General features: G+C 39.2%; 3 protein-coding genes across 6 annotated transcripts; 1 reads left to right on the top strand and 2 right to left on the bottom strand.

Moving 5' to 3' along the window:
• Positions 1 to 40,606: 40,606 nt before the first annotated feature.
• bambib (BMP and activin membrane-bound inhibitor homolog (Xenopus laevis) b) lies at positions 40,607 to 45,336 on the bottom strand. The gene is made up of 3 exons (XM_053486810.1): positions 44,908 to 45,336; positions 42,215 to 42,496; positions 40,607 to 41,276 (listed from the first exon to the last, which is right to left on the bottom strand). The coding sequence occupies exons 1-3, from the start codon at positions 44,972 to 44,974 to the stop codon at positions 40,858 to 40,860; spliced, it is 768 nt and encodes a 255-aa protein (XP_053342785.1). The 5' UTR covers positions 44,975 to 45,336; the 3' UTR covers positions 40,607 to 40,857.
• Positions 45,337 to 50,886: 5,550 nt separating this feature from the next.
• On the bottom strand, positions 50,887 to 64,324 carry wacb (WW domain containing adaptor with coiled-coil b). Of its 4 annotated transcripts, none has more exons than XM_053486434.1 (13): positions 64,084 to 64,324; positions 63,808 to 63,841; positions 62,970 to 63,144; positions 61,081 to 61,169; positions 58,530 to 58,642; positions 58,280 to 58,395; positions 56,515 to 56,742; positions 54,687 to 54,809; positions 53,252 to 53,403; positions 53,030 to 53,115; positions 52,592 to 52,751; positions 52,043 to 52,170; positions 50,887 to 51,871 (listed from the first exon to the last, which is right to left on the bottom strand). In XM_053486434.1, the coding sequence occupies exons 1-13, from the start codon at positions 64,122 to 64,124 to the stop codon at positions 51,802 to 51,804; spliced, it is 1,515 nt and encodes a 504-aa protein (XP_053342409.1). In that variant the 5' UTR covers positions 64,125 to 64,324; the 3' UTR covers positions 50,887 to 51,801. The 4 variants fall into 4 exon arrangements, with proteins under 4 accessions (XP_053342409.1, XP_053342408.1, XP_053342410.1 ...); XM_053486433.1 differs by having other exon boundaries at positions 53,252 to 53,406; positions 64,084 to 64,323; XM_053486435.1 differs by lacking the exon at positions 54,687 to 54,809 and having other exon boundaries at positions 53,252 to 53,406.
• Positions 64,325 to 71,137: 6,813 nt separating this feature from the next.
• On the top strand, positions 71,138 to 130,999 carry mpp7b (MAGUK p55 scaffold protein 7b). The gene is given in 21 exon segments (XM_053486369.1): positions 71,138 to 71,192; positions 73,122 to 73,180; positions 78,246 to 78,318; positions 83,496 to 83,510; positions 83,998 to 84,068; positions 86,896 to 87,030; positions 93,547 to 93,647; positions 93,800 to 93,845; positions 93,993 to 94,067; positions 94,209 to 94,314; positions 94,317 to 94,362; positions 96,733 to 96,800; positions 102,494 to 102,505; positions 104,574 to 104,612; positions 111,212 to 111,385; positions 115,781 to 115,862; positions 127,223 to 127,242; positions 127,337 to 127,431; positions 128,112 to 128,255; positions 130,327 to 130,523; positions 130,917 to 130,999. Coding segments are annotated over 20 exon segments (1,605 nt in total). The 3' UTR covers positions 130,516 to 130,523; positions 130,917 to 130,999.
• Positions 131,000 to 144,179: the final 13,180 nt, after the last annotated feature.

Below are 144,179 nucleotides of genomic sequence, written 5' to 3'. Positions count from 1 at the left end.
ATAACTCACTCCAGAGCTGCATTTACTCTCTTAACGCTCAACAAACATACCCTTGGACCAGGAAAAGACCCAACACGGGTGCGACGCTATTTCTTACGACCCTGTCCTTCATCAGCTCATTTGTCACGTCGCGCCATTAATCAGGATTTCACGCTTCACCTTTTACACTTTACATGTTGCTTCTTTCGAGCTCTGGCTTGTTTGGGCTTTTAATGTGGTCTAATGGAAAAGTAAATGTGAAGTGAATTACCAAATTAGAACTGAAGAACAATAATGTTGTAGTTTAGCAGAGCTCAAGAGCTTTTATTGGCTTGGATCAGTCATCGCCTCCTCAATATTTACATGACTGGGGTAAAGGGGAAAAAACACAAAGAAGAAATGTGTGTATGTTTGTGTATGTGTGTGTGTGTGAGAGAGAGAGAGAGAATGTATGGGACAGGGTAACAGGGTAACTGCCTTCTTAGTGTGCTCTCACGGTGTAACACACCATGGGCCAGGGCTTTTCACGGTGCCGAGTCCCCAGACCAATAAAAACAATGGTGAAAAGCAGAAAAATAAATGTCATGGTTGTTTCCTCTTGACCAAGGTGGGGGTACAAAAGGGCACAAACTGCTCGCTCGGTAGAACGGAAAAGGAAAAGAACACTCAGGAGGAGGGAAAGAAATCTGGTGAAAAATAACATCTTGTTTTAACACCATGGTGAGAAACTGAGGAATGAAAGGTGGATGAATTGCATCCTGTGCCGGACCTTTAACCAAATACAATCACAACATTGTGCTAGCTAGCGCTAAAGTACAAGTATTACAAGATGTAATTGATTTAATAATCAAGTGTAAGGAATTTAAAAATGTGAAGGATTCCTACTATTTACAGAAAATTAATCAAGAACTTTATTGCTTTATATAATTTCCATTTTGCGATACATAAATGCTTTCAGAGATTGCCTGTTTTTAATTATTTTAAAATTATTTAAGAACAAAACATTATACTTGTTATATGCTACTCATTGAAATACTTGGAAATATAAAAAAAAAATTAAATTAAAAAGAGAATTTTGAATTAAAAAAATGTTAGAATTTTAAAAAGACTTTTTCCAATCTTTTTTCTTTCTCCTTTTTTTTTTAAAATTTTATTTTCATCATCATTTTTATGTTGTAAATCTCAGTCCAATTACTCTGTTCTTCACCCGTCTGGGTTAAGATTTTTTTCCAAAAAATTGTATAAATAAAAAATATTTTTTAAAACACTGGTAATGTTAAAGGCATATTTATTTCAATATATCTAGAGGGGAAACACATTTTCCACCAATGCATTTTTTCTTGAGGCACTTTACCAGCTAATTTACCAAATGTAATTCTTCATCTAATTAAGTGTTAGGACAAAAATAATACAGCTCACTAAGGAAAAACAATATCCTAAGTTGGAAATATTACCTCTACAGATTGTCTTGATATTTTATCTTAATATTTTATTTATATTTTATTTGGTCTTCATTTCTATCAATTATGACACATTTTGTAGCGATAGAGATCCAAAACAATCCATTTTAAAACTAGCTAGCTTGTTCGCTGGTGCAGCATGACAATTCTGTTTCAGGTTATGTAATATATCAGTAATTATTTCCAGACTAAGGTTATTTTTTGGATCATACCCAACAGCCTTGAAATTAAAATGCTGAAAATGTTAAGCTGTGAATGATAGGCTGATTTGATTTAATTCAATAAAACTACAGTTTTTTGTCTGATTTGTTTTAAACATCAAAGTGTTGTCATGTTATTATTGCCAATCTCCTGCACCACACTCCAGTCCAGTAGGTGGCAGTATTGCACCAACTGCCAATTGACTTAGAAGTAGAAGAGGAACTAATCTTGCAAAGATCTTGGAAGTACAAAAGCTGTTGTATATTTGATAAGGAATCTGACAATTTTAGATCATTTAATACTTACAGATTTCCTAAATCATTAAAACATTCTGAATCGAAACCTAAATCATCAATGTAATCAAAAGAATCAACCAACAAAGGATCATTTCAGTCGCATAATTATTTTAATCACACAGCTCTATTGAGAAGGATGCGTTCTTCTGCTTTTCTCTCATACAGTATGTTTAAATAAAATATGAACTTAAAATAAAATATGAAAATGTAAATTTTAGCACTGTAATAACAAATGTTCCACAAACACCATTCCTTGTAATCAGACATCTTAAAACAATTAGATAGGTTAATAGCACTCTGCAGACGTAGAACCATAAAACAAATAAATTATGATTAATGTAAGAGTGCTTCAGAAACGGAGCTGGAATGTGAGTGATGGCCGTCGTGAAGTTTGACTTGGCGTTAATCAACTGAACCAATAACAGAGCCACTTCGTCTGCACTTAGCTATAAAACAGATTTGTAAGAATAACCAAAAGGATACATGCCAACAATGAACTGTTGCAGAATGAAAAATCACACATCTCACATTAACGAGATTAACACTCACACACACAATGAAGGGAATCTGACTCAGAGCCATGAATAATGCACAGATCTGACAGGCACTGTGAGAAAGAGCACAGGTCCAGGCATGCCCACGACTGGTGAAGTTGTTTGCACAACCGATAAAGAGTAACAGGAAGTCGAGGTATGATATTGAAAGAGGCTAAAGAGAGATTCTAATGCAGTGGAAGTTTGAGTGTACAGAATACGATATTTAGGGTTTTTTTTATTATTCAAAGAATTGTGCTTTCACATTAGCAAATTGTTTTATAACAGTGGTTGAATTGCAAAAAAAAAAAAACAAACACATCATAATAGAAGGTGTTATAAGCTAAAACAATAGAGGACCCAGCAATCCACCTTGAGGAACATCAGAAAAAGAAATAAATTATTTTTCTGTGCAGAGATAATAATAATAATATTACATTTTTATATATATTAAGCTTATTAAGTTAGCTAGATACTGTACCAGCCTCCGAATAGAACAACCAAAGTTTTTAAACTTAACATCATTTGATATTAGAAAAAAACACAAATTAGAATTTACTGCTGAACCATCTTTTCCCTTTTTACATTTAGGCATTTGGCAGACACTCTTATCCAGAGCGACTTACATTTTTATCTCATTATACATCTGAGCAGTTGAGGGTTAAGGGCCTTGCTCAAGGGCCCAACAGTGGCAACTTGGTGGTTGTGGGGTTTGAACCTGGGATCTTCCGAACCGTAGTCCAATGCCTTAACCATAAACTCATAGTTAAGCTTGTCTTTTATTTTCCTAGAAAGTTTAAGTTATTGCTCTTCCCATATGCACATATGTAATGTATGATGTCAGAATTTTCAGGAGTCTGTGAACTGGGTCAGGTGAACATCACCATGACCACCTCCTGTTTTTTTCCAGCTCCTGTCCCAGTTCTGCCTCATGATTACATCATATCATGCACCAATGTCTGGTTTTGTTCGGACCTGTTTACTTGAAATGAGTTTTATTGGCCTCATGATTCAACTCTTAATAACTGTGTTACCAGCTGACTTGAAATCTTGTTGTCTGATCATGTCTAGCTTCTAGTTTCAGTCACAATTTTGCTATTTTAGGGACTATTTATAAGAGCGGTGTTCAAGTCAAACTCGTGAGGAAATGTCTTGTGAACGAAAAGCCATAAAACCATTTACAGAAGACTTCAAGCAAAGTACAGTACGGTGTTGAGACTCACAGTAAAACATTCGCACAGGTTTAAAGAAGGTCGTAAACCCGTGAATGACAAGCAGAGGTGACTCAGAGTCCACTGCTGTCATTCTAGTAAGTGAAACGCCTGGTACTTGAAAATGAATGAATAACTTGTCGCCAACTTGCGGGAGAGATGCATCTTTCTGTGAGAACTGTACGCATAATCATTCACCAACACCACTTGCACATTACAGAAACTCGGCTAGAAATCATTGCCCTGGTACAGTCCTGTCCTCGCTCGAAGGCATTTCCACATGTTTGGACCATTGAAAGAGTTCCTGTGAGGACGGTGTTTCAGAAATGAAGCATACTGAGAAAACTTTCTACCCTGATGGTATCCAAGCTCCAGTGAAACACTGAGATAAGTGAATTAATGTCGTAGGGGATTATATAGAGAAATAAAGGGAGCTTTTACTCTCAAAAATGTGCATCAAAAGTCTTTGACTTGAACATCCCTCATATTTGTATAATGTTTAAATGATTAAAAGTGTTAAAGAGTATTTAGGAAACAAAGATTTGCTTTTAGTAGCCGAATGCGAGTGTTTTAACCAAAAGACTTTTGTACCACATGAAGTGTATTGTCTGTCTTTCTTTCTTTTCTTTTTAAATGATGCTTCAACTACAGTATGTGCCACAAAACGTGACATATCCAGATACAGCTCCTTATTTACAGGGTTTATTAACTCTTTTATTTATTTTATAACAATATTAACTAGGTTAATTGCAAAGAAATGGCTGCTAAGCATGTGCATAGCATACTGTAGGTAAACCACATATAAGATAATTAAACCTACTTCTAGAACTATTTTAAGTATTTCTTAACTTCTAGCTTTAGTGTCAGATAATTGTGCTAATTCTCTCTCTCTCTATATATATATATATATATATATATATATATATATAATTATATATATATAAAACCTATAAAAATAAATTCCTTATACTAATAGCAGATATTTAGCTACATCATCAGATATTTAGCTACATTATATATATATATATATATATATATATATATATATATATATATGATGTAGCTAAATATCTGCTATTAGTATAAGGAATTTATGTTTATAGTTTCAACTGTTTATTATATTTAGTTTATTATATTGTTTTAATAAAAATTAAAACACTTGCTTTTTCACTTGCTGAAATGTCAGATAAAATGATCATGCTGCCTTTTCTTAGTTTAAAACAGAAGAGTGAACTTGTTTTGTTCTTCTAATATTTGTTCTGTATGTAGACGCTGTGATGATTAAACCAATTATGTCTCAGTTGAAATAATTTAAATGACTTAAATGTGATTACGAACATAAAACTTAAAATAAGGTTACAACAAACCAAATCTAAGGTTATTATGTTTATTTTTTATTCAAATGTTAAAAAAATTTTAAGCAAATAATTCTTGTTCTATTAGCAGATTTCTTTTCTCTTTTTTTTTTTTTTTTTAGAAATTTACTTCTTAAAAAAGCTAAATTCTCTGCCAAACATAGAAAAAGAAAGTTTCTCTTACACTTTTAGTAATATCTGATTAGAAATAAGCTTATTGATTTTATATTAAGTTTGTTGTAAACATATTTTAAGAAATTATAGATAGGTTTGGCTAGATTAAAGATTATTTCATTTGCAGTAATACAGATAACTTTTATATATTTTTAAGTGAGTAAACTATATATGTTCTGTAAATATTTATTTAAAAATACTATCATAGCATTTAAATAACTGTTATATTCATTATTTACAGTCTGAATGTCATTTTTAAAGGAATTCAGCAAGATGTGTTTCTATTCATTTTGCTTGTGCTTATTTCTGCATAATCATAACTTGCCCAGTGCTTGGACCCCAAAAATGGATTAGGCGTATGATTTTTGGAAACCCTTCAATAAACACACTCAGCACCTCTGGCTTTACACATCCATCTCTGGCACTAATCATCCTTTCCATAAATAAATAACAGGCTTAATTTGTATTGACTGCCTTCAGGTTTAATTTAAGTGAAGAAAATGTTTAACATGCCAAAAATTACATTCACACTTTTCACATATTGTGTATTGTACAACGTGTAAAGCTGCCCAGCTGAACCTCCACAGGTCTCAGAAAGGACTCAGTCAGTCACACCGCTGCTGATGAAAGCACCTCGGAGGTTCACAAGCAGAGCTTTGTTCACGGTGCCGGAGCTCAGGACCACCAGGCAGGCGGGGAGCCGGGAGGGCAGGGTGGGGGAAGGGGGGGTGGATAAAGGGGACAAGAGGGCTTTGATAACAGGCAGAGATAAACAGGTGAAGTCGTGCCACTCGGCGAGCCCAGACACATCAGGCGTGGACGGCACGAGCTGTAGAAATCCAGGTGGGGGACGCGGATTTAGTTTCTGCCATGAGAACAGGAAACAGATACGGTATTAGAGCACGTTGGTAAATTCTGTAGTTATGTGAGGAAAAATATGTGAAAGACCTGAAGAGCGGAATGAAAAAAAGTGTTTCTGTCATGACAGCTTGTTTTTCTAGATCACTGTTTACTGCAATCCGACGTTGCATCTTTGGCCTTCAGACATAATCTCTGAGTTTATGTGTTATGTGGCCCTGGCTAGATACCTGAATATTCATATGGAAGTAGTTTTTACTAGTTTTAAATAAATAAATAAATAAATAAATAAATAAATAATTCTTTTTAACATAAAGAAATATGTTCTTTAAAAATATCTGTATTCAAACAAAAAAAAAAAACGCATTTTGAGAACAAATTTACAGATTATGAGCATACAGTAACAACCAATAGGTGATTAAGATGCTTATTTCATTAACTCTTATGTAAGAAGCTTTAAGGACAAAACGTGTATTCATCTATGTATCTCAGTAACCTGCCTTTTCAATGTTTAAGAATTAGATTCCTAGCATGTAAAGATTGTAGAAGAATCAAACGGTCTTTTTTAGGAAGCTATTCTGAGCTCAGCACAGGCCTTTACAGTCCTAGAGAGAAAAAGAAAGAAGGAAAGAAAGAAAAAAAGAAAGAAATGAAGGAAGAATGAAAGATGATGGAAGGAGGAAAGAAAGAAAAAAACGTTTTCGAAAGTATGTACGTGAATGTAATGTAATGACTTAATTGATAAAAACATAGCAGAAGTGCATAAGTTCTTTGTAGGTGAATTTTTGTGGTGCTTCTGAACTTCGTAGGTGGTTCCTAGGTATCTGTAATAGATCATCCAAAAATATGCCAAATTCCTACGATTCACTCTTTAATTATACCCCTGGACAAAAACTGTTGCACATTTAAATTTATTACAAAATGTATTTCTGCCAAATAAATACAAAGGTTTCATTTAATGCAAAAATTTGTGTCCATTACCAACTGAAATTCAAAATGTTCCGATCCAAAGATCATGGAAATTCTGAGGTCATTAGCATAAAGTTGGTGTGTTCAACAATCATGTTTTTACAAAGTCAATATTGAGTGAATGAGCCTCGATTGATCGAAGCTTCACAACACCGGCAGGATTTTCTGTATGATCTCCAAAATGACAACATCGAATTAGTCAGTCCTCTCTTGCGGTTGTCAGTTTTGGTCTTCAAGACCTGTGGTGATCAGCAGCATCTGTTCCATAGTGTTAAAATAGTATCCCTGAGAACTCCAAACCTGTTGACGTCTGATGGCTTTGCATCAAGTTGATGGATTCCGATGGCGCTCTCTCTGCTAGCATTGTCCAAACGGGGCATGATAGTGTGGAATCTGAACTTCTGACACTGAGACATTCCAGCAAGACAGCAATAATCACATGGAAAACGTTGTGCAAGTGCACAAAAAAGACATGCGTTAGGTTATCCACGATAAAGTAATGCCTGAAGCATGAAGGTATTTTAACCTTTCTTGTGTTCTTACTGTTTTTATAATTGTTTGCATAATTTTTCCTAGTGCAACGATTCTTTTGTCTATTAGTAGTCTAACACTTAAACAATGTAGTCTGCTTAAATAGGAAGAATGAAGCGATTCGAGGCTCGGCCCTAGACTGTTCGCTAAGTACTTTTTTTCCCTAGCTATGCTGAGATAGATGACATTAAACACCATAGAAATAACAGAAAGCAGGTTTATAAGAAGCCATCCAAACAGGCTTGTTGTTAACATGTGAGCTGACAGGACAGGAAAGAAAAAATAGAGTTTGTCCATGATAAAAGGAAAAAAGAACAAAAAAAATGTTTTAGGTTTAAGAGGAAAGGCAGAACTTGACAAGACTTGACAATTTATAGCCAATCATGAGGCGTCATAGGTTATTTGTAGGTAGACAGTTTACGAGTACACCGTAAGTGATTCATAAACATGTGTGTATTGTTGGAGATTAAGTCATGTTTCAAAAAATTTGGGGTCATTTCAGCACGCTCAAGCAAATTGTTTGGAAATATGGAAAAGGTATTCCATGTTGAGATTACACTTACAACCCTACAGAACAAAGTTACAGAACAGGTTCATTTATCCGGTATCACCCAATGTGCCCCCTTTTCAGTTCGGAGCCTCTCAATTTTTTTTCCCTTACCAGTCATAAACAGAATTCCATTATCTCCATAGTTAAAGTATTTACACAAATAGTTTGTGTGGTCAGCTCTTTTAAAAGTAGCTCTATATTTAAGTTTGACACCGGGTCCCGTGGGTTGTACCTTCCCAAAAGGGAACAAAACGTCCTTTTCTACAATGTTAAAACTGTTCAAAAATTCTCCCCAACCCTCAGAACGAAACCATTCTCCCGTTACTTGTAGTAACCACATTTGTGAGTCAGTACAGGATCCTTTTGTCAGGTTGGTGGCTTCTTCACTCGCAGGCACATTTGTGGTAAACCAGGCCGAGAGCCGAGGACAGCGCAGCAAGACTGCATGGCACCAGGGCTTCCAAGAAGAAACATCAAGCTGCTCTTTGTTTCCAGGGGACGCTTGTCTTTAATATGCTAAAGGGCGAGGGGAGGACCGAGACAGAAAAAGTGTGTGCACAGCAGAAGACGAACCCGTCTGGTCAGCCTTATTTTCCGTTCGTCTTTATCGGATTTTTAAACGGACAGATTCATCTCCGAGCTGTTACTCTGCCAGGACTGTAGAGGTACAAACTAAATAAAAAACACTGATAGAACAATGGGCGTTAAAGAAATACTCAAGGGTTTTTCCACCTCATGTCTACAATGTATTTAGTGTTGCTTGACTTTGTTTGAATGTGTTGGTTGACACATTTTTCTCTTTGAAAAAGTCATTTTATCTTTAAAAGGTCGTATCAAGTCAGGTATTACGTCACACACGTTTGTGTTGTGCTATGGCCAATAATGTGCAGTTGGCGAAATCTTCAATTTCGTCGAAATTATTTGAATGTAAAAATGAGTAAAAATGAGTCAAAACATGCAGTACCACAAATGGCCACTAGGACTCAAAAGGAGACAATTCCATAGAGCACCATTTTAAACCATTTCCAACTTTACAACAGAAACTGTAACAAGAATGGTTTTGGTCTCTATATCTAGAATTTCCATTTAAGACAACTGTACAGAGTGAATTTTTTGTAACTTATCAGTTAAAGTTATATGAATGTTATGCAGGTGTCAAACCGCTAGCTGTCTGCTATGCATCACCAACTAGCTGAAATCATTGGTGTTTAACTTACTACAAGGACGAGTCGACACGGGATGACATGTAGGGTATGGGTGATGGAGTTTAATTAAATGCAAAGTAGCAAAGGCATAAGCCACTTTAGCATTTCAACTAAGCTAAAGCTAAGCTATATCGTTGCAATTGATGTAAGTAGGCATGTTCCAACCAAGAGCCAGACTCCATTCGGTGCCCATTTATGGATTACTCAGGTTTTAGGCCCGAGTCAGCTCCTACCAAGATGGCCATGACCAGAGCTTCTAAAGTTGAACTTCAAAACCGCTTTTCAGAAAACCAGTGTGTGATGTCATGGAGGGTTTGTCCAGCCCTATGCAGTTTTGTAAGTTTCTTACAATATCATGGAATCCTCATTTAAATATTCTACAAATAGAATGTTTTTTTTTTTCCCCAAGGCTCTCTCGTAATCAAACTCACACTGGCCATGTCTCAGCAATCAGACATGATGCAGTAAAACAAAAACTGGGTATCAAAATGAAACTTGGAACCTGAAACTAAACATAACTCACATCATCCACATTGTGATTTAATACCTGAAGTTACATTCGTTTTGGAACTCTAATCTTGAATCATTATAAGTTAATAAAGGTATTGGGTTGTGAAAACCTTATGAGTTTGCTTGTTCAGTAAAGTGAAACGTTGAATACTTTGCTTGTGTTCATTGGATATTTGGAGCAGACACACTGGATGAAAATTAATTTACAGAAAAAAACAAAACTGGAGTTTTCCTTTAAGACTTGAAGTCATTCTATACATCATTATTAATCCTCTATCCTTTAATTCGCTATTGTTTGTTTGGGATTGAATGCTTCTCGCTCGCCTACGCAAAACCCATCATCCCTGCTAGCTCCAATTTCCGACTTCATGCACGCTAAACAATCAGGATTGATTCAGTATTTATGTGGTGGCAACATTTTTTAGAGGAGTGCGTGTGTGTCGGTCAGTGAGGGTGAGACCGTGGAGGGCGTCGGCGATTGGAAAAAGGCCTTAGCTGTAGCTGTAGAGAACGCGTCAAGCTGAACGAGCCTGCGCCGTTTCCATACAGATGAGCCTCTTTTTCCCATCAAGCTGTCCAAGATTTCTTTCTTTTTTTTTTTTTTTGCTGTGCCCCATAAAAACGGAGCATAAACACGCCAGCTTCCTGGGCCAGAGCGCTAAACTTCCAGTCCTGCCTGTTTACACAGAACATGACCTATTTGTCCTGAAGACCTTGAGGTTTTAAGAGTGTGGAGTGTGATTTTCTTGCCTTCACACTTCTTTAAAAAAAAACATTAAAAAGGTTTTGCTCTCCATCTTAAGTGCGTCGGCTCCGAGCTCCGAGCTTCCACAAACGTGTTTAATTAACTAACCGCAGAAAGAGAAGGGCCTTTTTACTCCTGCTGAAATCAGCCCAGGGGCCGAAAGCTGTGCCCTCAACCCAAACCCCCCACACACACACCGACTCGTTTAAAGAGCTTTGAGCTTTGATTCCCTGCCACATATTGAGCATTTTCCGACACAAGCCTGTAATTACAGGGAATTATCAGGAAGCCGAGTTTCCAGCGATTTGCCATTAATTTGGCTTTAAAAACATTGGAGCATGTATCGACTCTACATCTTATCTTCATTATTCCTGACTTTGTGAGAATATTCATTAAACCAACCCCACTTATGGAGGCCCACAGAGAGAGAGAGAGAGAGACACTGAACTAATCAGGTTGTACATAATCAATTTATATAGTAAATCTGAACCGGATCTGTTATTAGCCATCATGATGATCCTTATCGTTATAAATCGCAGGTCGACTTTCCGTATTTCCTCTCTATTTCATTTTCCAGTGTTAATGAACGTTTATGGCTCCATAAAAGCGTTTAATTATCGCAGGAAAACATGAAAGGTCATCTGGTTCAGATCTGCTCCGCGACGTTGTGTGCTAACGGCGTGAACGAGGCAGGAGGAGGACGAAGTGCGCGGCTTCGTGAGGCAGGTTTGTGTGTCGAGCAGCAGCTCAGCCCACGTGACTCATTAGATGTTTCAGAGGAACGTCCGAGTCTGTGATCTCACTGACCGCCGTCTCTAAACACACATTCCTGCAGACAAAGATCTAATCAGGACGGAAGTGGCACCTTGGGTTAGATAACAGCCTCGCACCCCAGGGTCACGACCTCTCTGTGTGACCAACAGGCTGACCTCAGTCGTGCAGCCCCCAACTCCCCCCTCCCCCTCCCCCCCTGCTTTCTCTCTCTGACCGTAAGGCTAAACTTGGCCATGCAGCCACCCATCTGTCTCTCTCTCTTTCTTTCTCTCTGGGTATGACCTCAGTTCTGCTGCCTTCTGTCTTTCTGTCTGTCTGTCTGTCTGTCTGTCCCCACATTCGCTCTTCTTCTGTGCCTATTAAAATGCACTCAGCCTGCAATCACAACCCCCCCCCCCCCCTGTCTCTGTCTCTGTCTATCTTTGCCTGTCCATCTGTATGTCGGTCTCTCTTTCTCGCCCTCCCCCTTCTGTATATCCCTGTTTCTGAGTGTCTGTCTGTCTGACTGTATTTCTAACTGTCTCTCTCTCTCTCTCTCTCTTTCTCTGTGCCCATTAGTTTTGTCTCTCCTCAGTTCGGCAACTCTCTCGTTGTCTCTGACTCTTTCTATCTCTCCCTTTTTAAACTGTATGTGTCTCTCTTTGTCTGTCTGTCTATTTGTCTCTCTGTCCCTCCCTCCCTCCCCTGTCTGCCTATTAATACATATTTATGTATATTTATTAATTTACTACATCCCTCTTTCTCTCTCTCTCTCTCCCTCTAGACTAATCCTGGCTATGCAGCCACTGTCCCTCTGTCTCTGTGTCTGTCTGTGTCTCTCTCTTTCTTTTTGTGTATGATCTCAGTTCTGGAGCTTGTCTGTCTGTCTGTCTGTCTGTCTGTCTCTTTCTCTCTCTTTTTCTGACTATAAGGCTAACGTTGGCCATGCAGGCCCTCATCTGTCTGTCTCCTTGCCTCTCACTTTATCTCTCTCTCTTTCTCTGTCTCTCTTTGTCTTTGTCTATCTCTCTGTCTGTCACTTTTTTTTCTCCCTTGCCCCGACTGGATGTCTATACTGTCCATACATATACATATTTATTTACTTTCTTCAATACTTTCTCTCTCGCTCCCATTGTGATTTATATGGTGCTACTTTTTCATTATCCGCCAAGAAACTGTATGCTACTAGAATCCCCGCGCACTTCAGCACAGTTCTCATATAAACAGTGTGTAAAATGGTTTTAAAGCATTTATGAAACGGCCGCCCGGGGCGTCTGCTTTACTGTAAACGCTCAGTCTGGTTTCATATCGAATGAGTAGCGGTCTGCATGGAGTTTGATCGGTGTCTCTCCTGCCGTCGACTCGACGATGGATCTCCTGGAGGAGGTTCGTTTCCGAGTCTCTCGTTAGCTTTGGCTTCGTAATGATTAGAGTCACATCGATTTGAATGATAATAAAGTGGTGCAGGTAGCGTTTATGGAATTCCTACTTTACACTGATTAAAGTCTGAATAATTGGCTAACGTGAATATTGATGTAACGTGGTGAAAAATAAGCTCGGAGGACGTCGCTTTACGATCCCCTCCGCACTTCTGCTCAGAGCCGAGCCCTGTAGTGGAGTTGTGGTTTTGTTCTGCTTTTTTTCTGCCCAAAAAATCTTCAAAAGGAACTGAACGGAGAGCCCAGCCGAGATAAATACTTTCAGCTGAACTTTTGGTCAGGAGGGGGTCGAAACTCTAGAAATATTTATGTGTTTGTTCGGGCGTCCTCCTAGAGCCGCATACATAACCAATTAATCCGTAAAGACTACGGTTCTGAGAGGTAAATACATCAACAACAGGCCTGCTCACGACTCGCTGTGATGTTCCCGCCTGTCTTTCTTCAAACACTATCTGTGCTTTGCTTAAAACTGCCAGTATATAGCATGCAATAAATATAAAAGTGTATGCACACACACACACAGTTTTCCGCATTGTTCCGATTCACTGCGCCACAACCGCTTCTGACACGCATGACAGTAAGTGCTTGCTAATTACAGCGCAAATGTTGCAAGACAAGGTTTTGTGTCACCAGCCTTCCGGAACAATCCGCCGATTGTTGTGCGAGTTGATTAGGCAGACCAGCCAGGGCTTTTTCTCTCTAATTATCCCCATTCTGAGCCCGTTTTTTCATGCCTCCGTGCCCATGACAAAAAGAGTGTGGGAGTAGGAAGGGTCGGGAGAAAGACGGACGAAAAGAAAAAGAATGAGAAAGAGAATGAAAATAAGAAGAAAGAAAAAAAAACCAGGCTGAAATTGTAGGTTTAGTTGGTCGATGATGTTTATGAGGGATGGTTGCAGGTCCTCTCATGGGTATTTAGTTCACTTACAGCTCCAGTGTGGTTGGAAAATGTCACTGTGTCAAAACAAAAGAGACAGCGAAGCGGGTCACATACCAATATCGAGCCAAGTGCAAAAAAAAAATCGTAGTTTTTACCGCTGACCATGGAGTTGTTTAGACTTCATTGTGTTACGCTTAAAGATTTAATTGAGAGAAATGTCTACTAACACTTTCATTGGGTTGTTGTGTGAGAGACGGAGAAAGAAGAGCTGGTGAGGGAATGGCGGTTTATCGCAGCTTTTAGCCACAGGAACAAACATCCATGGAAATTAAGTTTAACTTATTATAATAATAAAACGTACAATGGTTAATACATTATTAAATTAAACATTTCAATCGTTCGCAAATTGCTGTAGCATAAGCAGAATAACACGCGATGCAAAATGCAACTTTGCATGAAAAAATGCGCCCAAGGGGTCTGAAAAATTAATTCATCTCGGAAGTGCCAAAACAGGTAGTTCCTCGAATGACCACTTTTTACTGCCTCCACAGAGCCAAACGTTAAAATGCCCAACTTAAAAATGTTAAAAGATTTTACGGCCTGGTACAAAAGTGGTTTTGGTCTCCACAGCGAGATTTTCCCATTTATAAATTAATCTGTAGGAGGTGAATTTTTATGTAGCTTAAAAGTTAAAATTACATTAAGCCAAAAAAACTATCCCTATAATAAGAGGCGTGGCTGATTTGATTGACATTTGCAATGCAACTGTCAAACCGCTAGCTGTCTACTGTCATTGTAGTTTGTCCTACCAAAAGAAATGTAGGAATCCACACAGGACGATGTGTAGGGTGTGGATGACGAAGTAATTTTACCTGTCTTAGCATTTTAGCTAAGCTTAAGCTAAGCTAAAGTCTTGCGAGAAGTTATTGCAAACAGATGAATACGTCGATCCTCACTGATGATGTTTGCTGTTGTACCCTTAATTTCTCATTTCCCAGATTTCTGATTGACTCACCGTTTCACACGTCGTAAAGCATCTAACCAATCATAGATGAGACTGAATTCTTGTAACCAATCATACCAGATTTATCATTGAATACAAGAAGAAGGGATTTATCAGAAAAGATCAGAAGCCCAAGCTAACCACAGAGCTGGAGAAAAATTCTTCTTCTTCTTCTTCTGTTACGTTTCCAGCAGACTGAATGTTTCACCGCGAGCAGAACCACTTTGCACATAAAAAAAGAGTTATTTTCCGATTAAACACTTTGAGCACAGTTTATCAGACCAGCATTAGGTTTAGAATCCTTTATTGGAATAATCTCAATTGGATTAAGAGAAATATCGTTGATTCTCAGACCCTTTTGGACCTTCCTGCGTGCCTCGAGGGCGCCTGTGTTTACTGATTGAAGTGGAAGCTCTGGTGGGAAACAGATTTCCTTCTCTCCTTTTAAAAAAAATCTGTTCCTCTGTTTTGGACCTTGTAATTATGTGATTTACGATTAGAGAATCTTTCTACCACCACCCCCCCCCCCGCCCCCCCACCCCCACCCCCGTTCTTTGACAGTTTAGCCACCTTGTCAGCAACAGCTTTAAATCCGATGCTGGAGAAGTGAAAGAGAATTAATAGAGGAGATGTGGGGACAAAAGAAAAAACTAGGGGGTGGTGGTGGGGGGGGGGGGGGGGTGCAGGCGGTTGGGCGTAGAGAGAGAACATCGTAGCAGTCAAGGGCTAAATGTTTCCATGTGTTTCATTAAATTTGCACTCTTTTCTTTTTTCCTCCATTTCTTTTCATTCATTTTTTTGTCCTCCTTTGGTTTAACGAACCAAAAAGAGCTCGCTTCCGATTGGCTAGCTGTGACCGAACCGCGGCCAATCAGATTTGGCTTTACTAGACTGTCCTGTATACCCAGCTGCTCGGGGTCCACAGATGTTCACCCTATAATGGTTTTTCTTCCCATTAGTGTAATAGTTGTTTACGGTTGTGAAATGCCGGAATGCTGCCTCCTGAAAAAGAGGTTAGGACCGGGGGAAGTAATGAATGCACAAAGCAAGACAACAACAAATCTTTAACTGCATTAATGATCGCTAAAAAAATTATGCAATATAATATTTTTAGCCATTTAGACATTCAGATGTGTGTGTGTGTGTGCAAAATTGCCTAAAAATCCAAAATTCAAAACTGCCTAAAGATCCAAAAAATCCCAAGGCCCAAAGCCGGATGCAGTGCTGGTCCCAAGAACCGATAAAAATGGGAGGGTTGCGTCAGGAAAAACCTGTACCAGATCGGATGGTGCGCTGTGGAGACCCCCTAACGGGAGCAGCCGAAGGACTGACAGCAACATGCAACACCCTCAGCAGCATGTCGTTGTTATTCAGCATTTAACCTCAAGTATGTTTCAACCATTCTGCATCACCAGTATACTAATCACCAGCCTGATCATCTGTCATCATCTGCACCTGTTTCTCACTGGTTCATGAATGAAGTAAGATGTTTCTTTAATCCTTGAACGACTCATTGGTTACTGTGTGGCTAAACAAACAAAAACCATTCCCCTGAAACGACTCAGGTACGGGGACCGGACCGAAAATAATGAGAGACTTGCCGAAAAATGAGAACAAGAAAAGTCTTTCAGGACACCTGGAGAAGTATTCCTCAAGAGTATGTACATGTAAAATAAGTCTATAATAAAGTCTGGCTCCTTGGAAGCAAAACATGAAGAAATGAGGGGGATTATGACGTTTGCACAGTACTGTATATTGCATTACAATTATCATTTTTTCTTATTTTTCTACATTGTTCTTTTATAAAAAATAAAAAAGTGTCTCATATTTCTAAGAATAGATAAAATGTCATAAATGGAAGAAAAAAAGGAGTTTTATGCTTTCAGCATCTTAGCAGTTGAAGGTTATGTGTCTTGCTCCGTCAACAATATTGAGACTTGAAGTTGCACATCCATCCAACCTTCTGTAACATCATGAAGAAAACAATTAAAGGTCCAGAGGCCTGTATGAATAAGCGATGGTCTGCGCGTTCTTCAGCTTCAGGATGCCAAATCATGGCCCTCTAATGAAGATCTGGTCTGTGATCCTCATCCTCACCCTCATCATCCTCATCTCCCTGCGGTGGCTTAATCAACTCCAGGCCTCAGAGTAAAAAAAAAAAAAAAAAAAAAAAAAGACCAGCGACTCTCTTGTGTACAGTTGGCAATGGCGTTAACACAAACCTCCTGTTTGAACCAAATAAAAAAGAGGCCCTTCTCTGAGTCACTTTACGGAGAGTGCTCTTGCTCTGATTTTAGGGCTGCCTTCTCTTTAACGCAGAACGGAGGGGACGGCTTTTTCTCGGCACGCTCTCCTTTTATTTCGGTCTCCTGTAGCCCACAAAAGCACTTACAGCACTCCATGTTTCAATTTAATTCAGTCTCTCCGGGCACAAGGCTCAACAATAAAGATGCCAGCTTTTAGTAACTTCTTGCTGGCTTAAAAGCAGGTGAGAATGAACCTCGAGACAAGAGATCAAAGGGTTTTATATGTATGGGGCAAAACTATAATGGATTTAGACCAAAAGCTGTTAGTTTTACAAAGAATGATTAATATGCATGAACATTACATTATGAGAAAATGACATTTTCCTTGGTATTCCACATCTGCACATTACAGGTATAATTTAACTTTTTCCTATTTTAATACAGAAATGTATTAATATGCATAAATATATCGATGATATAACAGTTTACTGGGGAAAAAAAACATAAGCAAACATATTGTTACATGTATTTTAATAATTGATTATATAATTACAAAATTGTGTTTTACTTGTATTTCTGTATTGAATTATTTATTTTTGGAAAGTTTTTTTATTTACATTTATTATTAATTAACACTTCTGCACATGGCATCTATTATATTTTAACACACTACATGCTCTTTTTCCAATTTTCAGCGCACACACACACACACGGCGAAAATGTTCTTCACTACTCACAGAGACTTAAACACACTTAAAACACCGTTAGAATTATGACTTGGTCTAGAAAAGTATGATGTGAAAAGTACAACGTGAATAATATTTTTATAACTGTGGATTTCCTAAGGAAGTCATTGAAGTCCTGCGTTCCCCCTGCTGACAAAACGGATGACCTATAAATAATCTCCTCCTAAGACTGAGAGAATTCCTTTGGTCCTGCTCATTTATTACCAAATAATAAAACAGTGGCTGAAATTATACTTCTAAACCTCTATTATAAATCCTCTGCCAGTCACAACCTTTGAACACCCCGTATTAACATTGTTGAAATGGTTTCAAGTTAAATACTGTTGTATGAGAAAATCTGAGTAAGAAGTCGGTCTAAGCAGACTGAGAAATGTGTGATATCGCTGAAAACAATAATTATAGACGTGGAAGAGGTTGATTATCCAATGCTGAGAAATCTCATCTTACTGACAATTACAGTCTTTAAAGGAACTTTACATTCTTCCCATGGCATACTCTATATTCCGATGGTAGATTTACAGCTTTAAACTAGCTTTATACAGTAGTCTTTATGGTAATTCTAATGTCTCACAAACATTTCAGTCTCACAGAAAGATGCAGTCTTACAATGACTTTACAGTCTGACAGAAATTTACAGAAAATTTTACAGAAAAATCTACAGTCTTTTAGAAACTTTACAGCCTCACAAAAACTTGTGATCTTTCCGTAACTTTACAGAAAACTGTGGTCTTAACGTACCTACAGTCTTAGAGAAACTTTATAGTAACTTTACAGCTTCACAGTAACCTTTCATTCTTGCAGAAACATGCAGTCTTACAATGATTTACGAGTTTCACAAAAACTTTACAGTCTCACAGAAACGTGCGACAGTCTCACAAAATTTGGTAGTTTTATTGTCGCGTGGTAATTTTGTAACCTTATGGTAACCTAAAGTTTAAAAGTACCTTCAGTATAATGTTAACTTTATCAAAGCTTTACAATTTACAGTAACTTTATTGTGTTACAGTAATTGCACTGTGTCACAGTTACACTTTGGTCTTGAAATAACTTTACCAACTTACACTAGCTTTACAGCCTTTCGTAACTAACCAGTTTTTTGTTTGTTTTTTTTTTTTTACAAATATTGGTCTTACAATAACTTCACAACCTCAAAGTAACTGACAGTTTTTACAGTTTACTTTAGTCTGACAGTACCTTTAAAACTGTTATAGTAGCTTTATCGTTTTACAATAGTCTTATATTAACTTTACAACTTTACAGTAGCGTTACATTTCGCAGTAATTTTACAGTGCTACCATGATTTTGTGATCTTAAAGTATCGGTTTGGTCATAAAGAAACTTTACGGTGTTACAGTAAACACCTTTACCATCTAACAGTGGTACTGAAGCCTCTCTCATGCAGAAAAATTACAGACTGTTACTGTAGAAACTTCTTCCATAAATTTTACATGTGTCTTCTTACAGAAAATGTATTGATTTGAATAGTTTATATTTTTCATTTCTAAATTTTCAACACAAATCTGTCATTAAAGTGCACGTATGTGGTACATTTGCCATACTGTACAACTTCCTTTAGATTAGTTGTTACTATAGAAACAATCCGAATGAAATGTATTAAAATGTGTATCTTAGTAAGTACTACTGTGCTACGCGCTGTTGTATAAAATTAATGAAATAGGTCCACATGATCCACAACCAAGTTCACATCCAGCGAACCCTAGACTGCTAATTTTGGTTGGATGAGATAACATTTTCTCAGTAATGTATCTGAAAACTGCTTTCTCACATGACCAAAGGTACTCCAGGACGTTAGGCTGTATACTCACTGAACAGCACTTCAGACACCTAAAATTTGTCAAAATTAATTACATTCATACATCATTCAACACAATGTAATTTGCCATCAACCGAAAAACTGTTCAACATTTGAAAGAGAAACATGGTTAGGAATTCCGAACTGTAACTTGAAGTAAATTAGCTTTGACGTGAGTCATTTCCCACATGTCCAAACAGCTATCATTGCTTAACATGCACTAATTAACGCTGAGCTTATTAGCGATGAAGGCTTTTGTTAAAGTGAGCCAATCGCTTAGCACTCGAGGGCTGGTTCGTCTGGAGGGGAGTCCAAAACCACGAACAGATGTCAGTTTACAGGGGCACACATTTGTTTTCACATCCGGAGGCCTTTGGCGAATTATTTTGGATGGAAACTAATATACATTTGTGGGATAACCGCAAACTTTCCTAAGTGCCACAACTGGCTTAATACACACAAATACACGGCTATTAATACAAATACAATTACAAACTACTGGCAGGAGCAGCCATCATCTGGAACTCCATCCCAGCTAAGTTATTCCTCACCACACTCTCCCTTTCTCCCTAAAGCCATGTTTATATGAAGAACAATAGCTTCATGTCAAACATTTGCAAGACTTAAAAAGATAAATAGCTTCTAAAACACATAGCGGAATTCATTTCGCATTTGGTATCGGATTTCTGAAAAACCTCACCGATCATTTTTGAAGTCAGTTCATTTTATACATTTCTACTCACTGACTGGAATTATTAAAGTCTATAATGGGAGTGTGTGTATCAACAAAGTAGGGACGTTAATAAGAGACAAGGCCAAATGAAAACTTCTTATGGTACTTACATCAATAACCCTGGACCATAAATCAGCCTATATAATGGAACACTGTAACCTGTGGTAGCTCATTACCTAACAAAAACTCTTTTCCCAGACTCTGTTCCGCAATCCTGAAGTCCTTCAGTGCCCCAAAAACTCACGTCTGGATTGACATGAACAGGGAATGCTGAGCATGATTTGTTCCTCCTGTGAGACGAGAACACTTGTATTGCAAAAGGCTCATTCGAAGTTATAGACGCCTGATCATCATACTAATTATATCTATTGAGTTGGTTTTTACTGGAACGACTCGCTTTAAGAAAAACATCTCAAATCCAACATCAATTTCAAAATAGCGTGCAATTTACCCAGTACGTTTACATCAGTATTAATGCACCACAAGTAGTTTACAAATGGAGCAATTAAGTGGTGAAGTAATGAAATAAAGCAGTGTTTTTATATAACATGTAGCTAAGAGTTCTGTTAGATTACACCATTTCATTTCTCAAATCTAATTGATCAGAAACTGTGTGACTTTGACTTAATAACAAACAGATTTACAAATTTTCTGCTATTCAGTAAGAAAATTGAATTTATGGTAGAAGACTTTAGTGTAAGTTTTCTACCATGTTCTCAAAGTCATATGAGTTCAAAATTTTTGTGGTTTCTTGGTAACAAGGCACAATGCCATTTTTGTAATTTTAACTCCTAAAAAAAAGAGCAAAAGAGGATATTACGGGGATTAGTGGATTTTAGCATCTACTGTTTAATGTAATTTACTAATAAGGTTCTTAATTTGTAAGTTACTTGTTTACGTAAGTTACTTATTAAACAAGTCATGTAAGTTAATTGTTACAGAAGGTATTTGTTGCGAACATTACATAAGATAAGTTACTAATGTTATGTCAGTTAGTTGTTACAGTACATAAGCTATTTGTTATATAAAATACTAGTTATGTATTTTATGTAAGTTAGTCATTAAATAAGATAATTGTCACCTAAGTTACATATTAAGCATGTTATGTAAGTTATTTGTTACAGAAGTTACTTGTTGTGTACATCACATGAGCAAGTTGTTATATTAGTTACTTGTTACATAAGTTACTCGATATGCAAAGGTATGTAAGTTAGTTGTTACAGAAGCTACCTGTTAAATAAATTAATAGTTATGTATGGTATTTAAGTTAGTAATTAAATAAGATCTGTGTTACCTTAGTTATTTATTTAGCAAGTTATTTTTACTATATATAAGTTAGTTGTTACAGAAATAACTTGTTCCGTACTTTATGTAAGCTAGTTATTAAATAATTTACTTGTTACTCATTATGCAAGTTATGTGAGTTAGTTGTTACAAAAGCTACTTGTTACATAAATGACTAGTTATGTATTTTTATGAAAGTAAGTAGTTACATAAGTTGCTTATTACTAAATTTACTTATTATGCAAGATAGTTGTTACAGAAGTTACTTGGTAAAGAATTTACTTGTTACATAAATTACTTTTACGTAAGTTTATGTACTGTAAGTTACTTATTACATACAGTAAGTTACAGGTTACTGTAAGTTAGGTATAATAAAAGTTACTTGATATGCAAGTTACATACTGTAAGTTACTTGCCATGCAAGTTACTTGTCACGGAATTTACATTATAAGTTTCTTACATGTAATTAACATATTATGTAAGTTTCGTAAGCCTCTGTTGTATAGGATAAAACATTTACATTCTGCATTGTACTGAGCGGCATCTCCAACATGTTTTTCTCCTAACATTTACAATAGCCGCAAGTGACAGAGAATGATATGAATAGATTTGCAAATGTAACATAAGTCATGAATTTATTAAATAAAGCATAACATTATCTATAACATATGTGGTAGCTTTTGTTTAGCATGAAAACTATGATGAAAAGAATTTGCTTTGGGTATATATTTCTTTATTTGGGGTTGGTTTTAATTGGCCACTTGCTGTTTTTTAACTTGATTATTCTCCGTCTCCACGCACAGCAGCGCTTGACATCTTTTTTTGTCACTTCAGGTTCTTGATCTTTTTGCCTCTCCACACTTCAGTGTGCAAACTTTACACAAACATCAATGCATACTAAGTTTTTTGGAGTAAGCTAAAGCATGGTACTGAAACTGAAAACTTCACACTGTTCCCAAACGTTATTCAAGATCTGTGAGAAAAAGAAAAAAGTATATCGCATGTTCTGTGGTAAAGGCCTGTGGGTGGCCATCTGCCATGTCAGACAAATAATCTCTTTCTGTGGAAGAAGGCAGCTCTTGGTCATGTTTATTGAAAGAACACAGCAGACTCTCTGGTGAATTTCTGGTGAAAGCTAGAAGTCTGGCTTAAAAGGCGAGGTTTTGATCGACCTTTGGTGACCTTTTGAACTGGTTTTGCTTAGTCTATGGATCCTTTATCCATAAGACAAGTGTAAATTTCGGTCCATTTATAGCCCCAGTCTTCGGTCTCACAAAGCTTGCTATGAAATCTGATTGGGTCTCCACACATCTCAGCTCAATCTTGTTCATGTATCAGCATCAAACAACAAACTTTAACGGACCTTGGTCTTGGTGTTTAACGACAGAACTTGCCAGACTAAGTTGATGCCTCAAATCTGTCTTGTAAACCCAGGTTTTAATTGGATATCGTTTTTTTTCTGGACTAGCTTTGATTGACTATCAGATATGGACAACAGGCTGCTTTTTTGGACTGGCAACTCCAGCAGACTTAACTTGATAATCTTGATAATGGCCAGAACACCCAACCTGGAGAACCGACTTGAAAAATTAACACATAAAACTAAAATAAATTGAGCATAGGACTACAGTGCAGTTGAAACCTTTTAGTCATTTTGAGCTACACCTTCAAACTGACCTCGGGTCAGCAGGATTTGGTCAAAGTAACGGGGTGGAGTGGAGCCGTGGTCGTCAGACTGATGAATACCAGAAGTAAAGACCTTTCCTCCCTCTTTTTAACTCTGGACTCTCTCTCTCTCTCTCTCTAGCCTGTCCTGTTGCTCTCTAGACAGCCTGGCACGTGTATAATTACAGAGCAGCGCACGTCTAAATGCAGGGAGGCAGCTTGAGGCCCTGCTGATAACACACTGCGTGAAGACACCGCCCAAAGACAAAATACAGCCACATACTTTTAGGTAATTACACCCTATCAAAATAGACAGACTTTGTCCAGTACCTGAACACGGAGACATCATGATTCATCAATAGTTATCATTGAAACATCATCTCAAAGCAGTTTTATCTCAAAGCCATGGTGGCAAGTAGACAAAACACTGACCTGAATACAGTATTCATACCACGTAAGAGAAAACATATACGTCACAAGCAGACGTACAGACGTTCAAAACGTACAGAATTAAAACTGAATGAACATCACCTTATTTTTTTTGTTATATAGAATCTTGACCTATCCAGTATCAATGAGTCTGTTCCCCAGGTAGTCTCAGGTTCTGTTCTTACCGTACAGAAAAGAAAATGTTGCTCATGTTGTAGTCCATCTGAGATGCTTTTCAGCTCACTATGGTTTTAAAGAATGGTTGAGTTACCGCAGCCTCCCTGTCAGCTCTTTAACATATATTCCATCCATCCATCTAGAAACCTCTGTAGTCCAACTAAAGAGCATGGAGGCCAATGGTGACCACTGTATTTATCCCCATTTCTATACCCATGGTAGGACATCATGTCAACATTCGCACACTATAGGCAAATTGGGACCGCCAGTTAACCCACTTTGCATGTCTTTGGACTGTGGGAAGAAGGAAACCCACCAAGCATGGGGAGAACATGCAAACTCCAGGCACACAGACCCCGAGGCGGTAGTTGAACATGGACCCTGGAGGTGCAAAGTGACAGTGCTATTCACTATGCCACCGTGCTGCCTTTAAGATCTACTCCATTCAGGTTTTCATCTTGAAAGACACATATTCAGTGCAGTAGCATTAATGATTCCACCCCAGATACTCCTTTAGTTTAAGAGTGCACCCTAGATTGCCACCCTAAGAAAGTCATCATTCCCAACCTGGCCACCATGTGGCTTTTGCTTTTGTGATTATTAGCACACGGAAACCACCTTTTAATGGTCCCTAAAAGTTCTTTAAGCGCTTGTTCTTTCACTGTAGCTTACCACAGAAGCACTTCCAATCTTCCTAAAAGACGAAAGTGGGAAAGTATTTGTAATATTTATTTTGACAGTGAGACAGAAAGAGAGGGAGGGACACCGAGGCACAGAATGAGCAAAAAAAAGACATAAGTTACAGCACAAAGTGTGTTTTTCTGCATCCGCAGTGCACACACACACACACACAGACTCCAGTTTTGGCCAGTCTTGTGGAGATGACTTAAACCCTGCAATCTTCCGGACCCATAATTAGATGAGCCAGAGAGAGAGAGAGAGAGAGAGAGCGCACACAGAAGGATGGTATTCAGTGGTTGAGCTCTATTTTTTGAAAGCAAAATTATAACTCTGCACCGAGTTTCTGCTGAGTCATGCGTTTCTTCTGGCCATCGGGACTGTTTTTCAGCTCCGGTGTCTTCCGAAGAGCCCTAAAGCCCTCGCAGCACCTCTCCGCCGCCCTCGGTTATTATGCAGCCCTCGATGGCCTTAGCAGATTAAAACTAAACGCATGTTAGAGCTTCACAGGCAAACAGCCGCTAAATAAACTGCCCCGTGCCGTCTCTGCCAACTTGCGGCCTGTCAGGAAATCCTGGAAATCAAGAGCGGAAGGAATGAAAAGTGGGAAGGTTTGGAAATTGCTGCTAAACATATACAGAGCGCACTCACACACCGGCTGTGTTCAGACACACAAAAAGTCGTTATGATGTTTGAGCAGAAAGTACTTTCAGGACAAAAACCTCACTGTCTTTTTTAAAAAAAAAAAAAAAAAACATTTAATTTAAAGTTTCCTGCATTTCTCTTAAACTGTTTATTCTGTGCAAGCTTTTGTAAGATGGAGTAAGACCGAAACATTAACACGCATATTGCTAGCATACGATGAATAGCTTGCTGCTAACAACAGATTAAAAAAACAGGGATTTTCTAGGGTACTAGATTCTAACTGACATGCCAACTTTAATCAATAAAAATGAAAAAATACAATACAATTGTAATTGTTAGCAGGTCACAAAGTATTTCACTGTACGTATGTTACTTTACAGATTAATGCTAGCTATCTCTTAGCTACTGATACCTGGCGTCTACATTGCTAGTGCAACATTTACGCTAACATAACGTTAACCCAAGAGCAAATTAGAAGAACTTAACACTACAAATCATCTTTGGCGCCGGACTTTTGTTTTGAAAACTTTCACGCTACACAATCTTTAATTATTTTAAAACAATTTTGGCTACACAGCACATGTGCACTATCGCCCCAGATTCATATTCACACCTTTTTGTTGAAGCTTATCATCCTTAAAGATTGACAAACTGCGTTTTCTAAGATTACGGATGTAAAGCCTGCTTATTTCATTTACTGCAGCTTTTCTTTTTAGATATCTGTTTCCACTGCTCTAAGCTAGATAAGCAGACTAGAAAGACTAGCTAACACGAACAGCTATTAGCTCACTCAGTCACTCATTCTCTGTACCATTATCATGTACGAGGGACGCGGGGTACAAAGGAAGGTACACCCTGGATCCATCACAGGGCACACAAGCACCCCCTCATTCACACACTCACTCACACACTATAGGCAATTTGGAAACACCAGTTAGCCACCAGAGTGTATCCGGAGGAAACCCAGCAAGCACGGGGAAAACATGCAAGCCCCATACACACAGACCTGAGATGAAGACTGAACCTCAACCCTGAAGGTGCGCGTTCACATTGCTAACTATTACATCATCATGCCGCCAACGGCTACTTAAATTACTATAATGTATCATGTTAGTGCTAGTTAACTCTTCCTCACTGAATAAACAACTTTTTATTATGCAAATATAATCAGTTACCTTTAACAGTTATGTTACTAAGAAAATATAAATATGTTCAAATCCACACATACATGATCCAGATGTGAGTTTGAGCGCACATATGTGTTTCTTTTTTTTCATTATAGCACAAAAGTAAAATATATATATATATTTATTATTATTATTATTAAATATTTAGTCTACTATATATATTTGATGTGTTTCAACTCTTAGCATTGAATATGCATGTTCTATGTTGGGTTACATTTGTGTTCATATAAAAGATGTAATTTCTGCTTTATCAAACAAGTCTTTTGACCCAGCAGTTAAGTGTCCATGGCTAATGTCCTGCCTAGTGTTAATCTGTCCAGAGCTCCAGGCTAAACGTTGACCTTAAGCATTATCTCGTCAACCCCATTCACTCAGCTCTGCCATCCAGGCCTCTCCCTCGACTTAATCTCGTCAGAGGCGCCGATTGCATCTCTTCCTGTTTCTTCTTTATTCGATCCAGCTGCCGGGTCACTACAGTTACCTGATCTCGATCAGGAGGTCTTAATTCTCTCCTGGCTCTTCTCCATCCCACCATGACATTCAATACAGGAATAGTTCATTTACACAATTTTCCCCAAATGTAATCAATCAACCATGGTGTATGCTGGGTTTTGAGTTTACGCTGCAAGACTAACGTCGCTAATGTGTATGTGGAGCTTTTAGCCATCGGTTTAGCTCAATGCAAAATGCAGCTTTAAAGCAAACATTGCTTATAAATCCGGATGTAGTTTAAAGCCCCGCCTTTTGCAAGATGATGTGACATAGAAATGTTAACACACATATTGTTAGCATAAGCTGGATAGCTTGCTGCTAACAACAGACTTCAAGGTTATTACATTTTAACTACTAACATTAATCAATAAAAATGGAAAAAAAACATAATTGTAATTGTTAGCAGGTCACAAAGGATCTTGTACAAAACAACATTTTACTTTATGTTACTTTAGAGATTAATGCTAGCTATCCCTTAGCTAGTGATACTTGGCGTCTACATTGCTAGTGCAACATTTAAGATAACATAACGTTAACCCAATAGCAGATTAGAAGAACTTTAAATACTACAAATGGTCTTTGGCGCCGGATTTTTGTTTTGGTTTCTTAAGTCCTCTTAAGGCTCTAACTCTGACTTGCATTAGTACAGACTACTGATTGATCTGCTGTAATATAACACGTGTGTTCTGTAGATGTCCAAGTGATGTGAATTGGTCAGACGTCCTACAGGGAGCAAAGTGGAGCAGAGCAGGCAAGAACACACAGCCGGCCCTGTTATTAAAGCCTCGACCGCTGGAATGCGGTCCGCCTCATGTGACTGAGACGTAGAGCTCTGTGTCAAAGGTGTTCATGTGTGTGTAAGAGAGAGAGAGAAAGAGGGGTGTTCGATGGAGTGTGAGGGCTTGGCTCCGAGGAAGAAAGCTTTGTGTAATTACGAGCATGACGGGACACGATAGGGGACGGTGCGGTGTCGGATGAGGCTACTGCTGTGCTTTGATCTCGTCCTGTAACACTTTCTCACTCACCTTCATGAAACCTCTTACAGTAGCCTGTACAACCTGTTGACAGCCTTACACACACAAAAAAAGTCTCGACATGAGCTTCCAAGAGACGAAGTAGGAAACTTTAAAGTTATTATTTGTTAGTCTGAATCCTGATGATGCCATGGTGGGAATCCAAAAGAGCAAAATTGGGAAATAGAAAAAAATCTCATCAATATTAATGATTTGGTATCTTAGTAAAAAAAATCACAGGCATCTGTAAGCTCAGGTATGTGGAATTGAGCGGTCCTGGGTGGCAAACTTATTTATTCTGGGTCTCTAGATGTGAGATTTTTTTTTTTTTTTTACATTAAATTATATGTTATAAATGAATATTGTCCAACAGCACTATTTATTTCTTGACTGGTTGGTCATTAGGTGTTCTTTGTCTTGTTTAAATATATTATCATTTCTATAGTAACCACCAGTTTACGAGGACTTGTTTGACAAATGTACAACATAATTTAAAAAGAAAAAAATAAATAAATAATTTTTCATCTAGTGTTTTTTGCATAATTAACACATATTTAATGTTTATGGAAGAAATCAGCAGAATCGGTGCTTCGTGAAAGACTTCAGGACAAAGATATTTACACTTTGTAGTTTCTTAGGAACATGACAAGCTGTGTAATTTCGTCTTTTTAACTCCAAGAGAGAAGATAAAAGGAGCGGCTTGTTAGGCAACAACTGTTTACAGCTGCTATAATGTAAATAAGTAACTTGTTTCATGGATGTTCCACAACATTAAATGTAAATATGAAAGTATATTAAAAAAGTATTACTTTTTTTTGTTAATATTAAAAAGTGCCTGTGGTGTAAGATCAATGAAATGCTCTTATAGAAAAATAATCACCACCAGGTAGTAACATTAACTCCGCTTTGTTTTAGGCCACATCACACCCACCACCTCTTACTTGATTATTTCCTATAACACCACGCCCTGCCTGCCGCGCCACAGACCAAAAACAAAAACCAAACGTCAGTTACATAATTAAAAATATAAACAACATATGTTCCATCAAAAGTCCTTGATGAATCTGACTCATTAACGATCTGCTCTTAAATACTAGAATTAAAAAAATTAAAGTGTCAGAAACCAGTGAGTCCTAAAGAAGAAACTTTGGTGGTTTCATGAAAAACCTTCTAATTATTGTGGCATTGAAACGAATCTTTAATCATTTTTGTTGTTGCCACGAAGAACTAAAAATAAATATTTTTCATCATCGCTGTTACCATTACATACGAGGATATTTGTGCAAAAATGACCAAACAGTCCTTTAGAGAAATCAAACATTTTTAAGCTCTGTGGTTCATGTCATGTCTAAAATGAGTAAAACATATAAATAAAAATTAAAAAGAAAACTAAATGTTTTTCTTAAAATGGCCAAAATGGATTTATCTTGTTTTGTTTTTTAAAATCTTCCATATATTTGTCCAAACGGTGACAACAATTCAAACGACCCGCTGGGGAATATTTTTTGCATTTGTTTCTAAAAATTACAAAAGTGTTAAAAAGCGTATATGCAAAACTATTATGTGAAAATGGTTTTGGCCATAATAAACACCTTTTTTTTTTTTTGCATGATTTATAAATCAAGCTCCTACAGTTTTGTTACAAGAGATCAAAAATCACCTTGCAGTTTTGTTAACGGACATGTACATGTGCAATTTAGTACCAAAAATATGTTGGTTGAGTTTTAGTTGAGACAAACTGGCAAGAAATGGGAGCAAGTAAAAAAAAGTGTTAAGATTTCAGTGCTTGCAAAACCCTTTAAATTACGGAAATTGTTGAAAATCATAAGAAATGTTAAAAACAAATACTTGAAGGTCAGTGTAGAGGCATCATCAATCTTCTTTTATACCAGTTTCACTTTTATGGTTGATGACAGCACCTTATTATAGAAGTCCATGACTGCTGGGGAAACTGCAGCGCCGGTAACAGACTGTGAACAGTCTAGCAAACATATTTATTCAACCACAGGAGCCAATATTTTGTCCACCTGGTGGTGTTGCATCATGGATCATGTGACAGAAAAAAGCAAAGCAATTAAAAAAACTTTTTTAAAAAATGAAGACAAAGGAATGGAATAACTTTCTTAACTTCTTATGAAGATCTTCAGGAAGTCTGGATGATGCCGTTTCCATGTTGAACCTGTGAAAAGTATAAAATATTTCACGGGGTGAATCTGTAAAGGTAACTGAGTTTTGTGAATGTGAACAAAAACATAATGTTTTTTCAAACGATGATGTTTCTAGAATGAGATAATAAATGGATTTACATGTTAATGTGCAAATAAAGATCTTTAAAGTAGTTTAAAGAAATTTCTAAATTATGTGTAGTTTTAAGGTTCATGTGTAGTGTAGGTTTCATATAGATTTAAAACTTAAGAGAAAAACACAATAGAGCTGGGTGGTGCTGGGGATCGCATTGGTTTTACAGACAATATTGCTCAAACTAAAATGCCAACTCGACACATACAATCAGGGCAGTTAAGCCTTAAAAAAAAACTGGCTCTGTGTGTGAGTCGCTGTCATCGCAAAAACCTTAATCATGAGGCTGGAAATGACAGTCTTGAAAATCACCCCCTTTGCCTTAAACAGAGGGCAGAAAATGAGCAGGCTCTCTCCTTGGAGCCTTCAGACTGTTTATTATCTGCAGACGTCGCAGCAGGAAGACAGCTAAACGCATGTAAGGGTCAGGGCAGAGATCTTACCCGATATGGCAAAAGGTTTTTCCTTTAAAATTTTTACAATGTGACCTAGACGGTTTTGTGAGTGCTGCTGAAACGTGTGCGATAAACATTCGAGGCGTATGTCGACGTTGTATAAACCGAATGTCCTGCATTTATCCATTACATCAGCAAGTCAAATTAAGAGGTTTTTTTTTTTTTTTGTAGGCAAGAGCTATAAAATGAATGATTTGCCATTTTAAATGGTTTAGCTGTCTTTAGGATTCTTTGACTCAAGTGCTTCTTCTAATAGAAAGCGAATAGTGCTGGTGTGAGAAGAAAAGATTAGTATAAGTGTTTTTTATATCTATACAGTATTTATATACTACAGTATAACTGTCTCTTATATATAACTAAAGTTACATTAAATGGATAATGTACCTTTAAGATGACATTTAGCCAAACAAAAATTCATCAAATACATGTTTAACCTAATTCATATTACATTTTAACGTTCTTATAATAATAGCTATCAAAAAGTACACTATATGGACAAAGGTATTTGGCCAACAACATTGTATCCAAATACATATATTTCAATATAAAGTTGGAACCTCATTTGCAACTGTAACAGCTATCACTTTTCTTGGAAGGCTGTCCACAAGGTTTTCTGAGAGAATTCGTGCACATTCATTCTGTAGACCGTTTATGAGGTCAGGCAATGATGTTGGACGAGAAGGCCTCGCTCACAATCTCCATTCCGGTTCATCTCAAAAGTGCTTGATAGGGTTGAGATCAGGGCTCTAAAGTCAATTTCTTCCACACCGAACTGATCAAACTATATCTTTATAGATCCTTGCCTTGTGCGCTGGGACACAGTTATGTTGGAATAGAAAAGGGCCTTCCCAAAACTGTTGCCATAAAGTTGCAAAGAAGCATAGCATTGTCTAAGATGTTTTGGTCTTGTTTTGCTTCAGCATTAAGATTACCCTTTACTGGGGATAAGGGCTCTAATTAAAACTTCTGAATTCAATAATTAACAGGTTTGCCCAAATACTTTTGTCCACATAGTGTATCTTGGCTAAAAACAGTTTTTTCTTAAAAACATTGATAGTAAAGAAGCTAATAAAAACAAAACAATGCTAGGCTAGTGGAACTTTGGTCATTTTAAACACACATTTATTAAAAAAAAAAAAAAAAAAAAAAAAAGATTTTATGTTTAAACTAAGAGAAGGAAACAGGAACAGGAGAAGGGAACTAGGAATTCGGATAAACCCATGCACGGCTAGTACAGTTTGTTCAATTAAAAAAGTGTGTTAAATAAAAAAGATTTGAAATAGTTAAGTACAATTAGATCTCAACATAAAACCATTTTGGAATTAATATAAGATACACATTTTAACTTCTTATTCTTATTATGTCAGCTCTAGCTAGAGACTGGTATAAAATATAGTAGGTAAGTAAACAATTAAAAAAAGCTAATAAGCACTGAATGTATATTATTATGTTAAATGCAAGGTAGAACACTTTAATCATCATACTGAAAATAGTGCTTATGGGAAGTTGAGAAAATAAATGTTTTCTCCTGACACGATTATGCTAGCACTATTTAAAAAAAAAAAAAAAAAATAGTTCAGAGTTAAACTTCAACCTGAGATTTGAGTAAGATAAACATTTTTAACTCATTGTTTTAGCCTGCTTAAAAAAATACATCAAAAATACCAGTTATGAGAAAGACTTCATTTAAAAAAAAAGAGGACGAAATAAACAGGATTTCTTTGGCAATTTCCGAAAACATGATGCTAAGCACCAAAGACAGTTTATTCAGAATTCCTCACAGGAATACTACAATACAAACCATAATCATATGTGAACCTAAAACATTCTAAGGTTCACATAAAATATACCATTTTAAATTTGGGTCATTGACGGATAAGACTTTTTTTTTTTTTTTTTTTTTTAAGCCTTAAAAAAGTCATCTGGGGCGACCGTAATATATCTCAGAATTCACATTTTTATGTATCATTAAGACTAGTTGAACTCATATCAGTAAGTAGATAAACTGATGAAGAAAGATAAACTTTAGTGCCCTTTCATTTTATGAAAACCATTATTTCACAAGTTTATTCTATAATATCAGAGTCTCCTTCATTATGCAGTTAAAATAAATGTTCATCCCTATAAAAGGAATGGGAAATGGCTGAATTTAGAAAAAAAAAGATAAAATATACAAATAATTATACTTAAACAATTAACTCTATGTATATAATTGATGTATAGAATATGAAAACTACAAATATAGGACATATATCTATCATTTAACACATTTAGCAGTGGTCGCCCCACATGATACTCGGTCGACCCTTATGATGTTTTCAAGTTTACTCAAGTATAACAGGCTAACAGTTAGCCTCAGAAACCAAACTAGCTTCTTCTAGTGACAAAGCACTATCAAATTTATTATCAAAATATAGATTTGTGGAAAGAAATTATAATTCACAGTTTTGGGGTGGTCGCCCCACATGATGACCAAAAGTGACTACGACATCACAGCCGTTAAAAAACAGCTTTTTCTTACTATATGAGAGAGACTGATTTACTATACAGTTGTTTCCAGGGGGTCTTCACTTGTGTCTGGCTGATGCAGTATCCCATCCTTGAGATGTTTTTTAAAATAAAGGTCCCAAAATTGTGGTTTGTTGATGGTCGCCCCGGATAAAATGGATAGAATCAACATTATTCGGACAACATTCGTTTGTATATCATGATAAAAATATATGAGCAAATGCTTTATAGTTTTGTCAATGGATGTAAAACATGTTTAAAATTATGCCAACTAGGAAAAGGGATATATTTAAGTTGATTTAAAGTGTTTTTAAACCAGTTGTCCTAACTAAAGTCAAGGCCGGACGGTCGCCCCATATGGTGTTTTGACACTTCGGATAGCAGAAAAATTATGAAAAACTTAAACATTTGGAGAAGTTAGAGTGGTTTAGTAGGTAAAGAAGGTATAACAAGTAGATGAGAAATTTTTATGTATTTTTTAGTTTTTTCTGCAAAATAAAATTATCCCGGACAGAAAAAGGGGGCGTCACGTCATTGACCCACATACTTGTTAAGTAAAACAATTGAATCATCATACTGAAAATAACAATTTTAAGATTTTTTAATAAAGAAAATAAACAAGGAGAAGTTTAAATTTCTTCAGAGAATTCAGACATAATCCTGCTAAGCTAGCACTGTTTGTTTAGCTAAAACCACTGACTGGAATTAATTCACAAATTAAACTTTAATAAACCCTTTAGTGAATAATTCTAATAGATTTTTTAACACTATTTTTTATTTAAAAGCATCTTTAGGCTGTTATGCTAACCTCTATAAATCATATTTGTTATGCTAGCACTATTGTGTTTAGCCTGAGCTAAGATTTTTCAGCATGTCTTATGCTAAGGTTTTCTGCTAGTTTGCATAAATCTTATTAATTTTGTAAACACAGAGGAGGCTAAATCAAATTACACACTAAATTAGGCTAGTTTAAATAAAAACAGTAAAGGCTTTGTAAAACTTTTTAAAGACTTTATTATGCTAGCATGCCTGATGAAGGTGTAGCCTTGTGCTAGAGTCTTTTAAGCTTTCATAAATTATTAACAACATTAGCGCTGGGATGAGGTATATCTTCTGCTAGAAATCTGATACAGAAGCATTTAAAAGGGTCGTACTGGAGCTGAACGAATAAAAGGGCATTGCATGTGTGCATAATATTTAACTTGTGCTATGTGCATTCATCATGTCTTTGAAATTGCACAGGGGGGAAACGCGAGCAGTGCTGTTTGCCAAAAAGCGCTGCTTCGAATAGGTATCATGTGTCCACGGTTTGAGACCCACCAACAGACGACTAAGTGTTTCCTGTCTGTCAGCGTGCTGTATGTGCCTCCCGTGTGTGGGTCAGCACTCTTTGTGTGTGTATGTGACCAGACGGGGGTCTGTAGGCATATTGGAAATGTTTTAGCCTTTCCCAGCCCCCACTTTGCAGCGCCTTTTACTTTAACATGAGTTTCTGTTTTATCGGCCACTACAACAAAAAGGATGAATTCATTTAAGGAAATGGAGGTTTTCAGAAATATCTCACACTTTAGCCGGATTTATAATCCTGTATCGGAAGGATTAGCAATACAATGCTAAGCAGGGCTAATCCATGATCTTTAGTGAGACCCTAAAACCCCTAAATGCTTCTGGGGGGGTAGGTAAAAAAAAAAAAAAGTTTGACCTTATGCTCTGACCCTGTACTTCCTGTCATGTGTTAGAAGAAACGTCTGGCCATCTGAAGAGTATGAAGTTGCTCTAATGTATTTATGGTATAAGAGGAATAAAACACTTGAAATGATGCTGTTAAAGGATAATAGACAATCACCATTGGTGCATGCAGGCATGCACTATCCTGCAGAAACTGAATGCGTTTGGGGATCCAACCAGGCTGTTTTTTTACTTTATAGAAAAGGGACTCGACTTTAAATGAGTTCCTGGGAGGCCAGGGTTTCAAATGTGAAGCAGACAGTTTGAACATTGCTTTAGTATACTGAGAAAACTTTCTACCTTGATGGGACCCAAGCACTAGTGAAACACTGGCATATGTGCATTAGTGTAGCAGAGAATTATAATAAATAAAGAGAGTTTTTACTCTTATAACTTTGTTCTTTTATTCTGCCCAATCAAAAGTCCCACTTGGACTCAAACATCTTTGTATGTGTGTTATGATGAAGCATAGGTGATGTCACAGCTCAAGGTGTTTTATTCCTTTAATACTCCAGCAGATGTTATTGTATCTAGTAAAATTTGGTTTATTGGTACCATAGGTTTATAGGAATATCTGCAAAACAAGCTTCTCCTGTATGTGCAATATCATTTCATGAACCTGATCTTAATCCAAACTAAAGATTTTCTATTAAATCTGTTCTATTAAATTTGTTCTCACGACATATCTCAGTCTCACAAACCCCTCAGCATCCGCGGCTCAGCTGCCGTGGTAATGAAGGATGTCCCTCGACCTCTCGGACCGTTCTACACCCCATGAGCTCCTGCATTAACTGCATTCCTCGCACTCCAAGTTCAAAGTGCACGCTCGCTCTGTTGATCAAATCTGGAACAGGCCCGGGGATTTGAGAGCAGGATCTCGCTAAGAGCCCCCCAAATTTGCCCCCTTAAAAGCCTCTGTCTCTCACATGACCTGGAGGAATGGAGATAATGGTGTGTCTATGTGTGTGTGTGTGTGTGTGTGGTTGAAAGTGTTAAAGTTGATCCCTGAGACAGCCTGTCAAGATTCTGGTAATTGAGTTAAAAAGACATTTAGGGAAGGCATTTCCCCCTCTCGTTCTTTCCATCTTTCTTCTCCTAACACCTTTCTCCATTGTTCTCAGTGGGAATGGAGCAGTTCCAGGTTTGAAGTCTCTCATTTAGAGCACTTTGATATTATCTGGCAAGTCGGAGCAGGCAGACAGTTTCACCGCAGCGTGCCGGAGTTCAAGACTTTCCTGAACGAAAGTTTTTTATTTCTGCAAACGTTTCTCATGTCAATTTTAAAATCTTTTCCATTATGATATATATATATATACTGAAGAGATAATAACTACCGAGTCTATTGACCAGCTTGGATTTTTATCTGCATGGTGACGACAGCAGGCTGTAAATCAGCTGCCATTTAAAGTATTTATAGTAAGTAGAATCTTAGAAAATAAAGGGTGGAGTGACGAGACTTTTTCTTTTTTTATTTTATCTAAATGTAATCATGACTTTGGCTAAGTAAACATTAAATCCATAAAACCAGTAAAGACTTAAATATATATAGAATGTTCCAGAAGGAGGTCCCTGTTATTACTGTCAGGAGCAAACGCCTGCTCTGATAGTCGCTGTAATGAAGCCAGGTTTTTTTCCTTCACACGAGGCAGAAACGGTCGAAGTATACATTTCAGCCCTGTGTGAGTTTTCCGCTCAGTTCGGTCACTCAGATACACTATAACCAGAGACGCCGTACGGGCAAGGACGCCAGGAACGATTCAGGGGATTTGTTTAAAAGAAAAACACCAGTTAAATGATTTAATAAATGTAACAAAAACATGATTTGATCTGATTACATTTAAGACTAAACAAAAGGTAAGGGGTTTCGCCGACATGTTTTCCCACAAATGCTGCGAGCGCGACTGTGAACAAGGGGCAGGGCTTATATGATTGACAAGGAGTCTTGTCTAGCAAGCACGCTTGCAGAAGCACTTATGAAGGAATAATACACACTTGGATCTTGTGTTTTAGGAAGGTAATTTAAAGATAGGGTAGTGTGATGGAACAGAGATACTGGTACAACACCAGCGTTGATTATTTACCCATAACAGCACTTCGTAAAGTGCTTCAGTCTTCCACATCAATGTTTAATTTATGTATGAATGCCACATCATTGTTTTCCTTCTTGGGGAAAAAAAAAAGTTTAGGGTTACCTTTACGAACACTGACAAACTGAATAAGGTGAATAAGGGGCGGAACTTATTATTTGATTGACAAAGAGTCTGATTGCTTTGTGGCTCATCTATCAAGAAAGACAATGGGAGAGAGGGAGTTGTCTTCCATGCAAAAATGTAGAAGGACAGTATAACGTAAGGAATAACACACTTGGGGTTGTGATGTTCTAGGCAAACAATCAATCCCAGAGTTGTATGATGAATGACGTTATTGGTACCACCCTGATGTTGATTTTTTTCCCCCGTTTTTAATTTATTATTGAGTGATGTGTCACTTCTCTTCAAAACAGGGTTTTGAGTCGTGAACTACAGTAGGAGGCGGAGCTTATTTGATTGACATGGAATTAAATTGTATTATTGCACGAGATGATCAAACCCGCTCATAGAGACAGAGAAAGAGAGGTCTTGTTTTTGTCCTTAATTTGAGATAATATACAGTATATAAAGAGATAAAGAGAGTAAGGGATACCGTCTCTGGGAACATGATGTTGCAGGAAACTAATTAAAGACGAAGTTATTAAAGTTTCTGTTAGGATCACAAAGTCGATCCAAAGCACTTCCAAGGTCAAGGGTCAAGGTCCCACCTCGCCTTGTGTCCCCTGGGATGGATTGGTACCCCATCCAGGTTGTACTCGGCTTCACTTTCTCTAGAGGGGTGTGGCTCTGCAGTAGCTCATTTACATAAACACTGAAACAGTAGATTCGTAGGAGGAATAAAATAAAGCGTGACTAAGGTATAAAAAGTGCGTTATCTGAGAGGTATTTCTGCGGGAGCATAAACACACACACGCACACACACACACACACACACACTTTAGGGGAGGTCTGAGACCTGTGTCAACTTGTTCAAGGAATAGCAGCATATGGGACCTTTAACACCACATCCTGTCAAGTTTTCTGTTTTACACCAAGGCAACTTGACAGCGAGCACAATTTCGAATTTATTAAGGAATGACGCATCATACTTTCTACATTTAAACAGTTGCACCCTGTCCATCTGTCTGTCTCTCTCTCTCTCGTTCTTTCTCTTGATGGAAATTACACAGAAAAATGCAGCTTGTCATATTACACCAAAACCACAACGTGTGAAAGTCCTGTCCTTTTCTTAAAGCCTTTATTAAAAGAAGAAGAAGAAAAAAAAGTCAACCAGCAGATGAATCACTTCATTATCCGCTGCAGGATTGGACACGCACTAATGGTGGAATGACTAAACCCGAGCAGTTGGATGAGGAATGTAAATAAGGTCTAATGAGCAAAATCAAGAGATTAGCGAGAGGATAATGGCAGAGCGACAGCGGCGTTAACAGATTAGCGGATGAGGTTTTCGCGGAGGTTCGGTTACAGCACCTGTCTCCTGGTTTATCTGGGGCTGGGAAAGACAGACAGGTGTGTGTGTGTGTGTGTCAGAGAGAGAGAGAGAGAGAGAGAGAGAGATGGTGGAAAAGCCTCCTAGGTAACAGTGTAGAGGAGTGACAGATGAATGAAAGAGTGCTGGCAGAGCGAGTGCGGCCCGGCTGGAAGCGCTTTGATAAAATGAGACATTAACGTAAGAGCTTCCACACTTCACAGCGGTAGCCCACACACTCCCACTAATGACTCCAGTACTGCGTGTGTGTATGTGTATGTGTGTGTGTGTGTGTGTGTGTGAGGGAGTGTTGACATACTAACACAACCGCTCTCTGGGCTTGATTAAGCTATCGAGAGTGCTGCGGATTAAATTTCTTCGTGTTGTGGTGCCGCTGATTGCACCACCCACATCACATCAGGAGAAGATTTCAGACGGGCAGCACGGGCCAAGATTTACAGATGTTCAGCCGCGCCATCTGTGACACTAACGCTTCCTGGCTTGATTAATGTAATCTTTATTATCTTGAGTCAGGTTTTTTAAAGGTAAATTCTGCAAATCGACTTAAATGTTCAAAAAAACATAGAGGAATAAATATGAGTGAATTATTACATTAATAATCATAATAATATAGACACTTAAATCAATGCATGGTGGCAACAATTAGCTATGATGATGTTTTAATTCGTAGAAGCTCTACAGTGACATTTTGTTTGATAATATGTTTTGTTTTGTAATAACTCTAGATAATGTTTTGTATTGTATTAGCACTACGTTGATGTTTTGTTTCATAATAGTTTTATAATGATGTTTTCTTTCGCAGTAGCTCTACAGTGATGTTTTGTAGTAATTCTATGACGATGCTTTGATTTGTAATAGCTCTACGATGATGTTTTGTTTCGCGGTAACTCAGCTCTATTTGGATGTTTTGTTTTGTATAAAAGTTCTACGGTAATGTTTTGTTTTGTAGTAGCTCTTCGATGTCATTTTTCTTCGTTTATTAATTCTTCTTATTCGTTATCTTTAAACTATTTTGTTGTATTTAAGTTTTCCTTTTTTTTTTTTAGATAAAACCATCAAGCCAAATCAACATGCCTTTTTAAACTAGCGATTATATTAAACATAATAATTACAGATGTTCATATCATGATAATGTTTTGTTGATGCTCTACGATGATGTTTTGTTTTGTACTAGCTCTAGAAATGTTTTGTTTCGCAGTGGCTCTACAGTGACGTCTTGTTTTGCAGTGGCTGTACGATGATGTTTTGTTTCGCAGTAGCTCTGTTGCGATGTTTTGACTAGTGCGACAAACCCTGAACAGATCAAACAACTATTTTGAACCGAAAACACAAAGCATACACACTGCTCAGCCACTGACTTTTTATGACATCACTGCTCAGACCGAACAAGGTCTAGTTACTAGGTCACCTTTCCTCCATGGGATACGTTTAGCTAAATAATTTAGAGAAATGCATGTGCTTGTTCGCAGCAGTACCCCAAGTCATAATGGTAAGTCACTGTAATACGCACATTGCATTTCATAAATAGATTTTTTTATTTGTAACAATATGTTTTTTTTCCAAGTTTACAGATTCAGGACTGTGTATAAACATTCCACACTGTGATGTAACATCATGAGCTGTCCTAGAGAAAACGTTCCCATGATAAGTGTTTTGAGTTTCAGCAACAAGACATTAAATTTACGAGATCGCTCCAGGCAACAACTTCACGTTCCTACCTTTAACTACCGAGCGAAACAATTTACTGTATTTTAACGACTGCATCCATCTCTCTCGCTCTCTCGGTGCAGACAGAAAGAGGTTTATCGTTACCAAGCACTCTAGGTGAAAAGAACATGGCCGCCTTCCTCTCTGACGGTCACCATCCGTTATACCGCCGTTCATCTTTTCTCGTAAAATCTTGTTGTGAAGGATAATAGCATACGATAATTACAGAGCGGACGAGGCGACGCCTACTTTGTTTTTCACAGGCCTGCTTCTGTAAGGTTCTTTCCCATTCATTATCTTTAAACACATTTTTTTTTTAGATAAAACCGTCAAACCGAACCATCAACTTGCTACAACAAGAGTGACTTTTTAAACTAGGAATCATATAAAACGTTACAAATTACAGCTGTTTAAATAATTATTTATATCTTGAACCTTTCTTATTGGAAGTTTCGAGTTGTTTGGCGACCCACTGTAGGAACATGGTCGTGTTGAGGAATTTCTATGAAAGCTGTTAGAACTTGTATTATTAGCACAGGAAAACAAAAAAAGAAGACAAGACACATCAGACTGATTTTGTGTCATGTATTATTTACACGGACAAATCTGTACACTTAGGAAGCATATAAGCCGTCCATTTTTTTCTTCTTCTTCTCTATACAAAAGTGCAAATCTTGGACACGCGTCTCATTTTCGTTTTTGTTTTCCTTCGGTTATTAGAAAGAGGTCCACTTTTTTTTAAAGGTCTCTTGTGCCAGATTCAAGTAAAGTGCTTCTACAGCAGCAGCAGCCGCCGCGACGATGACGCTTTGCCGATAGAGTTCAGACCAACTCCAACTTGCCTCTCGGGCCGTGACGTCCCCAGTGCACCAGCGATAAGAGTCTCTGGCTGCTCGGATCGGATTGTCTGATTTTATCGCAGGTCAGACAGCAGCTCTCGTGTCCTCCCAGAGGCATCATGCACTCCAGGTCGAGTTTGGCGCTGCGGCTTTTGGCCAGATGTTGGCCGTGGAAGCCGTAGTGGAGGCGAGAGAGCATCTCGCGTCGCTGCTGCCTCAGGCGCTGGTTCTCGCTGCGGAGCATCCGCAGAGCCAGCGTGATGAGGAGGACGAGCACGAGGCCGCCGGCAATCGGTACGGCGATGACGGCGGCGCGGAACCACACTTCCTTGGCCGAGGGGATTTCCTGCACGCGGGCGATTATCTGGCGGCCGCCTTCAGCCTGAGTACGACTCCGATGATCTGTGAGAAAGAACATAGGATGGTTTTAGTGAACGGATCATTTAATAATAAATGTTTACTTAAATTGTAAAGTGTAACACAAAGTATTTTTAGTTTCCCTTTAGTTTCATTTAACATTGTGGAACATCAACCAGTGATCCTGACAAAACCCTTCCGTCCTCAGGACCTGCCTGATTCATCCTGATGCCCTACTTCTGGTTGGAGTTCCCGTCAGACGGACACCACTCCCTACATGATAAAAACGATGATAACTGACTATGGTTCCACTTAATGACTATGTTTGACTTCATGTTAGTTCAAAAGCCTTTTCTGTTGCACTTTTGACCCTACAGCATTCAGTTATAGAAGGGATTTAATTATGGTCCTGCTGTCTGGTATCACACAGATGAGGATGAGTTCTCTTTTGAGTCTCGTTCCTCTTAAGGGTTCCCCCTTATGTCATCTCTGGCTTGTTCATTAGGGACAAACTGAAAGTTTTTTCTTATATCCAGAATTTTATTTCGGTAAAGCTGCCTTGAGGCTGTTTACAAATCAACCTGATTTGAACTGTATTGACAAAAAACTCTCTCTTTACTCTGTTACTCTCTCAACAGTGTGTCCTCTGACTGTTACAAAAACGCTGACACTGGAGACTCCTTCCATAGATGATAAACAGGAAACACCACGAATTGTGCAGCACTAGCTTTTAGGAGATACCGCATTCATTTTCCTGATGAGGACCTGCCCATGGTGCCAAAACTACCACTAACTGGTTTGCTGATGATATTACTGAGCTTGATTGGCCGGCCTCGTCTGACCTGAACCGCATAAAGAATCTATGTTGTATTGTAAAAAGGAAGAGGAGGAACCCCTGACCCAACAATACAGACAATAGGATCTGCAGGCTGCTATTAAAGCAACCTGGTCTTCAGACCCAGGTGTGATAAGCGTGCCCTTACCCAGGCTCTCTCCCCGGCCGTAGCTAAGATCCTGCGGACCTCTGTAATTGCACATATCCTCATGACAGCACTCGAGCGTGACAGGGCCGCGCATGGCATCCTGGGTAGCCTCGGCTCGGCACGCGCTCCCTGCGTTCAGCACGGGGTCGTAGCAGCCGTGCGAGAGTGGAGATTTGGAGCTTTGGGGATCCAAGATGCGCGTAAAGCAGGCGTTAAGCTCCGACTTGCACATGTAACCCGTAGCCACACAGTGGGGCGAGTCACAATAACAGCGGATCTCTCCTAGAAAAGGAAAAGATGATAAATAAGAGTATGATTTCTACCAGATTTTACCATATTTGTTTATACTGCTCAGTATAAAGCTTCGTTTCTAGGCATGCTCACAAGCTGGTCCCTTTGACTGGTTCCCTTTCACCTTAATTTGACCTAAACTTGATTTAGACGCTTCACTCGCCATGTTCCATGCCTAGTATATCCGTTTTATACGGGACGTGCTTGTAGCTTTACGTGCGATTTTTACATTTCCTCTCACACGTTCACTTTTATTTGACCTCGTCAGCCTCAGGGCAAAATGAGCTGAATGTATTTACACACCTGGTTTTACATATTCTGTTTTCACACTAAGTAAGCATGTGTCTGTGTGTGTGTGTGTTTTTGTGCATGATTTTCTACATTTTTTACCTGTATACATCCTCATGTGATTTTTTTTTTCACTGGTCCTTTATTTTCACCTCACCATAATAAAAAAAAGTTTCTTCTCCCTTCTCAAGCCACACACCTTCACTTCTTTGGGGACTTTGCTACCCTCAGGCTAACACGTTTTTTCCATTTTCATTTTCACCTAGTTATGTGTTAACGTGCCATTATTTACAGCTCGGCCCACTTATTATCACTTTTATTCAACCTCAATGTGAAAACTTTATGTACCATAGCATATCGTTTAGCACCGTATTATCTTCAGTACACATTTTGTTATAGATGTTCATTATTTTTGCATTATTATGTACAAAACCATACACTATTTTTATATAACATACCTAAAATAAATGACCTTAATAAATAAATAACATTACAGAAGAATATGGCAAAATCTCAAATGTAGAATATTTGCATGCCTGTAAATACAGCAACATAATTACACGATAAACAAATGGAAACAATAGAAATAATAATAATAAAAAAAAACTTATGTAGGCTCCTGGGTTTGGCATGAAAATCGTATAAGAAAGGAGCGAGTGTGAAAAAGCTCCCAGAAGAACTCCAGCACTCTCAGTAAAACCTAACAGCTGTTTTACTCACAGTAAAATTTTGCCACGTACATAAAAATGCCATACGCAAATATGCCTCTGAGAATATTTCTACATTAAGGAAACTTCTATAAAGAGAACTAAAGAGTAATAAAATAAACAGAGTCAATTTTTGGTGTGAAAACTCTTAGCTTGAAAGTAATCAGTAGTGTTAGATACAGATGCGCGCAGGTTTATAAGTAAAACAGCTGATAGGTTTTACTGAGTGTGCTGGAGCGTTTTCCTGGGGGTGAGTAAAACATATACAGTACCAGTCAAAAGTTTGGACACACCTTCAAATTCAGTGTTTTTGGTTTTGTGATTAATGTTCTACAATCGAGAACAATACTGGATATTTCTTCAAAACTTATGAAATAACAGACTTAAGTAAATAATTAACAACATGATCAGTCAATTGTTATTTAAAAAAAGGAAGGTCAGCTGTTCTGAACTGGTTTTTGCAAGAACGGCATTGTCAAGTGCGTTTTCAAAACCCATCAAGCACCATGATGAAGACCATACACACTACCACTACCAGTCAAAAGTTTGGACACCCCTTATAACTCCTTGTCCGTTCCTGATTTTTATATCTTTCTACGCTGCAAAACAAGGCTGAAGGCTTGTAACAATAATCTCCTTTAAACAGTTGATGTTGAGATGTTTATCTGCTACTTCTGCTCTGCTTCATAACGGCTCTAATCTGAGGTGCTGGTTGTTAATTGGTGATTTCTGAGCAGAGGTAAGTTTTGGTCTTGCTTTCCTGGGAAGGTCTTCATGAGAGACAGTTTCATCATGGTGACTGATGGGTTTTGCAAATGCACTTGACACAATACTGTTATTGCACGAACCGTTCCAGAAGCTGACTTTTGTGTCTTCAACTCATGTCATTGTTGCTTAATTACCTAATACCATATGTGTTACTTCAGAGTTTTATAAAAATATAGTATGGTTTTAGAATGTAGGAAATAAATCCAAACTTTTGACTGGGACCGTATACATATATTATTATACAGAAAAGATGACAATGAAACGTGACTGTTGTGCCATTATACAGAGCAATTAATATAATTTTTAAATAATATATAGCTTGCAATGAACTGTTTATTCATACGGATACATTTTCTGTAACATACAGTATGTTTCAAGGAGAAGCTTTACTCCTCCGTGCATGCATAAATCTAATGTGAAACTAATAACCTATATACTCCGAACTTTACTGATATATACTTTCATAATAAATGCAATGTTTCTCTTGATTATTTTTAACCTAAACTGAAGCATGTTGTTGGAAGCACACCGAAGCGATCACCCTGTTTCCCACCTTTCTACACATGCAGGAAACAACAAAGGCTTTGAAAAAAGATTAAAGTGAATTCTTTCTTTTTGATGTGCTTGTGTTCTCCTCACCTCTGGTTAAGAGCACAGCCATGGCCCAGAGCTCCAGCTGCAGCCAGATGGACACCAGGCGCTCCATCAAGGACACTTTCACACTTCTGTCTCTGTCTCTTCTGTCTCTGTGTCTCAGCTTGTCCAGGACACGCACATCACATGACACCAGATCACATCATGATGCTGGACGAATCCGGAAAATAATCCAACCTCATCTTCATCAACGTCACCTTCATCATCACCCTCGCAAATCACATCACAGAAACTTCTCGAAGACAACACACACACACACTTCTCAGAAACAGACTTTTAAACTTCTCACATCCAGAAAAAACACTCGTTCAAAGGTAAATCCCTGCGCTCGGGTTGTGGACTGTAGTTTTTGCTCTTGTGTTTTAGAGAATAAGAGTCCGGACTGAGTCTCTCTCTCTCTCTCTCTGTCTCTCTCTGTCTCTCTCTCTCTGTCTCTGTCGCTCTGAAGCTCCGCAGATCATCTGATTCTGTCTCAGCTCAGCGCTCGCACTGCAGGAACTCGGCCTCGCGGAGACTCCGCCCACAAACACGCTGATTGGTCCGCGGACTGATATATTTGCATACACCGCGCTGCTATTGGACGCCGTTTACTGACGTCAGTCACTGCGGCTTGGCCACGCCCACTGCTAACCCCATTGATAAATCAGCACAGCGGAGAAAAAACGCTTTTCTCTGATCATTAATGTTTTATAGATATTAAATATTAATATAAAATCTTATAAATATATATCTTATAAATATAAGATATTACGGTAATTAAAATAATAATGATAAATAATGTATTATTTTTTATTATTACTACTATAATATAATTTAAATAAATTTTTACTATAATTTAAATAATAATAATAATAATAATAACAGTACAGTATAATGATATCTCTGTAAAAGTGATGATGATCCTTGCGATTTGATGAAGGTGGAGTTGATGGGATGGAAGGGATGATGATGATGATAATGATGATAACCCTTGGGAAGTTATGAGGAGTAGGAGGAGGAGGAGGATGACCCCCCTTGATGATGAGCAACTCTTTGGAAGTTATGATGGTAATTATGGTAACCCTTGGGAATTGATGATGATGATAATGATGATGGTGATAACCCTTGGGAAGTAGTTATGTTGATGCTGTAGAGGATGAAAACTATCGAGTGGTGGTGGTGGTGGTGGTGATGGTCATGATATAGGTGATGCTCGTTTTTCTTGTTTTCATGCTAACATCACGACCTGGTTTGGAAACAGCACCATGCAGGACAGACGAGCTCTACAGAGAGTGGTGCGATCAGCTGAGCACATCATCCGCTATGACACTGTCTGTTCGCACTCATCCTGGACATTCATGGACACTTATAAACACATTAATGGACACTTACACTAAATATTTATATTTTTATTTCTGAATCATTGCACAAGATACTTTAATAAGACACTTTTTATGCATATTTGCACACCCACCATCATTTTAACTTCATTGTTTTTTTATTTTCACTCAATTCCTAAATTTCTATTTTTTTCTATATTTTGCTATATTGTACATGATGTCCTTACTTGTAAAGAATTTTTATTATCCTATTTAAACTATTGTTGTATAAAAGCTATTTTACACTTAAGATTGTGTTGTTTATCAACGCGGATGTGAAGGCATCACCAGCACACCGGGTCTCCCTCTCGTGTGATATTGGTTAAATATAAAAAAAAAAACATCATGTAATTCAAAATGTCAGAAATTTAAAAGAGTAAAATTATATATATAAATATGTATTGATTTGTATTATTTATTATTTATGATAAAATTCACTTTAGACGCTCATGTCTTGTTCATGTCCAACACACTAGACATTTTCATATATTCATTTTGCTATCTGACTTTTCAGACACTCTGTATATAAAACCAAAACCGATTTACAGAACACAATTCCCCCAAAAAAACCTAAGCACACAAAAACGTCTTGACCATAACTGGATCTTTGGAATCTGCTTGATTTCCTAATTAAATTTCAGCTCTCCCGTAAATCAGCCAAAAAAACGAATGCAGGAACAGAAATACAGGCAGCAAGTTTATATATTAAAGTGTACTTAATGTAAAAAATAAACAGATTCATTTTTACTACAAGCTGCTCAAAGTCTGGTTGGATCCACACTCGAGGAGAACACGTTATGTGAAACACAGACCCTGGAGCTACAACGGGACACATTTAGGTTGACAATTTTCAAACAAACTGCTCATTTATGAAATAAACTTCATATTCATATAGGACATGGTTTGCTCTATTAGTTAGCGAGCGTCCGAAAGCATCTCACAACGAACTGCTGCACATCAGGCCTCGAAAGACTTGCAGGGAACTTTGAAGGGGTCGAAAGATGTACTGGAGCAGGTTGCAATAACACACATGCCTCTTTTTATACTAAAATCTAATTACACGTATTTATTTATTCTTAAATTTCCGATGCACCCAAAGTCTCACAATCTCCACTTTTCATATTTTCCATGAGTTTTTATAAATGACAGCTGTTTCTCACAAATCATCGGAGAATGACTCACATCTACCAACATGGACAACACAACTCCTAACAAGGAGTCAGTCTCTCTCTCTCTCACTCACACACACACACACACACACACACATAATTGCTTACTCATTCATCATCACATCAAGTTTCATTTCAACACTAGAGGCAAAACAGACAAGTCAGGAAGCTCAGAAATGGTTAGAAGTTCAAAGGAAATAATTAGTTTCTGTTTTAGCCTCGTCTTCACAAAACAGGAGAACAAACCAAATGATAAGAATAAAAAAAAAAAAAAATTATTTATGACCTAAGGCACCTAAAGGTATAGTCCCTTTAGAAAATAGAAATTAAATATTGGCTCATCTGACTAAAATTTAGACATGTTCCACGGTATGTATTTAGAAAATTACAAGCTTTTCTGACCAGGTATTAATTGCTCTTGTGAATGTTTCTTAGCCAGGACGAAAAAGATTCTAATTTCTTCTTAATTTAGTGCTGGAGCTTTATAAATGTGTCTGATGACAAACTGAACTGATTAGACATTTTGTTAGCTCCATCAGGTACCGGATCTAACACAGACATCTTTCAACAATTATCCGTCCTTGAATGTGAGCTGCTTTTATTTATTTAGCCATTATGATGCTCTTGGATATTACAAATGTCATACACAGATCACCCATAACATTAACGTCGATTATTAATTATGTATCAGTAAACCAGTGACAGGAGCATGGACACCCAAGGCTCGATCTTACATGTCAGGACTAAACGCCAGCCAAGCCCGTCTGGTCCAATCCAACAGAAAAGAATTCCCCAGATCGAGCATTCAAAGGATCTCTGACCCTAATAAGATCTTGTGGAGTCGGTGGGTCGGTGTTGCTCCTGTGGCACAAGTAGAACCTACACAATATTAGACTTAACATCTGGAGTTTCAATGTTACAGCTGGCCAGTGTACTTGGCACATTTACACCCACTAGACTCAAAAATATATCCATATAAATAAACTTGCCATTTTGACAGCTAACCTTTTACCTTTTCATGATCTTACAAAGCAAATCTGTATCTGTTTTAGTCTACTATCTGCAATAATTCATGAAGCTGTGAATCATCACATATCAAATATTATTTAAGTTATTATAATATGCACAGGCTGGCATATGGATTCATAGGCACTGAAAATTTATAGATATTTTACTCATCAACACTAGTAGATGGAATAGATCTAGATGCAAACCCTGCAACAACTTTCTCTCTGAAATGTTCTTAAGTCAGTACAGGTAGTGCCCGATTTACAAACGAGTTCTGTTGCGGGAGCACGTTCAAAAGTCTGATTTGTTCTCAAGTCTGACAAAGTGAGTCTTGTACGCCTTTGACATGAATATTAAGCCCAAACAGTCATGGCCAAAATTGTTGGCACCACTGAAATGTTTCCAGAGAATCAAGTATTTCTTACAAAAAAAGTATTGCATTAACTCGTTTGGCTATACACGTTTATTCTCTTTGTGTGTATTGGGAAAAAAAACTTGGGAGGAAAAAAGCAAATTTAACAATGTCACACACAACTCCAAAAATGGGCTGGACAAAATTTTTGGGACCATTAACTTAATATTTGGTTGCACACTCTTTGGATAAAATAACTGAAATCAGTCGCTTCCTATAACCATCAATAAGCTTCTTACACCTCTCACCTGGAATTTTGGACCGCTCTTCCTTCGCAAACTGCTCCAGGTCTCTCATACTGGAAGGGCACTTAGACCTGGACTCATTGCTGGCCACTTCAGAAGTCTCCAGCACTTTGTTGCCATCCATTTCTGGGTGCTTTTTGAACTATGTTTGGGGTCATTGTCTTGCTGGAAGACCCAAGATCTCGAACGCAAACTCAGCTTCCTGACACAAAATCCTTTGGTAATTCTCTGAATTCATGATGCGTTGCACAGTCAAGGCACCCAATGCCAGAGGCAGGAAAACCCCCAAAACCATCTTTGAACCTCCACCATATTTAACTGTAGGTACTGTGTTCTTTTCTTTGTAGGCCTCATTCCATTTTCAGTAAACAGTAGAATGATGTGCTTTACCAAAAAACTCTATCTTGGTCTCATCTGTCCACAAGACATTTTCCCAGAAGGATTTTGGCTTACTCAAGGACATTTTGGCAAACTGTAGTCTTGCTGTTTTATGTCTGTGTCAGCAGTGGGGTCCTCCTGGGTCTCCTGCCATAGCGTTTCATTTTATTTAAATGTCGACGGATAGTTGGCGCTGACACTGATGCTCCCTAAGCCTGCAGGACAGCTTGAATTTCTTTGGAACTTGTTTCGGGCTGCCTATCCACAATCCGGACTATCCTGCGCTGCAACCTTTCATCGGTTTTTCTTTTCCGTCCACCCTCAGGGAAATTAGCTACAGTGCCATGGGCTGCAAACCTGTTGATAATGTTGCGCACTGTGGAATAAGGCAAATCTAGATCTCTGAAGATGAACTTGTAACCTTGAGATTGCTGATATTTTTCCACATTTTTGGTTCTCAAGTCCTCACACAGTTCTCTTTTGCTCTTTCTGTTGTCTGTGCTTAGTGTGGCAAACACAGACACACAATGCAAAGACTAAGTAAACTTTTTATCTGCTTTCAGGTGTGATTTTTACATTGTCCACACCTGTTACTTGCCCCAGGTGAGTTCAAAGAAGCATCACATGCTTGAAACAATTTTATTTATCCCCAAAAGGATGCCAATAATTTTGTCCAGCCCATTTTTGGAGTTTTGTAAGACATTGTCAAATTCAATTCAATTTTTTTTTTCCTCCTTTTTTTTTTGTTCCAATACACACAAAGGGAATAAACATGTGTATAGCAAAATGGGTAACGCAATACTTTTCTGTGAGAAATACGTAATGTTCTGAAAAAGAATTTTAGGGGTGCCAGCAATTTTGGCCATGACTGTACAATGTAAAGCAATCCAATCCACTTGGCTAAATCTTTGTCTTCTTCCCCATACTGCCATCATGTGCCCAAAAGCAATAACCACACTTAAGCAAATGAATCTTACATGTGAAATGTTGTTTCTGTGTCTTTTAATCACAAGAGGAATTCTACTATATCGGATTGTGAACTGTTTTTTTTTTTTTTTGAGGATTTTCAAAGTTTTGGATTATTCACCATCTGGACAGCCTTACAGGACAGGCATTTGCAATCATCGTGCTCCCGGACTGATTCATCGATGACCAACTCTTTATACATTCACTTACACACCAAAAATATTACATATAATTGTAAATATTAGTATCTGATGCACTGCCGTGTCTATTTTTTGCACAAAACACGTGAGCTACTTCCACAATTGAACCAGAAGTAGAACCTTTTTAGTAGTCTTTTTAACCCATGGATCCAGACTTTTGCAGCTAGTCTGTAGATATCGGTGCACGGACATTATAAGCTTCACCAGGGAAGACAGTGAGGACAGACACAGAGGCAAAATGAGGTTTAATGGATTGAGCCTCGTTAAGTACTTACAGCGAATAAGTTGGGTTAAAGGTCGATACACAAAGTGGGTTCATATCAAATCAGTTAGTGCAAATGCTGTCGTAAATCATAAACGTCTGAGGGAATCGGGGTCAGGCTTCAGGGTGGGGTAGATTCGGGTTGGGTGGGGTGCGAGACATTACTCTAAAAGCATGTGGAAAGTTTTGACTTCAAGTGACCTTTTACACAAGTAAAAAAAAAAAGAAAGAAACAAAAAAAAACAAACAAAAACAAATTAGTAAAAAATGTCAAGGTCGTATTGAAGCACGTTAAACATGACGAGTAATCAGACGGGATCCTCTCTGAACGGATAAACAGCTTTGTTTATTTAGGACAGGTACATCCGGGCCTGCGTTCACAGAGGATGCACACGCACAGATGCACACATACACTCACACTTACTCACTCTCTGTGAAACTGGACTGTAAAAATCCTAAAGCCTGCAAGACTGGCAGAAAAACAAACATTACATTTCTGCTTATTTAAGAGTTCTTTCTCAGACGTTTTCTTATCATCCTAAACAAACCGTTTTTTTTTTTCCATTTTTTTTTATCCGAACCATTTTCCAAACATGACGCTCTATTGTTTGTTTGTTGCGGTTTAATGACTCGATATAGAGAGGTATATGTACAACGATGGATCTATGAATGAACCTTGGGGGGCTTTGTGTAGCGGACAGCGTGACCGTTGGTGGGCATTTTATTTTATTTTGCACCTTTTTTTTTTTTGGTTCTCCAGCTTTGGAGAGAAAGCCCAGTCTAGTCAAGTCCAGTCTAGTCCAGTCCAGTCTGTAGGTCCACGGTTCAGTAAAGGCAGCCAGCTGCTGAGTTCCTTCTGCTTAAACCGACGCCACTGCTTCTCAAACCATGAAGGAGTTCTGATTCTTCAGCTTCTCCAGCTCCTTGATCTCTTGTCTCAAAAAGAGGATCCTGTTGGAGAGGACGAAAAAATAAAATAAATAAATAAATAAATAAGAAGTGTCGGGTAGAAACGAACTCGATATAATACAGAAAACACATCGTACTTGGTGCATTTACTATCGGTCTCAAGAGGTTAAGGGAGCGCCACCTAGAGAGTGAAAGTTAATGCGCGATGCTTACCTTTGCTCTCTCAGGGTAGCCTGGATCTCACACACTCGCACCAGAGAGCGCAGCTTCTTCAGCTCCACACAGATCTCGGACATGTTCATGCTGCCCATGTTGTGGACGTCCTCGCGTAACCTCGCCGCCTGCGAGAATACACACGGAGGAACCGAGTGAGACGCTGAGACATAAAAGCTGCTTTTAGAATTTTTTTTTTTAAAACAAATTGTTTACAGTTTTTAGATGTCCTGACCAATCATATCGCAACGTAAAAGTACTCTAGTTAAAAAAATAAGCCAGTAAATGAATATAAACAGATTAAAAATAATAATACAAATTCTGAAAGTGACACTATTTAGAAGCAATTAAATATAAAAATAAGCTAAATAATAATTTTGTAAGCAGCCTCACAAAAATGTTTCATTTTCAGATTAAACTGTATTCCTGAAGACAACAAAAAATGAGATGAGAGGGAAAAAAAATTAACTCAAAATGGAACTGATTCTGATCTATGTCCAGGATAGTGCAACTCATTTCCAAACCAGAGCAGACTATAATCATCATCACCTGTTTCTCTACATGGTCTGAAGGCCAGCTCTGAACATGTCGAATGAGATTCTCGTTGAAGTGCAGTGCTAGTGACGGACTGAAGGTGGTCGGAGGACACGCAGGCGCGCTGCTGTTCACCAGGCACCCGTTCGGCCCTGAACTCGGAGGACCTTGGCTGCTGTGAGGGGAACAAAAAAAAATTACATGAAAAAGAGTTTGTGATCTCAAAATACACACTCGTATACGCACATACATGTGCTCGTTAAACTATAGAAATAAATCTTAAAATTATTTAGAGCCTTGTAAGTAGCAGTAGCGATGCAAAACCAGAAGATGGCGCCACAACAAAACATAACTAGGAAACAAAAACTAGAAATCAGAAACTAGAAGGCTGAAGTGGTTAAATGCTCAGAAATAAAAACCAACAGACACGCTGCTGTTCGGTCCAGTGATTACTTTTGCCTTTGAAGCCGCGGATCCTCGACTTCTGACACTTTGTCCGAGGAGTGCTGGAGCGCTGACTTCACCACCAGCTCACTGACCTGAAACAAAAGAAACCCTTTTTTAGTTTTTGTATGTGTGTGCGCGCACAACTTCGATTCAAACCCATGACATCATGATGATGATCATCATCATGATGAAGATAAAGGTGACACTGAAAGCGTGTCTGGCGCTGACCTTTATTTGTGCCGGCAGAGAGGCGGCGCTTGGGAGAGGTTTCGAGGCCATGCTGTTCGTCTGAGGCGTGCTGACCCGGGGAGACACCAGACATGATTTGGGCGACGAGGCGTCTGGAGTTACGGAGACGGGAGACTGGCTCGGCTGCTGGGCTGCTGATCGGACAAGATACAGGTTAATAAAAAAAATAAATACTAAAATAAAAACTATTACAGATAATTTAGGAATTTTAGCAAGGCAACGATTGTTGACACAAAGAGGGAGACGTGAGATACGTAAAAAGCTGAAAAAAAGAGAAAAAAAAAAAAAACTTCATACAGCACGTGTTTGTGTATTTTGACATGGTCATGCAGTGCCCGTTTACAATTCGGACGCGAGAATTCCTGTTGGGTCTGGGAGGAACATACAAGATATGGACACCATGCGGTTGTTTCCTGAACTATTGTCACACAGTTGTATAGAATGCCTCTGTATGTCCCTAAACCCTTATCCATTAAGACATGGAAAGGAGAACGCGAGTGTCCCGACTGAAACATCCTCTGGGATCTTTAGAAGTCTCTCCGACATTCTGATATTAGCAGCTGACCTTAGTAATGCATCCAGTACTGTAGCTGACTGGACACAAATTCAAAATCGAGCAGAAAGCCTTCCCAAAATAGAAGAGTGGAGGTGCATTATAAGAGGAATAAATCTATTATAGTTCGACAAGCTGTGATCGTCGGGGTGCACAAACTTTTCGTCAAATACTATTAGGTCTAATTTGTTAGTTTTCCCCACACGGAGCACAAGTTAACCCGCGCTTTCCTGAGGGAAATAAAAGTCATGTAGCTGTCTCAAGGATGGAGAAATCTAAACCAGATCAAAACCAAACCAGAACTAGATTATTGGTGCCTGCTTCATTCTTTTTTTTCTTCATCCCTACTACTTAAGAAAAAAAACAAACAGCAGAAAGACAAATATTGTTCCCATCTATGATATGATGTGTATCCCTCTCTTGGCTCTATTGAATGAATTCTCTCTCAAACAGGGTTGCCAGATCATGCTGACAAAATCCCACCAAGGCAGTGCTTAAAAACCTTTCCAATCCAACTAAACACAGAAAAACATACTGATTAATATAATTAATACTAGAACTCGTACTGTACCTAAATTATACAAGTAGACGAAAGTAAACAAACTGGGCGGAAAACCAAAGTAACAAGTTTGTTTCTATTGTAACCGCAGCTGGTAACAAATCGTTCATACGTGATGCCTTCTACACCAGACTGTAGCGCTTATCTGTGTAATGTTAAAAAGACAGAAGTGAACCATCTTCCTGAAATCATGCGTTCATGCACAAAAAAATAAAAAGTGCAGTTCTATTATTTATGTCTTAAATTTCACTTGTCACTAGGACACCTTGAAAAACCTGGAACAACTGTTTTTTTTTTTTTACCTTGTGTGGACAACTGAGCGGCTTGAGAAAGCAGAGCAGTGATGTTGAAAGCAGACGGTCCAGCAGTGAGAAGTTTATGAAGCATAGACTGTAAGGAAGCTTGGGTGACAGCAGCTGTGAGGACTTGGAGAAGAGGGGAAGAAAAAAAAAAAAAAACAGAGAAAGAGAGAGAGAGACACACACACACACACATACATACATATAGTCAAAGCAGGGTTACACACTGAAAGCCATTGCACAAAGACAAGATTGAGCTCAAATGAATATGTATATACATGTTTGATGTCACTAATTAAAAAAAAAAAAAAAAAAAGACCATGTGAACGCTTGGAAAGTGCAGATAACGGATATAAAAAAAATCTGAGTTAATAAAAAGTTTAAACTACCCCCTCCTGTACTGGAGCACTCTGATTGGTCAGGGAGTGTTGATGAATTTCCTGTAACAGCAGATTTATACAGCGAGTCACGTTTATATTGAGGTTCTCATTTGAACACGTTAGAGTTTCTAGGTTTCTAGAAAATAACACACACAGAGATCGATACGGTAAGGTTTTCTAACAAGAGACGTTTTATTTACCCAAGTCTCTAATCTCAGTGTTTTGTGGTTTCTTAGCAAGCTGTATTTGTCTTATTCAGTTAGAAAAATGCCACTGCATTTACAACTGCTATAAACAAAACTGTAAACAGGAAGTTGTTTTACAATAGTTCCACACCATGATTTTAATTATTTAATTGAATACAAATGCTTGGTGTTGGCAAATTGTAGTGGTATGAGAGAAATAAAGCACTTTACAACATGCTGTTCCAAGAATAAATAAATCAATAAACAATTAAACACCAAGCTGTTTATATAAAAAAAAAAAGGCATGTTTAAAGGTGAGCAAACAGTTTCAATGCACCGCATTTTCATTACAGATTTAAAAAACCTGGAATTTCTTTTTTACAAAACCGTGAAAAGAAACTAATATGGATATAAAAGTGGAACTTGACCTCAAATTTCTTTATAACAAAATATAAAACATGATGTATGGTGACCCCTAGTGGTAGGCAGGTTCTCTCCAGATTTTATATACATGTTTTATTTTATAATAAATATGGAACTAACCTGTCTGATAGATGGACCACAACATTTAATGTAATGCATCAAATATCACTTTTTATTTATATTTTACATTTTTTATTACTAGGGTTTCCTTTGTGCGATGCATGTTCCTTATTTACATACAGTGACTAGAATAAAAAAATTTTGGACGCATTCGTACAAAATAAATGAACATAATAATAATCAAGTGCTAAAACTTCAATCAGAGGTCTGGTTTAAAACTTAAGTCTCTGTGCAATTAGCTTGAATTCTTCGTTTATACATCGTCATTTACGTCTCATATCTTTTAATGAACGGATTTCAATTCAATGTTCTTGGTAATGCTCCTAAGTCCCTGACTTTGAACTGGAACAAGCATGTAAATTGGGTCGAGGCTCACACTGTACTTGCCACTCAACAGCATATTTCTGATATAAAATTGCCTTAAGGTATACATCAGTCTTGTCTTTTTATGCATAAATTTGTACACATTCGGGAGCATAACAGAACACGTTTTTCTTTCCTTCTAGATTTACAAGATTTTCCATCATGTCTGGGATGATAAACGAGGCCTGCGAGTGTTCCATTCCTGCCCCAAAAAACGATTGACCAATCACAGATCGGCAGCTGTACGTTGTGTTGCTGCACTTTAACATTACAAACCTGAAACCTGAGAAAGGGGTGCGTGGGTGCGTGTGTGTGTGTGTGTGTGTGTGTGTGTGTGTGTGGGATGTGTTGTGAGCTCACCCTCGTTGATCTTGGCCATGTCCACGCTGGAGTTGTTGATGTGCAGCGTGGCCTGGAGCGCCGGGAGCAGCTGCCTGAGGAGAGCCGGGTCCTGCAGGAGAGCCGAGGAGTGTGGGGAGGACGACGTGGACGAACTGGGAGCGCTCGAGATGTTCGGGCCACCGGAGGCGCTGCAGGAGGCCTGGGAGAAACCGCAATGAGACGACGGCTTCTCGGACGGAGCAGACTCTGCGCAAACACACACGAAGAGTTCAAGTCAAGCAGTTTTACACAAATTACACATTAGTATTAAAGTCAGTCTCTCAACAATTCACCTTATTTAATATTATAGTTGAGGACTAGCAATGTTAGTTTGCAACATCATATATGATGTAAATACAGTGGAACCTCGGATTACGAGCTTAATTCGTTCCGGAAGTGGGCTCGTATTCCAAAACACTCGTAAACCAATAATAATTATCCCATAGGAAATAATGGAAACTTAAATTATTCGTTCTACAGCCCAAAAAAATAAATACATAAATATAATTAATACAGAATATATAGTAAAAATAAAACAAATTAACCTGTACTTTACCTTAAAAATATGTAAAATTAAACCCCGACAGGTGTTTCAGGGTTGTGACAGGGTTTTCGTTTGTGCATGCAGAGTGTATGTGTGTAAAATGTGCGCGCGCGCGCGCGCACATGCACACACACATTAACGGATAGACCGTTTTTAAAACCATTTAAAAATTAGCAAGGAACATTCCTAGTCACACTCACGTAAGCGCATACTAACAGGATCACTGCTGTAAGTAAAACAACAACAAAAAACAAATTAAACAGCTCCTCACCTTTGAAAACAATGGCGACAGAGAGAAGTTTGTGTGTTTATTTGGCAACCTGAGAGGAGGGGGGATGAAGGGGGGCTCGCTCGCGTTCACGGCCTCCTTCTCTCAGGTTGCCAAACAAACACACAAACTCTCTGCCTTACACATTCACAAACACGCACACTCAAAAACACTGCAGGCACTAAGCCCCAGCAGGGGAGACGATAGTTCTCGGCTTTACAGCTCCCTTTCTCTCAGGTTGCCAATAAAACACACAAACTCTTCTCTGTCGCGACTGTTTTCAAAGGTGAGGAGCTGTTTAATTTTTGTTGTTGTTGTTTTACTTTACAGTAGTAATCCTGTTAGTATGCACTCACGCGAGTGTGACTAGCGATGTTCCTTGCTAATTTTTAAATGGTTTTAAAAACGGTCTCTCCGTTAATGTGTGTGTGTGTGTGTGTGTGTGTGTGCGCACACGCACATCTCACACACACACACACACAGCGCGTGTGTGTATTTACCCAGCAGGAGAGACGATTACCTACAATTCTGCTGCAAGAGAGAGAAAAACCGTTGGCTCACTTGTGATGACGTAACGCTCGTTGTTAAAACAAGAAGCGCATGCGTGAAACATGATACTCGGTGCTCGTTAACTAAGACAATGCTTGTTTTTCAAGTAAAAAATTATTAAAAATTGTTGCTCGTCTTGCAAAACACTCGTAAACCACGTTACTCGTAATCCGAGGTTCCACTGTATGACATAAAGCAAAAGTCATTGCACCCCCCACTGTGTCAAGGTAACTGATTGCAACTCTCAGTATGATGCTACCACCACCGTGGATTGTAAAAAGGGTAAATACTTAAGCGGTACTGTTCACACCCTGCTTTAGTCATTATTAAAAAGGGACAAGGATTTAGGACTTTGTTTTTTAAATAGCAAATAAGCTACTCACTTATAGCAGTGACGGCACTGGCGGCGGCCGCCTGCATGGCCTCCTGTCTGTAATCTCTGTCTTTGGGAAAACTGTTGACCACAACGGCCTTAGAGGCCTCCTTCTGTCGCTGCTCTCTACAAAGAGAGAGAGAGAGAGAGAGAGAAAGAGAAAGAGAGAGAGAGAAAAAGAGAGAGAGAGATCATCCTCGGGTCAGGACTTGATTACATCGACGCAACGGTTTTATAATCAGACACCACATGCTGCTTACCTCTCCAGCCACTCCTTAGGCTTCTCCCACTGGGACACCTCCGTTCTGCAGTTGTAGTAGTATTTCTTTCCAGATGAGCTGATGTGTTCAGACCAGTCGTCGGCCGGATCACGCTGAGGGAGAATATTCAATTCAATTTTTTTTATTTTTTTTTATTATTTATCCCCATGGGGAAATTTAAGGCATACAGAATAATTGTTTAAAAACAAAACTAAAATCAGTGGCAGTACAAAATACAATAGCAAGTACAATACAACTATGTAACGATGGTAAATGGAAACAGTTTATACACCGAGGGAAAACACACAGAGAAACTGCACAGATTATCTTCACGTGATTAAGGTTAACATGTTTCACAAATTCACACATAATCTGGTATGAGAGAAAAAAGGGGATTCTTTTTTTAACCACAGCAAATATATTTTGCCATATATATTTTTTTAAGCTAAAATAACAGGAGACTTTCTTAATCCTTTTAGAGTGAGGCTGGTTAATGTAGAACAGATAATACTGACATATAAACATAACTTGCAGCATGAGACATTTAGAGAGTACTGTGATATCTTTAAGAGCTTTTCTCCCATGAAAGAAAAACAAACTCTGAGCTGTTAAAAAGTTTTCGTTTAAACTTTCATGCTGAAATTATAAAAACTATTTTTAACAGTTTTTATAGAGTAGATTTCATTCGCACACTCAAGCGCAAATTTAAAAATATCGAGCCATCTAATAAATTTTAAGATGAACTACTAATTTATTTTTCAAGCTAAATTTTTTAAATGATAAGGGCGTTTATGTTTAAATTTTAAATTAGTACATTCTCTCCCTGTGGGCCCATTGCAATGAAACAAAATCTGCCAAGCTCGGACACCTGTGAAAACCCCATTTAAATTTGTTCAGCAGTTTTTTTGTGATGCGTGCACAAACAGAAATATTTTAAAAACTATCTTGTTTAAAAATATTTTCACAAATATCTTCAATGTACAGATAAAACTTTACAGCTTTATTATATGTAAAGATTAGCTGGTCTAGTCTGGTACATACTGTGATGCATGTCGGCTGTCAGTGTGGCGGGCCGCCCAAGTGTATCTGCCTTTAACTTTTTTTAAAATCATTTACTGATTTTTACTTAGAACCTAACTAATTGTTCGCGGTAACCCCGCAATTTCACGGAAACCGCAAATATGACCCACAATTTTTTTATGGCTTTTTTCGTCACAAGATATTTTTTTTGGCGTTTTAATGCTAAACTAATTTTGTAACATAAATTCAGCTAAATTTCCATATAAAATACAACACTGTATAAATCTTTTAGTACTGTAGGGAGAACACAAATGATTGTAGAGGAAAACAACACGGCTTGTGAATTATTACTGTATTTACCCTACAGTACTGATGCCAAAGAAAGTGCACTCGCATGAATTATAGTACATATGAAGGGGTAACATTAGTATTTTACATTCTAGCACTGGGGAGAAACAGCAGTACAGTACAGTATTACATTACAGTACTGTACAGTATTACATTTATTTATTTTTTTTAGGGATAATGTAGTAATCTGAGTTTGAAATGAAATTAAAGTGTTTTGGGAGGAGACTTAAGCCCAATCCCAATTCTACCCCTTACCCCTACACTTAGCCCTACCCCTCCGTTTGGCGCGTTCACGTGAAGGGGTAGGGGTGTCTCATTTCTCTTTTGGTTGGAGGGGTAGGGGTAAGGGGAAGGGTCAGATAGCCCTCCAAACGAAGATTTTTCGGGACCTCACTTCAATCGAAGGGCTAACGAAATTTTCAAGATGGCCGCTCACTCGAGCAAGCAGACCCGTAAATTTAACAAATTTTTGCCATTAATAAGGATTTTTATGACAAGTTTTCATTATATGTATATTAATTGTAGTCTTTTGTTTGTGTTTATGGTGATGTTTTGTAAAAAAAACATTTGCAAAAAAACTATGCGCAATATTACAAAAATATATTTTTATGTCATATACACTTTACTGCATGCTACAAACAAATATAAAAGATCAGTAGCACGGCAGTTTGTCGAGCTTTTGATAACGCATTGTTTGTTTTGCTTACGGCCATACTGTATGTGTACATGTAAATGAACCGATACGTATGATGACGTATAACAGTGTTGTAGTGGTGTCCCATTTCTTAGGGGAAATATTTTAATATTTTATTCGTTTCAAGGGACAAGGGGAAGGGGTAGGGGAAGAAAATAGAATTGGGATTGGGCTTTAGAGTTTAAATTATAAAAACTAGCATTTATACTCTTTTATTTATTTTTTTTGACCATGGTAAAAATTTAAGTTTTGAATTTAAATGCCATCTTTGTACACCAAAGAGTGTTTAGTTGCTCAATTTTTTTAAACTTTTTTGTAAAATGTTTCGCAACAAGAAATATAACTATAAATTGACGAAACGTTTATTTTTTCAATCAATTTAAAATCCTAGTGCTGTTAAACTGCTGTGGCGTAAGAAAAAAAAACAACAACACTTTTTCAATAATCAGACTTCAATAAACAGATGACGAAGTGTATTAATGCACTTACCATTTCTGCACATTTAGGTGGAAGGGGGTGAGAGTTGGCGCTGTGATGTCCGTGATTGACAGAGTTCTCGTGTGGAGAAGAGCTGGTGCCTGGAAAAAACACAAGAGGGATGACGTTGCGCTTCATGCAGCAAACCGAAATGTGGGAACTCAACAAAAGATATTTCAAGCTCTGAGTCAAAAATAATGTTTTGGTTTAATTGCTTAAATAGTTCTGAAGTGAGATCACCTAAACTGTATAAATCTCAAAGGACTAGCCGTGGGAGTGATAAGAGGACAGGAATTCATATAGAATAACAAACAAGCTCTGTGACAATACAAAATTTTTCCTTGTTATGGTTAATGCTTTTACAATTAGTTTAGTCCTTCAAGAGGCTTATAATTCCATCAAGGTAGGAAGTTCTCTCATTATGCCGGAGCCTTGTCCAGTCCATTGCCCACATCAAGTCTAAAATGTGAAGACTGTACGGGGGACGAGCCAATAACCCCCAGCCGAGTGGTGATGGTGAATGATTGTGTGTACATTTCCCATAGACAGATGTGTCCCTTCTGCAAGTGGGTGGGTGACAAGTTATCTGTCAATTTTCAAAGATCAAGCCTTTCACACACTGAATCTTCACAGGAACGACTGCAGTGGGCTGCCAGCCACCTCGGCCAGAATCGTCATTCAAGGACGTGCAACCTTCTTTAAAATGTTTGCGGTCAAATGTTTTACTGCAGCTAAGAGTCTCATCACTGTAGCATGCTTGAAGTCTTATGTAAATGTCAATCACTTTTACAAATTTGTTCACCAGAAATTTCATTTAATTTGACTTGAGGACTCCGAGTTTTTGTATACTTAAAGACAGAGAGAGCAAGCGAGAGTGAGCGAGCAAATGAGAGAGAACTAGTTGTAATTCCACAACATCTTAACCATTAATGGATTAAATGTATGACACGTAATTATTAAATACATAAGGAACTATAATCCTTTATTATTAACAAATAAAATACAACAGCATGTAGTGTTATTGGAAAATAATGCATTTCAGCCCACCCACCAGCCATGGGTTTTCTCCACAATATAAGGAGGACACATTGTGTTTTATTTCTTATTTACTACATGCTAGAATTATTATTTTTTTTAACAATACCAGTGACATGCAGAAACAGTCCTCCTCAAATGCCTCCAAAGTCTCAAAACTCAACTTGACAGTGAGTGTACGGGTTGAGTGTGTGTAATGAGTGGGTTTGAGACTAATTCGCTCACAGAATTAAGCGAAACCAATCACCAGTAAAGATCATTCAAACTGAAATCCAGCCAATTCTAGTCACTGGCCGATCGACCCCCCATCTCAAACACCAATGCAGTTTCAATATTTCTGTAAATGATTGAACGATAAAAAAAAGTTGTCTTTGGTCTTTTGGCTGCTCCTGTCAAGGAGTCACTACAGCGGACTATCCGATCAGCACAACAGCCAGGCACAGGTTTTACGCCAGATGCTCTTCCCAACGCAACCCTCCCAATTTACCCAGGCTTGAGGCTGCAGTTGGGATTTGGGCACTGAGCGGGAATCAAACCCAGGCCTTGCACATGGCAGGCGAGAAACCTAGCAATGAGACATCAATGCCTGAATAATGAAAAAACAGAAATTAAATCTCAAAGAAAACTCGGGAGGCAGCAGGTTACTGCAGCAATGTTGCGTTCACTTGCAACCGAAATTCATGTTTAGAAAAGGTTTCACTCATGAAAGAACGAGCTTAGGGTACTTTTTGAAATTAAAAATATTTGACTGTTTAATGACAGATTCTGTACACTTTTACACTACATGACGAGTGTAAAAGTGTACGAGCAGGAATCTTGAAGGCAGCATGGCTGAGGACGGACAGGTCACCTGTAAGGGGACTTACTGGTCTCTTTGGGTCGGTGTGTGTGAGGCGTTCTCCCGTCTCCTTCGCCTCGCTTGCCGTCTGGACTGTCGGAGCGCCGCAGCATCTTGCTCGGTGGGGTTTGGTCCGATGAGTTTTGAAGCTTGTCATGACGGTGCTCGTTCGCAGAGTGACTTTTAGATTGATACTTGAGGGTCTGAATGAAGGAAAGTAAGAAAATAAAAATAAAAATAAAATAAAACCCTGATATGACACATCGTTTACAGGATGTTAGATTAAGTCTAAAAGGATGACACACAACTGAAGAGTGAGCTTTGTTCAATAACAACTTTTACAGTTTTGCATTATGGATAAAATGCTGTAAAAAAAATCTTTACCTACAAAAACTACCCATATAATTACTACTTTTATTTAAGAACCATAATTAACTTAAAAAAAAAAACATTTTTAAGTGTGGGTGTGGATTGTTGCAGGTCCTATGAGCTATAAAATTGTACATTTATAATGATTTCAAAAAGATAAACACTAGCTGGCTAGCTAAGGCTGAAGGTAAGAAAATAGGGCCTAATCTCAAATCCCACGCGCGATAAATATCAGGTGCACTACTTGATATGTAAAACACGCGTCCTTAAAGCGCTAAGGAGTGAGCCTGTATAGGGCGTAGAGCAGTGTTTAGGATACGACATAGGCTTCCTAGCATTATTGCTAGCTTCAGGCAAAGTACACACAGGCCCGTATCTTGCTAGCTTAACCTAGCATAGCTTAGCTTCCCTAGCTAAATACTTTACTTTATGATGTTATTTGTACACCTTATTACCTGAGTGGGACGTTTTATGTTTTTTAATAGTTTTAGACTTACCTGGTAAGACTGATAATCCCTTCGCTCGTTACACCTGTGGAAAAATAACGAAAAACTTTATGAGGAAGCAGCGTAACTTTTGCGCATACAAACGCTTAGCTTGCTTTGCTAACTAACACTTCCACATTATTAAAGTCATTTACAAATTACTTTTTTACCCTGACCCCCAAGTGTAAACTCGTCTGGGCCTTTGAATGTGTATGGAAAAGCTTAAATGAGGTAAAAATGAGGAATTGCTGAGGTAAAAATAATTTTAAAAATGTTGTATGTTTTTACCCATCAGTGAGTCTCGGCTGTTTCCGTGCATGCATTACCATTAAAGCCGTGTTTAATGTGAGTGCGTTACAGCTCGGAGTTTTAACCCTCAGCTTGATTTAAAGCCTCACAAACTGTCTCACTAGCTCTGTGTGAATATTAAATGTTAAAAGAAAAAAAGTGAAAAGTTGCAAAGCCGCTTCACTATTCGGGAGAAAGCCGACGGTCCATCATCATCATCTCTCCAGTTTACTCAGCAGCGCCCCACAGCGGTGATGGGAAAGATTCACTAGATCTGGGAGTCGATTCTGAAACGAGAGTCGAACCCTATGTTCTTTCAGCCTTTGGAAATAGGGAGTTGGTTCATTTCTTTGTAATCGATTCCGTACAGTGATTCAAATCTGTGATGCAACAATAAAATCTCACAAAACCCATTCAAACACAATTTCACAGTTTCAAGTCATCACAATTTTCATAGCCCATAATTTACAACATAGCTTTTCAATTTTTGTTGTAATTTGAAATGGTTGTAGTTATTTATGAATAATACCAGCATTAAATACACCATACTGTTAATGCTGGTTATTTTATATCGATTCCCGGATCATTTAGACCTAAAAGATTGTTGGATGAAATCGATTGTGTCGTTTCATCCTTCTTTGAATCAGAATCAGAAACAGAGTCGACTCCGAGATTCATAGTGCCTACGTTCGAAGTGTGTGTGTGTGTGTGTGTGTGTGTGTGTTAGAATCGACTGCGTCCTTTCCTCAATAAACTGAAATCAGAAGAATCAGATTCGAATGGAGAGTCGACTCCGTGATTTACTGTATAGTGCCTGCGTTCTATTCTTCTTATTTCATCGGCTCTTTAAATGACTTAAATGAATCAATGTGCGAAATAAATGTATTATTTCTGTGGAATGTGTGTGTGTGTGTGTGTGTGTTAGAAAAGACTATTGCGTATCCTCACCAAACTGTAATCAGAAGAATCAGAGTCGAATGGAGAGTCGACTCTTTAATTCATGTGATTAAGATAGGAGCCTAGATTCGATTCTTTTTCAGATGACTCCTTAAATGAATCGGAGGAATCAATGTGCAAAAAAACACAAAAATGTGTGTGTGTGTGTGTGTGTGTGTGTGTGTTAGAATCGACTGCGTACTTTTCAAACGTTCTGGACCTCAATACCTGATTGATTTTTTCCTAATTAGGACAGAGAAGCATTTAATTATAATTAATGTTTAAATTACTTTAAGTCAGTTCCTTTGCAAAAAAAATGAAATATTTTATACGATAAAAAAAAATTAAAAGACATTTATTGGTTTGGATTTGTTATTATGTGACATTGACTCAACAGGATTTAGATGAAATATTACTGTGATTTAAATACTCTGTGTTTGACAATTCTTTTAACACATCAAAGGAAAAAGAAATGTATTGAAGTTTTACTGAATATGTTTTGTCATTTTTGTTTTATTGTGTAGAATTAAAACAAAAAAAATTAAAAGTAAAAAAGTAAAAATTGAAATTAAAAGTATTTTTCCTGGAATACCTGAAATCAATGTGTGATGTTGCTTTAAAAAATCCTGTGATCAATATCTCCATGTTTTTTCTTTTCTTAATAAGTATTTAAATGAGTCAGAGAAATCAACTTGGGGAAAAAAAATTAGTTAACAAGTTTTAGACTAATAATTGCGGTGTCGTGGTTAGTCTAGTCTTGCACCTCATGGGTCAAGGGTTTGATTCCTGCCTGTGCCTGTATGCGGGGTTTGCACGTTCTACCTGGTTCTTCTTCTTTTTTGGTGTTTAATGATGGTTGGGATACAGTAGTTTGCATTACCACCAATTGTAGGTCTCAATCTCCTTCATCTTCCAAAGCCACCTGTCTATTCCAGCCTTCCTTACAAAAAAAAACAAAAAAACAAAGTCAAATACTTCCTTCCCTGATCCATCTGTCTTGTTTTGTTCCTTGTCTTCTTCCATGGTGTTTAACGGTGGTTGGAATCCAGTAGGTTGCATTACTGGCCAACTGTAGATCTCATTCTCCCTTAAACTTCTCAGCCTGTTAAAGCCGATTTTCCATCCAGCCTTCCTTAAAAATATCTAATGCTTTCATCCCTGATCTTGTCTTGTCTTATTACTCTTGTCTTATTATTGCAGTTTCATGCCCAAAGTCTCCTGGGATATGCTACCGGCCCCCTGCGACCATGTACTGTATACAGGATAATCAGTAGTATTGAAGATGAATGAATGAATAATACTGTGGGATTCCCTCAACATCATTTCACTTGAACAGCTGGAATTGGTAAAAGATTTGACTTCAAACATCCTGTGATTTAAATAGTTCTTTAGTTTTTTTTTTAATGGCTCTTTAAAAGAATGGGATGAATCAAATTTTGCAAAAATGATTATTTAGTCAAAAATGTCTGGAAGGTAGTTGTAATAAGTCTAGTTTGTTAGTTTCATTCTCCCTCAACTCATTTTTTTATTCCTAAATGAGTCACAGAAACCTATTCGCAAAAATAAATGACTCACTGTTTTAGTAAAAATTTAGTGTCTTGAATGAATTATTGTGTGGCATTGACTTGATTATGCTACAAAATTAGACATTTCTCTGTCATTTTCAGCTTTGCATCTTCACCTGGAATCAGTTTTAGTGCTGACAAAAGAAATCATCTTTACGTTTGATTCTTTTTCAAACGAGACTTTAAATGAGTCAGAGAAATGAATCCAGGTTTTAACTAGATCCTTTTTCATTTCCATTATTGAATTGTTGTGAGGCGGCACGATGGTGTAGTGGTTAGCACTGTCGCCTTGCACCACTGCATGTCTCTGTGTGCATGTTCTCCCTGTGCTTGATGGGTTTCCTCCGGGTACTCCGGTTTCCTCCCACAGTCCAAAGATATGCAGGTTAGGCTACGTGGCGTTCCCAAATTGTGTGAATGTATGTGTATGTGCCCTTTAGTTGGATTGGTGCCCTGCCTTGTGCCCTAAGCCTCCTGGGATAGGCTCCAGATCCCTGTGACCCTAAAATAGATAAAGCAGTATAGAAGATAAGTGAGTGAGTGAATTGTTGTGTGTAATTGTCATTTCACCAGAAACACCTGGAATCATTTTTAGACTTGGCCTTAAAAGTCCTGGGCTTCGATACATAAATTCAATGAAATGGAGTGGAGGAATCAATTTCCAACATGAATAAATCAAAAGGCTATTTTGAATAATGCAGATTTTGTGCCGGTTATTAGGTCTTTTCTTTTTAAATTACAATGTCATGCTTTGTTTTTATCTGAAAATCTCTCACTGAAAATATGGTTCCATTGTTAGTCAAGCCAAATCTGACCATAAAATTACTGTTTAATTCCCTTTATAAAATGAACAAGAAATATAAATCGAACAAGGACTCAGTAATCAGCCACAGTATGTTGTACTTGTTAAGTGAGGTGTATTGATGTTACGGCTCACGCTGTCACTCTGGAACTGGGTCAGCATTGAAAAGTGACTTGGTGGCGAAGCAGTTGAGCCACTGATTCCACTGAATTTGGAATAATTTCCCTGGAGAGTAAGTAAGCTTTTTATTTATTATCCATTCTCAGATTTTAGAGAATATGTGACATGTGATAGGCACAATCTACAGTAGATCAAATATTATGTAATGTAACATGTTAAAAAATAATATGCAGTACAAAATGCAGGGTTTACAGTTAATGCAAGTGCACAGTGTATTTATTATGGTTATAAATTGAATAAGAGAAGGAGAACCATCAATATTTTGTAGGTTTAGGAAATAGCAAATACACACCGTAAATATAAGGCTTTGGGTTGCCATGTTAGTTAAATGTTTATGTTAATTAATAGACGTAAGGCGGCAGGAATTTAAAAAATATCTCAGTTTTGAACAGTTCCCCGTTTAAAGGTTTGCTATTTGCATTTACATGTAGTAGCCGGATCAATAATATGACAATTTCAGACCTTCTAAGACTTATGGAGGTCAGAAAGGAAAACCACAGACTAGTCCAATTTTAAACCTTTCTGCTAAACAGAAAGACTGGATGTAATGTTATATTAATTTATCAGCACAAATCTATTTATTGTTAAAGGCTGGGCAGTGAAGAAATACATCAGTCTGTATTAAATGAAGCAAATAATATACACTTTACTGTATTTAGCCCATGCAAGCAGCGATCTGAGGGGTCCAAGCACTTTTGGAAAATAACCCTTAGAATAATAAGATCATAGACGAACCTAGATATAATTTTTTCCTGATGATAACTCAAAGCCGACCTATAGCAAGTAAAAAACTTGGTGTAGCAATAGTCTAGCTCTCCATATGGCACGGTGTAGTTTCTCCACCAGGTGGAACTCTAATCATTGTAAGGAAAGTGAAATGTGTGCCTGATGAAACTTTAAACGTTGTAAACACATAATCAGATCAAAGAACTACACGTCAGGCACCAAACATGTCCTGGCTTCTTGACTACATTGCACGTAAGTAGGAAATTATGTCATTTTCATTTTTTACCAAACAATCCCGTTTCTGATCAGCTCATAATCATCTATATCAGCCAACGCCTGTTTCTGATTGTATCGTATTTATGAGACCATTTTGAGCTGAACTCTACAAAGTTCACCTCTAAAGCCTTTGTCGTATTTATCATCAGTATGCTTGGTTTGTTACCTGTGTTGCGATTCTGAAACCTGCTCTCTTCCCATCCTTCAGCTCGGTGAAGACATGACGTGCACGTCTACTCATCATGGGAGTAAGTTTTCATGCAGCCTGAAATAACAAAATCTGAATAATGAGCAAATGTTGTGCTACAACCCAATGCAAGCCAGACATATGATCTGGAGGTTTTTTTTTTTATTGTTTAATATAAACCGTATGACCCCCAAAGTTAGGCGGTTGAGTGGATGTAGGGGTAATAAAACAGGTCGTTAAAAGAGGTTGGAAAGATGGAGAGACAGTTTGCAGGTTAATAAGTAATGAAAGTTGGGTAGATGAAAATAGAACAGGGATGTAGATGAGGGTGGCTGGATGGACAGATATTGACCTGGTCAGTAGAATAAATGTTCGAGGTATAAAGAAAAGGCCAGTAACTGGGTGGAGAACTGATGGATAAAGACATTTAAAGCTGCCTAATAGATGGGAATGGATGGATGGATTGCTGGATGGAAAGATGGGCGGGTGAGTGAGTGAATCTATGTATGGTTGGATGGATGGATGGGTAAGTGGATGGATTATTGATAGACGAGTGGATGGGTGAGTGGTTGGATAAATGGATAAGTGCATGGATGGATAGATAGATGGATGGATGGATGGGTGAGTGATTAAGTGAGTCGATGTGTGTATGTATGTATGGATGGATGGATGGATGGATGGATGGATGGCTGAATGGGTAAGTAGATGGATAATTGACAAACGGATGGATGGGTGAGTGGTTGGATAAATGGATAAGTGCATGGATGGATGGATGGATGGATAGATGGATGGATGGATGGGTGAGTGATTAAGTGAGTCGATGTGTGTATGTATGTATGGATGGATGGATGGCTGAATGGGTAAGTAGATGGATAGTTGACAAACGGATGGATGGGTGAGTGGTTGGATGAATGGATAAGTGGATGGATGGATGGATGGATTGATGGATGGATGGGTGAGTGATTAAGTGAGTCGATGTATGCATGTATGTATGTATGTAGGCCTATGTATGTATGTATGTATGTATGTATGTATGTATGGATGGATGGCTGAATGGGTAAGTGGATGGATGATTGACAGACAGATGAATGGGTGAGTGGTTGGATGGATGGATGGATGGATGGATGGCTAGATATACCTACTAGATAAAGCAGTGGTTGATTAGATTGATGGAGAAATAATAAATGTTTCCAAAGGAAAAGGAAATGCATTGCATGATACTGAGAAAGACAGTTCAAGAAGTTAAATGGATAGAGAGATTGCAGACAGGCCAGAAGTGAAGGTTAAACTGTAGAACAGGATACTGAGCACGCTGTTAGAAGAGATTGAATCGATGGAGGGATATCAAACAGGATGCAGAAGAGGTTGGATGGATTGGGGATATTGAGATAGGCTGGTAGATGAAACTAAATGGATGGAGGGATATGGAGTAGTGTGGTAGAAAAGCTTGAAAGGAGAGAAAAATTGGAGGCCTTTAGAAGTGATTGGAGGGATATAGAATTGTAAAACAGGGGAAAGAGGGTTTATGTTGCAGGTAGCACCTTGGTCCTGGAGGAACGTTGTTTCGTTTCACTGTGTACTAACTGTATATGGTTGAAGTGACAATAAAGTCTACTTGAACTTGGATAGACTGAAAGATTTTTAGCATGCCAGGAGAAGAGACTGGTTGGACAAAAAGAGTTCAAATAGGCTGGATCAAATGGATAAAGAAATATCAATTACTCTGGGGGAATAAATGGAGAGATATCAAAAATGCTGGAGAAATAGGTAGGATAGATAGATCAAGATAGCTAGATCAAGATCAGAACCCATGTTGGAAAGAAGGTTTGATGAATGGAGTGATATTGAGCAATTTGAAATAGTGGAGGTTTTAGATGGATGTAAAGGTGTAAAGGAAGCTGTTTCTAATGCCAGAAAGATATCAAGAAGGCAGAAAGGAGGTTTGATCCATGTAGGATTATGAAACAGTCTAAAAAGAAGTTTGTATTAATGTAGAAAAAATGAGCAGGTTGCAGGTGGGAGAAGATGGATAGAGGGATATAAAACGGTGGATGGATGGATAATGTGGATAAATATTAAGGAACTTGGATGTAAGGAGTAACAGACCAGATGAGGAACATTGAAGGATGAATAAAGGAATAGTAATATTTCAATGCCAAGGAAGGGATATCCAAATTTAAAGGTTCCTTTAAGGTTGTTATTTTAGTCCAAAATATTCTATAACTCATTTAAAGGGTATGATTTCTTAATCAGTTTCTTATCGGTAGAGCATTTAAGGCTTGTTAAATTGATATTGAGAAGTTTACTGTACTTTACAGTTGCACTGACTTATTCATGCTAACAGCTTCAGCATTTTGGACGGAGTTTTGCCTTAAATCAGACATGGAGGAGTTGAGCAGGTGGACTGCAGCCGGTTCTGGTCGTGCTCTCGATGACCGTACATGATTATAGGCCTGCACTTGGGAGTAAGAAAGAGCTACAGTGTAGGGAGTTAGCCAGGCTTAAAAAAGCTTTCAGTAACTGTAGCTGTAAATCTGGATCTCACACCTGGGATGTCTGTACCACACTGGCTGCACAACCCCCTCCATATTTATCCAATGCAGATTTACTAGGGATGTTAATGAGGAGATTTGTTAGGTTTGGAAGCTCCAATGCAGTCTGGAAGTTTGCTCTGAAGCCTTCCATGAAGAGTGGCAGATCTGGTACCTTTTCCCTCAAATGAAATTTTATAATCCAAGCAAATGATTGGCAGACCCATGGTGGTGTGAATAATGATTTATTTTTTGCCCCTCAAACGATCCTCTTATAAGTTGAGATGAAGGAAGAGCAGGCCAAGTTTCCCTTTCCTCAGCTGGTGCGACATGTGCTCCTGGAACCGTAAAGCTTTCTTAAATGTGCTGACAGGAATCCAGGTCATTTTCTTCATTACTTCACTTCACCATGAGTAAAAAACTGAAAGGAATAAGAATTTTCAAGCTGGAAGTACAGTAAAACCAAGTCTAGATTCTGAAGTTTGGGGCCAGAAAAGTGTACAAATCTTACAACATGTTTTATATCTCATGAGATAAACTAGTGCATTTGTCAGCATCTATACCATCTACACCAATCAGCCATAACATAAATATATACACACACATGTGATCTGGTGGCAGGATCATAGACACCCAAGGCTCACGGGGACCAAAGGCCAGCCCGTCTGGTTTGATCCCACAGAAAAGCCAATGTAGCACAAATCACTAAAAATAGTCAATACTGGCCATAATAGAAAGGCATCAGAACATCAACTGCACTATGGACGACTGGGCATGGAGCCTAGCAGGCAAGCTTGCTGACATGGCCACCAAATTCCAAAGATCCCAATCCAAATGACCCCCCGGACAAACAATTCTGATTCATGGAGACCCCACCCCTCACCCCACAGCACCCAAAGGACCTGCTGTCAATGTTCTGGTGCCAAACACCACCACACACCAACAAAGGTCTTGAGGCATCACACTCTGAAGGGCCAGAGTTTCCCTGACGGCACAAGGGGAATCTACGGAATAATGGACTGATGTTATGGCTGATCAGTGGATATCTTATGTCATAATGTTAAAAGATCCATAACACAGTGTGACCAATTTGAGGAGCCAAGATTCTGAAGCTCATAACCAGAAAAGTTCTAGATGTTTTAATGTAAATCCAATTAAATTAGCTGCCTCCTAGCGAACTGCATCCTCAAGTGTTGTTTTCCCCTCTTCTTTTCGTCATGCTAATTTTGCAATCCAGGGTTATTAGCGTATGTCAGAGTGTTAAAAGGAAATGCTAAAAACAACCAGTATGTACCTGTATACTGTATACTGAAGTGTGACGAATCAGTCAAGCCAAGACTCTGAAGCTCATGGCCAGAAAAGTGCACAAACAATTCTAGATTCTTTAAATCATGTGAATTTAGCCACATCATGTCTTGCTAGTTTTGGATTCCAGTGTCATAGCAAATTTTAAAATTGCTGAAAACGAGCACATAGTAGTCCAGTATGTTTACACAAACGGCGTGACGAGACAATCGAGCCAAGATTTTAAAGCTTGTGGCCAGAAAAGTGCTACTGTCTAACTCTTGTGTTTAAACTTGTCTCCTGTTTCGCTCAGGTCCATTTCTTTCTAGATGCTTCATCTATCACTCTCGTAGATTCAATCCTTAGTGAAGTGTAGTGGAATTGTTGGAATAACAGGGTTTACGACTCCGCACCTCATGCGCTAAAGACTACTATGGTACCTTTTCTTAACACTGATGGATGTCAGGATCCAAACACTGTTAGTCAGAGTGTTTGCATGTCTGTTTTTATGTATTGACTCTATTTTTCTAATCCTATATTGACTCCATTAGAAGATACTATCTTTTTTCAGGACATGCTAATGGTCAACTCTCTGCACATACTCATCAGGGTAAATGGAGTTTAATATGGATTATTATTCTCAATCAATCGAGCAGCAAACATTCAGATTTCTAAAAGGTATTGTTATAAAGGTTTCTAATTAGCAAGGTATTGTCGTATTCTCAATCATGATTGGTCAGAAGGGTCTGATTGGTCTGATGTTAGTGCAGATTTACTGTACAGTACATAAATGCACTGTTTATGCTGTTCAGAGCTCTGTGGCAGTTATGTGATCAAGGACTTGTGTGGTTGTATTTAAGGGGTCTCCAGTGTCAGCGATTCTTTCTTTAACTTTCTGACAGTTTAAAGAAGTGGTTACGGTTGTAGCTCGCAATAGCAGAGTCTGACAAGGTCTCTGGCCTTGACAGTCTTTGTGACGGTCAATATTTTGTTCATTTCTTTAGGTATTTTTCACACTGATTATCATGTGTAGGGTCGCAGGAGGCCTAGAGACTTTCATAAGGAGATCAGGGGACAAGGTGGGGGTACCCTGGAGGGTTCACACACTCTCACATACACATAATCACACAATCTAGAAATGTCAGTCAGCCTACATTGGACATTTTTAGCCTGTGAAGAGGAAACCTGGAAGTTCCTGAAGAATTAGATGGAATTAGACTATTATCTATTTATGGTGCTCTAGGTTGCGGATCTGAGGTTCAAGACTCGTCGTCAAGGCCTCCGGGTGGTGCAGTGGTAAAGTTATCATCCGGAGGTCACTGGTTCGATTCCCCGGGTGATGCTGTAACCTCTTGCGGCAGGCGGTCTAGACAGAGCTGATTGACCGAGCTCTCTCAGAGGGGAGGTACTTAGTGCTCCTCCATTAATCACAGCTCTACAGCCAATCAGGGGCGTCTGTGAGCTCAGATAGCGGGAGGAGCGGCTAGCGCTTTCCTCCGAGTGTGTTACGCTGCCCCCAACGGTGTGTGAGCGAGCAGTTTGAAAAGATGCGGTCAGCTGGCGTCACGTGGTTAGGAGGAAACATGTGATAGTCTTCGGCCCTCCCGACTAAGTGGTAGTAGTTTTTTATTTTATTTTTACGTACAGTCAGGAAGTATTCCCAGTCAGGAAGCTGCTCCAAGTCTACAGCGCCCCCTGGAGCTGATAGGGTTAAGGGCCTTGCTCAAGGGCTCAGTAGTGGCAGCTTGGTGGTGCTGGAACTCAAACCCCAACATTCCTATTAGTTACCCAAAGCTTTAACCTGTATGATTAATGAATATAATATTGTTTTCCTGATGTTAACCTGATAACAGCCGCTGATAAAACTTATGACCCAATGGGGGAAAAAAAATCCTATTTTTTTTTTTATAAAGACTACATTTGTTCAGTGGTGGGTTCAACTGTCAATCTTTGGTATAACATACTGCTCCCCAGCATCATCATCGTCTCCAGCAGAAAACATCAGATTTCTTACTGTGGGCGTGGCTTTTGCCTTTTAATGAGTTTTAATGTCTCATGCATGACTGATCGTCTACTCAGTGTCTTTACATTACAACATTCTGTGCATGCACTAGCCTAAATGCTGTGACACACACACACACACACACACACATACACACACACCAGCACCTGTTCAAGGACCCTCAGAGAACAAGTGTTCACTGCACTGGTGAGAGGCTCTCGGGAGGCGAGCTGAGAAATTATTTACGACCTAAACGCTTCTGCTCGAGGCTGAAATATGTAAAGTTGATATAGTGAGGCTCAGACGCAGGCCGAGCTCCAGACAAACTCCGAGCTCATCTCAGCCGAGAGCACAAACATGCCACATAACGCTACGTGTTTATGAGCTTTTTCTCTTTCCAAGTCCAGTGCTCGGTGTTTGTAAAGGGAGGAATGTATAAGAAATGTTGCAAAACTGGAAGCAGCGCAGGAAACATGTGACAGCATTTACGGTGGAGCTGTAAAAAAATAACGACTTTTATTTTTCACTCATGTGAGGGTCAGAGGTTATGTGTTTTATTTCATTTTTTTTGTCAGTTTAATCTTGAGTGTTTACTTAGATCATAAGATGTGTATGTCAACAGATGTGAAAGAAAGAAAAAGAAACAAAGAAAAGAAAAAGAAAAGATATGGAAGAAGAATGAAAGCCAACAAATGAATAAATACACCAAGAAAGAAAGAAAGAAAGAAAGAATGAAAAAGTCAAAGAAAAAGAAAATAAATACCTGCAAAAAAAAAAGAAATAAAGAAAAAATTAAAATAAAAAAAGACACCAAGAAAGGATTAGAAATAAAAAAACAAAAAAAGAGAGTAAACACAATAAAATTCATTAAAGAAATAAATAAAGAAAATTGCAACAAAAAAAACAAACAAGCAAGCAACGAATAAATCAATGAAACAGAAAAAGTGAAGGAAAAAGAATACATTAAAAAGAACGAACAAAAGAAAGAAAGAAAGAAAGAAAGAAACACAGAAAGAGAGAGAAAAGGCAAATAAATACATCCAGCAATAAATAAATACATGTAAGAAATAAAGAAAAAATTTAATCAAAGGAAGGAGAAGAAAGTTAGAAAGAAAGAAAGAATGAAAGAAAGAAAGAAAGAAAGAAAGAAAGGAAAATGCAACATAAAAAATCAATGCAACGGAAAAATGAAGGAAAGAGAATACATTAAAAAAAAGAAAGAAAGAAAAAAACTCATGGGAATTAGAGTTAAGCTCCTCTGATTTGAAGCATTCAGGTATGTTCTTCTTTCACCTCTTCTCATTTTTACTCTCCTTCTCGCCTTTCCATCTTCATTCTCATCCTCTCCTCTCCTTTGTTGTTCTGCTTTCCTGCTTTGTTGATCTTCCCTCCATCTTTACTCTCCTCTTCTCTTCTCACACCTCTCATCTTTCCTCTCTCTCATTCTCCTTTTTCATCTCTTCTCCACCCGTTTCTTTTTTTCATCCTTTTCTGTCCTCCACTCATCTCCTCTCTGTCTCTTCTCGTCTCCTCTCTGTCTCTCCTCCTCTCCTGCTGGATGGGTAGATCTGGGCAGTTATTTATTCCCCTCCATCAGCCCTCCTCGCCCAGAGCAGGAGCTCAGCAGGCTCTAGTGGCTGGATGTTTAAGGGGAAAATCATTTCAGAAATCAGTTGATATATTTTGGCCTGTGTGTATATGAGGTGTGAGATTTGGCGGCAGGCTGAGTAAGTGACACGATCAGTATGTGGACGGAGTTTTATGTGCAGTTATGTAGCCTCGGCTCAGACATCCGGCCCCTGGAGAGAGCGCTGCGCTGCCCGTGGCCTGCATGTGGCTGTGTCTTGGCCTGAAGTACCGTCTACGGGGAAGAGTGAAAAAAAAAAACTGACATTGTTTTCCTAAGTCCAGCTGTTATAAAACACGCTCTTTTTATACACGCTGTTTCTTTATATATGAGCTCGTCGCTACACGAGGGCTGTAAATATGATCACATCTTTCTTGGGTAATTTCACGGCAGTTTGTCTTTTGCTTGTCTGTCTATGAGGCTGATGATTTTAGAGCCTGAGGTGTCCAGCTGCGCAACCAGAGTCCAGGACAGTCTGCGTAAGGACACCTGATTTAGCTGTCCTGGAAACGAACAGAGAGAGAGAGAGAGAGAGAGAGAGAGAGAGAGAGAGATGAATAATTTAAAATACAGACAGACAGAGAGACAGAGCAAGAGAGATAGACTGACGGACAGACAGGCAGATAATTTAAAATACAGACAGATAAACAGACAGACAGACAGACCGAAAGACATGCAGTTTAATAGACAAACAGACAGACAAGCAGATTGTAACAAGCAGATGATTTACCAGACAGACAGTTAAACAGACAGTTTATCATATAGACAGTTTAACAGACAGTCAGATATACAGTTCAACAGACAGACAGAGATACAATTTGATAGGCAGAGAGATAAACAGCTTACCAGACAGACAGAGAGACAGTCTGATAGACAGGGAGACAGTTTGATAGACAAAGAGACAAACAGTTTAACAGACAATTTAACAGACAGACAGACAGACAATGAGACAGTTCGATAGACAGAGATACAAACTTCTTAACAGACAGACAGAGAGAAAGACAGTGTAACAGACAGACCCACAGGTAGTTTATCAGGCAGACAGAGTAACAGACAGACAGAGAGACAGGCAGTTTATTAGACAGACAGGCAGACTGTCTGGCAGACAGTGTAACAGACAGACAGACAGACAGTTTAACAGACAGACAAAGAGACAGTTCGATAGACAGAGGGAGAAAACAGCTTAACAGACAGACAGACAGACAGAGACAAACAGTGCAACAGACAGACCCACAGACAGTCTAACGACAGACAGTGTAAAATACATACAGAGAGACAGTGTAAAAGGTAGTCAGACAGTTTAAAAGACAGACAGACAGACGGACAGACAGACTGTGTAAGACACAGACCCATAGACAGTTAATCAGACAGACAGTTTATCAGAAAGACAGACAGAGAAACAGGTCATAATTCTTTCCCTAAACTTGCTGTCTGATTGTCCTGTGGCAGATTTAGCTCAGTCTCTGCAATTAACAGTCTACACTGCGGTGGAATAATAATCCTATATATTTTAGTCAAACGCACTTTCCTAAGAACCCGACACAAACCCGCTCGGTTAACCGTCCCGTCCCGTCTTTAAATTTCTACCGAATGTAAATCAGCAGCAGAATGAGTTTTCCAGCATGGAAGCTGACGTGGTCGGTGTTAGTTTTTTTCTATTGAACATGGAAAACCATTCTTAACCGTAATATTTATATTATAGAGAGGATATTCAGGTCATGGTGAGCCTGGGAGCAAAAAAGAATGAAACCAAGACAGAAAGAAAGGAAGAAAGAAAGATCTGACACGTTCCGCTGGACGATGTCATCATTATTTTCCTACGACCACATGTATTATTTCAGGATGCTGCAGATAATTATGATAGATGGATGTTGTTGCTGCTGGTTTTTTTTCCCTATATATATACAGTATATGTTATAACACACAATAATTGAGCTGCTTAAACAGTACTTGTGTTTCTAAAAGGTTTAGTTTGGCTGCATCAGGGAATCAGATCATGTTAAGACACGGTGGAGGTTCCTTCACGCAGCGTTTCTCTCCTTACAGCTCCATGAGAGGTTACAGAGGTTTGGAGCCCAGAAAGCAGCACAGATCCAGGACCATGCTGAACAGCTGGCACGCGACGGGAGACATCTTTCCAGACGGCTGCTGTGTTATTCAGAGATAGAGGACCAGAGTGGAGGTGGAGGAGAAACTTGAACATGAGCAAGGGCTGAACTTGAGCTTAATATACTTACATAACATTACCAAACTGATTAACACAACATATTTGGTAGTTAATTATCCTCACGCCATAATAAGATTAATGATTATGTGAATATCCGAAAATGATTAAAAAAGTTATATTTGAATAAAAGGTGCTCAGAGGCCAAGTTTCATTATTCCATCTATCCATTCATCGTCAAACGCTTAGCCAACGTTGTGTCCTCGCCCTTTCTCCGGCCGCCTTAACCAACTCTGACTGGGGGATCCCAAGATCCAATGCTAGTGTGAAGATATAGTCTCTCCTCTAGTGAAAAATATTCGGTGACAATCTTTTTCCCTGTGACTAGGACAAGACGATGACGGGACGTCAATGAACAGTGACGGTGACGAAATCAGCATCAATATCGTTGAAGGAAAACGACTAAAGACTCTAAAATACGTTTAAAAAAAAAAAAAACTAATGAAACATCTATCTTTATTTTCATCACCATTTAATTTTCGCCTTTATTTTATTTTATTTTGAAGCTAAACCGTTGACAAACACATTAAGCTAAAAGGTTAGCAAATGATTATTGGAAAATACTTAAGGGTTCCTCTGACTAAAACTTGACTAAACAAAAATAGGATAAGATTGACTAAATATAACAAAAATTTAACAGAGACATTTACTCCGGGAGTAAGACTAAGACTAAAACAGCTGACAAAATGAACACTTCTCTCCACCTAGTCGTCGGTCTGCCCCGTGGCCTTCTCCCAGATGGACGTGCCAAGATCACCCCCCTTGCCAGGCTTCCTGGTGGCATCCTTTCCAGATGCCTAAATCACCTCCGAGCTCAGAGTTTCTCATCCTATCTCTAAGGGACAACCTATCTATTCTAAAATCAATCAACGATGCAAATGTCTTTTGTAAGTGACGTTAGGTAAAGGGACTGTCTTCTTCTTCCTCTTTGTCTTTTGGCTGTTCCCTTTTAGGGGTTGCCACAGCTAATCATCTGCCTCCATCCCACCCTATCCTCCACATCTTCTTCTCTCAAACCAAGTAACTTCATGTCCTATGAACACGCTTTTCTCTCCTTTTTCAACTAATTTCCATCAGCACCCTGTAGGTCAACAGCACCGGTGGCGGTCGTTGTTATCCCGGGCCACGACCAATCCGGTATGGAAGTCCTCGCATAATTGATTTGGCAAATGTTTTACATTGGATGCCCTTCCTGCCACAACCCTTTTATACAGACTTGGGACTGGCACAAGAAGACACTGGATTGTGCCCTCCTGTGGTTGCATTAAAGGAACTGTAAAAACAAATATTGCTAATCATAGATCTAATAAGGTGCTGAGATCAAACTGTACTGTACAAGAGGGCGAAGTGAATGAATGAATGAATGAATGAATGCCTTCTTGTTGGAATCCACTACCTGCTGATTACTGTTAACTAAGTCAATAAATGATTATCAGGTTCACACAGAACCATCTATTCCTCAGGTCATCTAGTCATCCATCCATTCGTCTATTTATTCATGCTATTTTAACTTACATCTATTCCCATAAAACACATGCTATAAAGCAGAAACTGGACTGTAACACAGAATATAATATACATTACAGACATTTACTGTACATTTACACACTGGACCAGTTTAGCGTAACTGATGCTGATCCAACCACCAGCAGGTGTTTGAGAAGATGGTATGAAAGCAGAGCTCCCCTGGAAAAACCACACGCAGGAGGAAAAGATTGTAATTCTCAGCACCAGAAGCTGTAGCTCATGTTTGAACCAAGGATCCCGGAGCTCTGATGCTACAACATATTCCAAACCTGTCGTTACTCCATATAAAGCATGTCATTCAAATAAGAAGGATGATCTAAAGATCTAAATGAATTCAACAGAGTTCTTGGTGGGAAGGGTCTTCATTCTGGACCCGATCCAGCTCCCAGGTGTGTGTGTGTGTGTGTGTGTCAGGAAGGAACGGACTAAGTAGAACAGCTTCTGATGAACTTAGCATGTCTATCTCCGTGGTGTCCCACTGTGCTTTAGATATCAATCTCAAATCCGTACACACTAATAGTTTCTTGCTTAATCATCCAACAATCTTTTCGTTCTTGGGGGACTGGTTGCAGGTATCAGGTCAGATCTGAGGGGATGCTTGAAATAGAAGATTATCTTTCAGCTGCGATTGCGATCGCTGGCTTCAAGAACGGCCCCAGGTTCGAGCCATATCGCGTTCCATCTGTCTACTGAGAGAAAGCAACGAGAACATTTTGGTGCTTTAAGCTGCTAAAACCATTTTTCCACATGTGGCAGCTCTGTGTCGGGTTTCACGATAATGTCAGGTCTGGTGACGATCATGACCGCGCTGGGCTTGGCCAGCCTGGCTGGTGGAGCTCTGGCAGAAACGGCTCCTTCTCGATGCCTTGTGGCCTTTTGACCTGCAATAAGAACAGCAGCGTCATATTTATCACTCGGACTGGTTTAACTCTTTCCTATTGCTGAGCTGGAATTCCTCATCAACTTTAGAGAGTTTTTCACTTGCAGGTTTAACAACAGTGTTATTTTTCCATCTAAAAACATTTTCCATCACTGAAGCTACGAGATGTAAGATTATAGGGTTTGGGAGTAAATTATGGAAGAACATTTTGCAAGTAATGATCCTATCCTCATTCTACACACTAAATACGATGCTGAAACAGTACAGGCACCATTCAGATTCAGTACAGTATAGTATGTGCTTAGACAAACAGAAGACATAAGGTAATTATTAGAGGTGTAATTTGGATTGATACTTTGATTTAAAAGTATTTAAAAATAACCCTGAACCCTGGAGATTTATCCTAATATTATTGTAATTAATTATGGAACAATTATTATACTAAAGGAGCATGTAAAAATAATTACAATTGTTAAACTCATGTTTACTGTATGGCCATCCATCATCTACAGTATACCGCTTATCCTGTGTAGAGGCGCTGGGACATGCAGCCTATGCCAGGGCACTACCCAGCGTACACCTATAGGGCACTACTCAAAGAAAACAGGGTACACAATCAACTTTGTACCCTTTGTGCATGTCATACCATACCATACCATTCCACTTTATTTCTAAAGCACTTTAAAACAACAACAAAGCTGACCAAAGTGCTGTACAAAAGACAACAATCAGGACATATACAGTAGGGTGTTTTATAATAAAAAGTTAAATTTGATAAATAAAAAAGAAAAATTTAAATTTAAAATGATCGTAACAAGAAAAGGAAACAACTAAGAACATAACGACACAATAATCTACTACTACTAATAATAGTCATAATAAAAATAACAATAATCCAAAGAGAAACAAGATATAAAACATAAAACATCTCAAAATGCTTCACACTGAGTTGAAGGCCAGAGAGTAAAAATGAGTTTTTAACCGTGATTTAAAAACAGCCACTGATGGAGCTTGTCGAATGAGTATGGGTAACTCATTCCATAATTGAGGAGCAGCTACTGAAAAGGCACGATCACCTCGAAGTTTGCAACGGGTTTTTGGAATTTCAAGAAGCAGCTTGTCAGTAGACCTGAGAGAGCGAGATGGAACATATGGGTGCAACAATTCCACCAGATAGGCTGGAGCAAGACCATTTAAACCCCTTAAATACAAATAAAAGAATTTTAAAACGGATCCGAAAATACACTGAAAGCCAGTCAAGGGAAGCCAAGATTGGGGTAATATGCTCTCGTCTGCCTATACCAGTTAAAAAACGGGCTGTGGCATTTTGCATGTAGTAAGCGCGCCATAGTGGTGTGGCTGATTCCAAAGAACAAAGCATTGCAATAGTCAAGACGAGAGGTTATAAAAGCATGGACAACCGATTCCAGGTCCCACCTTGACAATATAGACTTAATCTTTGCTACTCGCCTCAAATGGAAAAAACAGAATTTTACCACAGCATTTACTTGACTATCCATTTTTAGAGTAGGATCCATTTTAATACCCAAATTTGTAATCAAGGCTTTCTCAGATGGGGCCAAGGAGGCGAGGTCAAAGCGAGCAGATTTGCGGGAGCTATTTGGTCTAAACAACATAACTTCGGTCTTTTCCTAATTGACATTTAAGAAATTAAAAGCCACCCACCTTTTAACATCAACAAGGCAGTCCAAAAGACGCTTGACAGAACATGCACTATTTTGCTTTAATGGGAGGTAAACTTGACAGTCATCTGCATAAAAATGAAAGGAGATGTTATATTTCTGGAAAATAGCTCCGAGTGGGAGCAAATACAAAGAAAATTAAAGTGGACCAAGAATGGAGCCCTGTGGTACCCCCCAAGGAAGGGCAGCGGAGTTGGAAGTGAAACCATCTATATTAACACAGGAGGTTCTATCAGAGAGGTAGTCATGGACCAGAGTACCTGAAGGAAACCCATCAAGCACAAACAGGAGATGGAAACTCCACACAGACCCGGAGACGAGAGTCACACCCCCAGAACTAGAGGGGCGGGACAACAATGCTTAAAACAGTCCTTCTCTATGACATCATCATCATCAAATCAAATTGTAGGCCAACTCCAGATTGTGATCATGACTTGATTGACACATCAATCAAGACATAACTAAATCGTATTATAGTGTAGCAGATTCAGCTGTGGTTGTCTAATATCAAATGCCCTTGGAATAAAAAAAATAATGGTTTATGAATTTAAATTATATACATATACAATATGTACGTGTTTATACATATTTACCACCGTGACAGAGTGCTACAGAACTGTTGTGAGAGTAAAGAGGGGCGTTCAAGTCATACTAGGACTTGTGACTTATCTAAAGGAAATATCTAAATATCTAGATACGTAAACCACAGTGTGTCCTTTTTACTCACTGTGTCCTTATATACTTGAGTTTGGCTCTCAAAAAGAAACTAAAGAAGCAGTAAAAAAACAAACCAAACTAATACAATGGCACCGATTAAAGTCAGCGAGACCCCAAAAAAATGATGTCATGCTAATTGCTAAATCAGCGATTTTATTTCATATATTTAGCCAATGTTGCTCGTGCAGATCTGTGAAGCGTCCTGTAGCGAGTGGAATGAGTTGTACTGTAAATTGTAAGTGCAGGGGAAATTCGGGAGAGTTATGTGCTTTATGAAGCTATGTTCTCACCAAACACAAACCTCATGCTTTTAGAGTAAAAAAACTCCTAACTTTAAAATTATGTATGTATTTAAAATATCTAATTGTCCTGTTCCCTGGTGCATTGCCCAATTCATCATTTTCTGCCTAGGTGGGATTTTATCCTTCATCCCTGTTAGTGATGAACAGGGTGATGATTTTGACTTTTTTTACAAAAAAAACCTCAGCCAATTACAGCGTCTCTAATAGACGTTTGCAAAGCACAATCTTGTTTTATTGCCTCCGGGAGGCATATTACAGTAAATCTGAGTTCACAGAGTTGAAAGAGCCAATGCAAATATTGAAAATCAAGCAAAGATAAGTGTAAGGTAGGCCAGATAAAAAAAAAAAAAAAAACTATTTCTTTTTCTTCTGTTTGAACTTCTCATATTGTGTCTTTTATACTCCTGAATATCTTTTTTTATTTTATTTTTTGCAGGTAATGAAGGAACTGCATTTTTAGAGGCAGGACTAGAGATTGCGGAGTTGCTGCACGCGCTACCTAAACCTCACTTTCAGGTGACGTGACATGTTTGCAGTCCTGGGATTAGAACTTAAACACATTTAATATAATAACACTACTAAATAAAATAGTGGTTACGAGTATACTGTACCACTAAATCCTTATTATACTGTATGGTGTGATGTCATATGGTGTCATTAAACGATACAGTATCCCAGTGCACTGCTAGAAGTATGTTAAAATGTTCTTTGCTAGATGATTATCAAAAAACCGGTAGGAAAACGGAGTGGGAGAAAATGGAAAATATACGTCTAAACTGGAAATTAAATAGATGGAGATTGTATTTCCCACTTGCCTTTTCCATTCTCGCTTCGTTTCCAAACATAATTCCCAATTAGTCTTGTACATTCTTTTTTCGTTTCCAAACACTTGTCCAACTGTCAATCAAATCCGTCTCGCTGCTTCCAAATCAAAGTGGAAAAAAAAAAAAAGCAAGATGAGACTCCATGCGTGACTCTTTGGCTGCTGGTTTTGATGCAAGAAAAAAAAAACTTAAGTTGACCAGACACTGATTAATGTCAATTACTACATGAGACCAAGCTAGCTTGTCACATTAGCGTAAATGCACTGACAACAATTTCTGGTCTACTTCATGTTTTTTCCATCACAAAACCCCAGGATTATTATGTTCTGAATCAGTGTTTGGGGTAACAAGAAGATTATCTGTCATCAACTAGTCAGTGAGGATGGCCAGGCCAAAGGAGGGCGATTAACAGTTTGGAAATGAAACAAAACGCAATTGCGAGTTGCAACGTTTCCATACTTCTCTTTTCCATTTCCGAACTCTTGTTGTTGTTGTTGTTGATCCCACAAAATGTTTAATTTTTGTATTTCTGTTCATGATCTGAATGAAAAGCTAACATTAACCAGATAGTTTCTTTAAATACGAGGGCATTCAATTCAAACCAGGACTTGTGATGAAATTTCTGGTGAAAAACAGATTGACACTTACAGAAGACATCAGACACGGTGCGGTGCTGAGACTCTTAGATGCAGTAAAACATTCGAATGGTGCAAACATTTTAAAGAAGGACGTATGTCTGTAAACGACGATGCCGGTCGAGGTGTCTCCGAGCCGACTGCAGTCGTTCCCGTGAATATTCAGCGAGTGGAATGTCTGATCCTTGAAAATCGATGGATAACTTGTTGCCAACTTGTGAAGGAGACGAGTCCTGACACAGTGTACAGTCCTGATCTCGCTCCAAGACATTTCCACATGTTTGGGCCATTAAAGGAGTTCCTAGGATGCCGGCATTTTAAGCATGAATCAGACAGTCCAATCATGCGTCCGGCATACTGAGAGAACTTTCTGCCTTATTGGTGTCTGAGCCCTAGTGAAACACAGAGATAAGTGCGTTAATGTAATGCACTCCCTTTATAGGAAAATAAAGGGAGTTTGTATTTTCATAACTATGTTCTGTTATATAATTTGACGTGTATTAGTAAGAAGACAAAAAGTTAGACCTTAGATGGACAGTAAAGCCCCTTTCCAACATTTCCAAATAGAATAAAATATTAAATTATTTGTCACATGTACTTTACAGCACAGTGAAATGTCTTCTTCACATATCCCAATTAGGAAACTGGGGTCAGAGCGCAGGGTCAGCAAGCTTACAGCGCCCCTGGAGCATATACTGTAGGGTTAAGGGCCATGCTCAAGAGCGGCAACTTGGAGATGCTGAGGCTTGAACCCCCGACCTTCCGATCAGTAACCCAGTAACCCACAGCCTTAACCGAAAAAGGTGTATACAAATCATGTGCTTAAATAGAGATTAAGTAGAGATTCCCTAGGGCAAATGTTACTCAAGTGGGAGTGTGCCCTCATTCACACACTGAGGGCAATTTGGGAACACCGGTCTGCATGTCTTTGGACAGTGGGGGTAACTGGGGTATGTTATTGTTGTTTTTTTAAATTTTGTATCTCATTTTTTTTTTTGGATGTCTTCTGAAGCCATACTGAACTTCCTCACAATTTCGATCTCAAGATCATACCGGTTCAGGATCACGCTTGGAAACGTGGGAAATGCAAAGTGTTTTATTGCTTCGTTTCACACATCGAAGGTTCATAAATTCACAGGGTTAAAGTTCACCTGGATCAACTGTGGGAAGTGAAATTAACCGAAACCAATAAAACTGTTATTTGCATTAGCCTGTACGCCAAGCAATTTGCATTTTGCCTTAGACGTTTAGGACTCGATTTAAAATAAAAGAGGCGACTGTTACAGATTTCCTGCTCACATTAGCATCAGTCGCACCTAATACTCTGAGCGCATGTCCTCTTTGTGTAGCTCCACAGAACAAAAAGCAGTGTATTAATCCATCCCTTATTTGGTAGGATTCTTGTAGCTAGCTCGAAAGGTGCTTTGGGGAGAAAATCCATCTTTAGCGAATGTGCTTTTCCTGGAGGCAGCACAAATACGCTCGGTGTTCAGGAAGCATGATTATTCGTACTAAGCTAGCCATAGTGCTGTGCATCGTGGCCAACTGAAACATCACCGAACCTCAGGACTCAGGTTTTTTCTTCCTCAACGACTCAAAGGACAGAGAAATACATTTCTACCTTAGAAGACATTGGCAGAGGTTCCTGTACGGGAGCTTAACCATTGACAGCTTCATTCATTCAGTGGTTTAACGATACGGTGCTACTTGGATCATTTGTTGTTCTCATGTTTTTTTTTCTCCACGTTTAAATGTGGGCAGTGAATAAAGGTCTGTTTTTCGCTGGATCTCATGTACTTCATCAGAATGCATCGGGTGTCTTTTTATGTGAAGGTTTTGGCTCATTCAGCGAAAAAAAAAATCAAGAATTTGTTCTTTTTTCAGGACCTTCTCTCAGTGCGTGATACCGTAGCCCAGAAAGATTACGAACCCAAGCTTCCATCGCTGACAGTTGAGGCTGATGAAGATGAAGAAGACACAGTCAGGATAATTCAGCTCATGTAAAGCAAAGAACCTTTGGTTAGTCCCTCTGGAGCACTGAAATATTTTCCTACCTCAACGTATTAAGAAGAAGGAATGCACAACTGGTGTGTTCTCCATGTCAGATTATAATCATCCGGTAACCATGGTAACCTCTTCTGATATCTGAGATTCTGAAAGCCCTGATTGCTTCAGACGAGCCAGAACTGAAGCAACTTGCACCTCAGTTAATTATTGATGACTCCAGACAAATTACACCGCCTGCTTCAATACTGTTAGATTTAGAAAAGATCTTCAAATATGCAGCCTTAACCCAGTTACCTGAGAATGTTATTAATGACCAGTTATTAATCAACAGACATCATTCCAAAAAATCGGAAAAAAAATCTCACTTTCAGAGTCTCCCATATCGTCAGAACGTAGGAACGGTAATCCTTTTTGTAGGTCCAATTAAGCATTCAGGGTTAAGACTTACCAAAAGTTTTAACGTGCATTTGCACATTTGTAAATCTTTTCAAAGTTTGAAATACAGAGCAAATGTCTATTATAGAGGTCGTTCTAGTGGTTCTCACTTGGGTGGTCGCCTTGCATCTCCAGGGTCCGGGTTCAATTCCCGGCCAGGCTCGATTCCGGTCTCTGTGTGCGTGCTCTATTGCGTGTTCGCATGTTCTCCCTGTGCTTGGTGGGTTTCCTCCGGGTACTCCGGTTTCCTCCCACAGTCCAAACATATGCAGGTTAGGATAACTGGCGTTTCCAAATTGCCCGTAGTGTGTGAATGAGTGTGTGTGTGTGCCCTGCGACAGATTGGCACCCTGTCCAGAGTGTACCCCGCCTCGTGCCCTAAGTCTCCTGGCATAGGCTCCAGGTCCCGCGAGCCTGAATACAGGATAAAGTGGTATAGATGATGAGTGAGTGAGTAAGTCTATTATAATTACATACATTTACACCTGAGTGCGATTCCCTATAGCGTAAAAGCCACAGAAAGATATGTGTAAATAAATACAACCCAATGGTAGAGATTTAACTACAAAGGACAAAATACAAGAGGCATTCAAGTCAAACTGGGACTTTTGATTATGCTCAATAAGTACAACTCTCTTGATTTCTCTATATAATCCCCTGCTACACTTATCCCAGTCTTTCACTAGTGCTTGGACACCATCAAGGTAGAAAGTCTTCTCACTACACCGGAGCCTGATCGTACTGCCTGCTTCAAGTCTGAAACCCTGGCCTCCCAGGAACTCCTTTAATGGCCCAAACATGTGGGAATGGCTTGGAGCGGGGTCAGAACCGTACAGAGGATGTGGCAATAACATCCAGCCGAGTTCCAGTAATGTGCGAGTGGTGTTGGTGTTGGTGAATGATGTGTTGTGTGTGCAGTTCACACAGACAGATGCGTCTCTTGCGCAAGTTGGTAAGAAGTTAACTGTCGATTTTTTGAAGGATCAGGTTTTCCACTCACTGAATGTTCACAGGAATGACGTTTTGTGCTTAAAGCCTTCATTCAGCAAAAATTTCAGTCCTGGATTGACCCGAACGCAACCGACATGTAAAAATTTTATTTCAGTATCTTAAAAATAATGAAATGACAACAATATTATTGTGATTTATATTTTTAAGGAGTTTCACTGCCTTGGTGTCAATGTCTTTCTGGGATCCAAACTCAAATATATATAAAGTAAAAACGATTTAAATAAAAATAAAAGATTTCTTTAGATATTTTAATATTTAAATATTTGCTTTAAATCCATTTTGCACCTAAAGTTCCTTTTTGTGTTTGTTAAATAATATGAGCAAAGCATGTGAATTTTTTTGGAAAAAGTTTTTTTTAATTTATTTTTTCCCGTTATGAATATCAGAAAAAATTATTTTAATAAAGAAAACACAAGAATTATCCTAAATATGACTTATTAAATGAAAGACTATAAACATGCTGTCCTTGCCACTTATATAATTTATATCTGTATACATTTGCATGCAGGTTGTTCTTTGATTTAGTATTGTTTTAAACCCTCACTTACACAGCATCAGTTTTCTATCCAAACTCTGACTTTCACTCTGTTTCAAATTTCTGTGTGGGAATTATTTTTAATCAAAGCTGAAATAAATGTGGTTAAAATCAGAAGCGCATGCTATTTGGGAGATACTGTAAGGGATATTTTAAATCACAATATTTTAAAGCCTCACAGATTGAGGCTAAAATAACAGGGACGCTCCGCCGCAGAACCTCAACAATTACAATTTTCCGTCTCCCAGAAGAATCGGCCGTGACCACATTTGTGTTTTCTTAAACCTAAAAACACCACCTGTTCTTGGATTCGTCTTTCCTGGACGTAGTGCGTAGCGCACAACCCGAAAAGGCACGAGGAAATCCATCACGACCCGGCTTCCTACCGACCCACCATCATTCCGATCATGAAGCGGGACTAATGAAATGCTCAACGTTTTAAATACTGTGACTTCATCTTCCTCCCAACATCTGGCGTGTAGCGTTCGGCTTGGAGAGCTTGTCATTTATGAATGGAGCCTTATGAATTCCAGAGGCAGAACCACTTTTATTTCTGCCACGACTGTGATTAGAATAAAGGAACGAAGATTCAGGGGCTTGAGTTTACTCATCAGAGAATTCAACTTACACGTAGTGAGTCACGGAGAAGTGAAATCAAACTGCTGCCGACGTGTGAGCGGCGCCGACTTTTCATCAAGGGGAACAGCGGAGGGCCTTCTTTTTTATTCTTGAGGTCATTTCAGTGTCAAGTCGAGGAGATGTGGTTCTGAATTTCTTCACTTAGATGTTAACTATTGATTTGCTGGTCCTGAACAAATCCCCGATTAAACCCTAGTGATGACTATATTGACTGTCCTCCTGTGAAGCTGTTAAATGTCTAAAATATACCCTAGAAGTAGTCCTCTGTCATTCATGCACTAACAATCCAGTAATCCGATACTAAGGAGTAAGGCTTTGGTTCTCACCAGCAGCTTTTCCGTGCCCCTCGGGTCTCTATGAACTGCCAGGAATGATTAGGTGTTTTTAAAAAGCCATAGTAGGACTGTAGCGGGGATCGGAACTGCGAGTGCATATGGAGTCCATCAAACCGGTGCAGGCCTACGCCCGCTCCTCTTACTGATGATGAGTAATTGAGCAGCCATGGGCTAAAAATGGGCCCTGCTTTTGTTCAAAATCTAAGCGTGGCTTTTTTAGTGAAGCTCGATCTGGTACCGGAGGTGCCTATTTTCTACACACTACTGAAACTTGGAGGTAAACACTGAATCCTCCAGAGTCTGCCTGGTTTGTATAAGATGGTATACGAAGGGAGGAGGTGATGTGCTCCTTGTAATAGAACTCGTGCCTGTGTGATCTTTAGAAAGAATTATTATCATCATAAGTCTTTGTCTTTCTAAACATATTTACTGTCCGAAGAGTGTTTATCATGCACGGTGGTGTAGTGGTGAGCACTGTCGCCTCGGTGTGCATGGAGTTTGCATGTTCTACCCGTGCTTGGTGGGTTTCCTCCGGGTACTCCGGTTTCCTCCAAAAGTCCAAAGACATGTGGGTTAGGTTGATTTGTGTTCCCAAATTGCCCATAGTGTGTGAATGAGCATGTGAGTGTGTGAATGAGTGTGTGCCCTGCGATGGATTGGCACCCTGTCCAGGGTGTACCCCGCCTTGTGCCCTAAGTCCTGGGATAGGCTCCAGGCTCCCGCTACCCTGAATACAGGATAAAGCCGTATAGACGATGAGTGAGTGAGTGTCATCTTGGGTTTTTATCATCCTAAGTATTTATTTTCCTGAGTAAATAGGAAGTAATTAATTCTTAGTATTTGTTGTCCTAAATATTCGATTGTTTTGAATATTTATTGTCGTATAAATGTATTGTCCCTAGTTCTTATCATCCTTAGTATTTATGGTGCAGAGTATTTATTATCCTGAGTGTTTATTGTTTTGAGTATTTTTGATCCTGAGTATGAGCTGTCCCTAGCGCTATTTATCATCCTGCGTATTTAACATCCTGAGAATTTATCATCTTAACTATTTAGGGCCAGGGGTAGCTCAGTGGTTAAGGCATTGGACTACGGTTTGGAAGATCCCAGGTTCAAACCCCACAACCACCAAGTTGCCACTGTTGGGCCCTTGAGCAAGGCCCTTAACCCTCAACTGCTCAGATGTATAATGAGATAAAAAAAAAAAAATGTAAGTCGCTCTGGATAAGAGCGTCTGCCAAATGCCTAAATGTATTTATGGTCCTTAAGTGTTTTTCATATTAAGAAATTTTTGTCTTACATATTTGAGCGAAATATTTATTATAAAAAAAAAATTCTGTCCCGAATATTTACTTTCCTGAGTATTGATTGTCCTATTGATCGTATTTAATGTTTATATTTTAAAGTCTTGGCTATTTATTGTTTTGCATATTTTTACATATTTTCCACCGGTTGTGTATTTGCATGTACAGTATGTAACCCCATGTGCCCTGCTGTTGTGTTGTATTGTATATCACTCCATGGTTCCAGCCGTTTGGCGCTCAATGGGGCTATGCAGTTACGGAACATCTTACCTCTGGAGGCCTTTTTCACTCCGAAAGCCCGTTTTTGTCACCACAATTTGGACAAGCGTTTATTTTCAGAGCTCATCTAGCTGTTGACATGTGTGTGAGGGCTTAACCTAAACACTTGTGGTTTAGGAGGCCATGTTCGTAATGGTGGCATGTTGGCAGCGCTGGCAGGGGAAGTACACAAAGTACATGTTTTTTTACACAGACGCTCTGCGAAGAGACTCGTTGTTGAGGAGGTGTGAGCTGAAGTGGAGTGAGCTCATACTAATGGATGTAGAATTTATTTAACTTTCTGTTTTATTAATCAAGCCCCAGGAAAAAAAAGAAGAAAGCTGTGTGATTCATCATGCACTAATTTCATCTTAATGTGGCTTAAAAGACACACGTCAAATATTTTACGTCTTATGTCAACAAGTTGAAGTACTCGAACAACAGATTTCTTGTATGTACTCAAGCCTCCGAGAGCAGTAAGTCCTTCATTAGTTTCTCTCTGTGCTTTGGTTTAACTTTTCACCGCATTAGTGTTTGGCCTTCTGGACTTACTGTAATTTATTTTAAAGCAAATGCAGTCTTTGTTTCAAACCAAATGTTTTCAAATTCACTCTGTCAGAACCTTTGCGACAATATAAACTTTTAATTTATAATATCTGGTACATTATGACAGATATTAATAATCTAAAGTACATTCTGTACAACACTGTTTTTTTTGGGGGGGGTACATTTTTGTATCAGTGTATTAAAATCAAGGGCAGAATTAAACAAAATAAATAATGCTTTAAAAGAAAAAATGGTTTAAAAATGGTTTAAACTAATTAAACAGAATTGAGTATTTTACAAACTCAATATGTAAAAGCTACACAAGTACATGAAATCGAGCGAGTAGAAAAAATAATAAAATGTGTATAAAATTTTACGCATTTTAAGCTTTAAATTGTTTGTTTATTGGTTTATTTATTCATTCATTTATTCATTTAATATTTTTTTTTTTATAAATAAAATTCCTTAAAAAAATGTAAAGTTATTTTATTTAAATAAATAAATTTAAAGCTTGAAATTTGTAATTATGTCTATAAACAGGTTTATTCGTCCCATATTTTACCATAAATAATCTGATAATGTGAAATATTGGCGAAACATGCTTTTAATTAAAATATCATCTATATAACTTCTGAGTTATCTAAAATTTTAAGGTGATGCTGTATAGTTAAAATTTTATCGATTTCTGCCACAAAACCATGTCAGAGATAATTGTATACATAGGAATTTCCCGTCACAAATCCCAAAAAATCTTATAAGTAGAAATAGTGGAAGCTATTTTCACATGCTATAAAAATTGCATTGAATTGCACAGAACTTTAAATGAGTTTTTAAGTTATATCCAGATGAGCTTCTTGCTGTTATTGCCTTATTATATACATAAGACCACCTACGTTATACGGAAGACCACCATCCAGGAGCAAGTAAAGCATATTGTTGATTGTCATAATCTGAATCCAGAACCTCAGCAATATTTTTGATATAAGTTTATACAGGAGACCTAACAGGCATGGTTCTTGTTAAGTTCAATCTGTTCTGCTTTTTCTACACTCTGACATTTCTTCATATTAAATTAAATTAAAATAAATAAAATTAAATGATGTGGATCAAATTAAAGAAATAGGAACAAATGTTTTACTGCGACTGGCTGCAAAGTGCCTAAAGATACGCATTTAAAATCGGTTGTTTATGTAACAACCTGAGCAGCAACCTCATTTCCCCTCTCGTCTGTTACACCCACTCAGCATTCAGAATCACCAGTATACTAATTACTGGCCTGATCATCTGTCATCATCTGCACTGGTTCATGAATTAAGACTTGTTTTTATGCTTAACCAAACAAAAAACATCCCCCTAAAATAAGAAAGTCTGCCTCTATGGAAATGAAATATCAAGGCTTTTGCACAGTACTCTAGGTCTTTTTGTTGTGCTGTTATTACATATATAAGCACATTCTGTATTCCAGGGAGCCACCTTTAAATGGGACGCTTCGACTGGTGCCATCGTCGTAGCTCGTGTTATGAGACGGGGAGCCGCAGACAGAAGCGGTGAGCAGGGCCTCCCACTGTTTTTGTAGGGAATATGTGTTCATGATCAATCACAACGTTAAAATGCATAAATTAACAAACTTTGATCACGTCAGGATATTATGGGTAACTTCATCATCCTTATTTACTGTTGGTTGATTTGTAAAAAGATGTAACAGTGCTTGATGACAGAGTTTCGATGCAAGACAAGACCCTTGAGGAAATCATCCCCATACCCGTACATGACTTAATATTTTACTGTACGTACAGTATGTTTCTTCTTGCTCCTTTGACCCACATCTCTGTTTTCTATTTATTTTCCTGTGGGATTCGCTGCGTTTTGTAAGATTTTATTGGAATAGGATCTCACTTTCACATCTTCCAGGCACAGTCAGATGGGGCCGTAACCTTCAAAGTGATCCCAGGCACCAAAGACGATCTGGAAGCCGATGACACAGAGGTAATATACATCCCGCTGTCAGAATCCTAGTGGTCACAAGACGCGGCTTTCTACGATTCAATTTGCAACAGGAAATAATCAGAACCAAATGGTTTGGGGGAACTCGTGTAATTTAAAAGAGTTCTTTGTGGGTTTTTCTAGGTCTTTGTCTGGGCGCTGTTTGACTACCATTCCGAAGAGGACCCCACTATTCTATGTAAAGATGCACGGTTGGAGTTCTGGAGGGGAGACGAGCTGCAGATTGTGAGCCCAGCCTTCGAGCTGGACTAATCCCATCTTGGCAGCTTCAGCAGAGGTAGTAACATAAAGTCGCTACTCTCGTTTAATCAGTCTGTTTATTGATACATCATTATCCTGGTCAGTGTTGCCCTGGATCCAGAGTCTATGCCTGCAAAGCTAAGACACGATTCACAAAGTCATTCACATATAGAGCTAATTTAGAGCACAGAGTCCACCTGCAACGGTTTTGGGAACTTGGAGAAAACATGAAGCATATGCAAGACTTCACGCAGAAAGTAACCCAAGCCCAGGATCGAACATAGAGACGTAAGGCAGCATCACTATCCGTTATGCTGCTAAATATACTACACAAGCTAGCAAACATGGCTATTGTGTAGCATACAAGTACATTGTAATGCTTTTTTTTAAATATAGCTAGCTTGCTATAAAACAAGGCCACAGAATTTACTGTTAGAGGGCTTACTATTTTTGGCCATACAGTGTAATTATTATATCTGGTGTATTAGTAAAAATAGCTGCCGGTTTTAATGCTTTAACTTAAAAGCAGGCTTATATAAGTAAGAATAGCTATTGTTTTTAATGTTAGCCGCTTACTGGCAAGAATAGATACTGGTTTTAATGTTAGTTCTTTATTAGCAAGCATAGAAACAGTTTTTTTTATGTTAACTGGCTTATTAGCAAGAATGGTTACTGGTTTTAATGTTAGCTGTTTTATTAGCAAGAACGGATACTGGTTTTAATGTTAGTTGCTTACTATCAAGAATAGCTTACCAAGTAGCTTACTAGCTAACATGGCTACTAGCTTTGGTCATACACGTCATTACTGAAGTTACCTGGCTCATTAGCAAGTATACAGTAGGCACGGGTTTTAATGTTAGCTGACTTACTGTATAAGCAAGAATACTGGTTTTTATATGGAGCTTCTACAGTCCACTGAGTTGAATCGAGTTTTTATCCTCCAATGTAATACTGAAGGAGTATTTAGTACAAATGTACTAAATGTTAGCCATATGGCTAACTGGAACTTTACAGCTAGTTTTGTATACAGTAACTTCAAAAGATACCAACTCGAATTAACTCAACTATGTTGCTTATTAACAAGCGTAGATATTGGTTTTAATGTTAGCTGGATTATTATTAGCAAGCGCTTCTTTTGAAATTTGGTTACTTTTCTTAAGCCTAGCTATCGTTTAATTTTTATGTTAAAGCTAGTTTAAACATCCAGTAATGTACAGTTGTCTGGTTTATTAGTGAAGTTGACTACAGGTTTTAAACATCGCGTAAGCTAGATGTTTTAAGTTTCAAGTTTAAATTAGCTTTAAAGTAACTATGGCTATTCACTTTATTGTTAGCTGGCTTCTAAACGAATTTGACTACTTGTTTTATTGTTAGCTGGCTTAGCAAACATGGCTCCTGATTTGAATCATACTGGGTAATCTGTGTCTTTAAGGTAGCTGGCCTGACAGCAAATATGGCTAGTGGTAATTGTTTTTTAATTGACTTACAATGTTAGCCAGATTTTAGCATAGCTACAGGGTAAATGCTATCTGGCTTGATAGCAAACATGGCTACTGGCTTTAAGTATTTATGTTAAAAGTTGGCTGGCTTACTTCACTTGATTTTAATCTTTGCGAAAGTTTTAAAGTAATCTTTAATGTACCTGGCTTTCTTACCAGTCATGTCTGGCCACTGGTTTGTAATGTTTCCTGGCTTAACTAGTGGTTTTAATCACACATTGATAATAATAACCTGATTTATATCTAGATAATTATTTTAATGAGATTTATTGAAATACTTGCTAGTCCTGGAAAAGGTGTACTCTGAATTGCTGATGCTGTGTCAAGTGTTAGATAAGGACAGTACAGTGCTCCAGGTCTTGAGAACCTGATCTTAATCTGATCTCAATCCCTGCTCCTCTCATCACCAGATGAGGATGAACACAGGCACGCATACTCATGCGGAAAGACAACTGAACGTCTCATGAGGCCCACAAATGCATCTTCATCCTCATCTTCAGAGCTCCATTTATTATATCCAGACAGGCCTGGAGTGGCCAACAACGATGGGAATTCCTCAGGTTGGAATTTTTTCTCTGGTTCACTATTCGTGCGGCCGTCCATCCAAAGTCGAGCCATCAAACAAAGTAACGGCACGGGCGCCGAAGCACTCTGGACACACTCCTTTCTGAGTGGATGGAAAATCAGGCAGCACTCAGAAGATGATGATGTGCATCACAGATCTTACTCAGAGCAGCAGCGACTTGGCAAAGAACATCTCGCTCTGTAAGCAGCAGAATTTCACCTGTGAATCGGCGCCTTTGTGTTTAAGCTCTGGGTGAACACAGTGCAGAATGTGTTTTGCAGACTGACGTGGTCATGTAGCTGGCTGTGAACATGATGTTCTCCTCTAATCTCTTTCTCCTCAGGAGAGTGGCTTTACAGAGGCCCGAGGTGCTGTTTATGACGTCAAGAGCGCTGAAGATGGAGAACGCCGGTACGCACCGTCTGTAATAATGACCACACAGAGACAAGTATTGATGATAACTCTGATTACTGATAATACGGAGCAGAAAAGTCCACCAGCTATAATCACTTTAACAGCAGATAAATAGTACATGCTTTAAAGAGACGTCAATATAAAACACAGGTTCTTGGCTTCTTGTTCTTTATTGTAGAGCCTTTACACAAGCTGTAACTGTTGTAATGTCTTATCAGTTCGTCGATGATGTGTTTTTTATGATTTCATATAACCAAAACGAATTATTTATGTGTCAACAAATGAAAATTAAAGGGATGTGTACAGTATATGTGCATTAACATAGGTCTTGGTCATTATAAATGTTTCTGCTCTGCACACCGATCATGAAGTTTGTCCTCTAGAACACAAAACCAATACAAGTATATTAATATTTAAGTTATTAACCCAGTAAACCCAGTGTAAGTATGTATCCAATGATGTAAACTTTAAAGCACTTTTTGTAAGTCGCTCTGGATAAGAGCGTCTGCCAAATGCCTAAATGTAAATGTAAATGTAAGTAATCAGGGCCAAATTCCGCTAAGACTCATATGGAGCTTCTACAGTCCACTAAATTGAATCGAGTTTTTATCGTCCAAAGTTAATGTGTATTAAGTACAAATGTACCCCTTTTCTTTTCCTAGAACTAGCCATATGGCTAACCGGAACTATACAGCTAGTTTTGTATACAGTAACTTTAAAAGATACCAACTCGAATTAACTCAAAGGGACTGCAAAATCTTTATATACTGTATGTCTAAGCTGAACTTGAAATGTTTGCATAATACGACAATTGGCCCAGATTACTTACTGTACATTATGTTTGCCCTCCGGATAGCAGATTTCACGGTTGGTGTGAAAATGTTACTATGAACAGGACCTATTGTAATGTACTAGTAGGAACCTCAATTTTGATTTAAGAATTTAAGAAAAAAATCCAAACTATACCTTCAAGGGCAGAGTAAAATATGTAAGTTAAAGAAATACAAAAAAGAAATGGTAAAATAATTACATGTTTAGGTTATTCTAATTAAACAGCATTCAGTTCTTAATTTACTTAATTTATTTTAGTAAAATAGACATAATATCAATAATTGTTAACCCTAGTTTACAAAGTTAAAAATGAAAATAAGAAATGAACTAATTTACCTAAATGTTAAACTTTCCTTATTGCGATTTTTAAAGTGATCAGTTTTATACAGTATCTATACAAAAATTACATAAATATTCATTTAATTCAATATAGCTTGATCTCACAAAATTATACATACACATGCAGCAAATCATAATAATAATAATAATAATAATAATAAATGCTGACACATTGGTTGTTTCTTCTTGTTTTCTTTTTTCATTAGCATGTCATCTCTAACATTTAAACCACATGCTGCCTGTTCTTCATCTTTTCTGTTTTAAATATAAATCTACCTCCTATTTTCAGTGGGTTTTTGGATGCGGTTGCTGAGATCAGAGCGCCTGAGATACAGTACGGGCTGAGAGACGAACACGTGTGTGTGATTGTGTGTAAGCCAGGCCTCTCGTGATTCGACGAATAACCCCCGCAGAATCAGAGGAAGTGCTGTAAATCCCAGCAGCTCTGCTGGACACATTAAGTGTTTTACTGCGTGTGAACGACGCATCTCTGCCGAGAGCTGAGAAAGATGTGCACTCGAAGGCCGTGAGGATTAGGGTTACATCGCGCGCGGCCTCCCCGATCGCGGCAGGCTGAGCCTGTCGTTTACAGAAAAAGACTTCTGCATGGACTCACTTAAGAGGCGTTAAGAGCGATTGAATTCCCCAGCCGCAGCAGTGTTTCGGTAATGGCTGACAGATGGGTCGTCTCCGTGTTAGGGCTTATACATATAAATATACATTAACACACACCGTCTCTCCCTGTTATCCCGAATCTTTGTCTCATTCCATCTCCGTTTCTCTTCTATCTAATCTGTCTCTGTTTAAATTACAGAATCATAAAATTATCGATTCTGATTGGTCCGTACCAGCAGCTCAAGTCACAGATTTAGCCTATTATAGGCAAATAAAATAATGTGTTATTTATGGTCATTATAATTAAGAGAAAATATTATTTAATATTAATAATACTTCTAAAATAATGCTTGAAATGACGACGTATTTAATGATTAAAACTGTAAGTTTTTCTCCAAATGAAAGTTTTCAGAATAGAGAAGTTTACGCTTTTTATCTCAGTAACTTAAAAAAAAAACTGTGTTAATACAATACTGTATTATATAATTACTTTAAAATAATGAAAAATAAAGGATCAATTGTTTAAAGCTGCTAAAACATGACTGAGAGCTTGTTACATTTACAGTTTTAAAAACATTCAGGGAACATTAAAAGAAAAATAAAAGGTCCAATTTAGTTCTTTTTTAAATAAATCAAACTTAAATTAATAACAATGCTAATAAACTGCTGTTGTATATGTGATAGGAAGTGATAGGAAATGATTCGACATCAGGGGTGTAAAAGAAACATTACATCAGCAGTGATTATTGTCCTTTACCTGCAAAATGTTTTGCACTTTTTTAAATAATAATCAGAATGTGCACTTTAATTCATTAGTCTAATTTGAATGCTGGGATTTAAGAGGGACGTTCGAGTCAAACCGGGACTTGTGATGAAATTTTTGGTAAAATGTAATGAAATTTACAGAAGACTCCAATCACAGTACGGTGATGAGACTCATAGTTGCAGTTAGACATTTGAATGGTGCGGACATGTTTAACGAAACCAGAGCCCACTGCGGTCGTTCTTGAGAACATTCAATGAAAAATTGATACTTGAACATCAATGAAAAACTTGAGACGCACACAAATCTGTCTGTGTGAACTGTTTATTACTTGCATAACACAGGAAGTCTGGGAAAGCTGGGAGTTATCGACATATCCCACGTACAGTCCAGTCCTGACCTCGCTTAAGACATTTCCACATGTTTGGGCCATTAAAGGAGTTCCTGGGAGGCCAGACGTGGTGGAGGCAGAGAAGACTTTAGACCTTGATGGAGAAACACTGGGATAAGTTCATTAGTGTAGCAAGCGATTATATGGAGAAATAAAGGAAAACAAATAAAATATGTTTGTTATTCTGCACAATCAAAATTCCAGCTTTGACTTCCACGTATATAAACTCACAGAGACGCTTCACTTGACTCCTCATGCAGTTAATAATCAGTTGATTAACTTTATAAATAATGTATAACGTTAACACCCGCGCGCTACAGAGTATACACATCTAAAACACACCAAAAGAGCTTTTTCCCCCAGTTCCCACGAGTGTATTCTTGTTTATCGATTCTATCTGTCACAGAAATAAAAAAGAAACCAGCCACCTCATCAATCAGTCCGGACCGTGTAATCATTCTGCCAGTGATGGCATTTCGAGGTCCTATATTTGGAACGTGACAGAGAGCAAACACACGCATAACGCAACGAAAACACAGCCAAACACCTCTCAACAAGGCTGCTCTGTCATTTCCCGACCCTCTTGGATGTAAACATGGTAATGACAGATGGCCTTGTGAGGGATGCACGCTTTAAAGCAAAGAGAGAGAGAGAGAGAGAGAGAGGGATTATTTTAGACAAGGAAGAACATGGTTTTATGTCACGGAAGGAGAAGGCTTACTGGAAGGCCAGAGCTCGTGGTGTGTGGGCTTGCTCATGGAGCGAGCAGTCGACATTCGAACCCGTGCTACTATAATGAAGTGGCTATGGTGGCTTGTTGGAAATAACCGGTTTGCTCCGAGTCACCTCGACTCATCTTACTTCACCTGGCGTTCATGAAAGCGCGCTGCGGTTGAAGTGGACAGATTCAGTTCCAACATCTGGGATCTATGTGACCTTGTATTCTGACCCATCTCTATGTTTGTATGCATGTTTGAGTCTGTGTGTGTGTGTGTGTGTGTGTGTGTGTGTGTTATGAAATCCTGACCTGGAATTACTTGTTAAGATGAGCTCATCCAAATATTCCAGATGAAACAGATCTTCTACCACATCTTTGTTGCTTTCACAAACCTTGATTAATTTCCTGTAACAGTAGCTCTGACAGTAGCCTCAGCTCCATGAATATAAATTTGCTCATTTTAATCTGTTATTGTTTCTAAAAAAAATATTTAAAAAATTGAGGATTGAGTCTCCACTGTGAGCACTTTATTTTGTAATAGTAAATGACTTTTTTGTAATAACCTACATTTATTATTATTATTATTATTATTATTATTAATAATAATAATAATAATAATAATAATAATAATACATATAAGAAAAAGAAAAAAGAGAGGCTGCTATATCATATAAGTAATAACAGGAATTAACTTACAGTATAGTTGCTTTAGAACATTAAATTTAGCTATAAAGGCTAAAAAAATCGTGATTCATCATTCCTTAATACATTAAAAGAAAATTAATTGTTACAATATTGCAGTTGTAGGAAAATTATTAAAATAATCCAATAATCTAATATTATGTATTAATGCCTATAATGTAAAAGTACCAATTGTGCAAAATTCACTCCTAGTCATGTTTAGACGATCAGGTGGGTCTCCAGTCTGCGTGAACATACAGTAAGAAAAAACACCGTTCCTGCTCTTTTCGTATTGGCCAAAGCTCACGCAAGCAAATCAGATTTTTTTTCCCCCTATTGTGACCTCATAAAACAAGAGCCTATCTTGGTCCCTCAGCTCAGCCCAGCTCTACTCATGATTTTTAAGAGCTACAATAAACAAGGTTAGGTTATACCTTTAACACTTTTAAATATTAATGATGTCAATCATGATTGTGAATTAGTGCTCTTGCATACATATTTCCTCTTATGTTGTTCAGAATTAAGTAAAAAAAAAAGTGTGAAATGCTTGAAAAGGTCTTGAATGTGTACGTTTCCGGTCCCTGTGTTCTGATTGGCTAGGGAAATGCACGTCCTCAAAGGGGTTAGGGTTAGGTTCATGGGCAGTTCATTTAGAGCTACAGACACTGAAACAGCTGTTTGGGGGGGGGGGGGGTAGTTAATTTCTACTGCGTAGAATGGCTGCGTAGTTAATTTCTTCTTAAGATCACGTACAGAAATTTTCCACAGAAGTCTGCAATTCAGTTCACATGGCATAAAAAAAGTCATGCCACATATTTGTTTCATCCATTAACTAAACCAGTTCTAATATGTGACCTTTAATATATATATATAGAATCACATTAAATAGTCTACAGCACTTTTTCAGCCCTGGTCCTGGAGGACCCCCGTCCTGCACATACTTCAGTTCCGACTGTAAATTAATTAATTAGTTCAATCAGGTGTGTTGGGATCTGGGGAAAACACTGAAATGTCCTCCAGGACTGTATAATGTATTATTATAATTAGTGACAATTATACATACTTCACACTAGCCTTGATTTATACATGCTCTTATTTAATTTACACTGGAATTGTTTTTACAATTCACTGATGGAATACAAATTAGTCAGGTCTAGTGTACAGAATTTATTTAACATCTAAACCTGTTAAATCACTCTCTTTCCTTCGCCATACTGTATATTAAATGAGCTCGTTAATAAAATATTACCCATTCCATTAAAAATGAAATACATGTTTATCTTGAAATGTAAACAATATGTTTAACTGCCGAGAATCTCTTTTTTTTTCTTTTTTTTACTCATGCTGAACAGACGATGAAAACGGTAATCTTTCATTCTTTCAGCTTCGTGTCTCGCCGCGTCTACCCATTACTCATTTTTATTTTTTTTCCTTTATTACATATGACGTTTACATAGCATAGCAAGTTCCATTCTTCAGGAATGGTTAAAAAAAAAAAAAAAAAACTTTAAATGCTTTTGGAAAAGGTTTTAAAATCGGCTTAGGTTTGATTAATTGTTATCCAATGCATGACAGAAAATACATTTACCAAGTGTTCAGTAGTTATACAAATCTCCTAGCTATCTAGAATTTAAGGTGCAATCAGTGGTTTTGAACAAAGAGCACTTTTTTATAATGAATAGTGGAGTTTTTACTCACGTTTCAGTCGCAGGTCCAGACTTTGTAAACTGAAAGAAAAAAGACAAATGATGTGGCCGATAATCCTCCAACCAGTAATGACAAGGAGATGTCAAGAGGTGTCATTACTTCCTTTGCAATTTTTTGAAAGTTCATGCAGATGTTCTAGCTTTAGGCAGTGTGTGTTTTAGAGATGTGGTTAGAGATCTGAAGAAAACATTGAAGGGAAGGGATGCACTGGTTTAGTTGCATAGGTTTAGCTAACATTCGTAGCTCATTAACTGTCTGGTCCCCTTTTTAAATGCCCTTAATAGTAATAACTGTACTGTAATAACAACATAACAAAAGTCTTTACATGATTTATTTACTTACAAGTGTCAGTCAAAAATGAACTGAACTCTGGCTGTAGAATTTATTTAATTATTTAATTAACATTTAGTAAAGACTATCGTCTTTTGACATAATCTCTTTGCTTTTCAGTACACTCAGTCCAAGCTTTTGTATTTTTTCTTAAAAAAAAAAAAAAGTTCTTCATCAGAAGTAAATCCTCGTCCTTAAAGGTTTCAGGGAACCAAACAGGAGGATGCTTTAACACCACAAAACAAAGTCTTTGCAGAGAGTCGACAGTGTGGACAGAAGTGCGGCAAGATCATGCAGGATCACGACGCCCTCGGATATCAGTCCTCTGCGTCTAATCCGAAGTTTAGACTCCAGCTCTTCAGTAAGCGACTCACTGCTGATTGTTGAACTTTTTCCTGATAATGTCCCAATACTGGTGCTTGAGAATCCCAGAAAACTGTCAGCGTTGATGAATTTTCCAGCTGATGGTTGACTTTTGAACTTTTTCTCGTTCGGCGATTGAGGATGTTTTCCGTTCCATCCTCGTTTTGCTGTTTACTCTCAGGATCGTAGCATTGAATCCGTGTCTCGTCACCAGCAATGATTCTCTTTAAGACACTCTCGCCTTCCTTATCGTATCGGTTCACTTTTTCTTTGGATATCTGCAAACAAAATTCCAAGTGTGAAATCCAAGTTTGTTCGCACCAGAGTTACAAATAAACCGATGTAACACGTTCACAAGTTTTAATATAATCTCATGACTTTCTCATGACTCTCACATCAATCATAGCCACTCTAGCTAATCTTGAGCATCTGTAATCTCGTGCAAGTGGAAGGGGTGGATAGTGCTTTCCCTCAAATGTGTTACAGCTCTCCCTAATGATGCCTAAGCAGCAGTTTGAAAAAGATGCAGATGGCGGCTTCACATGCGCCAGAGGAAGGAGGTGTTAGCCCGCGCATTCCCTTGTTGGTGTATGTGACTGATGTGGGAGTGAGGTCGTTATCGGACACGATGAAATTTGGTAGACAATAATGTAGCTTTACCTCTCCTACAGTACTTTATATTTAGTGGAAATTACTGTATAAAGAAAAAAATTTAACCAAAGACCAATGTGCAAATGTAATTTATGATAATTTAATAGGTGACGCTGAAGATTTGGAGCAGACGGACAAATCAGTTTGCAGTTCTTGGAAACGGCATTGAATGGTTCAATAAAGTCATGTGACCTAAAATGTTGATCAGCATTGTACCTGTGGACGTCTGATTATTTAGAATTTGATGTTCCTTATGTTTCGTACCTGCTTTTGTGCTCTTTCTAAAGTGTGGCCTCCTCTACCTTTCTTCTTTGACTGCATAAATGTGCCTCGTTCACTTCTCTTTATTACTTTCACCTTTTTCTTGTCTGTCCCTACAAGGAGCTGCAGATTTTGTGGCCATCCATGGAATACATATAGGTAAGTCTCACGTCTTTCTTAACAATATTATCTTTTCCACACTTGCCTGCTCCCCTTATAAATCTAACCTCCTGCCTTAAATTTGCTGGAGGTTTTACTGGACTCTTGTGCACTAAAATGCTACAACAGAGCTTCTTAATGCTGCCTTAAGCTCCCCCATGGCACATATCCATCTCATGATACATTTGTCCTTTCAAAGCTGCTCAGACAGCCTCATTAGTTGTTGATTTATGTCGATCTGGTTTGAGTATTCATGTTAATTCGGAGGTCTTTAATAGCTCCAGACTGGGTGCTTTGCTCTGGTCCATTGGTGATAAAGAGCCTCGGAGAGCGGGAGCAGGACGAGTGAAGCGAAGCAGCCAGGCAACCGTATGAGCAAAGCAAAGTCCCTCCTCTGTTTCCCTCTCTCTTTTTGTTTGCTTACTGATGAAACATCAGCTCGTCCGCAGCAAATCTCAGGCACATACGCGACAACCAAATTCGCACCAAGCCCACAGCGACCTCTTCAAGAAAACACGTTTAAGGCACTATTACTACGTGGCCAGCAAGCAATGGCCTCATTTTGGTTTAGGCCAAAAAACTGAGATTTAGCGCAGCACCGGTTTAGCAGCTACGTGATGGAAAACTGATGCGGGCGGAGAGCTTTTGGTAGCAAACGTTCTTCTATAAATCTGCCTTTGAAGCACAGTGGCTGCGTTTTTACGGCGATCATTGCAACGCAATCAGATATGACCCAGAGCGCCGTGGAGAATGTAAGGGGTCAGGGAGAAGGGGTGTGTGGGATATTTAAGCAAAAGAGACCTGGAAAAGGTATCAGCAGATCCCAATAAGGTCCAGACATGGAAAACATAAAAAAATAAAAAATAGGCAGTATTTACAAACCAGATTATTTAATCAGTATGCAGTCAAGCAGGAGCCAAGACACTAATGCATGGTTCAGCAGTCCAGATTGCTTTTCTATTTCTCCAGATCTTTTGGATGTTTTCAGTGTCAGGTAGCCGCAGCATGTGTGCATTAGTGTGCAGTCTGGTTAGAATACAACCCAAAGGGCTTCATTCACCAGATAATGGTTTTACCATACAGGCTGATGCAACCGATAAGTTATGGTCACTCATTCATTTTTTTATCTGAAGCCAATGACAGATGAAGAACACCATGAAGAATCATTACGTGGACGTTGGATTAAGACGTATCATTTTATATCGCTCCATTATTTTTTTATCTTTATTTCTAGCAAGCCAGACCGAATTGTGCAGGATGGGATGTGATGTCTGCGGTGCTTTGTTTTCTTAAGCTCTAGGCTAAATCAGTGCTGGTGATGTAATTGATCTCAGCTGCCAAAGTCAAGGTAGACAAAGGTAGCAGGAGGACCTCAGGGCTGCCATATTGGTGCATATTTACAAGAAAGATTTATTATTGTTCCTTGTTCCTAAGTTTTTCGTTGTTGTTGGAGACTCCTTTTACTCTGGGTGAATTTGATACACTTAAATCTGATTAAATTCATCATTAATATTGTCAAATTCAGACCAAATCCAATATGAATCCGTTGGATGCACATTCTTTTTTCTTAGGAGTGTGAATGTGTATTTTACAGAAAACACAATACACATCATGACTTGCAATGTCTCAAAGCCCATGCTCCTTCCTAAAAAAACTTTGTGTTAGTGGTGATGATGATGATGATGGACTCCAGCTGGTAGCTTTGTGCCAACATGGAAAGGGTTTGGTTGCCAGCAATCACTGGATTGACCAACGCATGGTACAATTGGAATGGTCAAGGAGCCAGTCAGTCCAGATCTAAGAAAGAGGATGGTGGATTCACACAAGTCAAGTCTCTTGGAAACTTTTATATGGTTTCAGACTTTGCAAACTGCAGATTCCAGTTAAGAGGATATTGGAATTTGTTTGGTCAGTAGCAACCCAGCAACCACCAAGACATACTGTGGGCCTGCGTTGAACTGGAAGCTGCCAGAACACCAGTGTCACTATCTACACTCAAGCCAGTTTTATATCAACAAGGACTTAAAGGCTGGCACCTAATAAAGAAGCCCCTGTTTCAAAATCAGCACCTTTAAACTTGACTAAAGTTTTCAGCTGACCACATGGAGAAAGAAAAAGCCTTCTGGAGGAATGTTTTGACAAGCGGTGTGTTTGGAGAAGTAAAGCGGAGGGAGTCTACCCCAAGAACACTGTAGAAGCAGCTGTTAAGCATGGTGTTGGTGGTCGCTTTATGCTCAAGGGCTGTTTTGCTCCCAGTGGAACTGGTGCATAACACAAAGTGGAAGCTTGAACAAGGAATAGACCCTCTGAATTCTCCAACAGAACCTCAAATCATCAGCTAGATGGTTTAATTGAGGGTTCTAACAGGAGACTGGCCTCAAAAACACATCAAAGCTCATCCTGAAATGGATAAGGCAGGCTAACATTAAGCTTATGGAGCCCCAAAACTATTGGAAATTTGTGGAGCGTGGCGTACCACAAAGTCAAAAGTTGAACACTACTAATTGTGCCAAGAAGAGTGGTCAAATATACAAACAGAATTCTGCAAGGAACTTGTTGATGGTGATCAAAAGCCTCTACTAAAGGTGAATCTTGCTAAGGAACATTTCAACCAAATATTAAGTAAGCTGTGTAAATAATTTTAACCTTTTGTTGATTTAAAAAAAACAATTATGTTAAACATTTTGCTCTGACTTCTTGGGGTTTTGCAAGAGCAGGATAGATTGCTCTCTTTCATGCATTTTTAGATCACAGGAGGAGTACCTCAGGTCTGTGGTGTTGGTTCACTGGTGTTTACACAAAAGACACTGGGGTTTACAAGAAAGATCTATTTTCACTTTTCATTCATTAAACTACTTTTTTTGTTTAAAGTGTCTTAGTCTTTTTATTAGTTCCTTTTTCTTGTATCATCATGGTTAAAAACCCAGATTTATCCACAAGCTACAGATGGCTATGATGAAGCACTTTCTCCATTGTTTCTCTTATATTTAAGAATGGTTAATAATAATAAAAAGCTAGCGATTGGGAAGGACCTTTCAGGTTTATTTATCAAAACAAGTTCTTTCATTCTGTCTCCCTTCTTGTTTAATTTTTTATATTAGACCTCAATGTCATCATTCATACCCTGTTTTGTTAGCCAGCAAGCAATGGCCTCATTTGTGGCCACATGCATCAGAAGTTCTTTCAGGAAGGAACCAAAGCTAGTCGGAGTCCCTCAGGGTGCATTGTTGGTCAATTAAAAGTTCCAAGAAAAAATATATATATGTTTCACTCTGTCTTTGCTTTAGTCTCCTTTTGTCTCTTTATTTGAACTCTGCATTATTTGTTTTATTACCTTATCTCTGTTAAATGCTGTTTCCAAAAACCACAACGCCAAGATCCATCATTCTTTCCATGTTCTTTTGGAGAATGTTCCAGGAGATCACTCAATAAGAAGCCAAATGATGCAGTAGTACCTCAGGTCTGCTGTGTTGGTCCAGCCATGTTTACGAGAAAGATATCTTACCTAGATGTCTCTTTCTGTCTCATACTCTCCATTACAACCCAGATTTATTTGTTTTTATTGCCTTATCTCTTTTTAACACTGTTTCCAAAATCTACAAGCCCATGATGGATCACTGTCTTCTGATGTTCTCCTGCATGCTCTCGAGGTTATTACATGAGGAGCCCCATCCAAAACACCAAAGTCTCCCTAGCATATAATAAGAGAGTAAGACGTTTTTTGCCCACGGATCCTTACAGATGCTGTAACATTAACCTTCGCTTCTTTCTTTCCCACAGCCGTGTGATGAGAGCTCGGCTTTGGGGCAGGCCATGCGTGAAGCAGACATAAGCCTGGCCAGTAGGGTTGGCATCTTGGAGTTGTTGCAGTTTATGGAAACCGGTTGTGTGGCCTGGTCTCTGGACATGTCTGGAAGAAGCCTTTGGTCAGGCTCTGTAATCTATAGAAAACTGTACTTGCAGTTATAATCGTGTCATGCATTTGGAGTGAAACCCAATGTGGGTGTTTAATTAAATTTGAACTGCATTTTTTAAGGTCTAAGCCAGCATGTTGTGAACTCTGTCTCAGAGAGTTTTAGCTCCATCACTCCGGATCATGCTTAGTCTCGAGATCTCGTGCTGAATCATGACTAACCGCTATATGTTGAACAAATCACAAGCACTAGTTCTAAGCCTCAAATTAAACCTGAACCTTAGGGAAATTTCTCTCCAGACTTTGTGTCACAATGACTCGTTCGGCAAATATTATAACTCGATTTGAAAACGTGTTTTGTCGGCTGTCTGAACCGTTTCCGCAGGGCACGTCAAGATCTCGAACGACGAGGTTAGAAACTCTTGTGTCGTTTATTGTAACCCGCCCGAATTCCCTGGTGCAGCACGTGTCAGGGTGCATTTCAGCATTTCGAAGAAAGCTCCTGTATGCCTTTCTTCGAGAAAAGGATTGTCGAAAGCTCTCCGTGCACTCACACATAATCCAGGATTATGTCAGGGGAAAAAAAATAAACACAGGTTATTCTGTTTACAAAAAAAAGAGGAGGGGGGGGGTGGAGAATGAACTGGAGAGTGATTCACTCAGTGAAAGAAACAATCCGAACAGACACAAAAAATAAAAATAAAAATTGGAATATTGGTTTAATTATTTTGCTGTCAGGGCTTGCTAACCTCTGATTTATTCGTGTCGGAGCTGTCTTGCCTCTGGGCCCGGGGGTTGTTATTCTCTGCGCAGGACAGAGGGGATACGTCTGGAACAGTTTAAGGGATTCGTTTAGATTGATATCGGTGTGGCCAATCAGTCGTGTATTTGTGCTGCGGCTACTGCGTCCATGGGAGTGTGAGACATGCCCGACGTGCTTTCATCAGCCTGTGGAAGAGCGTAATGTTCTGACGATTCGAATTTCAAAGAAACGCTCCACAAAGAAAAACATCTTAAACATGTGTATATCGAAATATCACCATGTCGTGTTGATGTCACTTCTCTCAAAGGAGAGAGGATTCAACAGTTGATTCTAAGCACATAAATAGAAAAGAGCAAAAGCTGCTTTTACTTTCTTACTTTTATGTACAGTACTGTGCAAAAGTCTTAGGCACCATATTATATGGTGTACCAATTTTTTTTTTATTTTTTATTAATAAATAAATAACATTACAGGAGAATATATGCAATAGTTTTTTAGTTAAGTTCTTCTGGTAACTTTGTCACACTTTCTATTTTTATGCAAATCCCAGGAGTGTACATTAGGTTTTATGTTTATTATGTATGTTTATATATATATATATATATATATATATATATATATATATATATATATATATATATATAGTCGGAGTCCCTCAGGGTGCATTGTTGGTCAATTAAAAGTTCCAAGAAAAAAAAAAAAAAAAATATATATATATATATATATATATATATAAATATATATATATATATATATATATATATGTTTCACTGTGTCTCTGCATAATCCAGTTTAGACATAGTAGAGACTTTGACGTCTAGGTTGGATTCCTGGAAAGTCCCATAATTTCTTAAGACAGAGACTCGACCGAGATAATTAGTCATCTAAGAAATAAAAATGGTATTGGCATAAAAAGACATCTCTAGGTGATCATTTTAACCAGAATGTGCAGAAATATGTGCAAGTGGAACAGAAAGACCGCCGTGTTTCTCTCTTGGCACTACAGTAGTGTCAGCAGGTATTCAAATGGCATTGTGGGTAATGTAGGAACCTATTAACCAGAGTCCAAATAGATCAACTCAGTATTTCGTTCCAAAATAAATCTGGGTGAAGTTTTCCTTTAATATAATAATACGCCATGTGGAAGCCTGTTGGAACTATTTTGGTTTATAAAGTAGTATATATTTAAAGAAATACATATTTGCCCCTATTTGTCATCCCACAATAAAAATACCAACAAAACACAAGAGGTTATTAGTAACGCAATACTCTTCTTGATTCATGCCCTGGTTTCAGACCGTCCAAAGACTATACGTTATGTTTATATTGCCGAGTCGGACAGTACGTCAACTTTACGAGTTTGGAGCGATGAGGAAAGTGCGACTGCGGAGCGTTTTCGCCGGCCCTGTGCAGGCTCGTGCGCTTGTGGTTTTGTTATGTTGTGGAAAGTTTTCAGAGTGATGTGACTTGTTCCTTTCCATCCCAAATCTCTCGACTCCAAAGCTTCTAAGCACAAGCGAACATTTTGTACTCGTTAATCACGGCGTTAGCATCCAGATGCAGCGTGTCCGTTGATCTGGTGGTTGGGAAGGAGGATTTGTCACCATTAAATGGCAATCAGTGTCTTTACGTGTCACGATAATCTTTCTGCACGGAGCGCTGGTTAGTTCTGGTTCTCTCTGGACGACAGCCATGAAAGCTTGTGTTTAAGAAATGCCAGCTGAGTTTGTGTTTGGGTGGAAAAACATGACAGCCTCGGGAAGTTTTTATTTTTTTTATTTGGAGAACACAAACATGTGACACGTTTTAAAACTGCATCACGGTCCAGGATGAAAATTTTGCACGAGTATGACGAGTGATAAATGGTTAAATCAAGGAGGACCTGGTCAAACCTAAGGTCTGGTGAATTTTCTTTCCATCTAGCTGGATTGAAGAGAAGTTTCCGGCTGAGCAAGAAAGACCGCATGAGTCGAGAACTGCAAGCAAAATGGAAGAAGTGTGAAGATGATGATGATGATAACCAGATTTCCAGCTACCGCGAGGTGGTGCCTTATGTCAGAGGGCCTGGAGAACCGAACCACCTCGTGTTACTGGTCGGCACGTACAGTACAAGATGTAACTGTGGTGCAACTGAACACTTAACATTGTGAGTTGCCAGAAGGAGTCTCCAGTTTTAGATCCAAACATGCAGAATAAAATGTTGTAAATGGTCAAGGAAAGCAAGATAAATTTAAATTACAAATAGTTGAATTAACAATATAAAATTGTATTCGTAAATTAAAGCGAATCATACCTATCAAGTTTAAACAGTTCTACCTTGAAGACTTTATAAAGTTTTAAAGTGCTGACACTAGAGACTCCATCCATCCATTCATCCATATATTCATTCTATCCACCATTGCTTAGTGTAGGTTGGATACAATGATCCATGACTTTCACTCTAGCGGTCATTGCTGTCAAGACATTGCGTTGCTCAGAAACCCAAGCTCAAGCAATCTAAAGCAACACACACACTTGAAAACACAATCATCCATCATAAATGGCAATGAAACCCATGAAACCCATCAAGCACTGGGAGAACATGCAAACTCCACACAGACAGACTGAAACTCGTTTTGTCCCCCCAAGCGGGGAGACTTCAAACCGCCAAAACTTCACCATATTAACAGTTTAATAGTTTCTCAACTTCCTTTAGTGCTTGTACTGGAATATTGTGAAGCATATACCATACAAGACCCGTGAATGAGGTGTTACTATGGAAACAGTAAGGCATTAAAATGAATTCGAATTGCAGATGGAACACGTTTCATTCGCCAGCATTGTGGTGTAACATCAGCGCCGTATTCGTAGCGTAAGAACAGCTTTCCCTGACTTTAGTGAATTTAAGCGTATTTACAGGGTTTTAAATCTTTTTCATAAATTCCTCATTAGACCATCTTGACGTTTTTGTACAGTAGTTTTTTTTTTTCCATAATGCTACATTCTAGCCTCACTACCACCCACTGTACACTCATTAATGTTTGCTCCACCATCCACGATAAACCAGAGCTTCAAAGTTCTCCTGGCAGATCTCCACGGAATCTTGGAAGTCTTTCAACGAAACCCTCCTTCTTATCTCCCTTCTTATGATTTCCTTTCCTTGAAGCTGACTACCCTTAAGAGAGAGCAGCGTCCGGATACTTTTACAATCTGGAATGTTGCGACGAGAAGCGGATCTGCAGCGCGTATCAGTTTTCACTGCTCTGCCTGGACTTTACCTCGGGTCTGCAGAACATTCCTCCTCTTAATGGCACTTCAAACGAAACGAGTCGCCGGTGACGGCGTGCCTGTCTCCTGAACATGCCCGGATCCCTCCTGTCCACCTTTCCATATTCTGTCGCAACACTTCATCAGGTACAAGGTTGTAACGTAACCCCGACCTCCTTTTGGACGGCTAACGTTTTAGAGGACGGAACTTTTCAGACCTGATGTAATGGAAGGTCTGCTGTTCTCCTTTGCTCATCAGGTTTTGCGCGTCCAAATGGCATTTTGATTTGGAGTGAAAACAAACCGTTTCAGAAAGTTTGTAACTATAACCCTGTAAGTGCGCCGCTCTTGCATAAAAACGAGCGCGTCCAAGCTTTCTCACTCCGTTTCAGTTCGTTGAAATAAAAATGTGTCTCTGTGGCAAATTTATTAAATTCATTCTCCGATACATCAGTGGTGTGAACAGCCCCTGGCAGCGGCACCGGAGCAGATGTAAGCTTTGTTGTTGCAAAAACAACAGAAAGCGCACAGGGGCGTGATAATATCTCTTCCAGTACTCGAAGGTCTTCAAGAGAGCCTCGGCACCGGCCAAAATATTCGTAGACCGCACGGTTTGATTTCAAAGCAGCTTAATCATCTCAGCAAGGTCAAACCCGGGCTGTCTGCTGTCGAAATTTAAAGGAAACTGACCGCAAGCGTTGAACATCCAAGATACAAAACGCTTTTTCTGGATCGTCTCGGATTGGTCAGTTGATTCATGGTTTTACAGGCGACGGCCAGAGAAAAGAGCAAACCATTTATTCTGTTTAGACATTTGTGACTTTTGTAATAATGTTAAAGTTATTTATTCTTTCTGGGTGAAAAACTGATTTGAGTTCAAAGTTTTCAGATCGCAAGTTTAACAAGGTCTAGACTCGTTTTTTATTTTAGATTTTGATGTTTACTGTAGAACAGTAGACAATCCTACAACATTATTACCATGGAAAAAATTATATACCGTTTTGTTAGAATAAATAAATAAATAAATAAATAATCCTGCCATTTAAAATGATAATTTCTAAAAACAGATTTTAATCACAAATACTTTAAAGCTTCAGTCTTTATTCTTAAAATACCCCTAAGATCTAAAATATTATATGTACTACTGTATAAATATTTGACCTTCTAATTTTATGTTACAATACAGTACCGTGCAAAAGTATTCACCCCTCATCGATTCTTCATATTTAATTACATTAAATTAAATGATTTGGTAAAAAAAAAAAAAATTAGGGAACAGGAACACATGTTTTACTGCGACAGGCTGCAAAGTGCCTAAAGATACTCTTAAAAAACTGGTTGTGTATGTAACGGCCTCAGCAGCGACCTCATTTCCCCTCTCGTCTGTTCCAACCACTCAGCATTCAGGATCAGCAGGAAACTAATCACAGGACCGATTCTCACTGGGTCAGGACTTAAGTTAGATGTTTTTTAATGCTTAAACAATGTATACAGTAGGTATAGGTGCTCAGGTAGAGGGACTCAATTAAACAACAAAATCCTTGACAACAAGTGCTCAAGGCTACATTAAAAGCACAAGAGCATCCGACACTTTAAAAGCAAAATATGAAGGATTGAGGGGGCTCAAGACTATTGTATTGTACTGTGTAATTATAAAAAGTGTATTAAACACACAAGCTAATCTCAGTATCAGTCTATAACTTTTTTACACTTCATCGAACACCCTGGACGGCGTGGCAATCCAACATATGATTCACAACGTGGGAACACGAATTCACCTAATCTGCATGTCTTTGGACTGTGGGAGGAAACCGGAGGACCCAGGGGAAACCCACCCACCAAGCACAGGAAGAACATGCATACAGACTCCGAGGTGGGAATCAAACCCAGATCCTTAAGGTGCAATGCGACACTGTTAACCACTACGCCACTGTGACACCTGGCTCCAAATTTGTTTTGTTTTTTCGGAGCATAATTCGTGTGGAATGTGGATCTCGATTGGCCGAAGCTGTGCGTGTTTATGTTGTGTTCGTGTTAGGATGATATAATCTTAAAATCCAAGTAAGTTTATCCGTAGGTTTAGAAGTATAATTTAATTTATTTTATAGTATCGCACCAAATCCACTTAAATAATGTCTACAGGAGGATAAAGAAATTGTGGTAAACTCATTTTAAAGTAGAATCTCAGAACGTTATAATCCTAAGATCATGATTTAAGTTCCTTCTCTCAAACTGATTATTTTTCAGGAAACAAACACTATCTCCAGCCCACCAAAGCTGCCTTCATCATCCCTCATCTCTCCCAAATGAGCAGGTTGTTTTCCAAAATTGCTAGTTTCACTTTTCACCTATGTCATTCCCTCAGGCTTACGTTGGCCTCTGACACGGGGCATTAACTTCTAATTTGCCCCCACGCTATGATATCCTTTTACGCAGGTATGCGATATAACCGCAGAGATGGTACTGAATAAAATTATACCGTCTTCCTAAATGTGTTTGCTCAAGAGACCACAGACAGAGTTCTTGGAAAATATCTTCCACTTAAGAGTTCTGGATGTCCTCTGGTGTAAGTGGCACCGAGGGGGCAGATAGGACGCCCACACGAGGCCCGAGCAGGAACGTGGAACTTTTTCTTTTTCTTCTCGTCGTCCTGTTAAAGCCATTTGCTGCGAACAAACTCAACTATTTCACGCATGATTGCGATGGCAGATATTCGTGGAATTCCACTTAGCATCAACGCACTGCTGTCGGTGATGTACGCTTCCTCGAGAGGTCGTTACCGCTCCGCGCATGCCCCGGACCCGAGTCTGTCCCGAACAGGTATCAGACGGATCTTTCATCCCCGCCACGCTAGTCTGGCTTTTCCTCCCGAGAGCAGCTCAGACTCGGTCTTCTGGATGTGTGTGAGTGAGCAGAGCCATCAGCTGAAATCAATACAGTGTTATCCCATTTGGTCTGCACTCACACCCCAGTAATGGAAACTTCAGATGCCTGTGTGCTTGAAGAGTCAGTATATCAGAAAAACGAGTGGTGCAACCTTCTTCTTCTTCTTTTTTTTTTTTTTACAATTTCGCCCATTAAAAAGCAGTCTGGAGTCATTTCTCTCAATGTGTACAACAGGCAGGAATGTTTATCTGAAGCTGTGGGTTTAAATGCGCTCGTGTTTATGACAGCCCTTTCAGCACTGATAATTACACACTAACGAGAGGTTTCGACTGTGTGTGTGTGTGTATCCGTGTCCAACAGGGCCCAGCGGTGTCAGTTTAACCGAGCTGAAAAGAAAGCTTCTGCTCTCAGATCCCGAGCACTTTGGAGTTTACTGTACCATGTGAGTTCCCCTCTTTTACAGTCTATATGCTGCTGTGTGTGTGGTTGTATGTGTGTGTGTGTGTTCACATGTTTCACTATCTCTGTTTCTTATTCCCCAGCTGAAATTTCTTCATTCATACATTCATTCATTCATGTGCGAAGTTTATCCTCTTTAGGAGCAGGGCGTGGCCGGGCGTGGCGGGCCGTGGGAAGGGGGGGGGTCTGTATTTGTCCCCTGGAGTCTCCTGGAGCCTATCCCAGGAGACTTTGGGCACAAGGCAGGGAACACCCTGGACAGGGCGCAAAACCATAACAGGGCACACTCATACACACACTACAGGCAGATTGGAAACACCAACCAGCCTAATCTGCATGTCTTTGGACTGTGGGAGGAAACCAGAGAACCAAACTGCACACAAGAACCCGAGGAGGGAATCGAACCGTCGACGTGCCAGGCGACAGTGCTGCCTCCTCCCCAAACTATTTATTTTTTTTAGCAGTAGTAGTAGTAGTGTTTCAGTAAAGTGACAGATCCTGACAGAAAGGGTTTTATAAACCATAACAACCTCAAGACAATCCACAATGGGGTGAGATACTTACAGTTATCCTTAAATGGATTAGTTTTGACAACACAATAATTCGCCAATAGTAGCAATGTTTCATTCATTTGTTAAAGAATCACACATTGCATCCATTTATACAGTAGTTACACTTAATCTCATGGAACATCGGTAGAATGAAGTGGGTTCCTGGTGTCAGTTCCTGTATGTTATAGCAGCTACAGATACACAAGGTGTGAAGAGAACACACACACACACACACAGACCTAAGGCAGGAATCAAACCTTCAATCCTGGAGTTGTAAAGCCACAATGCTAACCACTATATCACTATGCCACCACTGAAATGTCCCTCAGTGATCATCAGAACTGAGCAATAAGCAGGGGGAGGGGCTTTTCTTACATGAGGTCACATTAGTGGAATAATCGACCTGGCTTGTTTAAACCTCAGCCAATACAAAAACAAGGGGAACAAAAATTCCTCACTTTTTTTTGCTTGTATTAATATGTAAAAATGACTAAAAAGTGAATTTTGTATCATAGGTACCCTTTAACACTCGTCTAGTGTGTAAGGTGTCTTTGCAACATCTGATCAGCCCACCACCATGTCTGAAAAGCTTAATTTCAGGAACACATTAGATTTTTTTTAAGAGCTTACTTGTGGGCATTTCATGTACTAAGATTAGCCTCAACCTACATTACTGTGCAAAACTCTTATTAAGACTTATTATCTTTAGCAAAATAAAATTGTTATAGATGTTCATCAAACATACTTGAAAAGAAATTAATTAATAAGTAACATTACAAAAAATGCCTGTAAATAAAACAACATACTACATACATTAACAGAGCAATTTTCAGATGGAAACAAACAAATATACTCCAGACTCCTGGGTTTTGCATTAAAATAGAAAGGAGCGAGTGTGACAAAGTTACCAGAAGAACTCGGGCAGATTCTCCAACACACTCAGTAAAACCTACCAGCTGTTTTGGGAACATACAATAAAATGGCATTAAAAACATTTCTACATAAATGAAACGTTTATATAGGTCACTAGAGAGCACGAAAATAAACATGGTCGATATTTGATGTGAAAACTCTTTGTTTGAAAATAATCAATAGTGTTAGATACAGATGTGTGCCAGCTGTTAGGTTTTACTGAGTGTGCTGGAGAATATGCAAGAGTTCTTCTGGTAACTTTGTTACACATTATCCTATGTAATGGTGTTTATTTATTAACTTATGTTTGAATGGTTTAATAAATAATAATGCAGACATGATGAATACTATAACAAAAGTTGTATTAAGACCCTCAATACACACATAAGACATACATCAAGGCTCTTCTCTACTCTTCTCGGTTGAGGAATGAACTTCCAAACTTGGCTTCCTGAATCAAATCGCTGTCTTCCAACCCCCTCTTCTTCCCTGTTTTTGTCATCCAGACTCATTGTACCATCTCCCCCGTAACTCGATGGTATTTAAACCCTGATCTATTTGCAAAAGCATGAGGATATGTTTGGATGAAGCTTAAAAAGCACTTCTGTAAGTCGCTCTGGATAACAGCGCCTGCCAAGCGCAGAAAATGTCCTCATCACTCATGGAGCAGAATGCAGAGTCGCTAGGCACGACTCTGATGTTGAGGGGGAAAAAAATACAAGGTCTTCTTGCTGTCCTTGAGCACAGAGAGTGGTTCTGTTCTGCGTGTCACACGGCACATGAGGAGCAAGATGAGAATCAGACCTCTAAAGTTTAGCAGTTTGCTGCAGGGGCCCAGGCACTACATGGACTCCCTCCATCCACAAATCAAGTGTTTCTTTAAACCTCATTCTCTTGTAAATGTTACAAATGGAGTGTATATAAATCTGAGGGTTGTTTTTTTTCGTCCTTCATAAGTCAATCCACACTGAGGAATCATAAGTCTGGATGGTTTAGGCAGGCTCAAAGAGAGAGAGAGAGAGAGAGAGAGAGAGAGAGTCGAGGTCTCTCACAGCCAGGCTGTCAGTGTGGAGTGATGCAGAGAGAGCGAGACCTGAGTTTTTCTCCCTGCGCTGGACCGAAGCCATCCCCCTGCCTCCGGTTGGTGCTTGACTCTCACATCTTTTCCCTCTTAAACGCTGCGAATGACCGCTCGCCATCCTTCTGATCACGCTCCAAAAGCGCTCTCGCAGGGCGAAGGGTCTGACAAACACACTGATTTGATTTACACACGCTCTGAACGCCGAGTGCTCGGATCAGTCCGTTAGATCGGCTCGATGATTTAATGTCAGTACAAGCTGGACTCAAAGATAAACAGCCATGGTGCTGTTGTTAGTGTTTATTTGAAGAGCAGAACGGTCACAGGTAATATTTTAGACTCACACAATGACAAGGACCTTGAACCGTTAAATACGGCCGAGCAGGTCCGAAATCGGGCTAAAAACATCCTGGACTGGTATTAGACTAGGCTTGATCTGACTCACTTAACGCCTGTACCTGTACCACTCTATCCCAGGAGACTTAGCGCACAAGGCGGAGTAAACCATGGATGGGGTGCCAAATACATTGTAGGGCGCACACACACTACGGCAATTGTGGGACTGTGGGAGGAAATCTAGGAAACCAAGCGATTCCTGAGGCGGGAATTGACCCTGGACAATGGCGATGCAAGTCATGGTGACGCTGCCAGTAAGTCCAGTAAGGTATTACAAATTATTTGTGTCGGTGTTGGTGTGATGTTTACTTCAATCATGACACTAATATTTTGGAAAGAAATTTCCTCTGGGTACTCCGGTTTCCTCCCACAGTCCAAAGACCTGCAGATGAGGCTAATTGGCATTCCTAAATTGCCCAAAACATTTCTTTTTTCCATTTTTCCACAAAATTCCAGGTAAATTCCATTAGCTCCTCTAGAACCTTCAAGGATTCTTTGAGACCTGTTCAGAATGTTGCAGATAATAAGAACATTTTCACGAACCTTTTAGAATTTACCCGAATTTTCCATAGTTGTCCATACAATACACACAGGGGCTCACCACTTGAGTTTAGTTCTATCAGTCTAAGGTCTGGTTTAGACTGCAGGCAAATCAGATTGGTTCACAAATCTGATCTTTAGGACTGACTTTCCTCACTGTTATTTTAATTTTTTTGAAGTGATCAGATCGGGGTTAGCACTGTTGCCTTGCACCTCCAGGGTCCGGGTTCGATTCCCGGCCAACCTCGATTTCCATCTCTGTGTGCATGGAGTTTGCATGTTCTCCCCATGCTTGGTGGGTTTCCTCCCAAAGACAAGTAGGTTAAGTTCATTGGTGTTTTTAATTTGCTGTGTGTGCCCTGCAATGGATTGGCGCACTGTCCAGGGTGCACCCTGCCCTAAGTCTGCAGCTTGATATTTCTTTCGTCCACGCACAGTGCTATCAGACATTTTACTTCCTGTTCAGGGACTTGTTCTCCATTTCCATCCTGAAAACAAGGTTATAATTTAGCAGCATGTAAAATTCAACGACATGGCTTTTACACGCTTAGTGGTAATAGTGTGGAAAGCGGAAAAACCTCCTAAAGCATAGTAACCCGCTTCTCCCTCCTAATTGGTGTATTTATGTCCCATACCGTGTGGATGTGGACATGTGGACTTGATCTTCCATGCCAGGTTTGGTGTCTGTGGTTAAGGTGTTGGACTAGTGATCGTAAGGTCCCTGGTTTAATACCTGCCTCACCATTGTTGGGCCCCTGAGCAAGGCCCTTAAAGCCTCACCCAAGTAGGGTGTAAATTGCTGCCCCCAAGTGGCGCAGTGGTAAAGTGCCAGGGGCCCAACATCACCAACAGGAAACATGTGATAGTCTTCGGCCCTCCGTGACTGACTGGTGCGGTAGTAATAGCCATAATGTGCGAACACCCGTAGTGATGGGGAGGAATTGGACACGACTAAATTAGAGTAATGTAAATGATCGGTAGAGCAACCAGACCCATCTGATCTGAATCTAATTTAAACCACCTTTGCATGTGTTTTGGATCGGATTAACAAAAATCTGATTTAATGTGTTTTTTTTACAGTTCAGACTACATGAAAAATTAAGTATGTGAATATATGAATATATGATGTTATGGAAAATCAGTTAACTTCCAAACAATCAGAATGGAAAAATTATGTGGAATAAAGCGTTAAAAATTTTTTTTTCATTCATCAATTATATATACAAAAAAATAGGTCTAAGAAAAGTGTAATTAGCTGAAATTAGTTGTGTGTCAAGGTGTTAAAATTATACGATTAATATTATCAGCATTTATTAAAATAAATGGCTTTTGCAGCATCACTTTTTTATACTTTACGTTATGAGTTTTCCAGCTGAGAACTGTATCAACACACACACACACAGACACACACACACACACACACTCTTTGCATGGTGGTAAAAGGTTTATAGTTTGTTTTGGCTCACGTGTAATTCATGTGGACAGTTGGAGTGTGTGTGTGTGTGTGTGTGTGTGTGTGTGTGTGTGTGCACATGCTCCAGTGTGTGTAACATGCTTTAGTCATGTTAAACGTGTTAAGCAAATGTGAGTGTGCTGTCTCTGTGAAGTTAGCGTAAAGCATCCTGACTGCATAACCCCACTCCTGTGTCTTACACACACACACACACACACACATACACATGTTCTCAACAAACACAGCTTTACCCATAAACCTCAGCCAGCGGGTGCCAACTCTTTTATAATACACTGTATTTCCATCTCTCGCTTGCAGTTGTAAACCGAAATGGCCCAAATGTCTCTATGTAATTATCTACAAGCGGTGTTCAAGTCAAAGCGGGACTTTTGATTGTGCAGGATAACAGAATACGGTACTGAGAGTAAAAACTCGCTTTCTTTTTCTTTTTAATTTAATGCACGTATCCCAGTGTTTCAATGGTGCTTGGATACCATTAAGGTAGCTGGAGCCATGATCGGACTGTCTGTCTGATTCACGTCTGAACCTTTAATACTGGACGTGTTTTGTAGTGATGGGTCGTACATGAACCATTCATTCTTTTTGAATGAGTCTTTAACGTGACTCAGAAGAACGAGTCGTCTCGGAATGTGATTCGTTCAATTTCTACTGGGCGCGCATAGTTACCTTTGAGTCTTTGGTCCGAGTCGTTCGTTCTTTTGTCACGTGACTCCCATAGACGCTGTGCAGTGCAGTACACAGGAAACAGAATTCAGCCATCCTTCTCAATGACTCTTCTAGTCTGAGTTGTTCGCGATAGATTCAAAAGAGCTCGGACCAGAAGATATGAGAGGTGAGCTGCTCATTCTGTTTATCATTATATGTCCTTAGCTGAACTGTAATATTTTCCTTACTGCAACATTTTATTTTATTTCTGGTCAAAAGAACGAAATAAACTAAATGACTCAAAAAAAGATTTGTTTATTTTGGTGAACAAGATTCAAAGAACCGAGTCACTAAAATGATTCAAACTTCCCATCACTATTGTTTCGGATGAAATAGAAATAAAAACAAATCCTTCCAGATCTTGTTAAGAATTACTGCAGAAATTTACACTTTCTTAACCGTTTTGTGGTTTCGTACATCATCAAAACTACAAGACAATAAAAAATAACTCCTACATTGATTTTGGATGTTCAATTTATAAAAATATTAGATAGCACAGTGGAGTAGCGGTTAGCACTGTGGCCTCGCACCTCCAGGGTCAAGGGTTTGATTCCTGGCTCTGGTCGGTGTGTGTGGAGTGTGCATGTTCTCCCCGTGCTTGGTGGATTTCCTCCGGGTATTCCGGTTTCCTCCCATAGTCCAAAGACATGCAGAATAGATAAATGACCCAAAGTGTGTGTATGTCCAGGATTTACCCCGCCTTGTCCCTAAAGTCTTCTGGGATAAGCTCCAGACGGCCCGCGACCCTGTATACGGGATGATAAATACATTTATAAATGATATAATTATAATAGACATTTCACATTACTGACATATTTTATTCCAGTAAAATTGTTTAAAAACTACATCAACTGTTTCTTTTATTCAGGGAAATGAAAATCTGTGCAAACCTCATATACATGACATCCTTTGTAAATAGAGATAATGAGGGCAAATCCATAAGTATTAATCTAATGACTTTTGGAGAAGTATTCCTTTTGAAAAAGAGATCCTGGACCACAAGTGAGTCTCAACACGAAATGTGTTCAAGTCAAAGTGGGACTTTTGATTGTGCAGAACAACAGAATACGTTTATAAGAGTTAAACCTCTCATCATTTCTCTATATAATCCCCTGCTACACTACACTTATCCTCACTCCTGTGGTGCTTGGACACCATCAAGGTAAAAAGTTTTCTTAGTACATCAGAGCCATGATGGGCCAATTCAACATGTTTGGGATATGAAAGTGCTTTATTGTTACAGGGGATTATATAGAGAAATAAAGGGAGTTTTGGCTCACATAACTGTGTTCTGTTTCTTTTCGACTTGAACGCACGCCCCTTGTATATTTTATGTTTTACGTTTTTCAATGTTCGTCATTATGGAAATTAGTTCCTGGTGGTCAGCCTTGTCTTTGATACATATTCTGTCCATTTTTTACCAATACCCTATACCTTTTTTTTCTATATGAAACTGTATTAAAAGATAAGTCAGGGTTAGCATATTTCCCACATATAAGATTAAATTAAATTGATCTATTAAGCAATTTGCCCAAGTCAGTAGATCCTGTCGATCTGCATGTAAAGTCTTTGACCCTTGACCTCTGGCAATCCTAAGATTTGACCTCACAACCCTACATTTCATATTTTTCTATCGAATTTGAGGTTAGGTTAGACAGCCTATCTTTTCACCATAAACCCGCCTTCTGCGTTCTAAACGGTTGCAAGACTTCAGTCTCATCTATGATTTGTTTACTTTTTATTGTTTTGTTTTTTTTACGTAAACTACAAAGTAGTCCAAAAGTAATTTAAACTTTTTGAGTTTGCTCTGCAAAAGAAGAATACGTGCATGTGAGCTATGCCTCGCCAAAAAGAGCTTTCAGGGGATCTATGATTAAGAATTGTTGATTTACACAAAGCTGGAAATGGTTACAAAGTGATTTCAAAGTCTTTAGAAACTCACCAGTCTGCAGTTAGTCAAATGAAGACACTTTGGGATTGTGGCTACTCTATCAAAAAGTGGGCGCCTAGTCAACGTGACCTTATGAGCACAATGAAGACGCATCAACGAGGTAAAGAAACAACTGTGAGTGACAGCCAGAGATTTGAAAGCATCATTGGAGCTGGTTAACTTAATCTAAGTTCATGAGTCCACATTACGTAAAACATTAAACAAGTAGGGCGTCCATGGCAGGACACCACAAAGGAAGCTGCTGCTCACTAAAAAAAACATTCAACATTTAAAACTGAAGTTTGCGAAAGAGCACATTGACACTCCATAGCGGTATTGGCAAAATGTTTAATGGACTGATGAAAGTAAGAGTGAGCTACAGTATTTGGAAAGAACACACAGCACTAAAAAGGGCACTGCATATCAACATGAAAAAACATCATCCCAACAGTAAAGTATGATGGAGGAAACATCACGATTTGGGCCTGCTCTGCTGCGTCAGGACCTGTCCAGCTCGCAGTCATAGGGGGGAAGATGAATTCGCAAGCGTATCAACAAATTCTTCAGGATGATGTGAGAATGTTTCTATGTCAGCTGAACCTCTGTAGAAGTTCACCAGATTACCAAAACACCAAAGCAAATCCATAACAAAATGACTTAAGCAGAAGTGGTTTGGAGTGGCCAAGTCAGAGCCAAGACCTCAACCCCTCAGGGATGCTATGGAATGACTTGAAGAGAGCCATTCACATGAAACGTCCAAAGAATATGACAGAAGAGAAGAATGGGCTAAAAGTCCTCCTGGCCAGATCCACAACTACAGGAAGCTCCATTGCCAAGGGGGCGGGGTGAACAGGTGATTAATTCCAAGGGTTCACTTATTTTTTTTCCACTAACATTTTGAATGTCGAATGCATTTGTCAAATAAAGGCATGAAAGATGGTGGTTAGCACTGTCGCCTTGCACCTCCAGGGTCCGGGTTCGATTCCCGGCCAGGCTCGATTCCCGGCCAGGCTTGATTCCTGTCTCTGTATGCATGGAGTTTGCATGTTCTCTCTGTGCCTCGTGGGTTTCCTCCGGGTACTCCGGTTTCCTCCCACAGACCAAAGAAATGCAGGTTAGGCTAATTGGCGTTCCCAAATTGCCTGTAGTGTACAGTATGTGTGTGTGCCCTGCAATGGATTGGCACCCTGTCCAGGGTGTACCCCGACCCTAAGCCTCCTGGGATAGGCTCAGGTCCCTGCGACCCTGAGTACAGGATAAGGCGATATAGAAGATGAGTGAGAGAGATGAACCCAGACTTTGATAAAAATCAGATCACATTTAATAAGAAATTTATGCAGAAAACCATGAAATTCCAAAAGGTTCACATACTTTTTCTTGCTACTGTATTTAACTGTTGAACAGATTATTTAGGGTTTACACTCAACTTTTCATTCCCACTCATAATTCATTCTGATGAGACTGAGGTGTTTACATAATGCAGTTTTATTAACTGGCTTTTATTTTGATTATTTGTGGAATATTCGGGTCCATATTAATCCCCCCTCCCCGCCCCCTACTGAGTACATCACACTTTTTTTTTTTTTTATTAAAAGTGTATTTTTTATTAGAAATACCCATGTGCTTCAGTAAGACACTAACAACAGCCCTAGTCCTGGTCCTACAGCAGATCTGCATTACCTAACACAAACCTATTAATTTTGTTCCTTTTTTCCATCAATCAAAAACCCTCGTGCAATATTCTGACCGTAGCTCTCTGCTTCAAACGTTTAAGCTTCTCCTGGAATTCACATCACACACACTTTATCCTTTTTAGGGTTGCGAGTCGTGACGTTCACGACCAGAAACTGACAGGAAATATCCACTTGCCCGAATTTCACTCGAACGCAGATGGAAATGTCTAAAGCATGCATCCTCGAGCGAGCGGTGTCGTGTTATATTGAGCGGATGGACTATTTTAAGAGCGCTCTGTGGTTTTTGTGCCTTGTTCATCGGACGAGTCGTCATGGTGTAGTCGCTGGTAAAGCAGGCGAAAGGAGACTGTACCAGACTGAAGCGGAGTCTGTGTTTCTGCGTTTCTGCAATTAATCAAATTTATAATCAGAAGAATGTCCAGAAGTATAATCGTAAGCAGGAATTGATATCATGAATGGAGTTGGAATGAAGAAGTCTACAGAGTACTGTGTGCATCCAGTAATGTTTAATAAGCCCCTGAAATTCCTTCCTCCCAGGGTTCCCATGGTAAAAGTGCGAGTCGGAGCCAAAAGAAGTGCAATTTAAAACAATTACACAACAGTAAACAATCGCAAGTTGTCGTTCGTCGACTTTTCCTCCAGCAGGAATATGACGGAAAAATTGCATCCACTCTCAGAATGATTCATGCGCCGTGAAATGTCGTTTGTCTGCATGGCTGAACGTAAAACAGTTCACTTTATCTCAAAACCGTGGATAATCCGCCGATTCCAGTGCCAAGGCTTGTTTTCTGTGCTTAACTGACAAACCTTGTGTTCCTATGCTTTATCATTCTCGTGAGTCTTGTACTTGGAAGTTTTGGCACCCTCCCTCCTTCCAAAGATACCCCAGGACAGGTGGCTCCAATTTAAAGTGCAACATTGCACAAGATTAGACCTAGCCGCACAGTGCCAAAATGTCTGGAAGCGTGATCTCCTGAAAATGCGCTACGACCTACTTCAAACGGCCGCACCACGCAGTACGGTGGAAGCCTTAGCGTTATTATCTCAAACGTGAAACCAGAACATGAGACGAGAGGAGTAAGATATGGCAGCTAGATGACGGTTTGGGCCGTTTCCCAGTTTCCGCTTGCTTCTTACACGCGCGTCTAGATCAGACTGAGCGTTTTACCGCTCTCACGTGCCACATTTACGTTCAAACTGACGAACGGGGCGTACTGACCACAGGCAGAACTGGCTGCAGTCAATCTGGTTCCAGTTTCCACACTCTAACGGAGATCCGTCAGTCAAAGGTGATGATGGATCCGGGCCGAGCTCCGGATTACGTTTAGACTTCCTAAAGCTCGGGATTTTCTTGTGTCAACATGGTGTCAGGGGTAAAACTCTGTACAACTTATGCGTGTTAGTGAGGTTAAAGGTATAAGCCTTGATTATGGACAAAGGAACGTGAGGTGCAAAGCACAAACCAGTCGGGACTTACAAGCAGTGTTCGAGTCAAGCCGGGAGTTACAGTATAAGGAACTCCTTTAATTTCTCTATATAATCCCCTGCTACACCAATGCACTCATCCCAGGTTTTCACTAGTGCTTGGATACAATCAAGGTAGAATTTGTTTGCAAACTGTCTGCTTTATGCCTGAAACACCGGCCTCCCTGGAACTCCTTTCACGCCCCAAACATGTGGAAATGGCCTGGAGCGAGGTGAGGACTCTAACTCCCAGCCAAGTAATGTGCAAGTGTTGTTGGTGATTGATTTTTTTCGTACAGTTTCCACAAACAGATGCGTTTCTTTCACAAGTTGGCCACAAGTTATCCATCGATTTTCAAAGATCAGGCAATTATTTTCATGGAATTTTTAAAGAATTTAGTGCGGTAAGCTCCGAGCCACCTTGGCCTTCGTTCACAAGAGATTTTCGATTTGACTCGAAAACCAAACGGAGATAAAAAATGTGAAACATTTGATACGATTGACCAGCAATTGGACGCACCTCTTAAAATTAATTTTCAATTTTGATTTCTAATGACCAGAGCTACTCTAAGCCCCATAACTCATTTATCAATTTGCAGGATATCCAGTCTAGGAAATGGTAGCGCAGCGAGATTACCAGTTCAAACCCCATGGCCGCCAGATTAACAGGTCGATGTGCGTTCCGATGTATAAACCCTGCTCTGCCCTGACAGGAGGACATGGTGGGAACTACTGCGGCACAGGCTTGGATTCGGTCCGCAAGGTTCTAGCGGAGAGAAAGGTGTACTTGCTGGATGTGGAGCCCCAAGTGAGTGTCAGAACCTTGGTGTGTGTGTGTGTGCCTTAACTGGTTCATGTGGGGAAGAGAAGCCTTGTATTATATAAACATAACTGCTTATTAAAGAGTCGGTACAAGCATGCCGATCGTGACATGTCCTTCAGATCTCCTACACACACAGAGAGAGGGAGAGAGAGAGCAAGAGAGAGAGAGGTCCATATTACATGTCATGTTTGTTGACTTTGGAGCTGAGGGCAAGGGCAGGAATTATGTCATTCTGGTCAGAGAGCTTCTGTCAGCCTCCTCCTCCTCTGCTGTGATTTATTTTTCACCAGCTTGTAACATTTATAGCAACATTCTCTCTGTATTAATGAACACACGCCACAGGCATAGTGTATGGAACGATGTTGCGAGCCTCACGCAGCATCGTCCTGCACTCAAATGTTCCATGAGGTTTTTCTCCACTTTTTTACTCCGTCGGTATTTTCTATCTGGTGCAATAAGGAGAAATGAACTCGTGGTATTAGGAAATGAAACGACATCACGCCTGATGAGGGAAGCAGGCACCGAAGACGGCCCGGGCGCGGGTCGAATGGAAACAAAAGTACAGCTCTCGTCAGCACGGCGGATGCCAGTTTAATGATTTAATGACTAATGTAGCGAACGGCTCCTAATACGCTAACCTAACTGTTTTCTCGTCTTGTCTGAAGGCTGTAAAGTTGCTGTACACAACAGAATTCAAACCGTATGTCACGTTCGTCAAGCCTCCAGCCGTCGAACAGCTGAGGCTCAGCCGGAGGAAAGAGAAAATCCTGGCCAGCTGCGATGAACCCATGCCAACCAGGACGTTTATGGTAAGGCCGGGGCGATATGTAACGCTTTAGTCATGACAAGCTATTAAGGAATGTGGATTTCATTTGTGGAATTGCAGCTGAGCTGATTTTTGAACAGAAACACCAGACTCTTTAGCAAACTTTTCACACGTTGGCTCGGGTTCAAACACCCGGGATGGATTATTGGCCGGGTCTTCTTGGGAGCACAGATTTGAAGTAAATTAGTCCAATACACGGTCAAATATAAAACACAAAGAAATTAATGTATATCAAAGAAATACGTTTGTTTAAATGTGTAAGAGAACATTTTACATTGAAAGCATTTGGTCGACGCCCATATCTAAAATGTCTTACTGAGTTGCGGTTTAAGGGCCTTGATCAAGGGCCCAACAGTGGTAGCTTGTTAGTGATGGGGTTTGAATGTGCGACCTTCTGATCAGTAGTCCAACATCTCTGTTCCCTGACCAGCCTAGTAAGTCCTGAGTGCTGGATAAGTGGATGAAAGAAACATGGAAAGCTGTAAACCCATAGTAGGTGTTTTGATGGAAAAGAAGAAGGAAAAACAAGTCAGAGATGGTTGATTTAACCAAATTATCTGCACATGCATTGCAAAATTCCCCATGGACTTTGTTGTTATTATATTGTATGTACAATCAATAACTTATCAAAATGAGCACTTATGATTTGTCTTGCAGCTGGATTTAATCCGCCATTAAATATAAATGAAACCCGTTTGCTCAATCAGGACAGAGAATGATGTAATAGTCTCAGGCTTAGATGGCTGAGACGGTTGAGGTTCTGGGTTGCTGAGCAGAGGTCAGGGGTTCAAGTCTCGCCACAGTCGGGCATTAAAACTATGCCCTGATATAATACGCAGTCACTGAGAACCAGGATTCCCCAAGACTGTGCCAGTGCCAAGCCTGAAGAAATGAGTGAGTTACAGAAGCAAGGGTATTCAGTGTAAGTCCAAAGAAAACTCATTTTAACATGAGATATGGATGTCCATCAAGAAATAGATGAGTTTAGTCGCTCATCATCTATACCACTTCATCCTGTATACGGGGTCACGGGGGGCCTGGAGCCTATCCCTGGAGACTTAGGGCAGGCACCCTGGATGGGGTGCCAATCTATCGCAGGACACACACAACATACTCACACACTCATTCAATTTGGAAAGGCCAATTAGCTTAATCTGCATGTCTTCGGACTGTGGGAGGAAACCCACCAAGCACAGGGAGAACATGCAACCTTCATGCACATAGACCCGAGGTGGGCATTAAACCTGAAACCTGGAGGTACAAGGTGACAGTGCTAACCACTAAGCCACAGTGCCACCTACTGTGATGATTCTTTTTTTTTTTTTAAACAGTTCCAGTAGTTACACAATAGATTGTTTGTACAAGCTCACCTTTTTCTCCATTATACAGTATGTATACCTAATGTGCAAGTTCCACATTTTCATCACACGTTAATATGCTGCTACGTTTAAACAATCATGTACACACCAAACCGGGATCTGCCAAAGGTCTCCTTTTAAACTACTCCAGGGTGGCCTGCAGGTGTTCTCCAAGAACGCCGAAACAGGTTCTCCTGCCCTTTGAGCTGCCTGTGAGCTGGGAGCTCTGGGTGGAAACGAACCCCAATGAGAGCCATACGGATCACTCACGTTGGAGCACCTAAAGCTGCCCGGTGTCTTATAAAAACCCTTGCAGATCATCTCACACACCTGGATGTTGGTTTTCATAGAGCTTGGCGGCTGAGCGGCTCTATACAGTGTAAAAGTGTTAAAGATAAAGTGCAAGACTGGATGTTGGTTGTGATTTAACTCTGCGGTCCCGCTACTTATGACTGATCCACTCATTTACAAAATGAAATAGCTTTATGAGAACGATCTGGATAAGTTTACAACCAAGATGGGTCTCGACAGTGCGCTTTCCATACATCAACGTTTTTTTTGTTTTAAATATGGCAGACACTGTCGTAGTAACGTCTAACCTGTTCCGTATTAGCCGCACTAACTGTTTTTTTTGCCATTAATTCCTAAGGTAATTCTGTCCAGCTGGGAAACTCATCTCTCCCACACGTTTTACAGGAGGCGGATCTCAAGGACATGATTAACACTGCGCAGGAAATGGAGAACAAATATGGCTACTTATTCGAGAAGATCATCATCAACGACGATCTGGCCATGCCGTTTACTGACCTACGAGCTGAACTGAAGAAGCTTGAAGAGGAAAGCAACTGGATCGCCAGAACATGGGCTGTGAAGCATCATGAATAAACTGTTTTGTACGTTTTTTTTCCTTTCTTTTTTTCAATACTAACCAGATGTAGAAAAAAAACAACAACATAGTATTGTTGCTAATTAGATACAAGTTTGAGGAGATATTTATGAGTGATGATCAAGCCAAGGTATTTAATGAATTTACAGAGGCTCCTAAGTCCTTGGTGGTCTAGTGGCTAAGGGTTTAATTTAAGAGCAGGGAACTAAGTTTAAACAATTTCCCTCTGGGATTAATAGAGTTCTTTGTATTTTAAATCTGGACCATGAGATGGCTTAAATTGTGTATTTAGAGGAAAATAATCAACAATATGATGATATCATACTCAGATTGAAGTCTCACTCACTCACTTCAGATCTCCTACACACTCATCATCTCTACCACTTTCTCCTGTATTCAGGGTCACGCGGGGCCTGGAGCCTATCCCAGGAGGCTTAGGGCACGAGATGGCTACAGCCTGGATGGAGTGGCAATACACACATACTCTCATTTACACATACTACAGGCAATTTGTGAATGCCAGTTAGCTTAATCTGCGAGAGGAAACCGGAGTACCTGGAGGAAACCCACCAAGCGAGAGAACCGGAGTATGGCTTCAGGGCTGGCTCACTGTTTAAGGCATTGGGTTATGGTTTGGGACGTCCTAGGTTCAAATCCCATGACTACCAAGGTATCCCTGTTGGGCCCTCAACCCTAAAACTGCTCCGATGTACAGTATAAGGAGATAAAATTATAAGTCGCTCTGCATAAGGGTGTCTGCCAAATGCTATAATATAAATGTGTATATATACGTTTTCTATAAATAATTACTTTTTTCATTAGTTTATGTTGGACTGTTCACCGTACAAGTCCCTATGAATCAGTAGTTACCATAGAAACAATAACATGTTCAAATGAGTGGGTTAATACCCATCCAAAAAAAAAAAGGCACCGCTTTAGAAGGGTCAAATTATTGGCCTGCACCAAGTACGGAAAACAATTAATGAGATCTGAAATTACTGGAACTGGGTTAAGAACTGTCCAACACATTATTAGAACCTGTACGGACTGCCCTGAACTGTCAGCTCTGTGGAAGAAATGTGGTCAGAAAAAAAAACATCATGACTGGAGATCACTTAAACGCTTATTAAAGATGCATGGTAAAAAAAAAAAAAAAAACAACAGTAGAAATCACAGCTGTGTTCAATAGTGAAAGTAAGACCATTTCCACACACACACACACACACACACACACACAATGTGATGAGAACTCACAGGATCGAGACTAAACAGCTGTGTGTTCATAAGAAAACCACTTGTTAGTGAGACTCATCAGAAAAAGAAAAACATTAAAATTTGTTAGGAAGTATAAAGATTAGACTTTGGCGCAATGGAAAACGCTCATGTGGTCTGATGAGTCTAGATTGAGAATATTCCAGATCGATGGGTGCGTCAGAGTAAGAAGGGAAGCGCATAAAGCGATGCACTCGTACATAGTGCATAGTCTCCATGGTACAAGCCTCCGGAGGCAGGGTTATGATCTGGGGTTGCTTCAGTCGTTCAAGTCTAGACTCGGCAACGTCATGTGGCAGTAAAATAAAGTCAGCTGACGACCTGAACGTACTGAATCACCAGGTCATCATCATTATCTATGGAGTTTTTCTCTTCCCTGATAGCTCGGAGCTATATTCCAGGATTCTGGAAGCTAAAGGCGGTGTGAAATCTTGGACGGAAGCGTACAGTATAAACCTGTGCATTGCAGCCGCACGAATTTCAAAGCTGCTGTTATGGAAAATGAGTCGCTTTCCAAACGGAATCAAAAATCCGACAGCGCCGTGGTGTAAGTTGTTCCTTACAGTCTTAACAGAGTTCATCTCGCTCTATTAAAGATGACAAGGTTATAGAGGAAAAATATGGCTGCTAATTCTAATATAATCATCAGTAACGATCTGGCCTTTGAGATGAACTGGCGGAGCTCGCGAAAGGAAATCAAGCGAATTCCAAAAAACATGAGCTTGATTTGAAAAAATGTGGAATTCATGTCATATGAAGTGATGGACTAAACCGTGTAATAACCTGTTTTTGTCGTATTTTGACAGATCGAGAAACAGAAACCGAGCGCTGTAATTGAAAGCTTATAAACTTTCCAGTCGAGTGCCTTTGTTTGTTATGATCCTTACATTGTCGAGAAAGCGCTCCGCGTTGCCGTCGCGCAGGAAAACAAACACGTGTAATGATTTCATGTCTCAATAAGGGCTCTGAATGTAAATGCAATACTCCTTCACTCCTCCTGCCTTTTGCTTTTGTGTGTGTGTGTGTGTGTGTGTGTGTGTGTGTACTGCCATAGCTCATGTTTGGACATTAATTGCAAACAGACCTGGACTCTTCATAACAAGATGTGTTCCCAATTTGGATTAAGTGGGGTAGAGCAAGGCCACGATCATCGCTCTTAAACTCGTGACTACAGGATTGAACTCTGGATGAAGCTCTCTGAAACACGTCCAGGTAGCTTCAGCGTACGTGCACCAGACGATTCCTCTGAAACACGTTCCCGGGTCGCTCCTGATGCTGACCGTGGCCGGAGGCTTACGATGATTTACAGTACATGCGTCTCGGTCTTTTGCGAAACGTTTGGAGTTGGAGTAATCGATGGAGAAACCCATCCTCTGAGGAACGACGCACCTCACTGTTCGGTTCGTGGGTTTGTATGGAAAGACAAAAGGGTCAGTAGTTCCTTAGGGCTTTACTGTTGTTGGGTTCGATTCTGTAGGGTCGAGCTTGAATTAGGAGCCAGAGGGACTTCTATAAGTCAGAGGAGGAAGTGGTTAGTATATTAAAGTAGAATTAAAGAGCGACTTGGGAGTTAGTTTGGGTCACTTTGGCTGGATGCCCGGATGGGACAAAGCTCGCTTATACCTGATTTTTTTACCTTAGAGCAAGGCCAGAGAGAAACACGAGTCGAAAATATGTAATATGTATTGAATTAGCAGACTTTACTCCTTGTAACTTACTCCTTGCCTTTGATGAAAAAGATGAAAAAGGGATTGGTTTTGTATGTTCATATGTTTATATTTATATTGTATAATTAATTCCAAATCCTACTGTCGATGTGACAGACGTTTCAGTTTTTAAGGAATTTGTTGGTAGAAACCAGGACACACTCGCGCACACTACAATACACAGGACACACTACAATACAATTCTGTTTGTTTGTTTGTTGTTTGTTTTTGAATGGCGGTTTCCATGGGATTTTAACAATCTTAATCACCGTATGCTTATTCCTTTAAGTGCAAAGCGTTCTAAAGAATCCCGTGTAGGACTCTTATAGCAGGTTTATCCGGGTCGAATGAGGAATGACAGTCCGTACGTGACGATAGCAAGATACTTAAAAAAAACAAAACCATTAAAGTTAATAAATGATATACATGGAAACACTTGTTGTAGTCCATCAACTCCATTTTATAAACCTTTGTGTCTTCTGTAGCAGACATCCAGGACGTGAAGAGTTTTCAAAGACTTCAGAAGATTTTTTATTTTATTTACTCAATGGCAAGGAGGCCCAGTGGTTAAGTCCATACACACTCCACCACTAGGTCTCTATGCCACGGAGTAAATAAAATAAAGTTTGCATGTTCTCTGCCATGTGTTGGCACCCCATCCTTCGTTGACCCTGCCTTGAGTTCTGAGATCCTGTTACGTTCCTGTAATTAACCTTCACACGTTTTAGGTGAAAGCTCCTGAGCTACAGGAATCACAGTTCCTCCACTTAAATACTAATACAAGGATGAGTCAAAAATGATCCGCACTCCAGTTATATTAAACTTCAAAACGTGTTGTTTCCCCAGTCCCTCATTTTTTGCGATCTGAGGGTGTACCTGGCGCCGAAACAATTTTAAAAAGGCCACAACTCACAGAAGAGCATAAACAAAAGCATTGGGATATCTGCAAATAAAATTTGGTTTATTTGGATATGCTATTGTTTTTTAAAGATAACCATTACTGATGTTGAGACATAGATTTAATCAGCGCCCCCCAATTATGCAGAATGTTAAATGTAAAAACATTTATTTCTGTTGTAATATTTTGACATGGAGGTCAATAGTGATGCTTATAGTGTCCCACTTTTATGAAGTTATTTGACCCGCCCCAGCCCGCCCCGCACCACTGTATCTATTTTTACCTGCGACCATTAAATAGACAGCCTGACCTTTTTTTCTTTTAATGATGTAAATTCCCGACCTCAATTTCTCCCGCGCCTCGTCTTCCATCTTCCCTTTTATTTCTTTGTTTTTGTTGTGACCGGTAGCTTTCGTGACTTGTCATGTGTGACATAACCTTATCAAAGAACCTAATAAAATATGAAAATAGATATTCCCAAATATTTAATATAGGCTATAGGGAATTGCACGCAACATACATGGATTTATGTTAATTAATTTTGTTTTTAATGACCCGCCCCAACCCGCCCCGCAAACAAAGTGACAATTTCTTTACCTGCCCCAACCCGACCCGCAGGTTACCCGCGGGGTCCACGGGTTACCAGACGACCCGCGCATCACTAGAGGTTAATGGGGATTACCTTACTTTTTGACACAGCCCCCAGTGGACAATCAAGGAACTGCATGTTTTGACTTTTTTCAGAACTGGAGGTTCCTCCTTGGAGGCACGGTTAGTCGCCTTGCACCTCCATGGTCCTAGTTCGATTCCCATCTCAGGGTCTGTGTGCATGGAGTTTGCATGTTCTCCCCATGCTTGGTGGGTTTCCTCCTGGTACTCCGGTTTCCCCCCACAGTCCAAAGACATGCAGATTAGGTTATTTGGCATTCCCAAATTGCCTGTAGTGTGTGAATTGAGCGTGTCAGTGTGTGTATGTGTGTGTCCTGCAATGGATTGGCACCATGTCCAGGGTGTACCCTACCTTGTGCCCTAAGTCTCCTGGGATAGGCTCCAGGCCCCCCTGAATACAGGATGAAACAGTATAGTAGATGAGTGAGAGCGAGTGAGGTTTCTCCTTGCATTCAAACCAAAATAAAGCTATCGCTGGTAAGCATTAGCTAATGTTTTCACACGCTGTTTCATTTCTTGGTGAAAGAGGGGCTTATTTTAAAGAGTCATTTTTTCACTCTTACTCACTAACTAAAGTTAAGAGCTTTTTCTACTTTAGCTCATTTAAGCTGTACTTCAACTTTGTCCAGAGGATTTATTCAGATGAGTAATTACACTCGAGCTAAGAAACATCACCATCAGTCTTACGTAGCGTTTGGATAATGGCTTTACAATCATCCAGAGCAGGAGAACGTGAGGTTGAGTGGAAGATCTGGAGAGAGAGAGAGAGAGAGAGAGAGAGAGATGATTCAGATTCAGAACGCGTCTGGTTTTGTGAGGAGAATCGGCGGAGGGCACCGAGCCCGGGGTTTGTGGCTTTACGAGAGGTCAGGTTCCTTTACAGGCTGATGTCATCCCTATTAAAAGGCTATCTGTCCAGCGAGGAAGGAGTGTGTTAAAGCGTCAGGCGGCGCTGCCTGAACTGTGTGTTTTTCGTGTTCCTTCGATAGCTTTTACAGTCTTTGTACTCAGTGTTATTTGTTTTATTATAATCACGACACGGGTTTGTTGTCTTGTCGTTTAACAAATGGCAGCGGCTTCCTAAAGCGTACCTGACCCCAAGCCAATACAAAGAAACAAGCCTTACGTTTTAATGAGAGTGGAACGGGAGCGCTATTAGCGGCCCGCCAGGTGAAAAAGGGAACGATCCCAGCACTCTATTTACACTGCCTAATTACTAATGGATAAGGTCGTTTGATGTGAATTCATGCGACCCGAGCCAAATATAACACTTTTAAGAGGCTGATGCAGTGTGACGAATGGCGCCCGGTTTCTAAAAGCGTTTAGCGCGGTCACAGCTTACGCCCATGTGGCAGAGACGGCGATCGGGTTGAGCTGTTTTCCTCACGTCGTTGATCATGCTACTGAAATCGCAGACGCAAACCATTTTCAGATGTGCATTTTTATTTTTTTTTTTTGCATAAAAAGAAATAAATCTGGCCAAGAGACAGAGCGGATGAAATCAGCTCCAATGGGCTGCACCTTCTGCTGGACAACATGGCCTGAGTGTGTGTGTGTGGAGTGCTGCTGCCGATACCATGCTACGTTCCTGGATAAGGTTGTTTCAGAAAGTTCTGTTAAAAGAAAGGAGGATCAAGCTGCTGAACAAGGATAGAATTATTTATTTGTATGAAGATTTTATTTATAGTCTATAGATGAAAAAACAAGTTGCTCACTTAAGAATAATCCCACATTAATAATGTAAAAAAAAAAAATGTTGAAATTGTTATCTTTGAAGTTGAGCTTGCAAATAAATTCCTGCACCAGGATAACATGGTGGATGTCGGACCTACAGCAGATAAAAAAGTTTACACGCCCCTGCCTGTTAAAATAGTAACCAATGGAAGCATGTCAGATTTTTTTTCCTTCACATGATAAATTAATGGTATTCAGCAGGTTTAATTATTTATTCTGCAATTAATTGAGGGTTAAGGGCTTTTGCTCAAGGGCCTAACAGTGGCAACTTGGTGGTGCCATAGTTTGAACCTGAGACCTTTCAGGCAGGAGTCCAACACATTAACCACTGAGCTACCCCTGACCCCATAGTGCACCCCATTTAAAAAATCCAATTAATAAAAAAACAAAACAAAATTTTATTAAATGACATAGGTGGTTCAAATCTCAAATTTTCTTTGAAAACCCCATTTGTCACAGGTGATGGTCTCCCAACCCAGCGATTTGTCCTTAGTGTTGAGTTGTCACAAGAGGACTATCAGTTTTTAGACTCTTTAGACAGTTTTTAGTAACTAACCCTCTACAGTTTACCGATTCCAATGCCCAATAACCGAATCGCAGCCATGCAGCGCGTACTGAACCTCAAAAGGAAGTTTAAAAATAACCCCTTCTTTCATGAGGAGTATTCAAACTTCATGAATGACATGTTTGAAAAGGGTCATGCAGTCAAGGTCCCTACACCTCACCTAAGTCGACAAGACGGTCAAGTGTGGTATATACCTCACAATGGTGTATATCATCCTTAAAAGAAAAAGCTAAGGGTAGTTTTCGACTGTGCTGCCAGCTATCAGGGAGTATCATTAAATAGCAAGCTCCTACAGGGACCCGACCTGACAAACTCACTCATAGGAGTGCTTACACGCTTTAGACAAGAGGAAGTTGCCATGATGGCAGACGTGGAAGCCGTGTACTATCAGGTTAGAGTTCCGGAAAAGGACACAGGTAATAAAGAGTATAAGCTCCTAGAACCATGGCAAGTAATTAACCGCAGGCACAATGGGCCATATGCAGTAAAGGCCGCTCTTGGATGGACTATAAATGGACCTCTTCTAGAGTCGGTCGAGGAAGGCACATATGATAATGAGCAAGCGAGCGTTACAGTCAACAGGGCCAGAGGTAGCTCAGTGGTTAAGGCGTTAGACTACGGTTCGGAAGATCCCAGGTTCAAACCCCACAACCACCAAGTTGCCACTGTTGGGCCCTTGAGCAAGGCCCTTAACCCTCAACTGCTCAGATGTATAATGAGATAAAAATGTAAGTCGCTCTGGATAAGAGCATCTGCCAAATGCCTAAATGTAAATGTAACAGAGTTTCCATCGAAAGTGTAGAACAAATGCTGATACAACAGTACAACCATGATTTTCCTGAACGGAATTGTGATGATAAAACTAAGTGTCACAAGATAGATACGCGTCAGAACTCGTGAATAACATGCCCGTACAGGTAAACGGGGTTTCCCCATTTCCATCTGTGCAAATTGCTCTTGTAAATGATGTAATCTCTGTAACTCTTCTGTATTACAGCAAAACACCAATTAACTGCGACAAAAGGGATTGTCCAGGAGGATTCGAGAGTTGGGTTTGACGATAGAAACTACGTTGAGTAGAATCCATTGTATAGAGGAAGAGTTACTCCAACCAACATGTGCAGTTTGAATGATCTACAATGTATCAGTTAATTAAAAAGTTACTCTCATTAATTAACACACCATTAAGTTGTACTCTCATTAAAAACAAATTGGGGTGGTTGGTGTTTAATTTTTTTCCTGATTTTCTCTCTAATTTAATTGTAGTTGATTCGATTAAAATTCATGTTTCCTTCAAGCCACACCAACTGCATCTTTTCAAACTGCTTGCAGGACCAGAACCCTCCCCTCTGAGAGAGCTCAGCCTCTAGGCCCCTGGTATTCAGAGGACAGTGCTATCCCAAATGATATAGTTATATGTCTTCAGCTGTAGAGCCATGATTGATGTAAGAGCACTAGAGATCCTCCCATCCCTGCCCTCTGAGAGGGTTCGGCCAATCAGCTCTCTTTAGGCCCTCGGCTGCTGGAGGCTCTTAGCCAGATCACCTGGGAGTCAAAGTTGCCATCTCCAAGCACTTCATGATAATAGATGATAGTGCCAGTTGGGAGCCAAACACTTTTGGGTAAGAGCCATTTCAAAACATTTACCTTCTTCTTGTTTTTAATGCTTTGGTTCATGATCCTGAAATTATTCTTTCTTTTTTTCATCTTCAGCTGAACATCTTCCACTGAGATATTTGACTTGATCTTGACTCCCAGCTGAAAAGAAGCAGAATGATACTTCCACCACCATGCTTCACCATGGCTATGGTGTTCTCTAGTGTCTTGTTTTTTTGCCCAAAATTAAATGGTCCCATGACACACAACACATTTAACCACATTTGTGTTTCAGGGTGATTTCGGTGCACCTGGACAGCCAGGACATAGCCATGATATGTGAAGACTACAAGAGATCTCTGTGGAAGAGGAAGTGACGAGCCCTTGCCAGATGTTCCTGTAACTCCTTTAACATTCCTGTAGGTCTGTTGGAAGAACGACCTGTTCTTGTTAACGTTTCTCCACTTCTCCATTCTCTCCACTCGTTGATGGCGGCCTTCACGGTGTTCCGTGATACATCTAATGTTTTGAAAAATTCTTTTCCACCCCTGTCCCGATTGATAACTTTCAACAGCGAGATCCAGCACATGCATTGTAAGCCCTTTGACGATCATGGCTTCAGCAGTCACAAGAAACCAAGAAGATGTCGAGAAACTCCTCCAAACACAGCTGATCCTTATTTGAAATTAATCAGAATCACTTCATCGATGACAGGTGTTTGAATATGATCGGTTTGTTCTGAGTACAGCCACATGCCCGCTCAAGCAGGTTATTGTACTTTTGTTCATTCTTCTTTTTTTTCTAATAAAAAAAAAAATGAATCACCGTTTGTTCGATGAAAGTTAAATGACCTCAAGTTTACAGAATGTGACCGATTAAACAGTTCCAGTTTTCATCATGTTCTGTAGCAAATGCACACAATCAGACTGTTTTTATAAAGACGGTGAATCAACAGTGTAATATTGTAATAGCGAAAAAGAGGGGGAAATTTTGTTTCGGGAAGCTGACATTTGATTTCAAACATTTCAAGCGGCAGAAACAAGGTTCCTTTTGTATCGGCGAAGCGCAGTATTTAGCGTTTTTATAAACTCGTCCCACTTTGTGGTACTGTATTTGCCCCAACGTGTAAACGGCTCTGTAATTAAGCCCTCCTGGGATTGATTATATATGGATCAGAACAAACCCACTGGCTCTTCCAATGCGTAGATATATTCTGCACGTGCTCAAGTAATCTATCAGTCCGGCTCGCGAAGGGAAGGCCGAGTCCTTTCTCGCTCGCTTTTTCTGATCGTATTGCCTGCAAGCATGCAGGAAATTTTTTTAGATATGAAAAGCAAGACGGCACGCTGACCGAACTATTTATTCTGACAGCTGGACATTTTTTGATTAAACGCGTTTGTGGAAGCTACGAATGAAAACAAGTCGGGCGCTCGCGTGGGCTTTGGAACGCGACCGTGGATATTGTAAACACATTCGAACCCAATTAGAAGAGATTCGAAGGGCGGACCCTCGTCACGGGAAACACAAACGAAACCGATTGGCACGGGCTGGAAAACAAACAACTCTGCCATGTGACTGAGAGAGAGAGGGAGACTGTAATCTTGGTCTCCTTTTAAGCCTCTGGGTCACAATGATCAACACGGTAGACATCATCTGATCTCTAATAAGTAAGAAATAAAGCATATAAAAACAATTTTTAATAACAGAATGGTGCAAGGAAGTTACTGTTACTACTTCTTACTAAGCCTGCAAGATAAAACAAGTGATGCTTCACAAGCACCACTAGTTAAAAAAATCTTCAGTGCTGTTTTTGGACAACAAGAACTTCATCACCTCATAGCCTTATAGCTCATCTTATCTGTTATGATCTTCCTGTGGTGGAAACACTCATGTTAGGGGGAAAAAAGGTGAAAAAACAGAAAGAGGAAAAAGAAGAAGCTGAGTTGCTGCTAATATATAAAAGTTAATATGCGTGTTTAATATGGATCTGTAATTTCCTCCTCACCAATCAGGATGGAGAAAATTGTGAAAAGTGCAATGTGATAAATATTAATTGTTCCTACTTTCCTTTTGGAAATCCATGTTGACCAGCTAACCCTCTGCTCCCATTCATCCTCCTGATCAACAAACCTCATCGTGGGCTTTCCCGAAGTGAAGAAAAAAAAAAAAACAATATATCAACGTCTGCCAATATCATCTAACATTTTTTTTCCCCAGTAGACTTCTCTCAAAGTGCAGAAATTTATCTTGGACCATAGTCATGTTTCAATAATCAGCTTTCCAAAACACACAAACGCACCATGTAAGTGTGGACACGGCGTTCTCAGGCCTTAGACTCTCACCTTGCCCACCTTGTGCACCTTGGCGTGAACGCGAAGGTAATCTGGAACCCTTTTGTTTTCTTTGGGATGGGATTTTACGGCAACATCCGAGGGCTGGTAGCGGCGCAGGACGTTGGCGTGGCGTGTGAGCGAGGCGCATGCCTGCAACGTTTAATGGACCAGAACCAGAAAGGACATAAAGAGCCACGGAGACCTCCCATTCACCTCCGACCAAATCGCTCAACTGGCCCTTCGGCCCAAATCAGGGATTACAAAAATGTGTTTTTCCGCAGCTCTGGCTCTGGCGAGGTGTACAGTATGTATAGATTATATATGGACGCTTTGGAAATGGCTGTGCGAACTGCATAATGGCTGCGCTGGGATTCGGACAGATTGCAGACAGACCAGCGTTGTTTTTTACGGCTCTGAATCTGCATGCGGTTAATGCCTGGAGGCGATGCACTTGCAGGGGAATTCTTTCATTTTCTTTTTCTTCATTTGAAGGAAAAGATAATATTTGTTCTTCATTGTTCCAAGATTGTTAAAAAAAAACAAAAAAAAAAGCTGATTAATAAGTGTTTAGATTCTCATCACAGTAACCTTTTAAAAACAAGTGTCCAGACAGACACCAGGAAAGAAAGAGAAGAACTGGATCTGTCCTGTGTTTCCTGTCTGTGGTTAAACTTGTTGTTGTTAAGATTTTGCATCACTTGTGTTGAGAGATTTGCTATTTGTTTGGCAAATTGGTCTTAAATTAAAAAAGCAAAAAAGAAAGCATTTGTCAGACTGTATTGTTGACAAGGTTGGATGTATTATAGACGAAAATGAAACCTATATTAAAAATATATTAAAAACAAATCGAAAACAGATCAGTGAGTCAGATCCCCTGATGCTTCGTTTTATTTTTTTTTTGTGTTTTTTTTTTTTTTTTTGCGGAAATAAGCCTGCAATTAATGCTCTTTAAATATAACCCTAATGAGGACTATTTATTGCGGCCACAACCAGCATTTCGTCTTCTATGGATTTAGTGAGTATGTTTTGGCATGGACGGGGTGAAACCTGATTTCCAAGGAAAACACTGTTTTATGTGGCTCTTGTAAGACGGCCATTTTTAAGTGAGACGTGATTCCGAAAACAGGACACTTCCTCTCCCGGGTGTTCTTGGGTCATGTCCTGGCTAGATTCTTACACGTCAAACAGATACAGGAAAGCGAGAATATAATCCACTTTAAACCCTGAAGCAGATACGAGTGCTTTCTGACGCTGAGTGAAGTCCAGGAGCAGGTCAGGTTCCTCTCTGGTGGCTCTCTCGATTTAGCTTGGACGCGCGGATCCTCCACTGTAGCGGTTTTTCGCCGTAGGAATTCTCAGTGTAGTCATTCAGGCCTGTTTATTTTCCTGATCTGTGAGAGCGCCAGAGGCCACCTGGACTCTCTTTTTACACTCTTATGGCCCACTTATGGTATGTTTGCAGGGTTTAGTAGTGACCGTTTTACACGTCTGGTACGATTACATTTCTTTATGCTAATCTGATTCCGCTGGTAATCAGGGATACAGTAAACACATGGAACACACTGAAAGTTTTATGAAGTCAGCACCATTTGTAGAAGATAGCAGACTCCCATGTAGCCTTCTTATCCTATATAAGTGTGGACGCGTTATAACACCATCAGGTCTTTTAAATTACTTACATAAATAATCCGAGACGTCTGGTGGTCTGGAAAAAAAAAAGACAAAATTGGATTTCCTCTGCTTAAAACACTTCACCTTAAAAGTATATAAATTGCATGTATACACTCACAAGGGGTGTTCAAGTCAAACCCAGACTTTTGATTGTACAGAATAACAGGACACAGTTCTGAGAGTAAAAACTCTTTATTTCGCTATATAATCCATTTGCTACACTAATGCTATACTATCCCAGTGTTTCAAGGTAGAAAGTTTTCTCAGTATGCCTTCTTCCCGTCTGAAACCCTGGCCTCCCAGGAACTCCATTAATACCCCAAACATGTGGAAATGGCTTGGGGGGAGGTCAGCGGGGTGTGGCAAAAGCAATAATGCGTTCCACTCATTGAATGTTTACCGGAACGACTGCAGTGGGCTCCGAGCCACCTCGGCCGGGATCGTCATTCATGCACGTACGACCTTCTTTAAAATATTCGCACTGTTCAGGTGGCTGAGAGTCTCATCACTGTCCTGTGCTTGAAATCTTTTGTAAATGTCAATCACTTTAACCAGAAATTTCATCTTATTTTCACTTCATTATCGTCAATTTTCCTTTGTAATTCTTCTTCAACCCACTAAGCCCCCATTCTCGTCATGGATATTCATAAAAGACCCTCAACTGAAATAGTAGCCCCCCTCTCTCTCACTCTCTCTCTCTGTTTCCTCCTTACTCAATTATATTATATAAATTTTTTCCCTCCTAATTGTCCCGTCTTTACGGAACGTCTTATCAAAACACGTCCACGCTACAGTATGGTCTCGAGCACGACCCAGTGATACAGCTTTCAGGACTTCGCCTTCCACAGCGGCCAGAATCCATCTCATACTGGAACGTTCTCAACCCTCTTTAACAAATTGTTGTCCGTGTCTGAGAGACAAATTGCCTCGCAAGCTGCGAAACTAAAAAATAACTTACAAAATTCCTACGCCTCACAGCCAAATGTTGTGTTATTCCACGGTGACGGGGGAGATTCATTTTCTGTAGAGAAATATCCTAATTCGTATATATGTCTGCTCTTTCATTTTGGATGGCCTCTTTTGGAGGACAATTATCCTCTCGCTTGTTTAGCTTGGTACGCGTCAGGAGATCGGGAGAGCGCCGAAGCCTTTCTGGACCTGATAAATAGAGATGACAGTAAAAGGTGGATGATGAACTCGGCGCCTATTAATCCAAACG

This window comes from Clarias gariepinus, chromosome 25 (genome assembly GCF_024256425.1).
Source record: "Clarias gariepinus isolate MV-2021 ecotype Netherlands chromosome 25, CGAR_prim_01v2, whole genome shotgun sequence".
Lineage (NCBI taxonomy): Eukaryota > Metazoa > Chordata > Actinopteri > Siluriformes > Clariidae > Clarias > Clarias gariepinus.
The sequence above is the reverse complement of the archived record's forward strand: the minus strand, read 5'-3'. Positions and strand labels throughout refer to the sequence as shown.

What these genes read in the sequence shown, in the direction of transcription:
- bambib (XM_053486810.1), bottom strand. Translation starts at nt 44,974, where the DNA reads ATGGAGCGCCTGGTGTCCATCTGGCTGCAGCTGGAGCTCTGGGCCATG. An exon ending in GGCTGTGCTCTTAACCAGAG is followed by an intron (nt 42,497 to 44,907) that starts GTGAGGAGAACA and finishes TTCCTTTTCTAG; the next exon opens with GAGAGATCCGCTGTTATTGT. An exon ending in CGGCCGGGGAGAGAGCCTGG is followed by an intron (nt 41,277 to 42,214) that starts GTAAGGGCACGC and finishes TCTTTCTCACAG; the next exon opens with ATCATCGGAGTCGTACTCAG.
- wacb (XM_053486433.1), bottom strand. Translation starts at nt 64,124, where the DNA reads ATGGTAATGCATGCACGGAAACAGCCGAGACTCACTGATGG. An exon ending in CATGGCCAAGATCAACGAGG is followed by an intron (nt 54,810 to 56,514) that starts GTGAGCTCACAA and finishes CTCTTCTCCAAG; the next exon opens with TCCTCACAGCTGCTGTCACC. An exon ending in CTCTGCCGGCACAAATAAAG is followed by an intron (nt 53,116 to 53,251) that starts GTCAGCGCCAGA and finishes CTTTTGTTTCAG; the next exon opens with GTCAGTGAGCTGGTGGTGAA.